Below are 133,485 nucleotides of genomic sequence, written 5' to 3' on the forward strand. Positions count from 1 at the left end.
ATTTATAACTAATCCCGTATCCAATGCATAATATTTATAAGAAACGATTATATTATGCATAAAATTTGCTTTGAGAAATTATATCCTTATTTGAAAATTAAAATTTTATAAAAATTAAATTTAATTAAATTTTTTTATTAATTTGTATATTTTAAATGAAAGAATTTAATTATTTTTTAATTTAAGTGCTTTTAATTTAAAAAATTATTTAAAAAATATAATTATAAGAAAATTCAATTAAACTTATTTATTATAAATGATTTTTTCAAAATGAACCTACCAACTAAGGAAATTGATTGCAATTAATTAAGATTTCCACCGTCCACTGTCATTCAATTCTGAAACGAGTGCCAAGCAAGCAGGGTTCGGAACTGGGAAAAAAAAAAAAAAGAGGAAAGTTGATGAGGACGGTACGGGCTTGTTTGGTTGCGAAGAGCTGAACATATACCGTAGCGGTCCACGCGCACGTTGACTTTTTTTTTTTTTCGGTCCACGCGTACGTTGATTTTGCCTTGCAAAAACGAACTTGCGTGTCCATGTAATTAATAAGGTTTTTTTTAATAAAATTATGATAATTTTACCGACATACCTTTCCTTCATAATTAATAAGGTTTGATTGCATTGTTTGTGGTCCAAATGCCACGTCAATACATTAATAATGCTTCTAAATATGGCATTTAAATTTAAAAAATATTTAATTTTATAGATGAAAATTAATTTATAAATATTTATAAATTTATTAATTTATAAATATTTATAAATTTTTTTAAATTTATAAGTATTTTAAATATTAAATAATTATGTATTTAATTAAAAAAATTATGAATAATTAATAAATAGTTAATGTATTTGATAAAAATTAATTTATAAATATATTTATCATTAAAATGAATAAAAAAATATTAAATGAGAATTATGATGAGAGTTTAAAAATTAAATAAGAATAATATAGTAAAATATTTAATCAAATTAATTTATAAGTATTAAAATAAAAAATTATATTTCTCAAATTATTATTTTTAACTTATAAACTCAATTTATAAGTTTAAAAATTATTATAAATAAATAAATTTACAAATTAAATAAACATCTTCTTAAATAGTGTTTTATTATAGTAACACGCTCAAATTTTGATTGCATTTAAAATAAATTTGATCTTATCAATTAATGTGTATAATAAATATATAAATTTAAATATAAATATTTAAAATTTTTAAGAATCAACATTAATCTTTTCTAATTTTGCAAGGGAAATGAACAAAAATTAAATAGAGAAAGTAAAAAAAATAAAATAAATTTAAATTTTTTTATATTGTTTGGATAAATTGTTAAAATATAAAAGAAAAATTTTATCCATTAAATAAAAGGAAAAATTTACTATTGTACCCCTGTTGTCTTTACCTTGTGTTTAAGTTAATTTTTCAAATATAAATATATAACAATTGGTTTTCGTTTTGTGAGAGGACATTATAATGGAAAAGATTTTAAGTTTTTGTTTAAAAGCTTTATATGTTTGAATATCATTGAATATCAGTAGGGAAGCATTCGGTCGATTTAGTTTAGAGCTAAACTAAACACCAAAAACTGAAATATTAAATCGTTTAAAAAAATGAACTGAATCAATCCGGTCATAAAAGAATAATTGAATCGAACTAAATAAAAAAATAATGATTCAATTTGATTCTATTGCATTAAACTGACGCTATTGAAATTTTTACAAAATAACTTATTTATATCTAATAAATAATAATTTATTAATAGCAATCTAAACATGTTTACAAAAAAATCTATTTATAAATATCAATAATATATAAAAATTCATTCAAAAGTATATAACATAATTTATGTTCTCTATGCTCGAACGGACAATTTGATTGGACAAGGACTAAAGCCTTAAGACTTATGTATTATGAGCTGAAAAATTACTAATGTAATTTACTATTCGGTTTAATCTTTTGACTGATAAAAAATTAAATCGAATCAAATTAAAAATCAAATATATTAAAAATCTCAAACTGAATTACACTGACATAATAAAAAATTAAGTCAATTGAACCGAAATAATTTAGTTTAGTTATATTTTTTAGTTAGAATTAAAAATTGCTCGACCTAAATATTTAGTTAAAGGTAGGGAAAATTTTTTTATTTTATTTAGTGAAATCTCCACTTTATTAATAATTAAATAGTTAAAACGAAAATTTAAAATTTTGTAATAACAATAAATAAAATTATTAAGAAATTTTAATTTAAAAATAATACAGTCATTTTTTAAAAATTATAAAATTTTAATAAAATGATTTATAATAAAAATAAATAAATAAATATTCAGCGGCGGCAGTGGTCTGTGCCCCTGCGGATGGGGGAAGGCCACATGTACCAAAATAAATACTATTGTAAATTATTATAAATTTAATAAAAATCAAACAGAAGCACCGACATTGGCCGAAACCTCTGGAGCAAAAAGGACAAAAGCATAATGATAGGACGTGACATCATCAGCAGGCAGAAATCTAAACTTTGGAATGACGTTAGAAAAATAATTGAAAAAAAAAATATTTTAGATACTGTTTAAAAAATATTATGAAAAGCTGATTAATTATTTTAATTAAAATATATTAAAATTATCTTTAAAATTAATTTTTATAATATATTTAATAACATACCTTCAATACTAAATAAAATATAAATTAATAAATGATATACTATATAAATTATAGTAATTAAGTTATAATAGTAATAGCAATGATGGTAATTAAATTAAGTGACAATAATAATAGTTAAGTGGTGGTCTTGTGGTGGTAGAGTGGAAGCGATGGTGATGATCATAATTAGATTTAGTGATAGTGTTGACATTACATAAAAAAAATTAAATATAATAATCATAATTAGATTGATTTTTGTATATAAGGATAATTATACTATTTAAAATATAATTTATTATATTATATAATTTATTTTTATCAAACAAAATAATTAAATATATAATGTAATTATATCAAAATTTTTTATGGCGTTATATCAAACATTTTGATAGAATGTAATGTGTCATGGAATTAAAGTTGTTATATAATGTAATTGTCCTATATTTAATTGTAAAATAAAATTATAATTAATGTAATGTAATGATACTTTTAGTTTTAATATTTAATTTATTTATGTTATTAATAAAAAGTGATAATTTTTATAATAATTAGTGATCGAGTGATAGTGATAGCTAATTGCTGATAGTAATAATAATGGTGGTTAAATAGTGGTGACAAGGTGATGTAGTGGTGGTGGTAGTGGCTAAGTGATGATAATATTGATGATGGTTAGGTGACAATAATTAAGTAATAATAGAGATGATCAAGTGATAGTGATAGTGATAATTATAGTAATAACAGAATAATAGTAACGGTGGTGACAGAAATAGTAATGATAATAACAATGATGATCGAATAATGATATGGCGGTACTTAACTCAATTAAATTAAATTTTTATCTCAATAAATTGAGATCGGCTATGTAAATTATTTTCTCAATTTTAAATAATTTTGAGTTAAATCCTTAAAAATGTATAATGCTTTTAGATCATGTAATACTACTTTTCTCAAAGTTAGTTTAGGTTTACTCATTTTCTTCTATTCCCTAACCTAACGTGCTGTATTTATTTAACTGAAGCCTCCGACGGTAATATTGATAAATAAAAAATAAATAACTATAATTATATCTATTTATGTAGATAATAATTATTTTATTATTTTAAATATAATTAATTAAGTTATATAATTATTATTTTATTATATTAAATTTTTTTATATTATCAAATAATATAATTAAATATATAATATAATTATAATTATATTATAATTTTAATTACATCATATAAAAAAAACGTGTTTTATCATATTAGTTCTGACTGACACTCTTCCTTCGGAATATCATTAATTTGATAATGTAATCCGATCACAATACTTTATGGCTACGTATTGTATTTTCTAGTAGAAAAAAAGTGACAAGAAAAAATCCGCAAGATTCAGAGTTCAAGCTTATTTTAGACATTGGAATATTCTCCCAAACACAAAACGGATCTCATCCTAGAATTGGTCACTGAATATTATTTTCATGACGTGATTACTGATTTGACGATTTAATTAAAATATACTTCTTGCCATTAAAATTTTAGCTTAAGATACCCAAAAAAAGAAAAAAAAAAAAATTGCAGATAAAGCAAGCCCGCTTCATTTATCTTTTTAATGGATTAAAAAAAATTAATATTGTATTTAAGGTTAATCCATAATGCGCTGAAGGGATTAAATTGACACAAGAATTTATGATGGCATTGTTGTCTCGTATAATTTAAGGGCGCAAGAGGACAACGTCTGAGCGAGAAGCATGAACGTGGGAGATGCACGCCCGTCCCGAGCTCTCGACGGTGGAGATGCCACGACTGTGTTGTTTCTCATGTTACTCGTGGCACAATCTAAAGCCACACCCTGCATCTAGGGACCCAGAAACTATGACAACTCCCATCACTCTCCTGAATCGATGGACATACATGTATAAATACAATCCCCTGTTCTGATTCACCCACGCGTACCCAATAACACATACTGCAAACTTACACACTCTCTCTCTCTCTCTCTCTCTTTCTGGGTTAGAGTGTAGTGAATGGGAAGAGCACCTTGTTGTGAAAAGGTGGGGTTAAAGAAGGGGAGATGGACAGCGGAGGAGGATGAGAAATTGATCAAGTACATTCAAGCAAATGGGGAAGGCTCATGGAGGTCACTGCCTAAGAATGCAGGTTAACTAAAATGTCTATATTTTATGTTACGAATTTGTTTCTGTTTCTTTCCCAAATGTAATGTACTAATATTTGCGTTGCTTTATTTTTTGCTGAAAGGTTTATTGAGGTGCGGGAAGAGTTGCAGACTTAGATGGATTAATTACTTGAGAGCGGACTTGAAGAGAGGAAATATTTCACCTGACGAGGAAGAAATTATTTTCAAGTTGCATGCCTCTTTGGGGAATAGGTTTGGTTTGCTTTAACTTTTCATTTCCTGCTATCTCTCGCTTTAACTTCTGTCAATATCAGCTATTAACTCTCCCACGATACATCCGTTGAGTTGGTTGGGAAGAGCTCATTCATTACTAGTTGGCTACTAGCATAATCTACAACCTGTTTTAGTTGTCGTTTTTTTTTTTTTTGTCGTTTTTTTTAAAAAAAAAAAAACCATTTTTCGCTCAAAGAAATAAAGTAAAAGAGAGTGAATATTCATAAATGGTAGCAGTGTACGAATGATAAATGAAAATAGGTAAGAATAATAATTATTAAGTACATTTAATATATATTTAATCTTATATGAAATAAACTTAATGATCAGCTAATCAAATTATTAAATTTATTATTATATGAGTTGAAATTTTTCATACTTACATCCTTAAATCATTTTTAGGATGAATGGTAAATAATTACTCTTATGGGTGCATTAATTGAATTTTGTTGCATCCATTCATGGAGGTATTATAATCCACAAATCACTATACATTATGATCGAATCTAAGAAAATATGGCTAGTTTTTTAATGTATACTTTGACAGCGACCCCAGATGCCTAAAGTTATAAAACATCTATAATGTGAAAGAATTGTTAGATTGTAGTGCTCAACTGTAGATACATGTTGCTGTTATTGTAACTTTGTGTTCACTCTCAGGAACATCGATATTTTTTGAAGAATAAGAAAAGGCATAACTAAAAACTTTTTATAAGACAACGAAATCTTCAATCCTGTTACTTTTTTTTTTTAACTGTTTCTGTGACTTTGGAGCTCGTCGTGTGTAGCAATCGCCAGCTGAAATGATTAATTTGTCAAAAATCTTTTATTTTTTACTCCTTTGTGAACTAATGATATGTCTCTCTCTATTTTGCAGATGGTCGTTGATAGCCAGTCACTTACCAGGAAGAACAGACAACGAGATAAAAAATTATTGGAATTCCCATCTGAGTAGGAAAGTTCACATCTTTAGAAGGACTGGGAATGGAAGTCGACCACTGGTTATTCGAACAGCCAAATTGGGAATGGAAACCAGTAAGCGAGGCAAAACACCAGGCAGATATGCAATCAAGAATAACGATAAACGCCTCCTACATAAACAACCTGCGGCCTCAACCAAGGAGCCCGACGAAAATTCCACCGGCTTCTCAAAAGATGACGGAATTGTACCCATGCCACAAACCCCAGTTTTAGAGAAGGAGATCTTGTCTATTGCCAGCGAGGATATGGCGATTTTTTATACATTATTAGAAGATGAAGACAGGGAGCATATGAACCTTGTGATCCCGAGTCCATTTCAAGAAAAAACAGAAGGAGAAGGAGAAAGGTTGGTGTTGAACTCAAGCGAGGAGAAAAATAGCCAACATGTGTCCTCTGGTGATGAGAAAGAAGCGGAAATGTTAGGACCATGTCGTGGGCTTGAATTTGATTGCGAAATGCTACTTTTTGACGACATAATACAAAACGAGTTGCTGTGTGTTGAAGGAGCTTTAAATTGGGGGAGAGAAGATGATGTCTCTTTAGCAATCTTTGAAGGAGAGAAGAAAACTACAGAAAGAAACGAAGATCAGTGTGAACAGCTAGCAGAAAATGGTAATTTGAACTCACATGATGAGTTTTACCGGTGTTCTTCAATAGGATCACTTTTTGATGATTGGAGCTGGGAGAATCTTATGCCGTGGGATGAAAATGTAGACAATACGATATCTTGTCTTTGGCAGGGTGATCATGGGGAAGGAGACGATCAAAATGCATTTGTTGCCCGGCTGCTTTCTTGATTATCATTGTAACTCTCCCATAGTTGGCAAACGTAGGTACTAGCTAGGATTAGGAACCAAGTCTAAATGCCATTATTGCCGAAATGCTCCTTGTCGTTTTTATCATTTGTTTCTTTTAAAAACGAAAAATTATTAGGCGTATTCATCGTAGATGTATCTTCTCTTGTTTACACTTTTAAAAAATATATATATATATAAAATAATTTAATTAATTTTACTTCACCTTTAATACTTTCGGAACGAAGAGATTTCAAAAAAAGTTTTTCTTCATCTATATAATCTAAAATTTTTTTCCTTTATAGTGATTATTTTGTAGTTCATCCATTAATTGTTATCTAATTTATTATCTATTAAATAAAAATCTTTTTTTATTTAATAGATATTATATATATGTTTGGAGTGTATTTGCATTTTATTTTTTCTTTATATCCTGATTGTATAGGAGGAAAAGGAAAAGAAAATAAAATAAATAAGAAAAAATAAACTGAGATTGATATTTTACCTTATTTGAAAATGAAGGAAAAATAAAGAGAGAAAGAAAAATAATAATTTTTTTTTTGTTTAGAGAGAAAATAACAAAAATATGAGATTATAAATTAAAATTATAAAATTACTTTTTTTTTTAATTTTTTTAAGTACATGAGATAAAATTATAAATTTATTATATTTTTTTTTTCTCTTTTTTTATCCAAATAAAAAATAATAATAATAAAAAAAAATATATTTTTTTTGTATTCTTTATTTTCCTTCCCTCCCAACAGATTTCACAAACAGAGTGTTAATCTCAATTGAAACGTTTGCATGGAAAGAGGTGAGGGAAGGAGTCTGGAGAGTTCTAGACCTAAGAAGTATAAATTCTCGAAAATGATTGATTTTTGTCTTCCTATTTGGATCTTTCATCCTCGTTAGTTTGGAGAGAGAACCCACACATATTTTAAAAATATATATATATTTTTAAAAGATTTATAAATTTTTATATATTTTATTTTATATAAAATAAAATTAAATATTTTATAAAATTATTAAAATTTTAAAATATAAATTATTAATAAAAATAAAATTTTATATAAATTATTAATTAAAATATATACAATTAAAAAATTCAAGTATTTAATTTTTAAGTAATAATAATTAAATTTAAAAATTTAAATTTTAAAAATATTAATTAAATTTGAGTATGATAATTTTTTTCAGTGCTTTACTTATTAACATCTCTACTTACCTATGTGAGTGCGACTATGTAAATAGATACTTTTTAATATAATGTCATTGAAATTATTGTTAAAATGACATTAACATTTTAGTTTAAATTTTAATTAAAATTAAATAAAAAAGAAAAGAGAGAAGGATTTGTGATATATGGGGCAGAAATAACAGCCACGTTCGCCGGAGTGGAGTGGACAGTCCCGATTGGTGCCAAGGAGTGTGGAGCAAAGTGGGGCGATGTAGTTGGCCTAGGGTGAGGGGTGACAAGGATATGGATAGGAGAGAACTTTCTGTCTTGATTTTCCTATTCATCATTGATTGATGGTGACCAGTGCTATATATAAAGGACAATAAGTTAGCCATCGTTAAACATATATAATGAATTGGCGGTCCCAAGCCTTTGCAGACTTAATACGCAGACTTATTACGACCCATGTGATCCGTCTGCAATTTGTAATTACTGGGGAACTTGGTCCTCTTTCCTGCCAATTTTGCAGTTACCAAACCTGCAGGCTGAAGCATCCATGGCTAATCTCCTTCTTCTTCTCCTCTTTTCTTTTTTTCTTTTTTTCGACAAACTAATGGATGAATCATCTTTTCATCTCTATACTATATTATAATTATTACTTAATTTTATTATTTTAAAAACAAAAGACTTTGTTACTGGAAATTTATTTGAATATTATTCCTATTGAAATCATGAGAATATTAAATACTTAAATAAAAATAAATGAAAACATTCATTTAACTATTTTTTTTAACTTTTACAGTTAATAATTTGTTAAAATATTTTAATACTCATTACAATAAATTGTTGTTTCATTTTTCATTATTATTATTATAAATACTTTCATAATTAAGTTTTTAAAGTTATTAATACCCATTTGTTTGATTTGACAATAACGGAAAGAGCAGGAGAAAAAAAAATTCTATTTTTCTTATTTAGATATTAAATATAAGAGATAAATGGGTATAATATAAGAGATATTTCATTTTTTAAATTCTCTTAATTTTCTCAAAATATTTCCTTCCAAATTGAAGTGAAATGTGAAAATAAATATATTATTTATATTAAAATTATTTAGATATATTTATATATTATAAGAGGAAGATAAGGGCATAATAGCATTTTTCTTAAGATGAGTCAAGATGTTTGTAAGTATTTTTTGAATAGGAATTATAATAAGAATAAAAAGTATATATTATAAATATATTGATGAAATTTTAAATTATATAATTTAAAAGATATTGTTGTAATTATACATTACATATTAATTTTATTCTTTAATATAATTTTAAATACTTATACATTTGAATATTGAGATAATAATATAAAATTTATTTAAATAGATTGAATTTTAAAATGAATGAGGATTTAAATTTAATATTATGATATTTTATTATACTTATCAACAAAATAAATATTTTATTTTATTTTAAATAATTGATTATCTAAATAAAATCTAAATGATTTAAAAGTTTTAAAAGTTTTATAATATTTTGATGACATAAAAAATAAAGTTTATTTGAAAATAGAACAAATAAATAAAAAAGAATTTTTTTCAATTTTCTTTGAATTTTTTAATTTGGTTAAGTTTCTTAAGATCGTAAAATTAGTATTAGTTTTATATTGTTTAAAAAAATTAGTCAAAATTCAAATGTTATTATAATAATTTCATTAATTTTTTAATAAAATTATTTTTTAAATTTATTATAGTTGAAAATAATTTAATTATATAACAATATTTTATTTTTTTAACATAAAATAAATAAAAATTTGTTAACATATAAAAATAAATTCTAAATTTGGTTAAAATTATATTTTTATTAATATCAATAATTTTTTTTCAGAAAGAAATTATAAATTTATAATCAATAATAAAGAAGTTGATACATTTGAATTGAATAAGAAAATTTAAATTCTTGATTTTAATTTTTTTATTAAAGCTTATTTGGTTATAGTATTTAAAAATAATGCTATAAATTTGTAACAAATAAAATAATTATTAATAAATAGGATTAGAATTTTATATTTATTTCTATAAGTAAAATTTTTTTATTTAATTAAATAATTAATATTTTAATAATAATTTTATAATTATATTAATTAAATAGTTAGTTTCTATAGTAGTTTTATGATGAAAAATTTGTTTATATATATAAAAAAAAATTGGCTACTTCATCATCTCCTGGGCAAATCACCAGAACTTACTTTTACTGGTGCCTTAGCCATTATCATCCTTGCTTAACAAACGATTTATTTATTATTATTATTATTACTTTTCATTTTTAGCCCGATTATGCATTTCATTTTCTCATAGGGCTTATTGCCAGCAGTATGAACATTTGAGATGGGCCGAGTTTTAGCCGAGTTAATTAAATTCTGTTCTATGTTGAGCCCAGATCGAAACGGAACTTGGACTTTCCCGTTTTGAATGGCCCAATGCCCACTCGTCATTGTACCTAATTCTTTTTTTTCTAAAATAAACCACTTACACGTTGCCACGTGCTATGAACACGTCACGGAGCAGGCGAGCTCCGTATGTATGGAAGAGTTAAAAAGCACACCAACTCACGATTTCAACAAGTAGAATTATGCCACGTTAGAAAGTTGACGTTAGAGCCTATAGTAAAACCTTGAGATCTTCTTCCTCTGAATATCTCTCATCTCGAAATTCAACCCTTTTTAAGCCGAGGAAAAAAAAAAAAAAAACCTAAACAGTGGAAAGAAAGAAGGAAAGTTAGTGATGGAGAAGTACCAGCGCCAGCAGATCTGGATAGTCTTAGGTATCTTGGTATTGCTCGCCGTATCAGCCTTAGCGGACGACGTCGTTGTGATTACGGAAGATAGCTTCGAGAAGGTGGTCGGTCAAGACAGAGGCGCTCTCGTCGAATTCTATGCTCCTTGGTAAAAGTTTATTGATTACTCATACATTTCTGCGTTCTAATTTCGCTTGTTGAATTTAAGCTGATGTTAATGGCTTTGCTTGCCGATCTGTCTAAGCTCAGTAACTACAAATGTGTCTTTTTTTAGTATTGTTTTAAATGCAGTTGGTTTGTATTTGACTTATTCGGTAGACATGAAAATCTGGGTATTGGATATCATAATTTGCCCTTGCGATCTATTGGCATTGAAGAAAACAAAGGAGAAATAGCAACAGATTTATATAGATCGTCATTTAGGAAGTGTAATATATGCTATTTACATGCATATATGTTCTTAATAATTTTTAACAAAAAATGGGGGGAAAGGGAAAAAAAATTTATAGCGGTGGTTTATTAGCCTAATAGTTGGTAGTTTAATTATCAAGTTTATGCTATTAATCAAGTAATAGTTAACCCCAAACCATAATGCTGTAGATAATTCATGACTTACCATGAACTGCACTTACATTGTTTTGGATGGAACAGGTGTGGACATTGTCAGAAGCTTGCTCCTGAGTATGAGAAACTTGGAACAAGCTTTAAGAAGGAAAAGTCCATTTTAATTGGAAAGGTATACTCTTTATGATTGATACTTGTTGATTTTTTTTTTTTTTAATATTTGTTCAGGGTGGTCGTACTATCCTTTTTGTGAGTGCTTATGCAAACTTTGGCGTGTATGTTACTGTGTTTAGTCTAGACTAATTGTTGTTTGTCCTTGCTGGGATCTGGGAATTTGAAACTTGTTCTTCCTGGTGACATGTTCTTGATGTATGTAGGTGGACTGTGATGAGCATAAGAGCTTATGCAGTAAATATGGGGTTTCTGGATACCCAACAATTCAATGGTTCGCTAAAGGATCTCTGGAACCCAAAAAGTGAGAATCATTAAAGTAAACTACATAATTGTTCGGAGACTATGTGAATGCTCACTCATTGCCTTTCTTTCTATTTGTATGGAGTACCTGAAAAGTTATTTTGTGGTTTTCATAGGTATGAAGGGCCGCGAACTGCAGAATCCCTGGCTGAGTTTGTGAATAGTGAAGGAGGTAATGCTTTTTCTTGGAGTTGCTTTACACAAATTGGTTAACCAAATACTTATGTAGGGGAAAAAATAATTAGAAGTTCCTAATAAGACATGTTGTTTACAGGGACCAATGTAAAGATTGCTGCAGTGCCATCCAATGTAGTGGTGCTGACAACTGATAATTTTGATGAGGTTGTCTTGGATGAAACCAAAGATGTTCTGGTTGAGTTTTATGCACCATGGTAAGCATGTTTCCATTTTGTATAATTATTATTCTTATTTCTGAAATACTTATAGCCACTTGCTAGATTACAAATTAATGCTTCATTCTCTTTTTCTCTTAATTTTAGCAGTGTCCTTTGTTAATTATTTTCAATTTGTGCTTCTTCCAGGTGTGGCCATTGCAAAAATCTTGCTCCTGTATGTGAGACATCCTGTTGTTCTTCCTCAAACATGATATAATATTTAATTCATTTGGCAGCTGGGGTCTTTCCCATACAAGCAATTACCTTGACTTTTGTTTTCCATTGGCAGACGTATGAAAAGGTAGCTACAGCATTTAAATCAGAGGAAGATGTAGTGATTACCAATCTAGATGCTGACAAATATAGGGATCTAGCTGAAAAGTAAGGGAAAACACAATTTATGAGCTCATTTATCTAATGAAAAGGGATCTTGACATTAATAATCTGTATTCTATGAGGTTCAATGTTAATGGTCTATGCCATTTGCAGGTTTGGAGTAAGTGGATTCCCAACGCTTAAATTCTTTCCAAAAGGCAACAAAGCCGGGGAAGAATATGAGGGTGGTAGAGACTTGGAAGACTTTGTCAATTTCATTAATGAAAAGTGTGGAACCAGTCGTGATGGAAAAGGACAGCTTACCTCAAAAGTTAGTTGCTATATTACTGGAAATTTAACATTTAATTTAATTTTTTTTTATTTTTCTTAATCATTTAATCTCTTACTGTTTGACAGGCTGGTATAGTTGAATCTTTGGATACCTTGGTGAAAGAGTTTGTAGCTGCTGGTGATGATGAAAAGAAAGCAGTGGTTTCTCGGATGGAAGAAGAAGTTGAGAAACTTAAGGGTTTCTCTACAAGGTACCTCATGGCATGCGTGGTTATGTCTATATAAAAATATTTTTACTTAATTACTACTGATTCTTATGCTGTCAGAAAATTTAGTAAATAAATTGCTCGAAACAACATAGGTTTTGTGCATTTGACTTTTTTTTTGTTAATGATCTTGTAAGTTAGGATATGACCATATATATTTTCCATTTTTAAGGTATGGAAAGATTTACCTGAAAGCTGCTAAGAATTGCATGGCCAAGGGTTCTGATTATGCCAATAATGAAATTGAGCGGCTGCAGCGCATTCTTGACAAGGTAACAGTAACGGATTCAATTCTCCCAGTTGAAACATATTTTGAATTAAAGTTTATCCTTGCTAGTTGTTACATGTTTTTTAGCACAATTTTCTAACATTTTGAGATGACATCATTGGTGGGAAAAATCTGATTTTGAGCTTTGATGTTATCATCAGAACAGTATATAAACAAGCGTGAATTTAACAAACAAGAGTATGAAATAGTTGTGCTGACTAATTGTTCTTTTGTTGTGCAGTCAATCAGCGCAGCAAAGGCAGATGAATTCACCCTTAAGAAGAATATCCTCTCAACATTTGCTTGATCTTGTGGATCATTTTATTTCGCTCATCAATATTTTTGGGGTTGACCATCATCTAGTTTTTCTGGTTACTGGTTCCTTGCACCAAAAAAAAAAAAAAAAAAATCTGCCCCCATCTAATGTTAAATTCATAGAGCAAGGTTACTTCTTACACATGCGGTAGCACAATACCATTTTGAGAACCTCTGGCTAGTGCAATTATTTTATATAATTCCTTTATATCTGTACTTTTATTTACAATGAGAGGAGATTCAATTTCTGAGATGAACTTTAGACAAGCTAGTCATACCAATTAAATGTGCCCATTATAGACTCATAATCTGCGACTGAATGATCTTTTTTTTTTTTTTTTTTTATCGAGTTCAAATCCCAATCAAAGTTAAACCAACTAAAACACATATGGTGTAGAGAATAGACACGTTAGATGATTGGAATAAGAACAATGGTGGGCAAGAACCGCACTCATACAACACAGGCTTAAAAAAGGACCCAGAAATCTGCGATTTTTTTATAGCAAAGTTTTTCATTCTATTGAAGAACCAAGAGAGGATCAAACAGAAGAACAAGAAAGGCAGAAGGTAACATCACTGGCTGAATATTAAGAGATGGATTAATTAAGCAGGTGACAGTGCATAGTCGCGTCCTCAAAGCCTCCTCTCAGGTGCACGAGACAGCCAATATTAACTGTATTGGCATGTGGGATGCGGCGCATGGATGCTCTCTATGTAGTAAAAAGAACTGATACAAAACTCGCAAACACGAGGGAATTAAATGGACAAACAAGAGCTGTTAGGTCAGGTAAATTGCTCGAACTCCTGCAGGCTATAACAATCTTACTAGATGTGGTTAGAATTGGTTTGATGATCCAGTTCCAGATGTATTTAACCCACTGATTCATCCCCTTTAATATTCATATTCAACGCTCTGCATGACTTTCCATCATTAAATTCAAGTCCTGAGGCACCCATTGAAGAACACTCCTCAATACGATAATCTCTTTCCTCAACTAAAGACTTCATATATGAGCATGGCCGCTCATCTGCTTCTATATTAGATACAGGCTCCTGGCCTGAACCAAAAGGCAATTCAAAAGATGATGAACCAGGAGGTTGTGTCCTCATCTGCACAGATCGCAAGAGTGCAGCCCTCCTCAAGTCAGCTGAGTGGCAAATATCACTAGGTGATGATGGAAACCGACCTTCAGAATCTGAACCTCTTTGGCGAGGTTGTAAGCAGGTGACACTAGTGGCAATGCAGCCATGTAGCGGATATGAGCTCGTAGAAGAAGCAGAAGAGAACCCACCAAATGGTCTTTGGTACCTATAGGGAGAAACTGGACTAGTGGGCAAACTCTCAGGTTGGGATGAGCAAGTATTTATAGGGGTCTCACAAAATCTAGAGTCATCTGAGTCTTCTGACATTGGTGAATATTGCAAGGACATTTCATCCCTGAAATAATAAATTTGAGAAAACAAAATGAGGACCAGGATTAAGCAAAAAAAAAAAAAAATGAAGCCTTCAAAGAATTAAATATGAGAATGAGGTGTTTATCAGTGCTATCGTACAAGTTAAGACCCAGAAAGTCCTTTAGAACAAATACATCCACCAAAAAGAATATGAAATCATGCTTACAAACAATACTAAAGTTACGGCAGAAAACTGTGCACATCTATGAGTGCATAGTAAATTCAAAGATAAGGAGATATTTACACTTTTTATGACTTCTTATTCAAAATCATTTTGTTCACAATTCATCCACCGATAATTTTCCCATTTTGTGGAAACAAAAGAAAAGGATTAGGCAACTCAACATACATGGTAAATATACTAGTAATTTGTAAGAAGAAAATATACTGCATTCATGCAAATCTGTTAAACTAAATGAAGTTAATAAAGAATGGGGGCATCATGTCACATCAGATCAAAAGTCAGAATCTATTCAGATGGCGCATATTGAGTTATATATACTGAAAAGCACAACTGAAAACACTTTCCCTAATACTTAAATTCATTTATTACATAAAATCATAATATATTCGCAACTGGCCCATTAGTCCAGGTTTGCTTGCAGTGTGCAAAAACATATAACAATAAGCATCAGAACTTTCCTGCTAGTGTTTAACATTCTAACATAAAAGGCATCATCTCCCACTTTTAACCATTCAAAAACTTCTTGGAAGCTTTTTTATGACTTCAAGGACTCTCATTATTGAAGCAAGCAGAGATGACCTGCAAAATTTTATCGTTCTACTAGTTCACAGTGAACCTTGCCTTAAGATCCATGGTGACTATGCAAGTGGTTAACTTGCTAAAAGCTCCACTTCATCATGGTTATTGCTTTATTGGACAAAGACTAGAGAAAACCCAGATGAGCAAATTATTATCCACATAAAGCTGATCAAAATCAGATTCCCCTTCCTTTCATTATAGGAATAAATATTATCAGCTATTACAATGATTGGATATAAAGAGCACAGCCTTGAATCCATTGGCCACTGAGAGTAATACTAACAGTCTAAGTGCTCCTTGTCCATCACATAATTGAGGAGATAACCCATGATTCAAATCCAATGACTATAATTATACTTCAAAAATTGCAACTATAACACTACAAACTACCATTTTCTTTCCACGGATCCTCCAAACACACCCATTTCCAGAAAATAAGAGGCCATTAATTAATTCAAGTACATTGCATGAGTCACTGGCTAATAGAATAAACTTGTAATAAACGAGAAGCGGCACAGAAAGTTACAAAACCAAAACAGTACCAAAACGCGAGCATTTAATTTCATGGGTAAACAAAGAATTCACCTTGCATAGAACATGCCTTCAGACCTTGCTGGAGATTCCATAAGATTTTCAGAAAGCGGTTCTCCAACAGTTAACCCGTTTAAGCTAGATGCCATTATCTGCACAAAACGACAAAATTTTAAGAAATTAAGAACCTAAATGCAAATAAGCATACAAAATAGACTTGATAATTAAATTTAAATCTCCTAGAGATAAGCATCCCCAACAGACTTGCTTAATTGAACAATGAGACTTCTTTTTGTACTCAATTCATAAAGAAACAAAGCAAAACAACAAACTTTTGTGTCTATCAAGAAACAAACTTCACCAAGAGTCAAAATCAAGCAAAGTTGAAGAAGAAAAATAGATGAGCATTTGAAGAAAACCCAATTCAAGTCTCATGAAGACCATTAAGACCCATCAACGAAAAACAATTGAGAAATGAAAGAGAAGATCACAAAATGGAAGAATATCAGTAAAAATTTCAGAATTATAATTAATTATTTTAAAAGGACAAACCTCGCTTAGGTAACGCTTGTGAGAATGGAGATTGTCGAGATAAACCTCGTCTTCTGGATCTCTACTTCGCTTCCCATTCGGCGATGCCGTTGGTGTGGAGCTCGAATCCGAACCCATCTTTACTTTCTCATTTGATTAAATTTGATCAAATACAATATAGCAACTCAATTCAATTCCTAGTTCTTGCTCATTAGGAGTTTATGACGGGGAAAATTTCTGCTGCTGCTGCTGCTGCTGCCGTTGGATTCTGTTTTGCGTTGGACGACAGGAAAACCGAAAAAGCCAGTGCTTTGGCACACAGCTATTGCTACAAATGAGACATGTTCGAATCTATCTCCACTCCTCAAGGATAATTTACGTAGACAAGCAGGTACGACACGCGTCTAAACGGGGCGTTTAAGTGATTTGCTCTATTTTCTTTAGAAGACTTTCTATTTTCTTTCTTTGTAGTATGTTTTTTTTTTTTTTAATATTTTCCATTTTATTTAATTAATACTTAAAAAATAAGTTTATATTAAAAGTGATATGACTTTGTAAAAATTTGAGAAATTTAATGAACATTTTATTAAAAACACAAATATATCTATTTTTTATAAATAAGAATAAAATAAAAAAATAAATTTAATTGTTTTATTTATTAATATTTTGAATGATTTTAAATACATAAATTTTTTAAAAAATTATTTAAATTAAAATTCAATGAAAAATCATTTCAAACAGATTGAAAATAAGGATAAAAAGCCTCTAAAAATTATTTTTGCATTCAACAAAAGGCTTGAAAAATGCAGAGATACATTTTTCTTTAAAATGGTGGAGCCCAAACACAAGATAACAGGCCCTGATACATGGGGTTTAGCAGGCCCAGTTACTGAGAACTCACAGAAAAACATCCAGGGTAATAAAATGATTAATACACAATCCCAAACCTCAGCATCAGTCCTCGCAAAACTCAAGGTCCAATTCACATTCAGGCCCAAACACTGTCACTGTCACTCTCCTGCTATTCTGCTTTACTCTTTCCCGCCCCTCTCTCTCTCTCTCTCTCTCTCTCTCTCCACAACCCGCCTTTATTCTCACTCCTTGGTAGCGATGACCACCAACGTCGCGGCAAACGCAGAGATATTGCGTGTTTTCACGGCGTCGATCAGACCCTCTTCTGTTAAACCCAGAGCCACCCTATCCATTGTACGTGGTTGCACATTTAACTGCTTATCCTGGGGATTTCCGCTCCTATCTGCGCCCGCCACAAGCAAGAGCGTTGTATTTTCCATGTCCAAGGAAAGTGACAGTACAAGCGCTGATGGGGCTGGAGGGCTTACGTATAAGGATGCTGGTGTGGATATAGATGCTGGCTCTGAACTTGTCAGGAGAATTGCACAGATGGCACCTGGAATTGGAGGATTTGGGGGTCTTTTCCCTCTTGGTAATGATTTTCCGTTTTCTTTCTTGCTTTCTTCATTCATGGTGTTTTTAATTCTTTATTGCTGCTTTTAATGAATTGTGGTTATAGCTGGTCCAGCAAATGTATATTGTTACAATCTCTAAAAGAATCTTTAGTTGAAAGCGCTACGTTTGCTTCTCCATAAAGTTGTCAAGAATTCACTAAGTTTTCTGAGTTAACCTGATATACTTTTGCCGCCTGGAATTTCCCTGGATAACATTTATGTCCATTTGTATCGACACTTTCAAACTTCTTTATTTATGTATTATTCTTTTGAAAAATTATTTGGGAAACACATTTGGTCAAAGCTATTATTAGCAGTCAGTTAATGAAACTTGGAGAGTAGGGTGAGGATGGTATTAATTACTGGTGCCTGGTGACGATTCTCTTAATGGGGTACTTTTTGTGTTACTGTTTTTATGTTGTGGTTTTTGCTGGTCAATGGGGCTTCACTGATTATTTTTCTATCAACAGGTGATTCATACCTTGTTGCTGGCACAGATGGAGTAGGAACTAAACTTAAACTTGCATTTGAAACTGGAATTCATGAAACTATTGGAATTGATCTGGTAACATTTGAATTGGACATTGTTATAAGTGTTCTGCTACTAGTGATTTCTTTCCTAATTCATTTCCATTACAGGTTGCAATGAGTGTCAATGATATTGTTACTTCTGGTGCAAAACCACTATTTTTCCTTGATTATTTTGCTACAAGCTGCCTTGATGTTGACCTTGCAGAAAAGGTGCAGTGCTTTATTTATTTTTGATATGCTGTATGGTTATATGCATACAGCAAATAGCTAATTCAAAATTTTCTTTACACTTTATTTAGGTCATAAAAGGCATTGTTGATGGATGCCAACAATCTGACTGCACACTTTTAGGGGGAGAGGTATTTTGAAAATTTTCTGTGTACTTTCTCGTTGTTAAGTGATTTGGGTACTATTATTCAATACATTGTCTAGTGTTCAACCTGTTTGATTTGGATACTCATAGACCACATTTTTAATTTTTATTACAAAGTGAAAGAGAGATGAAACCATGGTTGCTCGTGCAAATAGACATTGACTTGGCCATGTTCCTGCATTCTATTAAACAGATCTATAAAGGCATTATTATGGTGAAATTTCCTCATATTAAAAGCTATTTTTGTTTCTTCTTCCCTCTTTCTCTACATATGTACTTAGAATTTATCTCCAAAACTTAAAGATTTTCTTTGACATTAATGATTTATGAATTCCTTGCAGACTGCAGAGATGCCAGATTTCTATGCAGATGGCGAGTATGACCTCAGTGGTTTTGCGGTTGGCATTGTTAAAAAGGACTCATTAATTGATGGGAAAAACATTGATGCTGGGGACGCTCTCATTGGTTTGCCATCTAGTGGAGTCCATTCTAATGGCTTCTCTCTTGTAAGAAGGTTGATGCTGGTTAAAGGAATTCTCACCTATATTTCCACATGTTGAAAACATAATCTAATTTGGATGAATGTTTACTGCACAATGAAGTTTTATTACTGCTCATAGAATATTCTTTTCAATGGATATATGCATGTATTTATAGGGTTCTGGCTCGAAGTGGCCTTTCTTTGATGGACAAACTTCCTGGTGAAGGCATTACATTAGGGGAAGCGCTTATGGCCCCAACTGTGATATATGTCAAGCAGGTTAGGTGTCGAGCTATTCATATGGGTAGCTTTATCATATTTATTAGATTCTAGGTTATGTTTAAAATATTTTTATTCTCCAAATAGGTGCTAGACTTAATTAGCAAGGGAGGTGTAAAGGGCATAGCCCACATCACTGGAGGTGGTTTTACAGACAATATACCTCGAGTTTTTCCAAAAGGCCTTGGAGCTGTTATTTATAATAGCTCCTGGGATGTCCCAACTGTATTCAAATGGATCCAAGAGGTAAATGAATTTTCTGTGGCATTCTTGATTATGATACTAGGTTCAATCATGTTTCAATTACTATTATGTGCCCACTACTTCTTGTCTATAAGACATTAAATAGCTGTTTTTATTTTCATGGATACAGTTTATAAAAAGGCAACATTTGTAGATTATAATTTTCTGCATATCTTGTGGGAATGTTTTGTAATTTAAATTTCTATTTGTTGCCCTTTTTGGCATCAGGCTGGAAGAATAGAAGATGCCGAGATGAGGCGGACTTTTAACATGGGCATTGGCATGGTTCTAATTGTAACTGGGGAAGCATCCCTCAGATTGCTTGAGGATGGACATTATAAAGCATTTCGCATTGGTGAAGTTTTAAGAGGTAAAGGAGTGAGCTATAACTAAAGCATGCAATCTTGACCCATTCAATTTAAGCGTGTTTCCTTAGATGAGAAATACAGCAAATTGTAGCTTTTTTCAATATAACTTGGAATGCTGTCTAAAGTATATCCAGAGAACTAAAACCTAGCGCTTCCTATAAAAATAAATAAAAAAAAGTTTCTTTCTTTGATTTTAGAAGGTGGGTAACATAAAAGAGGAAGTAACTCCCGGGCACCTAATAGTTCCTTGTTGGTTTTTGGTTTATGGATATATTTCCCTTTAAAACCTCTCATTGTAATGGTTGTAACTTGTAAGTTGTAACATTGCCTCAACAGAAGTGAACTGGAGTCAAAAAGTTGCAGAAATGAGTCTTTTTAACATCATGGCATTTTTTATTTTTTGAATATACAAGTCTTGGTAACTAAGCAGCAAAAAAGCATGGAAAATCCAGCAGTTAATTTTCAATCTAGTAAAAGTTCAAATTACTTTGGTTTCAATTTGCGATCTTTAGAAAGAAATTTTAAATCAACGGAAGCAATTCATGTTGGAAACTGAAAAGTACTTAATTCCAAAGCATTGTTGATCCAGAATTGGCAAGGCTCTACTTGTTACTTGTTAGTGGTACGAGTTCTCTATCCAGTAAAACTGTGTCTAACTCCTAGTTTCTAGATCCTGTACGCCCGCCATCACTGATTGCGACCACTTCCTTTTCTTAGCTGTTGAGTTTTTGCTGCTTTCCTTCGGCAGCAGATCTCTCCATCCCACTGCGGCTATCTTCTTGAGAGACAGTTCTCTCCTTGCATGAGGTTCGCTGGCTCCATATCTTGTGTTCGATGTTTCTGCGTCTGGTACATGACCGGCTTGTTAGATGGGGCTTAGTCGCTTCCTTCACTGCTGGGTTATCTTTAACACTCTTCCAGGCTCTCTCACTGGGTAACAAACGCATTCTATCCTGTATTGGATGTGTCCCCAGCAGTGAAGTCATCATATTCTGCCCACTCCCATCGAATTTTCTTCTTGGATGATCATAATCTGAATGCTGCCCGTTGCAATGGGCCACTGGTTTTGACAAGTTCTTGTTTTTCCCCATTGATTGTCCAGACTCAAATTTGATACCATTCTTCATGAACTGGCGCCCCTGCTCGATGTGCAATCTTTTCTTATGACAGTGAACCATTTGTGTTCCACTTCTACCAGTGGCATGATTTTTCTCAGGCTTCAAGTTACTCCCGTACTGAAAACCATGCTGCCCATTTTCCAAATCATAGAGGTTCATATAAGAAATTCTGGATTTGGACAAACTGGCCGCGATATTTCTTGGTGGATATCTTAGAGGAGGCACAACTATCACCTGGTTTGGGGCAGCTAAAAGATTGAACCTCAAATTTGCATCTTTCAACCCCTTTCTCTGGGGCTCTGATTGTACCCTGTTGATAACCGACAATGACGAAGCAGGAATGTTTTCCTTGCACTTCTCACTGAGGGGCTCTTGCCTGTATATTATTTGAGTGCAATAGAAAAGGTCATCTAAACAACAAGCATTTAAATACAAAATCCACAAGTAGGAATGCGAATTCAGACGGTAAAGCCATTACAGTTGAGGAGCAAAACATTTTGCAGATGTAGTTGTTATAGGTGAAAAGACAGTACCTTACAAGGGATGCTTGTTGTTCAAGATGGAGATCCAGTTTTCTCCAATCAATTCCTTTCTCCTGAAGAACAACTTCTCTTGGTCTGGCAGACCCAAAGGGATTTGGTTTCTCCTTTTGCTGCACTTGAGCCCTAGCTTTTTCTTCATCTTCTTTCTCAACTTCATCTGCCCATGATGAAAGCATTGCAGGACCAAGTTTGCCTTCACTTTCCATCATCTCTCTCTCTCTCTCTCTCTCTCTATCAAGTCCAACGGCTTCTTTTCGCTTTTTCAAATTTGAAATTTGGAGCCTTAGGGCTAGCCGAATTTAACAGTGAATCGGTGAGCGGATTAAGGGTAATTTTGTAATTGGAAATCCATATCGTATTAGTTGGCAATGATTCACTTCGTTTTTTCATAAATAAAAAAAAAACTTCGAAATTAATTAATTTCGAATTGATTGACTGAGTATTGTTATTAAACATAGCCCTAACCCGGTGAACTAGTGAGTCGAGCATAAAATTAAATTAATTTTATTATTAAATCAAATAAAAAAAATTGATGCAAAAATTGAATGATTCAAAATATTTAAAAATTTAAATTTATAAATAATAAATAAATAAGATATTATTATGCTATATGATTATTTTATTTATAGAAATAGAAGAAATTTATTAAAATGAGATGTTCATTTTTTTAGTTTTGATATATAATTAATACTTAGAAGATAATTATTCATTATAACAATATTCTACTTTATATATTAATTATAAATGATCAGAATGAAAATAATTAAAATTTAAATATTTTTAAAATTTTCATATAAATTTTAATAATATTATTAAGATATATGTAAATATAATTTATGAAATATTAATTCTAAAAATAAAATTGAATTGATTAAAATTATTTAATTATATCAATAAATATAATATTTAATTAAATTTTTAATAAATATTGATTGAACTGTTGATCCAATTTCTTAATTAGATCAATTTATAAGTGGATTTAATAACTATGGTCTTGAGCGATTGCTACGTTAAAAAAAAAGCTACTATATAAAAAAAAAAAAGAAAGAGTGCTTTCTCATATATATATATATAAAAGAAAAGAATCACAGGAAAGCGGAGGGCAAAGTGAGATTGGTGTGTTATGCTCTTTTCCAATGTCTACGGTGGAGCCAAAGTAATGCTTTTCATGTTGATATGATGATGCTCCATAAAAAAGATATCTACTTTGGACCCAGAAAAATAGAGGATATGGTTAGTTAGTGGTGTTAGGCATAAATTTTGGATCAAATTTCAATGGCATCGGTTTAGGAAATATAATTGGGTTTGGATTTAATTTGAATTTAAAATTTAATATCGATTTAGATTTGATTAAAATTTTATATATTTAATATTCGTTACTTTAATTTGTTTATATAAATAATTAATTAAATATAAAATATATATTTTTTATAATAATATTTATAAATTTTTTATTAAAATAAAAATATTTTATTGAATTATTAAAATTTTAAAATATAAAATTTTAATAAAAATAAATTTTATATAAATTATTAATTAAAATATATAAAATTAATCATTCAATATTTTTTAAATAATAATAAATAAATTTAAAACGAATTTAAATAATTAAAAATAAATTTTAATTTAATTTAAAATAAATTTAAATTTTAAAAATATTAAATAATTTTGAGTTCGGACTTTTTTTTTTTTTTTGATTCGCTACCTGTTTCCTTCATCGCATAAACCAAGCAATCGCATGAAGACTATTATCGCCAATAGCTGCAGAAATTAACACGTTGACGACAAATATGCGAATATCCTTTGTGCGTAAACTTATTTGTTAAATGTTTTTATTCTGCTTAGAAAAAGCCTTTATTCTTGATAAAACTTTTATTTTTCTATAGAGGGTGAGGGTCCATATTCATTATGCTCTGCCACCTATTTTTTTTTTTTTTTTAATTGATATAAAAGAAAAGTTAAGGTGATTTAATTACATAAAATATAAATATATAGGTGTTCCAATTAGATAAATAAAATATATTAAATTAAAAGATAAAAAAAAAATTAAATTAATTTAAAAAAGAATACTAACATAAAAATATTATATATTTTTAAAAATTTAATTTAAAATTATTTTAAATAAAATATAAAAAAAAACCATATAATTAATCCAGATTCCTTTGTACCATGATATATATATATAGTGAAGCAGGCTTTTGTCTTTCCAATTTTTTTAACAAAATAGTTAAAACCAAATTTCAGGGGAGGAGAGGGAAAAGGGCAAAAAAGAATGTATAAATACCTGCTTACCCCCAAGTCTTTGAGTGCAGTCCGTTCTTCTTCCTTAGGTTTGTTAAGATTCCGAAGCAAGTTTGCAGGAAGCAAATTGTGGAACTGTAGTTTTCCTGCTCGGACATTAATCCAAACACTTTGCCTACACACGGAGACAGAGGAGAACCGCCACATAAGCCAAAGCCCAAGCCACACGGATAGAGCAATGAAGTACGTGCTGGTGACAGGAGGAGTCGTCAGTGGGCTCGGCAAGGGCGTCACTGCTAGCAGCATAGGCGTCGTCCTTAAAGCTTGCGGCCTTCGAGTCACCTCCATCAAAATAGGTTTTCTTTAGTTGTATTTACCTGTAGCTCTTTGCCTGTTTCTGTTTTGGCTTATGTTTCTACTTGTTCGATTTTTTTTTTTCAACAAAATCAACGTGTAATGCTTGAGGTACTGGAATGATTGGAATCTTGAATTTTCCAAATTTTCCTTTTTAATTGTGTTAATTTGCTTGTTTGGCATTGGAGATTTTGGTTTTTCGAAACTTAATAATCCGATGTTATTCATTTCTTTTTCTTTTTTTTTTTTTGAATATTAATCTCTTGGTTTGTATATGTACAAGTGATTGTGCATCTTCTTCTTATTAGTTCTCTTTGTTGATGAAGCTAAATAATTTGAGTTTTGATCCTTTACTTTTTCACTGTCTTATATTTCTGCGCATATCTTGCAGATCCTTACCTGAATACTGATGCTGGTACCATGTCCCCCTTCGAGCATGGGGAGGTCTTTGTTCTTGATGATGGCGGAGAGGTTTGACCCTTTCAACATTTCTTTTACTATTTTCTTGTGTATGTTATTTCTGTTTTTGAATGACATAGTTTTTCTCTTATGAGACCGGACAATACTATTTCTTCGGTGCTTTTGCATATATAACTGTTCAGGTAGGGAAAACGATGTGCTAATCAATACATTAACAGGTTTATACCTTGATTTTTCTTAAAAGGTTGATTTAGATTTGGGTAACTATGAGAGGTTCCTGGATGTGACACTTACAAGGGATAACAACATTACCACAGGAAAGATATTTCAGGTACTTGAACATGGCCAGTAGATCCAAATATATCAGGTTATGAGTTACGTAGATATTGTGAGTAATTGATGTTGTTCGATTTTCATCAGTCTGTGATTGAGAAGGAGAGGCGAGGTGATTATCTTGGAAAGACTGTTCAGGTGATGCTTTGTAGCTAACTAGATTATGATCTTTCATTATAGCTGGATAATACATTTGCAGATTATTGGCAAACTGAGTTTTAGTAAATTCCAGGTGGTTCCACACATCACTGATGCCATTAAAAATTGGATTGAGTCGGTTGCTGTCATTCCTGTGGATGGACAAGAGGGCCCTGCAGATGTGTGTGTGATAGAATTGGGAGGAACTGTAGGTGAGAGCAGTGTGATACAAGGATAGATCTGATGCGTTAAAAATTCTATATTTGCTCCTTGATTTTACATGAAGGGATAATCTATACCTTGTTATTCCCTTTTAGGTGACATAGAATCAATGCCATTCATTGAGGCTTTGCGTCAACTGTCCTTTTCAGTTGGTAAGGTTATTCTTTTTGCTGTATCTTCCAGGACATTGTTAGCATTTCCTATGTTGATTTATGTGAGGATCCTTGTTCTCTTATTTGATTTTTAGTCCCAAAATGGTGTGTATTTAAACCTCTAGGAAGTGCCCCAGAAGACTGTTGGGAAATCTTATGAACTATTTAACTTTTTTGGCTAGATGCCTTACAAGAATTGTGGTTTCGTTGTTTTTTGTTAAATTGTTCATTCTGTTACACTGTTGCATTATTTACATGACAGTATGTTAAGTTGAACCCATTATTTGGGCAGCTGAGTAATTTAGTTCCATTAGGAAACTATCAGAAACCTATGTTTGAAAGTGGCAAATTTCTTCTCTCGTGTACTTGTAAATGATCTTGAATAGATTATTTGATGATTACAGTAATCATTGCTAACATTAATTTCCCTGTGCAGGACATGATAATTTCTGTCTTGTGCATGTGAGCCTGATACCTGTGTTAGGAGTTGTTGGAGAGCAAGTAATAATAAATGCATTTTTTAAAATTTACATAATCATTTTCAGTTCTTCAAGTTGGAATTCATTTGTTTATGGTCAAAGTTCATTATATTCTATTTGAAAGATCATACCACTGTGTGCTTTGAATGCAGAAAACTAAGCCTACGCAACACAGTGTCCGTGAATTGAGAGCATTAGGCTTGACTGCACACCTATTGGCATGTCGATCTGCTCAGGTAAGTCAATTTCCATAGTTTTGCAAAAGGTTTTGCGGGAAGAATTTTGCTAAGGAATCTTTGGCTAAGGAACCTTTCCATAGTTTTGCTTGAACACTTCATTTTGAGACCTGGAATCGGCTTTGTTATTTTAGTTCTTGTATGTACCATTGTATCTTGGTAAATCTCCTCAAACTAGTAAACAGTGATTATCTTTAGATGTGTGGTCATGCTTCTTTTGATGATCACATAGTTGCATTTGTTAGTTTTACCCAAGTTTTACCTTGATTTCCACTACTGAACATTTTGGATTCCCTATTTATTTCTTCTGTGTGCTAGAATGTCCATGTAAGTGTTATCATGACATTAACCTTCTTTTTTTTAATATGTACTTTAAGACTAAATTTGATTGTTTAGGCATATAATGAATTTTGGAGGCTCCAGTTAGACAAGTAGAGCACATTAGGTTAGATGATAGAAAGAAAAAAAGGGGTAGATTTAAATTGACTTGGAGGAGAGTAGTACAACATGACATAGAAGCATTATACATTTCTTAGGATTTAACAAAAAATCGTTTAAAGTGGAGAAAGTGAATCCATATAGCTGACTATAAATTTTTGGGAAAAAAGCTTAGTTGAGTTGAGTTGAGGCATATAATGAATTTTGCTAAGTCTGTTGCAGCCTTTGTTGGAAAATACAAAAGAGAAACTTTCTCAGTTTTGTCATGTTCCGGTAAGCTCTATGAACTTTTTTTTAAACCTTTCTAGTGATATTTATGTCTTTTATTTATTTGATGTTATATATCTATTCATAATCTTTGCAGGCTGCTAATATTCTCAATATCCATGATGTTCCAAACATTTGGCATGTCCCTCTATTACTTAGGGTAGGTTGTGTGTCAGTTCTTTGGTTCCTTGAAAGTTTAATAGTTTCAGATTTTTTTTATTTATTCAATATATGTGTTTTAATTTTGTTTGATATGCTTTCCTTCTACAGAACCAAAATGCTCATCATGCAGTTCTAAAACAGCTTAACTTACTCAGGTAAGTTTTTCTTTTAATTACGATGCTACTGCTAACCAACCTTGACATATAAAAAAGTTTGGAGTCTAATGCAATAAAGCAGTTGAAAAGTTGATTCTAGCCAAATTCAACTCTTTTAAATGATTACTTTTCTTTTTGCCTTTTGAAATAACTGGGATTTAGTGCTAATGCTTGATTATATACAATTTGTGATTAGTTATTTTGGGTATGGCTGACAATTGAACTTGTTGGACTCCTTGCAAAACAAAATGTGGAATAAACTATGAATGAGATTCTGAGTGCACGAGGGTTGATCATGTTAGCTAACTAGTCATAATGTTCAATTTCAGCATTGCAACACCTCCTGATTTACAAGATTGGACCAAGATGGCTGAGACTTTTGATAATCTTACCAATTCTGTGAGTGTTATCATCTGTTAACTTGTAATTGTCTTGTTTGACAAATTCTTTCTTGTTCGTTAGACAAGATGAGACTGAATTGTGCAGGTTAGGATTGCAATGGTTGGGAAGTACGTTGGCCTGACAGATTCATATCTGTCTGTTGTGAAGGTATTCTCTCTGTTATCTTGGTTTTTAAGTTTGAGGAAGAAAAAAAAAAGTAGCCTGTAATGGGCAATTTGAATCGCTACTCTTTGTGATGTGTTATTTGACCAATTAAAATTCATTGGGAAGAAAATTTCCTTATAGATGTTAGATGCTAATAAAGTAAAAGTGAAAAAATGGGTTTTTATTTTTGTAACATTGTGCCACTATTTACTATCATTGTTTTTAACGATGATCTATATGATTTTGAATGGAATCAGATGCATTTCAATCACATTCTGTTGTCTTATAGAAAAATTATGCATTTTTTAGCATAAAAGTATATGCCCACCAATTATTTATTTCCATATAAATTTTCATTAAGACGGTTATGAACAGTGAGGCTGGGTTGCTCAAAATATAGACATCGCTGTGTCAACCTGTTACTAAGATGCTTTGTCATGCTTACAGGCCCTTCTACATGCTTGTATTGCATGTTCATTGAAGCCATCAATTGATTGGATTGCAGCTTCAGATCTTGAAGATGACAGTGCAAAATTGGTATTGAACCTGTCTAGTTGCATGCAGATTCTTGTTATGTATCTTTGTGAAAAGTTTTCCTTTATTAACATTTTTCTATCTTCCACAGACACCAGAAGCTCATGCTGCTGCATGGGAGACACTGAGGGTAGGTTTTACACTCCGATATTAATATCTTCTTCTCTCTTTTTTTTTTGTTTTTTTTTTTTTTTTTAAGTTTTCCATTTTGCTTTTAGCTCATATGTGGATATCCTTCCCCTAAAGACTTTGGCTTTTCTCAATCATCCTTGTGTCAGGAATGCTACTGAGTGCTGACATTCATTTACTCAATTCTCATGGGCGCTATCATTTTATTTTAATTGCTTTGCTTTTCTGTTAGGGAACTTCAACATAATGACATTAAAGTTGTTCCTTCCCACCCTTTTTATCATTGTCTGATATTTAAATTTTAACATCTGACTTTCTCTCTCAAGGACTATGAGTTTGAAGTTTAAACTGCTTCCTTTACGTGTGTCCTGATTTTTCAAGCATTTGGGATTAGCATCACTGCAAAAAATGTTTTTTATTTATTTTAAAGTGGATTGGTAATGCCATGACAGTGACTTCTCATGGTGGGGTTTAGAGGGGATTAGGAAGGAAGGTTTACCCCTGTTTTATGGCCTAGGCCTAATGGTTTTTCCAATAGACTGGAGGAAAGGGAGAAAAAGATAGCAGAGAGACTAATGAGGGTTTTGGATTACTCTAAATTGTTGTTGCGCCCCCTCTCTAAAACAACTCTCAATAACTGAATGATGCAACTCTCTCTCTCTCTCTCTATAATTTATTTTTATTATTATTGTTATTAGTTAAGTCACCCTACACTTTTGGTGGTTCAGCAGAAATAGATGTTTTCTTAATAGAGGGAAAATGGTGACTGATTTCTTTCCTCCCGCCAAACCTCTGGCCCTTCTTTTCTCCTTTAGAATCTGTTTTTTGACAAAATCCTCATTTGCAGAATGCAGCGTGTGTCTTAGTGCCAGGAGGTTTTGGAGATCGTGGTGTAAGGGGAATGATATTGGCTGCCAAGTATGCCAGAGAGAACAATATTCCTTACCTTGGGATTTGCTTAGGCATGCAGATTTCTGTGATTGAGTTTGCTAGATCTGTAAGTGATTTCTTTTTAAAAACTGTTCTATTTTACAGCCATACATCCTATTCTAGTTATTTGTTTTAGGTTTTGGGAATCGAAAGAGCAAATAGCGAGGAGTTTGATGCCCAAACATCTGACCATGTTGTGATATTCATGCCTGAGGTATGAAATTATTGCAACTTTAATATTTTTTACTTACTTTGTACATACGTGTGATTGCATTTACTTTTTACTGTTTTATTATTTTATTTAAAATACAGGGTTCAACAACACACATGGGAAGCACAATGCGACTAGGATCCCGGAAGACATTACTCCAGACCCCTGACTGTATTACTGCCAAACTGTATGTGTTTTTTTTTGTACTTCATCCATTTCAAATGTACATAAAGCCACCTTCTACTCAACTCAACTTAACTCAACTAAGTTTTTATCCAAAAAATTTGGGGTCGACTATATGGATTCGCTTTCTCCACTCTAAACGATTTTGAGTTAAATCCTCAGAAATTTGTAATGCTTCTAGGTCATGTTGTACTACTCTCCTCCAAGTCAATTTAGGTCTACCTCTTTTTTTCTTTCTATCCTCTAACCTAATGTGCTCTACTTGTCTAATTGGAGACTCCGTATGTCTACGCTTTACATGACCAAACCACCTCAATCTCCCTTCTCTCAACTTATCCTCAATTGGTACCACTCCTACTTTTTCTCTAACACTCTCATTACGGACTTTATCTAGTCTAATATGACCACTCATCCACCTTTAACATTCTCATCTCTGCAACTCTTATCTTAGACGCATACGATTCTTTTAATACCCAACACTCACTACCATATAACATAGCCGATCGTATGGCTGTACGGTAAAATTTTCCTTTCAACTTACTAGAAATCTTGCGATCACATAAAACTCTCGTGGCACGTCTCCACTTCAACCATCCGGCTTTAATCCTATGACTAACATCCTCCTTACATCCCCCATCTACTTGAAGGACTGAGCCGAGATATTTAAAGTGATTACTTTGAGACAGTACCATTCCATCCAAACTAACTCCTTCCCTTATCACCAGTTTGACCTTTACTGAACTTGCAATGCATGTATTTTGTTTTCGTTCTACTTAACTTGCAATGCATACTATCTGTCCTATGAATTTCTGTGTCCGTCACTACTGAAGCCTTCTCTAAAAAAAAAGGCAGCAACCACAATAATATCCTATTGAAGCCAAAGGATCAATAACAGATATTGATAAATTAAGTTTTGTTTTCTGTTTGCCCTTCCATGGTCATTTTTATTGACCAGCAAATTTTTGGGATGAAGGTTGAGTTGAGTAATCAGACCTGCTGCTGTATGTTAGATATGAGGCTGATGCTGCTGGGACATAATGGACCACTGGTTGATTTGAATATTTTGGTGTTTGCATCTACTTATTTTAAATGATTTTAATTGCTAGGTATGGTAATCCTCAATATGTAGATGAACGGCATCGGCATAGATATGAGGTTAGTTGCAAGGCTTTAACAAGGTGGAAGAGAAGTGCTCAACTAACAGAATATCGTTTGATAGGCTTATTTTTTACATTATATGCTGCAGGTAAACCCTCAGGTAATTGGTGCTCTAGAAGAAAAAGGCTTGAAGTTTGTTGGGAAGGATGAAACAGGAAATAGAATGGAGGTTTATTTTCTATCCTCTGGCTTTGTAGTTTTTGCTCTAGTATTTTTTTATCTTGTTGCTAATCCCATTCTCACATGCATTCGTCTAGCTGCCATTCTTCTCCTGAAGAGACAGGACTGAACTTTAGCTTAGTAATGCTGTTGAAATTTTAAGCTTAAATCTTTTCTTTTGTTCTGCAGATTTTAGAGCTTCCAAGTCATCCTTTTTATGTAGGCGTGCAATTTCATCCAGAGTTCAAATCACGTCCCCGAAGGCCCTCACCGCTTTTTTTAGGTACTTGTTATGATGTTATCATCAACTGAACTTTTTTCACCAATAATACCCTAGTGGGCAGAATGGGAATACATATTGGGTGTGTTTATGGAAAGGAAGATAGGCATGGAGGCTTTTTGATTAAGGAAAGAGCAATGCGGAATATCAACAAAGTCAAATGTTTGACTTCCAGTAGTTCTCATTGAATAGTGATGCATTCCTTTTTTTTATTTGAGAAGTAGTGATGCATTCTTACTTGTACAGTTATTGGCTATTGGTCTTCTTCTTCTACAAAAAAATCTTATGGTGCAATTATTTATTGGGTGGTCTAAAATGGAAATTGTCCTTGTTTACCAAAGGAAACTAGAGAGGTCCTTTGTTTTTGGAAGGCCACAATGTTATCGATAGAAAAGTAGTAGAATTTATTGTGTTCTATGCAATTTCTCTATTCATGCAAATGATTTATAGATTTCTATTCAATTTGGTTGTAGTGCTAAGATTTTGGCCTTTGCAATGTAGGTTTCATATTGGCAGCAACGGGAAAGTTGGAAGCATATCTTAACATTCACCAGAATGGAGTTTGATTTGCGTGAAGCTTCAAAATCAGGCTTACGAGGTTATTTCTCATGAGAAAGTGGAAAATTTTTAGGAACTGATTAGATTGAAGTCTTTTGACAAAAATTTTGAAGAACTTAGGCTGAAACTGGCCTTGTGGTTCATATGTATTCGAAATGTGCTTTTCTGCCTTGATTGTAAAATGTAAATTGTTAAAAGTTAAATGCCAGCGGCATTTCTATACTGACCCGTACAAGTCAAACTATATATGACTAGCAATATGTCAACCATTATCAACCAAATAGTCTCTGTTATGAATGGTATTGGGTAGATCTCATGCGTATAGTAGGCATTTTCATTTTTTTTTTTTAACTAATTATTGTTATACATTAATTTTGGGATCAGTTATTTGTACTGAATATAAGACTTGATCAAACTTCTTCCTTTTGAGTTACCTTTTGAGGTTGAGTTAAGTGCGGTCATTTTCTGTACACTAATATATATAATCTGTTTCATTAGACTTATATAGAATAGGTAGTCCAATCCAAGGATGAATGATTAGAATGGAAGTGAAAGGTGTTTTGACGTTTTATTTTAAGATAATCTAATTTTGTTTAAGCTGTAACTAAATTAAATCTGATTCAATTGTAATTTTAAATTGAAATTATTAATTTTAATTTTCAAAAGAATTTATGTGAGTTTACATGTATCAACAAAATGTGTTATACATTGAATTATTAGTTTTTATTTTACTTCGATTTTCAAGATAATTATTGTACTTTTCAGTTGTATTGCATGTGGAAAATATTTATTGTTGGAGAGAGCAAGTTTTGCTTTCAGATTTTTCTGGTATTGCATGTGGTATGCTGTCTTCCTTCTAATTTAAGTAATTAAGATAATATATGGGTAAACATGTAATCACACAATAACAAGGTAAAATGGCAAAAATTTTATTAAACTCAACGGAAGCCTTCCGGTACTTACAAATTGCCGCAAATGCCTCATCTTTTTACATAGAAATGAAATGATCAAGAATCTGCAAAAATTCTCAGGACGCATGAAATGATAAACTATTTAGCATCTAACTGTACTGAAGATAAGAGATTTGTCTTTGAAGCTTCATTTGCTCATAGAACTTAGCTATGAACTCCTCAGCTCTCAAATCAATCTCTTTCTCCTCCTCGGGAATGCTTTCCTCTTCGTATTCCTCCTCCTCTCCACCTTTCAAGAAACTCTTCCTCCCTTCATAGTCATACTCATACCCTCCTTCTTGATCTTCATCGAAATCATAATCGAAGTCGACTTGCGGGGTAATGCAAGGAATGTTGAATCGCATGGAGGCCGGGCGGTGCATCTTGACGTGAAAAATAGGGGTCTTGTCAAAGGAAAGCTGGCGTTCTCCATAATGGAATTGGGTGCGAGGAGTTGTAGTACTGTGGCCGAGGCTTTTAAGAAACTTAGGTAGAACACGTAGTTCCACCATCAAACGTCTCTTGAAAACGCCACCTTTTCTTGCCCATAACAATGCTAGACGCAGGATATTCCATGCTCTGTGACCAACATCACAATTTTTCCTTGCCATTATTGCTTGCTAGTTTGCTACTTTGCTAGTAGAGAGTTGAAGCTGAGACTTCTGTTGGGTAGTGCAAATATCACTTCCTTTTCAATTTTGAGATTTTCTGGTGGTGAATGCTGATGGGTTGTGGGACATTGAATAAGAGTGAATTTATATATATATGTCCTATAGATTTTGATACGCGGCTTTAGAGGGAGGGAAAGCGGAAAGAAAGTTGCTTGGTGTAGGTGGTGGAGCCCCGTTGGGGACACGGCTGTACGCTACGCGGCTTGTACACTGGCTGGAGTTTCAGTTCTTTTAATTCCAAATATAACCCTTTCTATTATATATTATTTGCTTTTATTTTTTCGTTATCCTTCAAGAAATGAAATTATAAAATTTATATTTTGCACATCCTAAAGGGTGATTATAGTAATCTCCTTAAAAGATATTCTATAATTAAATAGAAAATGATAGAAGAAAAAGTGCCCATCCCATCTAACATGAACTCAACACAGTTTTGGTTGGGAGTTTTTGTCTCTCTCTAAATAAATAAAAATTTCTCCCAACAGGTTAACCGCTAATTTGCTTATTGATTTGTCTTTTAATTAAGCTTCCAAGAAGATTATGCTAAACCGTGTTTTGGAGCTGTCCTAATCATTTTCTTTTTTAGATCACAATGTGAATCTAGAAAGTACATTTTATATATATTATTTTCTTCATAAAATAAGACTGGATTTTTTTTTAAAGAATTTATATTTGTATAATGTGCAGCAAGGAGTTAACAGCTAGCCTGAGGTCAGTGCAAGAGAAACTATCAATGCTAATAAATTTGTTGATGCATGAAATGACTTTGATGCCGCTCAGATTCATTGACTCTAATTAGTTTCTTGTTTAGTTAATTAGGGCGTTGACTAATCAATTCCAGCCCCCTTGCCTTGGCTTCATCATATGGTTCTATTTTTTACAGCACTAATTTATTCCATTGGTATATTGGTATTTAGGTTACGTTTGTAGGACGTGATTAAAATTATAATATAATTATGATTATATTATATATTTAATTATATTATTTGATAATAAAAAAATAAAATAATAATTATATTATATAATAAATATATTTAAAGTAATATAATAATCATTATATATAAAAAATATATGTAGTTATGATTACTTATTTTAATTTTATTTATTTATTATTACTATTCTCATAATTATTATCATTATTACTACTACTACTATTTTTATCCTATCATTATTACTATTATCAACACTACTTAGTTATTGTTACATTTATCACTATCTAGATATTACCATAATCATTACCATATCTTGTCACCATTATTACCATCTATCTAGCTGTCATCGTCACCACCATCACTTATTTATCACTACCACTCAACTGACAATCGTTGTAATCATTATCATTTATTACTAATACTATAAATAAATTAAACATTAAAATAAAAATTATCATTACATTTCATTATTTATATTTTTATTTTGTAACTAAATATAAAAATATAATAATAATTATATTATATTATATTATAATTTTAATTATATGATATAATTAATTATGTTATATTACATTATATAGTATTAAAAATAACTTTAATACTTAACGAGAGATAAATTTATAAATAATTATAATTTCTTTTCTGATTCAGCATTGAAATAGTTAATGATGATTAACAAACCAATTTTAAGTTAAAAATTAAATTTTATTCACAGAAATTATTCAATTTTGTTGTTTATATCTTTTTCTTTTAATTTATTATTTTATAAAGATGAATATTAACTTCTTTATTTATGGTCCATAGCTCCATATGTTACAGGAGAAGTTGCACCAACACAGATACAGTGACAGTTTGATATTGTGGTTTGAGAGGGATAAGAAAAAACAATAATTAAAGAAATTATTTAATATTTTAATAATTAAAATTTATTAAATTTAATTTTATTAATATATTTAAAAAATATTTTTCAAAATAACAACTCCACACAAAAGTGTAAAAAGACAGCATTCTATAATCAATCACCCATTAGCTGGAGTTGGAGTGAAGTGGCTTCGCAGGGTCCAGGGAAGGGACGATGAGCCATTTTTTCATGGGCCCTACAAGAAGTAAGTCCCATCGAAAACCAGGGATGAGTAACTTGAAAAATTAAATTAGTGGTAGCAGTGCCACTCTGTTTCTGAACATGCATTTACATATGGGTCTTCTCTGGCTCCCACATATTATAAGTTGTGATTGTTCAGTTTCAAGCTGAAGGTAAAGCGAAGCTTATTTATAGAAAGAAACAAACAATCCACAAGTAGACAACATAGGCTAATTTAGAAGCAATCACCAGCTGCATGCCAGCTCTCTGTTAATTTTATTTTTAATTTTCCATGGATGGTTTATTTTTATTTTAAAACAATTAATTTTATTATTATTTTTTTTAAATGTTTTTTCTCATCAATTTATATAAAAATATTCTTTTTTCATAAATTAATTACTTCATAGAAAATGTGCATGTTAAATTAACAAAAAAAAAGTGCTACTTCATTAAAAATTAAGTATATATAATTACAGTATTTTTTAAATTAAATATAATAATATTATATATATATGTAAAATATTACAAATTTTCTCTTAATCTAATTATTTTTTATAAACTAATTATTTTTTAATAAAATAATTACTTTATAAAAAATGAACATCACTTGAAATATTTGTAAAGTTAAAGTTTTTCTAGTTCAAAGGAGAAATTGCATTAAGTTGGTAAAAGAAACAGCAAATACATTAAATAACTTGTTAAATAATAATAATAATAACAAGTAATCTTTGATTAAAAGAGAGAAGAAAACAAAGGGTGTTAGGTTATAAATTATATCAAGTCAAGCTCACGATTTCAAATTGAGATTGCGTGCAGCTAATAATTCATTTTAATTCCACACCATTAAATTTTTTGTATGTAAAAGAAAAAAAGAACACTAATATCTATAAATTCTTGCATGCAATAACTTGATTTACGTGACAACATGGAAGCAATCATCTTTCTCTGAAACCTTCCAAGTTTTATTTTTGGACCCTAATTTATATGCATATCATCTCATAAAATCTAATTAGAATGGGAAAAAAAATTGAGGGGATTTTTGGAGAAAGTTGTGGCTGAGCATACCATATATATAAGAGTTTGGCATATATATATAGTATAGCACTTTTGTTAAACAGTAATTCAAGTAAAATAAAAACTCAATTAATGCAATCATAAATAGCAATAAAATAAAATAAATCAAATTAAAATACCCACGGTTTAGAAATACTGAAATAGTATATTCTTCTATTCTTGGTAAATTATATATAACCCTCCTTCCCATAAGTCTTTTGCCTCCAAGGTTCTCATCCAATTCTTGGTAAATACAATCTTGGCAGGATAGAGAGAAAACCACCCATTCCAACAGCCTTGGCCCAAACCACCAGAACGGGGACCGTTCTCTTCCCTTTGATGGACCACACTTCATCAAAAATTGCCATCGCCGGTGCAGCAATCAAAGTGAACAACAGTAGTCATTTCGAGCACGATGGCTTAAAAAAGAAGAAAATGCGCAGACCGATGCGCCTTATTAGACTCGCGTTGTATATGCTTAAACTTAGCAAAGCTAGCAAATCAAAAAGTGACCCTGTCAATGAGACCTCCAGATGGAAGAAGTTTGTGGGTTCCATGCGCCCATTGCACTTGCAAAGACACCAATCTCCACCGCGAATCATGGAGGCTATACCGACGCCTTCAGCAATCATCTCGGCCGGTGAACAACCGGAGGTTTATAAGGCACCTATATCTCCAGCTTATACAAGCGCAACTTCATCCTCGAATGGAATGAGCCAATATGAATCGGCAACGAATCTGCAGGAGCTTGATCAGCTGGATAAAAGCGAGGAAAATGACGAAGACAATGGTTTTGATAATAAAGGTGGGGATGAGATGATAGACGTCAAGGCTGAGCAGTTCATCGCGCAATTTTATCAACAAATGAGGCTTCAAAATGAGACTTTCAAGAAGACTAGGAAATGATTGAGGTTGTATAGATGATACACGTATGCATGGAGGGACGTTCGGACGGTGAATGCAGGATTGATGAAGAACGAGAGAAGAAGCATGTATAAAAATGGTTTCTATATATTGCTCTATGGTCAATTTATCCTTTGGGGTTTTAATGAAGGAGGAGAATAGTACGGATTGATAAGGATGAAAATTTATTAAATAGGTTTAATTTGTGTAATCTGTCTTTTATCTCGTAGTTTTTGTAATTTCTGAATTGCATTCTCTTTTTTATGAAAAATAAAGTGAAATGAATGTCCAATTTTTGCAATATTAGGGGGAAAAACTACATAGGCTGAGAGCTCACCCTTGGGCCAGGCTTTCAATCCAACACATTGACTGACCCTAAATTTTAATGGGCTGGGCCTGTGTGATAGAAATGGGTTAATTTTCATGTTACTTTCCTTCTTAATTCCCTTTTTTTTTCTTTTTAAAAATTATTGTATAGTCAAATTGATGCTACCGTAAATCACGGATTCTGGTTTCAATGCCATGTAATCTTATAATAACATAAAAGGTGAGGTGGATAGCGATAGGTCATTTTGATGCTCAAGTTAGAGAATTTGATTAAGAGAATATTCAGAGAGTATGTAATTGAAAAGAATTGTATAGTATGCATACCTGTTTCTGATTTTTTAATTGGTATTTATAGACCTTTTGAAAAAAAAACATATTTCTGATTTTTTAATTAATATTTATAGGCTTTCTAGAAAAAATAGTCGTTGCTCCTTTTATGAAGGTTATTTTGACTGATTTTCTGAAATTGTTAGCATGAAATCCATTCTTTGCTTGATTCTTAGCGTAATTATTGTTAAGTCCATAAGATTTAGGCTCTGCTTGACATAGTTACTACTCGGTTTATATTTTATTCATCGTTTTAGGTGAACAAAGGTTTGTTCGATCTTATTTTATTTAGTTTTGACCATATAAATACTTTCACGATTTATGACTACCATGTTGAATATAAATTTATCTTTTTAAGTGCCACATTAAACGCAAATTTAACTGATTTATTTAGATTTTGAACGATTAGTATCACAAATTGAAACTTATAATGCAAATTTAGACATAGTAATAATCGTTATATATTTATGAAAATTAAAGTTAAAAATTTGTTCTACTCAATTAATATTTTATTTAAATACTTATTATCACAATATAAATGAAAAAACATGAAATTTAAATATTAATCCCCTTTATTTTTTATATTATGTAAGAATATTCTAAAACCCATTTCATTTCATCAAATTGTTTTTCCTGTTCTTTGAAAAGGGGAAAAAGAAAGCCCATGCACAGCAGCTTATCAATGAGCTGCTGCACTGATCTTTAATTAACAGTACAAACAAAACTCTCCAACGTCTAATTTCATGAACTCAAATTTCCAACTCAAAAATTCTATTGACGGATTAAAAAAAAAAAAAATCCAAATGTCCAATGCTCGCAGCCGCAAGTGTTTCGCCATTTGAACACACACAAATCAACAAACGAGTCTAGCTTTAACTTACCATTACCCCGCAACTAAGATCCTGCCACATACGCAACGGGTACCACTTGTCATGGGACCCATCCCACATGTAATCATCAGAACCGAAATCAATTCTCCTAGTATCCATGGATGATCTCAAAGCACTTGTTCTTGATCCAACGCAACCCGTTCTTGAAGGAAGCCTTGAACTTACCTTCCACTGCGTAAACCTTGTACTTGGCAATCCTCTTCTTTCGCTTCATCTCTGGATCACTAAAACCCCAGGGCGTTGACGTGGTCCGACTCTGCCTGGTCGTGCGAGGCGGAACCGGTGGCCGATCGGGCGAGTGAGGACGAGTCGAGTAGATCTGGTTACCACCGGCGGCAAAACTATTCCCGCTTACAATCTCAAACCTCCGATCACCACCATAATACCTATGACCATATCTGTCCATCTGAAGAATCAAGAGTGGATGAAGATAGTGAGAGAAGAAAAACGTGTAAAGAAATTTTTGGGTTTATAATGCCACTTCGGGTGACGTTTTGGAACGGCTGAAAGGCATTGAGGGAAAGCAAAATAAAGCAGGCAGAGAGTGCGTGAGAGTGGGACTTCTGCATGAGCTTTTGGGGTTTAGGTTATGCTTTATATATATTTTTTAATTAACCTTTGTGGTCTCAACACTCGATGGAAATATTTTATCTTTTATATAAAGGTAAAAATAATATACAAGGCAAGGCAGTGGACAGCCTTGGTGTTGGCGGGATATTTTTTGCTAGAGCCAGTTGTGTTTCCTTTGATTCGGATGCCCATTTAAAAAGTGATGAGTAATAGGAAGAAATTACTTTAGTTCAATTCAATAATTCATAAATTAATTGGCAAGTGAAACTGTGAGGTTTCTTCAATTGAAGTTCTCTCTGATTCCAATGGGAACTATACAATATACGTTTCATTAATTATTTTCTAACAGCTTAGCATTAGCAGATCATAAAATCAGCAACTGAGATAAGAAGCATATCCATTAATTAAGCGTTAATGGATGTCAAAGTAAATTTAGCATATGCATGTGGTTGGGGAATTTTGAGCTGAATGATTTCATAACAATCAAACTCACTGAAAAGCATTAAAAATTAAAGGGCTGTTTCCGAAATGAAATTAGAACGGGAAAAAAAAGGGTTTTCAACTATATACTAAATGGAAGGAGTAAGTTTGAGACAAAGGTCAATTCCTACATCCTCATCAGACAGCAATTTACCAGGAAATTCAACAAATGATGGCATCGCAGCGCCGAGGCGCAACGGTTGCGCGACATAAATTCGAGAGGAAAACTGATGAGAAGGAGACGATGGAAGTAGCAGGCCGGGCCTTGTCGACGACGGACAATAACTTGCTGCTGCTTCTTGTGGCCTAAATTTAGCAGCAACGCCGATTCTAGTAAATCCTGCACCAGAAATGGAAGATCCTGATGATGCTTTCACAGTATGTGAGCTCAGAGCTGGAGCAGCTGCCAGCAAACGCCGATCCCAATGGTATTGGGAACGCCTCGCTCGTTGCCTCTCTCTCTTGTGAGCATTTTGATGGCCTCCTAGCGCTTGTGAGTTGGCAAAGGCTCGCCGGCAATAATGGCACTCGAATTTCCTGCTTTCTACACTGTTTTCTGTTTTGGCTAGGATTTCATCATGCTTAGTTAGTGGGAAACCGAATAGTTTCGGGGCTGAGGTTGCCGGCTTGTGATAAGACTGTTGGGATGGAGCTGAGCTCTCTGCCATATGTGTCAGTGAAGGACGACTCTCTTGTGTGATGTAAGAGTGCATTTGCTCTTTATTTATAGGGATCTTAGGAGTGATTAATTCTTGCTTGATATGATAACAATATAATACTACAATCTACCAACAAGAATATACAATTTCCACATTAAATGGGTACAAAACTTTGCATGTGGCAACCCTGTGTAGTGATTTAAGTGTGAAGCTTGTCTCGTCTCCGAATTTCTTGTACAAGCCCTGTCGCATTGGATTAGCATTAAGGATAGCCAGACAATGGTTTAGGCTGAAAAGCGATGGCACAAAGTAATTGCAAGGCTAATTGTACGTCCCCAGTTGATTATATTTAATTGTCCAAATTGCTGATTATTTTTTTATTGAATTTTTTCCCTTACTCTATTATTAATCTAAAATATAAATACGTAAAACTCATATAAATTCTATATATTTATGTTTTAAGATCAGATTTAGAAAAAATTTTACACTTTTTGTTAATAAATTAATTGAGTACATTTTCTCCCTTCTCTTTTATATATATATATATATATATAATATTAGATACATCCTCAATTTTTTTAGTTCAATTCACAATAAATAACATGGTATGGTCAATTTTCAGTTTTCTTCAGGAAAAAGATTTGAGTATTGAATTTTCTAATTATCTTTTGTTGTTATAACAATTGAATTAATCAATTGTATTTCATTTAGTAATTATATATGTACAGTATAATTTTATGAAGATATATAGACTTCTCTGTTCAACAAATGCCAAAAGCAAAAAAAATGAGGCAACAGGTAGGGAAGAAAGTGCTGTAGAAGCAATAATACTGTAGCTGTAGTTATGTGCGGTTATTTTACCAACATATATCAATTCCGATACATTCACCACCAAGTTATATATAAATAGCAATTTTGCCGTTTTATATAAAAATCTGTAAAGCATATCTGAAGAAATCCTTTTGACAAGGCAGCTATGATATACATATAGTCCTTTCACAAAATAAACACCCCAAGAAATAATAGCCATAGCTGCCTTCGTGCATGCACTTTAGCCTTAGCAGAAGATTAATGTTTATCCAACGCCACAACTATAATTGCCGTAGAATATGTATTGTAGCTACTAGCTAGCATCCTGACAAAGAACCCAACCTCCTATATCACTTAAATTAATTATATTTAAACCTTCGTCCGTAAGCATAGCATGATGGTAGGGAAACTTTATTCTCTTAGTAGGAGTACCATATAAGCTCTTCATGATCACTGATCTTATGATTCTCAACTTGAAAATACAAAATCTTACCAACAGTGTGGCTCTTTTGAGAACGCCGATGATGAAGCGAAAAGAAAAGCGTGGAGAGCTTTTGATCTTTTCCCACTGGGTTGCCCTGTGTTTAAAGGAGAGGGAAGCTACCATCTATCTCTCTTTGTCATGGAGTAGAGCAGCGACACGTGTTGGGTAGTCTCTGTTTAGGTCATCGACAAGATAAAGTGTCGGCCACTAACGTGCGCATGGACAGACTCGAATCCTTCACCCCTGGTGGGAGGGTTAAACTTAAGGATGATCACAGTGTCTCCCATAATCCATGCTGCATTGACATTTCCTTTCTCTAAATAGCTTCGGTAAGAATTAAGAAACCATTGAAAGTGATATAGGGTATCTAGTAGATATTGCTGGATCTATTTTTGAGTAATTTCCCGATCCCTCGGACTTGACATGGTGACAAGGAAACTCAACACTTTTATTAAATCATCATAACAATGTCATTGTCTCTCCTTATTAAAAAGTATATTTATCTAATAATATTTGAGAAAAAATATATCAAATTATTAAATGAACTAATTAATTAAAATTATTACTAATTTAATTTTGGAAGATTATTCCTTTAGTTTTGTTATTCCTTTAATTTCCTTGTAATTGGTACGTACTCATTTAGTTTTGTTAAATTTTTAAAGGTACCCGATGATTTTCATTACACCTTGTCCATAATTGAACCATATTTATGTAAATTTCAATTTGTTGCTTAATTTATGTGTATGTTTATAGATATTGCACTTGCCTTTTGATGCATGCATAATGAAACTATAACAATTCACCACTCATTATCATCTTTGCTTTTGATTATACTTAGTGCAAAAATTTACATGCTAATGGGAAATTTTTGAGACACCTAAAGAGGATAACCCTTGCCCCACCGCCTTATGGTGTCAAATCAACGTCCCGCGCCATGGTACGGATTCAGGCAGTCGGAGAAAATCATTGCATTGAGCAAATTGGCCTACTAATGGGGATATTATAATTTTGTGCCCCAGTTAATTTTCCCTGCGAATGATAATATTCTTCTAATAATATCTTCCAGACAATGCACTGGATTGGTGGTCTTTCTCCATGTATGGCCGTCTCCCATTCTCAAAAAGAAGCAAACAGCAGAGCAAATTCCTTGTATAGCAGATACATGCAGGCCAGAAAAAAGAAGGAAAAAAGTATCAAAGGAACTGTGTTTGTTGCCCTAATTATTATTATTATTATTACTATTTAGAACATGTTCTCTGAGCAAAGTGGCCATACAAATTTAGAAATGCACTGAGTGGTGTTTTGCGAGTTTTTCTTTTTATTTAAATTCTTTGTATTCTTTTGGTTGATCAAAGACGGAGAATAATAAGAGAGTAGGAATATTTACATAACTTTAAAAGGGGTAATGTAAAAACAAGATTTTTCGGTGAATGCTTTTAATTTCTAGCATACATAATGGGATATCGAAGTACACATGATGGGACCATTTAGGGTTATTCTTTGCATGTCTAGCTAGCTAGTTCCATGTTGCTTTTTGAAAACTTTCGCAAAACTTCATGTAATGGACACCTTATGTGGGGGACTTCATATTATGAACTTTTGCCTTTTCCATGAGTGATGAGAGCTTCAAGGGACCTTAAATTATTTCTAGTGCTCTCTCCTGTAAAAGTGACCTGGGAAAAAATTATTTCAGTTTTAATTCCATCTTGTCATTCTGTACAACAATTAAGGGAGCTAGAACCTTTAAAGCCAATTATAAATTGTATTCCGTCAAGTTTTCTCCTACAAATTAAGGTGCTTATACCCATGTTCTAAAAATTAATATATGCATGTAATTATATTATGTGAACCATGAGTTCATATTCTAATCAAAGATGCAATTCAATCTATAGTACAAAAAGAAGGCCTAGCTATACATATATTGGAGTTTGTTTTATACCCGTGTCAATATGCAAGCACATGTAATTCCAAATGGAGCTAATACAGAAATTAATTAGTAGTGCAACCACACAAATAGTATCAACTCAAGAAAACAAAGGCTGCGTTGCATTTTCTCAAGTGGTGTCCTCATCATATTAGTTTTGCTATCATAGGCACTGGACAGAAAGCAATGAATTGCACGTACCTAAGTGGCCATCAGATCAATGACAGTGATATGTGTATCCTAAAACGCCTCCTTACTTCACGAGAAGACACACTGAGCTAGTGAACCAGATGTAACACGGTGCTCAGGGACTAGCTATATACTTTGTGTTCGTGACTCTTGCACGCGAATGTCTAATCCAAAAATTGCCCCAGAAGATATATGATCTCTATACCTTGATATTGTTGCCCTAATACGACAAACTCAAATAAATATGAAATTTTGTAGTGATCGCAGAGGCCAGCTAGCTGAGCTAGCTAGAGATGCTTAAGACCTTTTTTTTTTATATTATTTTCTTTTGTAAAAAGAGAGTGCACTTGTACCAATCTTAATGTTCTTAACCTGCAAGTATAGGCAATAGGATATCACATCGATCTGTGTTCACCCTTTCCCTTTCGGAGAAATTCTTGTTCAATATGGAAACATGACTTCAGTGGAAAAAAAAAAATGAAAGAAGAAAAACCCATATACATGTATCTCATTTTAGCCAATACGAATATAGCACCATAAATTAGGGCACTAATTTCATTGGTTTCAAGCTACACACAGTGTCACTATCTTATCTATCAGTTCATTAATGAACTAACCTAACGGTGGTTAAGCTTTTTAATTATCTTCAAGCACAGTAGTAGTAACTAAGGAATCTGCTAATAACCAAGCTTCTATCTATTTCAGTTCTAGTTAGTTTTCCAGATGATGATGATTCTATCATCTCTCCTTCACTATAAACATCGCTTTCACCTGACAGTATATTGTAATGCCGATCCATCAGACACTTCAAATTGTTACCAGACAAACATCAAAAGATTGCAGAATCCTGGAAAGGACCCACTAAGCCTCTCTTTGCTGTTATCAGAAGAGATGATTGATCCAGCACCAATACCTCTATGAATGGCTATTAATTGATCTCTTGATGAGAGCAAGGTCAACCGTGCACACTAGACACACTAGCTAGTTGGTTTGTGCATTTCTTATCAATCACTAATTAACACTTTTCGGCTGGGTAAGAGATTTAACTCAAGATAAGATGAGTAGTGATTATGAAAAAATTTTTACCAAAGAAACAAACAATAAACATGCAACTACTTACAGGGTGGGGGCTCCCATTCGTTGGCAATGCCGCCTGTTGTATATTCTCCGGTTGTAAGGAGGTACACATGAGCTAGTCTTGACGTATATATATGTATGAACAAAGCCCCGTAAATCATGTGATTTGTGTCGACATATCAGTGCAAGAAGTTCAATATCAAGGTCCTTGTCTTGTCCCCTGCCTAATTTCGAATAATGGGCTCTCCATCCATCTGAAAAATTCTATCGAGGAAGTGTGTTTGTACGTGGATGAGAATTGCAAACAGTGCTACCTCCGACTATAGCTAATTGGATTAAGTTTGAAACTGATTTTCTACAAAACAATATAATAATATTTTTAAACATTATTAGAAAAAGGTATGCATGTACAAATGAGCATCATGTGAATGCCCTTCCACTTTTTACTTATTTTCCTCATTCTTATAAGCTGACCATGCTCACATGAATATTTAAGTATTAGGTGGACAGTCTCCATATCATTATGTTTGCTTGCTTTGTATTGAAGCACGTAGCTGCACCGTCACTTTTTAAAATTTGTGTCTAACCCCAATGGTCATCTGATGTTTCATTGCCCATTTGAGACTGTGGCCCAATGGTACCATTTACCAGCCAACACCAACCCCAAAAACGGATGTTCAAGGACTAAAGTTACAAAAATCATTGAATTTTCTTGTCGATTCTCTTTTATGATGCTTTCTTGTGACAATAATTGTACTTCATGGAATGCACAGAATAATGAGCATAGTTCTAATTCGCTCGGAAAAGAGATCCATATGTCATAGTATAAAAAAATAAAATATTTAAATTCTAATAACTCATTTCTTTATAAAAATTTTTAAACCGTTTCAGCAATGAGCTTATTTGGATTAAATATGGGTCAAAAAGTCTCCTCTGCGCAAAGTCCAAGAATCTCAAATCTAAGCCCAGCCCATTTTCAGCTCCCTGGGCTCGGCACACCTTGTCAAACTAACCGCCTAGCCAGCCAACGCCAACCATCATTATGGGGCAACTTAGCCGCTTCCGTGAAAGTCAGGGAGGACTTAGGTCGTCTAAAATACTCCGGTATGTTTACGCCAACTGTTCTCGTGTGAGCCGCCGATCCAAATTACCTCAATCTGATGGTCACAAACCAATCATTCTCCTAATGCTTCTAGGACCATTTTAATCAATCCAACGGCCGAAAATAGAGTATGTAGCGCTTGATACCCTCGTGTCTCCATAGCGCGCACTCTGGCTTATCCTCGGCACCTAAGCTATCGTCGTCCATGGGAGCGCGTTGCTCTCCGAGCTTCAACCTACCGCCTGTTTAAAATGTGTACATTTTCTCCAAAATTCAAATATTTTGATTATCGGTATGTATTCTTTTTGGCCCACTTTGTTGTTTTTCTTTGATTTTCTCGACAAATCGATTCTTTCAATCTCATGCGAAAGTAAAATTTTGACGCACATTTCTGCTTGATGATATGATTACCGTGATTTCACGTTGGCATTTTCTTTTATAGGGTTGTAGTTTGACATTTTGCATTTTGTTTACATTTGGATTGGATTGAGTTAGATAGATATTGAATCGCAATTGGATTTCATTTCGGATCGCTGTGTTTAAAAATGGATCTTTGTTGTGGAAAGTTGAGTACAAGGAATTGGGAAAATCTAGGGTTTAAAACGAGGTGGAGGGTGGTACTTTGTGCAAGAAGTTAGCTCACTAGTCAGTCACAAGTAAGTTCATTTATTTGAGTAGCTGTTAATGAAGTTAGTTCTTATCCATATGCCTATCTTGGGTTTAAAGTACTAGCCAAGGATTTTCAGTTTGGTGTACCAAATATGGGCATTTGCTATGCATGATCATGAAAATTAGGATGCGATTATTGTGATTCAGCCCTAAACAACGACTAAGAAAGAAACATACCCTTTCTTTCTGTTAGGCAAGAAAACATCCTGGGTTCAAACATGAATCAAAATAAAACTGGCATCCTTCAAAGTTGAAGAAATAGGAGGAGAAAACGAAATGCATAAAACACCCTAATGGTCTTTCATTTGTGTTCATTTGCCATGCAAGTATTTTTATCTTGAAATTTTCAAAAATTCTGTGCAGGACTGTATATGCAGTGTCATTTATCCAAATTGGAAATAATGTCCAAATTAACAGATTTAGTGAAAGAAACATCTGAAAGTGGTATGGATTCATGTGCTGACGATATTGGCACTGTAGAGGAAATGGCAGAGGTTACAATTTTGTCCCGGCAAACTTCTGTTAACCTTGTCCCATTTATTGGACAGAGGTTTGTTTCCCAAGATGCTGCCTATGAATTTTATTGCAGCTTTGCAAAGCAATGTGGCTTTTCAATCAGACGTCATCGTACTCGAGGGAAAGATGGTGTAGGTAGGGGAATTACAAGAAGGGATTTCACTTGCCACCGTGGTGGCTATCCTCAGATAAAGGCTTCTGATGAGGGAAAGATGCAAAGAAATCGAAAATCATCTCGATGTGGTTGTCAAGCATATATGCGAATAGTTAAAAAGGCAGATTTTGATGTTCCTGAATGGCGAATTACTGGTTTTAGTAACATCCACAACCATGAACTTCTGAAATCAAATGAGGTGCAGCTGCTTCCTGCTTGTTGCACTATGTCTGCAGATGACAAGAGTCGAATTTGCATGTATGCAAAAGCTGGGATGTCAGTGCGACAAATGTTAAGGATGATGGAGCTGGAGAAGGGTGTTAAGCTAGGTTGTTTACCATTCACAGAAATGGATGTCAGAAACTTGCTGCAGTCATTTAGGAATGTGAATCGTGACAGTGATGCTATCAACCTTCTTGAGATGTGCAAATACAGGAAAGACAAAGATCCCAACTTTAAGTACAACTTCCAAATTGATCCAAACAACCAGTTGGAGCGCATTGCTTGGTCTTATGCTTCATCTATTGAATCATATGAGGCTTTTGGAGATGCGGTAATATTTGACACCACCCATCGTTTGGATCCTTATGACATGATTATGGGGATTTGGGTTGGGGTGGACAATCATGGCAGTAATTGTTTCTTTGGATGTGTGCTTCTGCGAGATGAAAATACAGAGTCCTTTTCCTGGGCATTGAAGGTAAGGAGGTAATTTGGTATAGTAATGAGGATCCATAACAGCTGTGTTTTAAAATTTCGTATCATCCGTATAACCTATTGACATTTTAAACCAATTAAAAGACCTCACCCTTTCCACTTGAGTGAAATTCCAAACATTCAGCTTGGGGCACAGCTAAGTCAAGTAATTTGAGGCTTTGAAGTTAAAGCTACAGACACATGGCTTTAGTCCTATGTCTTGCCAAACAATTTAGACCTATATATACAGACGTTCACTCATTTTCTATTGGCTGTGGTAAAAAACACCGAATAACTTGTTTTTATTTTTTTCATAAATTTTGATCTTATCCTATAATGCAACATTGATGCTTATAGAAAATAATTTCAGTCTCTGGTCAGAAAAGAGTTCAAATAGTGTTTCTGTTTGCACTTATTTTCTTAAGACCGCATATTAAATGCAATGGACTAACTACTCCATTGCCTCTTGAATTCAAGTTTCATGTGAAGATAATAATTTCTTGACTATACAAAGCCTTAAATTCCAATTATTTACATTTGGATCATACACTTTCCCTGGAAGTGTTTTATGTCTTAAATTTATTAGCTTTACTCCCTTAAATGTATTTGGCAGACATTCTTGGAGTCCATGGATGGAAAGGCTCCAGAAACTATTTTAACTGATCAAAACATTTGGCTTAAAGAAGCAGTTGCTGTTGAAATGCCAAGAACCAAGCATGCGTTCTGCATATGGCATATAATTGCAAAGTTCTCTGATTGGTTTTCTGTTCTGCTTGGGTCACAATATGATAAATGGAAGGCTGAATTCCATCGGCTTTATAATTTGCACTCTGTAGAGGATTTTGAAGTAGGATGGATGAAGATGGTCGATACATATGGCCTACATGGAAATAAACACATTGCCAGTTTATATGCATTGCGCGCCTTTTGGGCTCTACCATTTTTGAGATGTCACTTTTTTGCTGGAATGACCAGTGCCTTCCAGTCAGACTTGATAAATGCTTTTATCCAACGGATTTTGAGTGCTCACTCTCTTGATAACTTTGTAGAGAAGGTTGGAGGCTAGCCCCTTTCTCTTGTACTATTTATTTGTTTTGTTAGGTTGCATTATTCAACTTCCCCTTAGCAGGTTGCTGTAGCTGTTGGATATAAAGTAGATGCAGGACCAAAGCAAAAGGTGCAACGAAAGGCCCATAAAGTCTCCCTCAAAATGGGATCTCCAATTGAGTCTCATGCTGCTACTGTTCTTACACCATATGCCTTTAGCAAACTACAAGAAGAGCTTGTTTTGGCTCCACAATATGCATCACTATTGGTAGATGAGACTTATTTCATTGTGAGACACCATATAGATATGGATATAGGGTGCAAAGTTCTGTGGATTCCTCATGATGAATTCATTAGCTGTAGCTGCCATTTGTTTGAGTTTTCAGGAATTCTTTGCAGACATGTTCTCCGTGTTTTATCAACAAACAATTGCTTTCACATTCCAGATCGATATCTGCCTGTTCGTTGGCGTGAGGTCAATACATCATTGACAAAGCCCTTCCAGGCTTTTTCTTCAGATGAACGTGCAGGAAAAGTTCAGTTATTACAATTCATGGTGTCAACACTAATTACAGAATCAATAGATACAGAAGAGCGTCTCAATGTTGCTTGTGATCAAGTTGCTCGGGTGTTATCTCGTATCAAGGAATTTCCTGGGCCAGCACATGATGATAATGATGTTGCTTATACTAGCCCATCTGACTCATTGATTCTTCCAGAGGTTGAAGATTCTGTTGGATTTGTCCAAAGTTTTGCTGCTGGGAATACTCATGATCCAATGACCTTGGAAAAGATGAAAGAGAGGATAAGAGATGGGATAAATATCTACAGGAAGCGCAGGCGATGCTCTCTGCCTTGCTGTGGGCAGTTTGGACATGATGCAAATGATTGCCCAATGATGGGAAGCGATGACTTAAATGAAGATGGTCTAGGATTTATCTAACACGCTGGAGACGCATGAAGTGAGACTGTTGATCACACATTTATAGCAGTGATATATAAAACTGTTCCACAGTTTTTGTTCTATGGTTTCCTTTTTGTTGAGAGATACCATTATATCAATACCATTAAAATTCAGAAGCTTGTTTTCATTACAAGAAAGTGGAACGAAATAGCATGTATATTTTCTTGACCTATATTTTCTAGATAGCGAAAATCAACTTCTTGCTGCAGTTACCTCATGTTTTCTCTTTTCAAGTATTTTTTTTTTTTTTTTTGAATTATAAACTATCTTAATTTTTAATTCTTTTGTTCATTATCCTTAGCTCGAGGAAAGGAGCCAATTGTGCTGCGAACAAATGGTAAAACGGCACATAAAAATACTGTCGTTCATCACATACTGATTCTGATAACCTGTTTGAGTGACGATGGTGATTTCTGTTTCTCTTTTGCTTACCAAAACCATTTTTAAAATCCTCCAATCGCCACCGTCTGTCCAGAAAGCCCAAGTGATACCTTAATTTGAAGAAACAGCGTCCAATACTGACAAGTAGTTCGAATAAGGTCGCGGATTGGATTTGAGAGGGCCAAGCATTGATTGTTTGTTGCAACCATGCTGAGATTATTATTACTATTATTATTGTTTGAGAATTGTGATTGATAAGAGAAAATGAAGGCTGTTTATTTCTGTTCCTCTGTGGGATCAAACGAGGAATTTAGAGGCTTCCTACTTATAATTTTCTTTGGAGAAGGAAGGAACGATCAACCCCAAGAGTAGGTGTATGCTTTAAGAATGATTGGCAAACTCAAAGACCTGTAAGGTTTTTCTGTGATTGCTGATTATGCATGTTTTCCGCAGGTTTTTCATGCCAATGACTAGGCACCTAAATTTGCACCACAAGTTGTTGAGGCCTCTCCCGTGCTTAATCAGCTAAGAATTTTGGGCTCTGAAAGATTTTGAAAAATGGGACTCTTCATAGCACGTGATGGAAGAGGTATGCTTAAATATAAATCACCATAAAAATTATAACTATAGAACTGAGTCAAGTTCTGCTTCTGAGAAACCTAATGCTTCAGTGTATTCATGCATTTAATACAACTTTTTAACGGTTAAATAAAAAGTTTGGAAAACCAGATAATCTGTAGGGTACTGTTGCTTGTTTCCTGCCCAAATTGTTTGACAATAAGAAATCGTTTAACCCTAGTCCCTATAGAATCTGACAGTTGGAGATTAGCTTGTTTGTTCTGTTGTTATATCTATTCAGGTTCAGTGTTCTACATGGAACTTAATTTGTTTCTAATGAAATCACTACATTGCATGAAAATACATAACAGGATGCCATGAATTATACAATGTTTCATTTAGCTCAGAACCATAATACATTCAATGCGGAGTGTATTGAAACCATAATACAAAGTGTAGGCAAGAATTCTCCATTTTGCTACTTTTCTGCTTCATCATCAGCTAATGAAACCTTGTTTAGCCTACTAGGTAATGTTTTTGCATCATTGTTTCTGACCTTTCTGTTTCCAGCACGGCGGCTGCTTGAACCATAGAGTGCCCTATGTGCAACTGCTTTTGCAAATCCCTTGCTGTTAGCTGAGGATTCTGTGAAGTTTTGTTGGTTGCTTTCATTGTGGGTGTCTAAGTCCTGAACATTTGCTCTCTCAGTTGCCATGTGTCTCTCCCTCTCTCACTCCCACGATGATAGGGGAAGGAGTTCTACGACAAAAAAGGCAAAGACAGAGATGATATGCGAGAGACAGCAACTGGCTAGTTATGTGTGGCATGTAGAATACGAATTGTTGGAGTATAAATCTTTTCCGTGTTCGCGTCAGGATATAGGATGGTGGAATCTGAAGCTGGCAAAGTTTCAGGGACAAAGTTGTTTATAGCCGAAAGAAAACTCTCCCTGCTAAAACTTTTTATCAAAATATGACGTTAGATTTATCTTTGATAGGAAGAAACTAAATATACCAAAGCAGCAACCTTTGATGTGCACAGCCATTAGTGTCAGTTTATTTATATTTTAGTATTTTACCACTTAATCTTTAGCATTGGATACTTCTACCATTTTTTAACCCTTCGTTTGTGTAGCTGTATGTTAATTTCTAATCAAAATTTTTACCATTCGGGTAAGTGATAAACTTGCAAAGTTGTGAACAAAAGGTGATTATGCTTGTGCTTCTAAGTGTTTTTGGTATCTGAAACAGTGATTGCTCATATCATCACTTATCAGCATAATCTCCTTTTTCTGCATGAAAAAATGTGTTGCTAGCTTTGTGCTTGCGAACACCAACCTACATGTACTTTTAGTAGCTGTTTTTGCCTATTTCATGGAAGTTTTAATGGTTATATTTTTTCAGCATTAGATTGACATGAGAGAATATGCTCTTAAAAATTTAGTAAAATTGACCTGATAATACCTCTCATCATTTTTTTTTTTTTTTTTTTTTTTTTATCTTTGTCACCATCATTACGGAATGACTTGATTTTTGAACAATCACAAAATGTCTCGTCTCTATCTTAGCCACCTTTAGACAGAGTCAATAATTACAACATAGTTCAGGAGAAGACTCAATAGTATGAGTTTAGTATACTCTTGGAATATTAAGAGAGTAACAGTTAACAGATTAGTCCTGGGCTATCGCCCACTATTTGTGTCTTCATACATCATGTTCACAAGCCACAGAAGCTTGAAGAGTTTAATTCCGTAAGCAGGCACAGCCACCGCCAAACACAAAGCTTAATCTTTATAACTAATCAAATATGACTATATGAGGCAAGGAAATCTCATGGTGGTCTTCCAGAGACCTGAAAGCAAATCTCAACTCCATTAGGCTTTGAAGAACTGGGAGCAAATCCCAAAGGCCAAACATAGTCATGCACCAATATCAAAACTCATCAGATAGCCATTTAATCTCTTACAACCATTGAACCATCATTAAAATTACAAGAAAAAAGCAAATCCAAAATGTCACACCAAACCATGGGGAGGGATTAATGGAAGGCAAAGCTCCTCCAGAATCACCCCCTAAAATCATGAGCTCTAATAAATTAAATTCAACTTATAAGTGGAGAATTAACTGAATCAAGTCCCAATTCATTCTCTGAAACCAATGTAGACATTTTGGGATGTAAATAAGTACGAAATATATATGTATCCTCTTTCACTAAGCTCCATGTACGTCAATTGCCTTGCCAAAACAATCTTACCAAATGTATGAAGCTCTTAATCGTTACCCATAATGTAAAGTCAATGCTAAAAAATTCCCGCTCACTCGGGTTAACACAACGCATAAAACACTAATTCGAACAGGCACACCAAAAAAAATACAAAAAATTATTACCAATTCATCAAATTGAGGTTACTTTCATCATGGAAATGAGATTGTTAAGGACCGTACGGCCATGGTGAGTCCAGGGAAGATGTCAAGAGATAATTATAAGCCGTTGAATAGGTGGCGGCGGTGCTTCTGCTTTGTTGTTTGATGAGGAAGGTCCATGTGATATCTTGTTCGTGTCCATTAGCAGGTGAAGTATTATGGTGGAGAATTGATTGCGGTTTTTCATCTTGTGTCACTGTGATCAAAGCCGCCATCTCCAGGCTTTGCTGTTTAGAAAAGCTTTTATTTTAATATATTAATTAAAAAATATTAAAAAAATTAATATGTTTTAATTAAACTAAAATAATCATTTGAAAAAGTCTGATAAAAAAAAATTATTGGGTGAGTTCGATATTTATGCATACCCTCTTACATAATATATAGACTCACTTTCTAAAATAATGAAGAAATTACTTGTTCTTTAGGAGCACGATTTTCATACCTTCGGCGTATTTTAGAATCCTCTGTAACCAAAAATGACTAACGGGTAACAGATGCTCAGTTTCAGTGGTCATCTCGATCTCGGTGTGGTCAAACAATTTTATTTTTTTTTTTAATTGCTGGTCAAACCAACCTTGTGGATTGTTTTTGGTGGGGATAATGGATAATAATACACTTTAATTATATTTTTTATTTATTAAAATGATCTATAATATCTTTTTTTATTATAAAAATTTATAAAATAGTTTTTAAAAATTTCACTGCTATAATAATTTTTTTATATAAATTATCATAATATTTTCCATATATTATATTTTTAAAAATATAAGTATTTTAGTTAGAAAATCCAATCATAAAATTAAAAAAAAAACTTTTAAATGAAGAAAATTACAAACAATATTACACTATCAAAAAAAAAATATCTATAATTACTTATTTGTAATTGAAAATTTTTAATTACTTCATAATAAAGAGAATTTTAATAAGCAATTTACATCATTTATATTTTTATTTATAAATATAAATATATAATATAGACAGCAGACGTGTAGCCCTGGTCTTAACTTCTCTGATACATTTCTTAACTTCTTTAGATAAGGTAGCAAAACAGTCATAATTATAATAATGTTCCAGAAATGGTTTGTGATTCTCTGAATTTGTTTTGAGATTATTTCCTTTTCCTTTTATTATTTCATAATTGTTTAAATGAGAAAGATTTCATTTCACCGCTCCATTCCATCTTTGATTTTATTCCGTCTTTGCCAGTTTTCTGCATCAAATCAAGAGATTCCTCTAAACGGAACAAGAAGCCGGAGACCATGTCAGAGAGAAACATTAGGGGTGGTTCTTTTGAAATAAGCACCGTCGAAACTCTGTCCACCGATTATGACAGGGGAGCTTATCGCTGGCAATCGGAAGAGGACGTCAAGCAAAGCTGGCTGTTGAAACCTAACAAGGAGAGTGAAAGGAGGAAGAAAAGAATGGCTTATGTGAACAACGTGACGGTCAAGACTCTGCTGTTGCTGGTCTTTTTGGGTGGTTTTATCGCCCTCGTTGTTAAAGTCGTCAGCCGTCACCGCCACCGGCATCCGGCTCCTGGCCCTGACAACTACACTATCGCCCTCCACCAGGCGCTGATGTTTTTCAACGCCCAGCGATGTCCGTATGCTCTCTTCTTTTTTCTCTCTTTTGTGCATGAACGATACTTGGCTCTGTTTATAAGCTTGCAGGATTTTTAATTTTTAATAAATATTTATTTTGTTTAAGATTGTGAATGAAAAAGGTCAACCGAAAAATTCAGTTAATTGTTTATCAACAACTTTATTCGCTGCAAAATAAAATTCTAATTTTCAAAATTAAGAATTATTATTAATAAATCCTATTTATTATAAAAATTTTAATCATATATTATTTATATAACCCACATTATTAATATAATATAACATTAAATGAAAATATTCAAACTTGAGTCTATCAAATATTAATTAATTAGTCATACTTTAATTACATATTATTTTTATTACTTAAAATAAACTGTGAAATATAAATTTTTCTTTTTTGAAATGAATCATTAATAGTAGGTGACAATGACTATCACAAATGGCAAATTACAAGCCAGGAAGGAAATGCTACATATTCTGTGCTCTCTGCTCTAATTTTTGGCATATAAATATAAAATCCCAAAATAAATAGGATGAAATTGCATTCCAGCATTACTTTCTAATTTGAATCAACAATACCTGAATACTCCTTTCTCTTTATATTTTTTTTTTTCTAGCTTATTGGCATTAGGTTCAATAAAAAAATAAAGCATTTCCAGTATTGATAATAATAAAGGGAAAAGAAAACCTCTCTATAAATAAATAAAAAAAAAAAAATAATGAAATAGCTGAAGAAAATTTCCATAAAATTATAACAGCAAAGTGCTCATAGGGTAAAATAATTAATCATGGTAAGTTGGTAACATTATTAAAAATCAATAATAGGCAACAGCTCAATGAAAATGTACCTTCCTTTATTAGTATTGTCTTCTACCTTGAGAAAAGGGGAAAAAAAACTTCATTAATATTAATCCTCAATATTCTTGCTGATCTCCTTACTTGCTGTGCTTAATTTAGTAAAATGTATGCAGCTGGAAGACTTCCAAACCAAAATAATGTTTCATGGAGGGGTGACTCCTGCTTGAAGGATGAAATTGTTGGTGGCTACTATGATGCTGGCGATGCAGTCAAGTACACTTTTCCTGCATCTTTTGCCATGACCGTATTGAGTTGGAGCGTGATCGAATACAGTGCAAAATATGAAGCTGCTGGAGAGCTAGATCACGTCAAAGACATCATCAAGTGGGGCACTGACTACCTTCTCAAAACCTTCAATTCCTCATCCAAGGACTCAATAACCAGTATTGCTGCACAAGTTGGAGGAGAACGTGATCAATATTGTTGGATGCGACCTGAGGATATTGACTTCGATGATAAAAAACACCGTAGCGCAAACCAATGTTACAACTGTCCAGCATTGGCTGCAGAAGCGGCTGCTGCATTAGCTGCTGCATCCATTGTGTTCAAGGACACTGAAGACTACTCGAAGAAACTTGTCCATGGTGCAGAAATACTGTTCAAGTTTGCCACGAAAGGTCAAGGTGAAAACTATTCAGGCACTCCAGATCCACCCTCACATTTTTATAATTCTAGTGGTTTTTGGGATGAGTTTGTTTGGGGTGGAGCTTGGCTGTACTGTGCAACTGGAAATTCTTCCTTCCTTCAACTTGCTACCACACCTAAATTGGCCAAAAAAGACTATGCTTTCTGGGGAGGCCCTAGTAAGGGGGTGCTTAGCTGGGACAACAAGCATGCTGGCGCTCAGTTGCTTCTAAGCCGTATGAGAATTTTTTTGGGTTACGGCTACCCATATGAAGAAATGCTGCGAACATTTCAAAACAATATAGATGATATCATGTGCTCATACCTACCCGTTTTCCCAACCTTCAACAGAACCAAAGGAGGAATGATCCAACTAAACCATGGAAGACCACAGCCTCTTCAATACGTGGTGAATGCAGCTTTCTTGGCTACCCTTTACAGTGATTATCTTGAAGGTGAATTGATATCAGGATGGCAATGCGGACCTGAATTTTACACGAACGAAGCTTTGCGCGACTTCGCAAGAAGCCAGATTGATTACATCCTTGGTAAAAATCCTCGGGCTATGAGTTACATCGTAGGCTATGGCAATTATTTTCCACAGCGAGTACATCATAGAGGAGCTTCAATTCCATACGGAAAGGTAAAGTATGGCTGTAGAGGAGGGTGGAAATGGAGAGACAGTCGAAGACCAAATCCAAATACCATTGTTGGAGCCATGGTTGGGGGCCCTGACCAACATGACGGCTTCCAGGATATGCGTGCCAATTACAATTACACAGAGCCAACCATTGCAGGAAATGCAGGTCTTGTTGCTGCGCTCGTGGCTTTGTCCGGTGGAAGGACTTCTAAAATTGACAAGAATACAATCTTTTACGCAATTCCTCCATTGTACACACTTGGACCACCACCTCCAGTGACTTGGACACCATGAGTAATGACATGCTTATACAATACTTACTAATTTCTTAAACCCAAAATGTTTCTGGGAAGATTAGCATTTTTTTTAAACCCTGATTAGATCAGCGTGATCAACTCCGAGTCCTCTTTAATTTGTTGCACCTTTTAAAAGAATAGTTCCCAACATCTAATACAATTTTACATTATCCAACATCTATCTCACTGCATTGATTTTCTTGATAAAACAACCGCAGTTACATCACTTAATTCCATTTTACATTGATGGAACATCATGTATCCTGCCTAATTCTTACTGAGACGAGACACCCAGCTACAGCTCACCAAGTTTTTGTGCTGCAGCAGCCAATGTAGCATCGCTTTTGCAGAAAGCAAACCTGATGTATCTCTTCTGGTAGTTACAACTTACCTGAGATGGTTTCTCCGAAGATAAATTTGTGTGAAAGAATCCGCAACCTGGTACTGCAACCACCCCTGCTTGTTCTATTAATTCCTTGACATATTCTACCTAATCCATCAAAATGAGGGATAAGGTGGAAAGATGATAGATTGGTTAGCCCCACTATTGGACATCTGCTTACATGATTAGAATTTGAAAGCAAAACTGCAAATTATAGATTCTTGGTATGATTAGATCAACAAAGTAAAAGAATATACTCACATCAGAAAGTGAGGAATTTTTAGGAAGCTCTGCAAATAAAAAGAATGAACCCTGAGGCTTCAATTGAATCTGAAAACCAATCTTAGCAAGCAGCTCCACAAGGTAATCTCTTTTTGATTCATAACCCTGAACAACGAAAAAAAAATGATCTTAGCAAATAATTATAATAAATAGTAGAATCACAATCCCAGTTTTTTCTCTTTTCTTCTAGTCCAACTAGAAGCCTATTTGGACAGGGTCCAAAATAGAGATTAGCCATTCCCTAGTCCAAAATAGAGATTAGCCATTCCCTAGTCCATAAGTCTCTCCTCTACCCCATCCCATAGGAATTTAAAGTTGAGGCCTCCTGCTCCCCGGCGAACATGATTCAATAACTTATTGATGTAGATAAATAAGTTATTATGGGTCATCCATCACAAACCAAGTAAAAGCTTTTCAGGACCTACTCTTCTCAATGATTCATAATAATCTGGAGGGCTTCTTAAGGCAGTCAAGGCTGCTTCTTGGAAAGGTGCTGGAGCAGAGTCAGTGAGTTTAACATGAATATTTCTAATTGCAGAGGCAAAGAAAGCTGGAGCAATCGCCCACCCAATCCTCCACCCTGATAGATAGCATAGCAACCGTGAGAGTGCAGCTCTATGACAGTAATTGATTTCTCAATATCAATACACTTAGTGCATGATTGAAATGCAATTCCTAGAATAGGATTCCTCTTTCTTATACTTGAATTTCTTGAATTTAGATGAAAATCAAATCTAATTTGAAGTTCCATTGAATTATTTTTAAGATACAAAAATGAATCGGAATGGGAATGTCTAGATGACATCCATTTACTTTCCCAAACCATTTACAAGGCCAATAAATGTGGCCTTAGAGATAACAGATGATGGGGATATTAATCACAAGTTTGCAACACATGAAAGAATGGGTTTTGACCATATGAACCAGCTCAGAAGAACTCATGTGGTAAGATGTGGGCTTTGACCTGTGACACTGAAAGTTTTTGATAAAGAAGAAGTAATGATTGTCCGCTCCTGCATTCCTGGAAGTGAGGCAAGGGATTTGTGCTTTATGTTTTCATATGTTAAATGCTCGTAAACCTGCACGAAAAAAAAAAAATCCTTCAGATATTGGAGATAGAAGTCACCTACGTTTACTGCAAGTTTAATCACATGAGAAAAACATTAGGACCACAAAATCATGAAAAATGCGACACGGAGTCTAAACTTGCACCATTCCAATACAATATTAGCAAGCTTTTAAACTTTTTTTTAATTCTCATGTGACATAAAATAAGTTTATCCTCCCCTCTCTATCATCTTTCTATGAACCATAACAATGTCTAACAATTTATAAGTATTTCAGAATGCCTAACTGCAGCAACAAACTTTGGAAAGATGAATGACACCCTCAACTCCAAGAGTTAATCACGTTCACATTTTATTCAATGAAATTCCCTGGCATTGTTGAAACATGACCGCATTCATACAAACAAGCATCAGTATCACAAATAACTCAAAATGGAAACCTCAGCTGACACCCACTTACGCCAAAAACTATCAATAATCAGACCTTCTTTTTTTGCTTTTATCTGATTATTATGGAAATAATAGGCAACAAGCAGCACTTAAGGTCAAAAAGCTTTACATATTTCTCTTTTAAGAATTATCATGCTATTGTTAAAAAGTGCAAACAAAAGGATATCATACTTCATCTGTTATAGCTAGGCAATCCCTTCTGCAACAAGCTCCTGCAATGATCTCAAGCTCATCTTTAGTGAAAACTTTCCCAGTTGGATTCTGAGGACTGTGCCACTTCATGTCAGTAAGTCATAAATCCATTATTTATGAGGCATCATCTTCTTAAGTTCTATTTGTTGATACAGATTCTAACAAATCAAATAAAAAGATTGTAACATGCTACAATTTTGTTTTTTTCCAGTTTCTTCCTAACTAGAGACAAAATATTGGGTAATAAACAAAGCAACAGACTAAGAGCAATTGCCTATTAAACTTGTTTCATTTAGTCTAATTGCCTGCCTTAAAAAATATATAGAAATGTGATATGTGTAGCACTTATAAATACACCTCCTGCTAGTTCTTATTATCATCTTGGTCAAAATGTAAAGTACAAAGTTGCACCACAGGCAGGTTTGTGAATGCCATAAAAATTGAGGCATTTAACAAAATCAACAAGAATACTCCTACCAGCGATAAGAAAATCTTTTCCTCTTTCACTCACAAGTGAAAATAAATGAATGCTTAATCAAATATCTACTCTATTGATGATTAGCATGCTATGATTTTGTGGAGAAAGACTTCAATTCCGTTGAGTGAACTCTTTAACCTGTTTAATATCACAGCTTTTGTTCTCCGAGTAAAAGACCCCATGAATTTGTCTGAATCCAAACTCCAATAAGGAGGCTCAAGTCCCACGTATACCTGTAACAAATCCAATTTTCTTTATAATAATCGTCAATTCAAATATTCCTATTCTTGCCTTTACAATCGTCAATATTCACTAGTACTCTTGAAACCGTGGTTCAAAATCAAAAACCGCATTAATTGATAGCAAAAGGCTTACAGGGATTCCTCCAGCCATTCTGATGCACCCTTCGTATGTTTCATAAGAAGGGTCAAACAACACAACTTCATCCCCCGGGTCTATCACTGTCAAAAAGGAGCCAGTAACATAAATACCCAAATTGTTCATGTAATGAACAAAACAAGTAAAAACTACCATGTAAATGGCAACTTGAGAACAGCGGAAAAAAAAACCAGCAAACACTGCGGCTGCAAATGCCTCTGTTTGGCCGCAGCAAATGGCTATATCAGTCTGAGGGTCAACATCAAAACCATGCATTTCCTTCGTAGTTCTCGCCAAGTGCTCACAAATTCCTTGCACATGCCTTAATTTACAACATTTAGGCTCCGTTAGTTCTGCAAATAAAATGAGTTCTATTAAAATGAGCGTATTTTCTACATTAGGCTTGCAACCTGTACTGATTGAAGTCAGAATTAATGGCCGAAACGGCAGCGATTTTCAAGTGGATGGGAGCCGGAAAGTCCGGGAAGCCTTCGGCGAGGTTGATCGCGTTGCATCTCTGAGCAAAGTGAGAGAGCTCTTGAATAGGTGAGGGAGTGAAGGTCTTTGCAACTGAGGATAGCTTCTTCTCCATGGGCTACTTCGTCTCTGCTCCGCCTGCACCGATAATTAGAAAATTGACGTCAATTTTTATTTATTTCCCTTTCTTTCCCTTTTTTTTTTATCTTTAATTTTATATCGTTGTAATAATTTTATCTAAAATTATTTTCTACAGTGCAAAGTAATTTCTTTATCAAAATGGTTTTTAAAGTAAATATTTTAAAAAAAAATACTAATTTATTTTTGCTATTTAAGTATAATGTTAAAAAATAAATAAAATTAACTTTTAATATTTTTTAATTAATAATACTATAAAAATATTTAAATTATAAAATTTTAAAATCATGCCAATTACGTTCTATTACAATGTTACTAGTCATTCAATCCTTCCATTTATATAAATATAATTTTTTTATAAATTATGAAAAATGAATCTTATTCACGTCTAATAACTTTGTCAAAATATATAAAATGATTTAATTTTTTCTTGATTATTAAAATATTGTCCATTAATTAATTTTTTTAAGTATTTCAAGCATTGCAAAATAGAAAAATAATTCCCACAAAATAAATTAGGTGAAAAAATTCATATTTTACAAATATTCTAAATTTTACTTTCATAAATGTATTCAAATAGAGTAAAAAATAAATGTTTTGAGAATGAAATCATCACATTCTTAAGTATTTAAAATTTAACCATTGAGCAACAATGAAATCATCATATTGTTAGTCCTTATAATGCATGAGACTAATAATTTAAATCTTGACCACACTTTTATCTTTTAAATATTTTTATTATAAAAATATTCAAAATATTTAAATATCATAAATAAAATAAACAAAAAAAAAATGTCAACTAAACCATGATGAGAACATGTGAAGTTGAATTAAAATATATTACAAAATAAGGAAAGTTATCAATACTAAAAAAAATATAGTATTTGATTATTCTAAAAAAAATGTATTAATTCATAAGTAGACTATTAATTATGTTAAATGGAAAAAGTGAGATCCTATCAAATGATGGGAGTAATAATATTTAAATTAAAAATAATTCAAATTATTTTAATTGCCAGACAAATTTAAAATATTATAATCGAATGAGAAAAAGCATCAACATTTAATTATCTTAAAATTATAATTAAAATATTTAGAATTAATTTTTAATAATATATATTTAATATATTTTAACTGATTTTTTTTTTAATAATAGTTGATGTCTGTTTAACCTGATCTGTAAGTTGATCAAATAAATATGTAAGTCATAATTTAAGCTGATATGTTTGTTTAACATATTTTTATAGATTAGAAACTATACTTATAAAAGAAAAAAAAATTATGGGATAAAGATTTTTTTGTACTTATAAGTTAGATAAAATATTTATAATAATATCTTAATTTAATTTTATAATTTTATTATATATTTTTATTATATTTTTTTCTTATATTCATGTTAAAAAATTTATTTTCCTTTAATAATTTAAATAAATTATTCATATTAATTTTATTAAATTTAATAATATTTTTTTATTAATTTTAATAAAATAAATGTCTATGAAATATTTGTTTATTTAATTTAAAATTAAATTATATTATAATGTGTTGGTATATATTCTGACAATATTATAATAAAATATTTAGTTAATATAATTTATTACTTGAATAAATAATTTAGTATATTTTTAATCATTTTAATAATAAATATATTAATAAATTATTTTTTATCAATCATATCAACTCCTTATTACCTATTTAGCATAGCATTTTAATGCTCATAATTACTTTTTTAAATAAAAATATCATTTTAAATATAATTGAAAAAATAATTGAAAAAAATTATTTTATTATTTTAACGTTCTTATGATTAAAATTTATTAAATTTAATTTTAAATTATTTTTTAATACTCTCTAATTAATATATAATTTTTTTTAATAACATTTTCAAAGAGTAATATCAAACTGGCCATTAATAACAACCTATAAACACTTTAACTAAGAGGATGCTTAGCTTATTTACTTATTTTTAATTTTTATTTTAAAATATATTTTATACTATAAATTAATTTAAAAATAAATAATTAATTATTTAATAAAATTACTTAAAAATAACTTTTAAACAATTTAATTATTTTTCTAAAAGAAATTAAAAATAATTTAATTTATTAAAATGATCAATGACCAAAAAAGATACATGTTGTGGTTATTAGAATAGAATAGTATTAATATTTTAAAAAAATATTAGGATAATATAATTTTTATTAAATTAAAATATAATTTTAAAATAAATAGATACCTTACTTTATAACTTATAATTTATTTTAAGTAATTTTTTAATTTATAAATTAAATTAAATATTAATCAATTTATAATATTTTTTTATTTATAAATAGATTTAATTAATTTATAAACTAAATTAAACTAAATACTCTCTAAATATATCATTATTTAAAATTTTAATATTTATAAATTAAAATTAACTTAAAATTTTAAATATTTATAAATTTAAATTAATTTATAAAAACTTAATTTTCATAAGGGCTAAACGCCCTCCGAGTTTAGAGCCCTTTCCAACTTGAAATTCAAAAATCACAGTGGCAGTTTCCATTAATACTAGCCAATTTATTATTTTTATTGTATAATTATTTTTATATGAATATACGAATGAACGTAATCTAAAATTTGCCGAGTGTCGAACCCCCTATTCTATTTCTAACACCACCCTTGCCCTCGTTGCGATCCGCTCGAATAAAAATACAAAAACCCTTCCCTCCTCTCCCACACTCCCTCCCTTCTCTGCTACCTATCAAACGCCACCACTCATTTCCTCTCACAATCGCCCTCTCTGCTTTCATCTTTGATTCGACTTTTTTCGATTGCCGACCATGTCGCTGAGGCCGAGCGCCAGGACGGAGGTGCGGAGGAACAAGTACAAGGTGGCAGTGGATGCGGAGGAAGGAAGAAGGAGGAGAGAGGACAACATGGTGGAGATTCGGAAGAACAAGAGAGAAGAGAACTTGCAGAAGAAGCGACGCGAGGGAGTGCAGGCGCAGCATCAGCAACAGCAACTCACCTTCTCCTTTTCCAATTCCGCTACTACCGATAAGAAGGTATTTTCCTTTCTCTTTTCAATATGTGGTTTTTTAGCTGCTCTTTTTGGATCTCAGTTTAGCTACTTTTATTTTACCCATACTATTCTGTTCAATAAGAAACGAGGAGTGGAGATAAAGTTCCTTGAAGCTTGAAAGCACGTGTTGGTACTTATTGTTGAACTGATCGGAAGGTTTGCAGCTTCAAATTGTTGTAAAATTGATCAGTCACACACACTCACAGATAAGCGAAAAATAAACAATAAAAAAAAAAACACACACACACACACACACACAAATTTAGGTGGTTCGACAATGTGAAGAGCTGTCTGCTATTTTTTTGAGTGAAAATCACATTGCATCATATTAGGGTTATCCTTATATAGTTGGCATCTAAGTAACTAAACAATAATATCTCTGTCCCCACAATAAAAATTGGTCCCAACTCAAAAGTCCCGTATCCCTCCATACACAGCATTGGTTTTGCTCCTAAAATGAGCCACTTTAACTCAAAACAAATATCATAGAAAACCCTGTTCAGTATTGTGTTATGGTAACTAATGTGCCTGCTATGTGAGAATTATGCATTTGGGGAGGAGAATAAGAGTCAGTAAATTTATGTCTATAGTCCGATTCAGTAGTTTGCGCTTAGCCGATTCCAAGACTGGATAAAGTAGGAATGTTGTGGTAGGTGACAATCAGCGTAAAAATTTTCACACCTTAGGATATCGACCCCAAATTTTTGAAATAAATGCTTAGTTGAGTTGAGTTGATTTGAGTTGTGTCCGATTCAGAATATAATGGGTTACAGTTAAGTGCTTTTCTCAGTTTATGATTCAGTGATTTTTTTTAATTTAATTTAATTTATTTTATTTATTTATTTATTTTTAACTTCTGAATGTATTAATTTTGAGATATTTGGTTGTGGAGATGGAATCAAAGGCTTAAAATGCTGAGGCATTTATTCCTGACCACCCTTACTCTACCGTCTACACTTCATTCACAATGATGAAAAGGTGGCTTCAATTTTGATACTTGATCTGGTAGATTGGTGCCAGGAAATAAGTTTAATAGTTTGAAGGAATTTTGTGCACTTTTCGTTGTATGCGTTGTTACTGCTGTTGCATTGTGAATAAAAGAAATCCATTATCTATCCTGTGATTCTATTGGCTTGTGTTTGAATTTCTTGTGTGTTTTGCACTCCCCTGAATCTTAGGATCTGATTTTTTTATTACACTGATTGCAGTTAGAAAGTCTTCCAGCAATGGTTGCAGGTGTTTGGTCAGAAGACAAGAATTCACAGCTTGAGGCAACCACTCTTTTTCGAAAGCTGCTCTCAATAGGTTGACTTTATCTTTTTTATTTTCTACGTTTTTATGCCATTTTGTGTTGCATAATTTATAGACACAATTTCTCACTTTGAATCTTTTATTTAGAACGCAATCCTCCAATCAATGAAGTTGTACAATCTGGTGTTGTTCCTCGTTTCATTGAGTTCCTTGCAAGGGATGATTTTCCACAGCTTCAGGTTTTAATTTAGCTCTATATCAAAATTACTAATTCATACATCTTAATTCTTCCATAATATTTATTTTATTTTATTTTTTAGTTTGAGGCAGCATGGGCTCTCACAAATATTGCTTCTGGGACATCAGAAAACACCAAGGTTGTAATTGATCATGGGGCTGTGCCAATATTTGTCAAGCTTTTAAGTTCACCCACTGACGATGTCAGGGAACAGGTAGGTGACCTTAGTTTTGTTTATTCTTTATCTATGCTTTTCTAAGTTTTCTTTGTTCAAATTATGTTCTATTATGCAATCCAGATTTTTCTTGATTGTTTCAGTTCATTCTTTTTTAAAATTATAGGCTGTTTGGGCACTAGGAAACATTGCTGGAGACTCACCTAAGTGTCGTGATCTTGTTCTTAGCCATGGGACTTTGATGCCATTACTTGCACAGTTTAATGAACATGCAAAGCTTTCTATGTTGAGAAATGCAACTTGGACATTGTCTAACTTCTGCAGGGGCAAGCCACAACCTTTGTTTGAGCAGGTTTGGCTTTCAAGATTGATTGTTTATATGTTTGCACCTATCATGTTAATTGTTAATAATTTATAGACTGTTGATATTCATTGAGCAGACAAAGCCCGCTCTCCCAGCGCTTGAGCGTCTTATACATTCAAATGATGAGGAAGTCCTGACGGATGCATGCTGGGCACTGTCTTATCTCTCAGATGGAACCAATGACAAAATCCAAGCTGTTATTGAGGCAGGAGTCTGCCCCAGGCTTGTTGAACTTCTACTGTAAGTAATACTTTTTCTATTGATGTATTTGAGATGAAAATTTTCTACCTGTGTCTAGCTGTGAAAGCTGAAATGCTTTGTGCATGTTCTTTTGTTAGTCATTCATCTCCAACAGTGCTCATTCCTGCATTACGTACAGTTGGAAATATTGTCACTGGTGATGACATGCAGACTCAGGTATCGACTTGTCATGCTGCTCTCCTCCCCACCCCATAATTCTATGCTCATTTCTTTGCCACCTGGTCTTAATCTAATTTCAAAATCAACTTGGCAAAGCCTTATCTAATGTATATGGAGTAGAAAAAAAGCAAGGAAAAGAAGGGAGATCCGTTGTACAAGATTTTGAAAGGGTATCACTTTTTAGTCTACTTGAACTAATCATTTGATGGTCTTTGAATGCCTTTGTGGTTGACAAAACATTCTTACTAAGTTAATCTATTTTTCTCTTTGTATATAATTAAATCTTAAGGAGATGGATGCAATGTTACTTTTAAGTATTTTGTGTTTTTGGGTAAAATTTCATTTATGTTCATCATATTGGTCATTGTTGCAAATTTGTAATGTTTGCGTGACTCTAAATGCTGTCATGATGCTTCTGAGTTGCTAATGAACTGATGCATTATCTTACTCTTGATTGCAGTGTATGATAAACCATCAAGCTCTTCCATGCCTTTTGAACCTCCTGACCAATAATTATAAGAAGAGTATCAAGAAAGAAGCATGCTGGACAATCTCAAACATCACAGCTGGAAATGTAAATCAAATACAGGTGAGTTGTTCTCTTCATCAATGTCAAATTTCTTCAGCCCCCTTGTTCAACTGCTTCAAGATGCTGATTTTAGTTATCTGGGATACCGTCAGATTGTTTTGTAATATTTCATGGTTTTCATCTCTTGATTATTCATAAGTTTAGATATGTTTGGAATTTAGAGCCTACATGGAATCTACCCATGGCGAGTTTCACTATTATGTTTTTAGCCTATCTATTGAAGTGGACGTTGTTTTAGGATGACATTTTGAAACTGTGCAGACCATAATTGAAGCCGGTATCATTGCTCCCCTTGTCCAACTGCTTCAGAATGCTGAATTTGAGATCAAGAAAGAGGCTGCTTGGGCAATTTCAAATGCTACTTCTGGTGGCACCCATGAACAAATCAAGTATATTTTCTTTTTCACGATCAATCTTTTCATTTGATTAATAAGTTTGATTAATGTGTTAACTTAAAAAGGTTTTGCTTTATTTGTGCGTCGTAGGTTCTTGGTTAGCCAGGGGTGTATCAAGCCATTGTGTGATCTCCTGATCTGTCCTGACCCCAGAATTGTCACAGTTTGCTTGGAAGGACTTGAGAACATTCTAAAGGTTGGGGAAGCAGAAAAAAATTTAGGCAGTGCCGGTGGAGCAAATCTGTATGCCCAAATGATTGATGATGCAGAGGGTTTAGAAAAGATTGAGAACCTTCAGAGTCATGACAACAATGACATATATGAGAAAGCTGTGAAGATTCTTGAGACATATTGGCTGGAGGAGGATGATGATGAAGCAGAGCCTCAGGATGATGGTTCCCTCTCTGGATATAACTTTGGAGAAAGTAACTTTACTGTTCCTTCTGGTGGATTTAAATTCAGTTAAGGTATGCAACTTGTTCCCGTGAATGGTCAGCTTGAGATACTGTTTCCGTTTAGATGTGATTGGCAACTCTTCTGGCCAGTATGTCTTCTCCTGAGTTTGAGTAATGGCAGGTCAAACAGGGATTATTTATTTGGCGCAATTGTGTGATTTACGTAGGTTGTCATTTGGCAATTCCAAATAGTTGGAATAGGTTGTGGAAATTGGATGGGATTTTGTTTGTAATTGTAGTTTATCACTTGAACCCTGAAAAGATCATTGATGAGCATGAGGGGCGTTTTTGGGGTTTGAGACACGTAGCATTTAGACTTTTAGTTATTTCTCTCATCATTTTTCATTTCATTTTATTTTTTTTTATAAATATTAATCATTATAAATGTAAAATATTAATTTTGTGCTTAGTATCATGTTTTGTATTGAGAATTTGCAGCATATTAATTCAATGGTGGAATGAAGCTGAGAGTCCAGGTTCGTGTTTTGGTTGGGTGGCTGGCACTTGACATTGGGTCCTGTTTTGATCCATTTTCAGATGTGATTTGAATAAAGCAAGGAGTGCTTCAACTTTTTCTCTCTCTCCCTGTCTTCATCATTCTCTTTTTCCAGTTTTTCGATTTAGGGGTGGACATGCCCTGTTTTTTTTTTTTTTTTCAAGTTGTTAGAGCAATTATAGGAAAAGGTTACAGATGTTAAATATTCAGCTTTCAGAGGTCTTTCAAAGACAAATTGGGATCGCGAGATTTTGTCTTTCTGATTAGAAAGGTGTTACCGATTCTGTCCGGAGATTAATGCCAAAAGGCGATTGAAATTAACTTCTATCAGCAATGATGTCTCTACTTCTTGATTAAAACTTACAAATTCAAATTATAGCTTCTAATATATTGAGTCTATATGTTATCCTGTCAATTGTGGTTTAACACAGCAGCTGCTAGGAAAAATTAACTTTTTATAATACGTCTTAAAATCTTTACTTTCAGCTTGTATGTGGAGTATTTCTTTTGCAAATTTAAAAAGTATCAATTTTATGTAGTACTAAACTAATAAATGTGTATTTTAAATTTTAATTAAAAGTTGAAATTGTGTGGTAATTATTTTATATTCAATTATTTAAAAATAATCATCAAATATAGAGGAATTATTATATTCGTTCCAATCTCAAACTAAATGAAAATATTGTAGGGCGAGAGGATTCTCAAACCCATCAATGCCTAATGCATGGATGGCTAATTAATTGATTCTCCTCTGTCCTTTTTACATGGATATGTTAATTTTAGTTTCTGCCAACAATTTTCGTTTTCATATATTAAACTTTTATAAAGACAAAAAAAAAATATGAAAATTAAAATTTTAATTTCATATACTACCAAGTAAATGCTAGTTAATAATGCTTTTGATAATTGATAATCAAAGCACTCTAAAATATCTTACTAGTTATCATTAAGTAGAGAGATTCTCCCTACCTTCCTCTATTTGCCTTTGGTTTGAATACATATAAATATTTAGTTCAAAAATTACGAAATTTATTTTTACATAAAATTAAGTTTATATTAACAGCATTCTGAATAGCGATAAATTAAGGACCAGCGGAAAACAAAATATACATTTGCTACTATTAATACCACAGGCACACGTTACTTTGTTTAGGCCGAACCACGTGGTTGATTTGATTTGACAATAGAAAGCACGACGTAACGGTCGAAACACCATTATCCTACCGTAGCCATACGCTCCTCATCCCTACCATTCGAGGGCATTACGACGAAAATACCCTTCGATTTAGAGGTTGGCAAGCTTATATAATGGTTATTTAAGTAATACCAAATTTAGTGTTCGAATACCTGTACAAGTACCGCTGGCACAGCCAGAAGGAGCTTGGAAGTAGCGCATATGCCGCCAGGCGACAAGCTTATACTACCCCGTGACTAAGATTGTACGAGTATCTTTTGTCCCTGTCTCTACCTCTGCCTCCATTATTCTTTGCTACAGTGCCTCATAATATGCAAGAGCCAAGTTAACAGGGCATTCAAAAGATTGATCGTATTGTAGTATTTTAGGCCATCAATTTCAATTAACGAAGACATGAAAAACCAATTATCTTCGAGCGATGAAGATGACGAGTACCCATCTTCAGGAATGATGTATTGCTGGTGGAGATCAGCTGCCAAGTTTGAAGAATGTTCTAGGCTCAAGGTTGCCCTGCCCAAAATTGCAGGCCTCACTCCAAGACTTAGAGTTCTTAGAGAGCTGGAAAGATTGGCTTTGATTGCAAATGAAGGACTCAATGAACTTCGTTACAAGTTACAAATGTATCGCTCAGGTGATTTCTGGGTACCCACAGGAGGTATCAAGAAGGAAGAGATGGACATTCCACCAGTAATCACAATTCTGTTAGTGGGTTTCTCTGCTTCTGGCAAGAGCTCGCTTGTGAACTTAATGTACAGTGTTCTTGGTCGAACTGGACTCGTACCTTTTGCTCAGACATCATCTGGTAAGTTCATTCCTATTCCATGGAAGTTACTATTTTCGATGTGAAGAATTTGGCAGGTGGAGTGAAGTTGCCTTTTTTTTCTCTCTTTCCTAATCGTAGGGAGTGCTAAAAACTACGAGACCATGTACATGGAAGAGCACAACGTATTGAGATCACTGCAAAGTGGGTTTTGCGTGTATGATTCTAGGGGTTTTAATTATGATAAAATGGGAGAGGCCCTCGAGGAATTGTCGAGTTGGATGATCGATGGGGTGCACCATAATCAGCCGTGCTTGAGATCAGGGGATCATACTTTGCTCAAAGATGATGCAGAAACCGCAGCTCTAAGATCGTCTTCAAAGTTTGTGCAGAGGAGAGTGAATTGTTCTATGGTGGTGGTTAATATAGCTGAAGTTCATAAAGCTCTAAAAGCTGGTGATTCGAAGCCGTTAGAGGCAACAAGAGAGCTCTTCTGCTCCCCTGCTTTGAGAAACTGCAGTAAGCTCTCCTCTTTGCAATTATTGATTTTTTTAAGTACTCTACTTTTTTTGTTACATCTTAAAAGTTTAACTACTTTCTAATTGTACTTACACTTAATTTGACATGTAATTTAGCAACTATGACAGTTTAATTTGACCGCTTAATATTGAAGCTTCCCTCAATTGAACAATTAATATGATAATCATAAACTCAAGAATACTTACTGCAATTAGTATCCTACAGATTTTGCTGGCCATAGTGATTCCTTTTCTTTTCATCATTTTTCTGATAGTGAAGCTTGAATGGCAGGATATATATGTAGTCAAGTTTGATGCCTACAAATGATGGGAGATTTGGTCATTCACTATAATAAAAATTGATGTTCTATCTACCTAGTCAATGCAATTGGTTGTCATGGGTAATTTCAAGAACGTTGTGTTTGGGTACCATAAATTCCTAAGCATCCTTTCTCCTCGCATTCAGATGATGTTGACCCTACAAGTGCTACCGAAATTAACTTTGGAAACTTCATTAGGAAAATGGTGTTTCATACCCATTAAGTAAACCCACAATTGTTTTTTTTTATCGCTATATAATACAAACCAATGCTTCTCTTAATGGAGGCATTGCCATGGTTCCAGAGCAAATAATACATGTTGGATCTATTGGTGATTGCAGATGAGAACCCCATTTTGATTTTGACGCATGGAGACTTGTTGACTACAGAGGAAAGGATCGAAGGCAGGCTCAAATTATGCGAACGATTAGGCATATCAGAGACTAATTGTGTATATGACGTAGTTTGTCTCACAGAATATGGATTTCTAGCAGAAGAGTCGGATCCTGTTACAGCCTGTGCAGTAGCTGAAGCAGTATACAGGGCATTGCTCATCTCAGACAGGGGCCACTTTCCAAAGAAAAATTTCCAGGACTGGGCAGTGTTCATATTGTCATGGCTAATGACCTTCATGGGTATTCTCTTCGCTTTCCTTGCTGAAATTTGCACCACTCTCGGACACAGAAAAAAATTGAAGCATTAAAGGGGAAGGAAACACAGATTTTCTGTATATTGTGTATTGCCAGTGACACTAATGTGCTTTTTTCTCTAATGTATTTACTTATATGTAGAGATTCTGACATTTTTAGCTAGGTTTAGGCTAACTCGAGGCTTCATATCGAAGCTGAAGCTGGAATGTTTATTTGACTCAAATTGTAAGTTATTAGTAATTTTCAATTTCTCATCCTCTTGATGCTAATTGCTGGAGTGGACAACTGCACAGATAATAGTTCAACAGGAATTTGAATTTGAATTTGAAATTGAAATGAAGGTGCATTGCCCAAGTTTTTTTCTTTTTCTTTTTCTTTTTCCTACGTCCATTCCTCTGTTGCTTAATTGTTGATCCCTCTAAAATATACTTAGACCATTAAACAACAATAATTCATGCGTTCTGGAGAACTTTTAGCATGGCAGGAATGAAATAGAAGGATTTCATGATCTGAGAAAACAAATTGCTCCAAGTCACATTGACTTCATAATCTGCTACATCTCTCTGGAGCCAAAGTAAAATAAAATAGTTGCATAAATGATTTCCTGTTATGGAGGAGCTATAGAGCTTTATGCCATAACCAACATCCACTTTTTGGACCGGTATATCTGATTTCATATTCTAATAGCATTTGCTATGCTTGAAGGAATTGTTTAAAAACTAAATAAAGTACAGAAACCAATGAATTATTAATGCATCAAAAACAAAAATTAACACTAACCGCTTTCCCTTTGTGTCTGAAATGGGTAAGTGGCAGGCAGAGGTGCCCTTTTGAAGGTTGGCTGTGACATGCTGTGTTTTGTCCTGAGCTTAAGGACAAAAGCAATAAAGACATGGATGGGTGTGTGGACCAGAATCTATGGGCCGGGTTTTGTCTTTTCTTGCATCGTTATCTCCTTAACTTTCCAGCCAATTGCTTGGAGAAAACAAATATATATATATATATATATATATATATATATATATATATATATATATATATATATATATGACAACTTCTTCTCAAGATTCTTCCCCATTTCTGGAATCACTTTCATTAATGATTCAACCACACGACCCCGTTACACTCCTCTCGGCGGTCATTTCTTCCTCTATTCTTATTATTACCAACAGCAAATTTCTGCTGCTTCTGTTTTGTCCTTTCTTCTTCTTTTTTTTTTCTAAATTAATTACTGATTTGTTTTTAAATAAAAATTTAATCTTTAAAATTAAATTTTTTTTAATAAATTAAATTTCAATTTATTAATAAAATAGTCTTTATCTAAATTTTATATTTAAATAATTAAATATTTTATAAAATATGAAATATATAATAATATACTTTTTCAAATGATTAATTTAAAAGGGAGTTTAACTTAAACTGTAATAGTGGAAATTTAATATTTTATTTATTTATTTATTTTAATTAGTTAACAATAATTTAATATAATTATCTAAAAAAAAGATAAATATTTTATTGAATGACCTGTTTATATATATATATATATATATTATTTTTAAAATTAAATATATATCTGTAATCTGAATAACTCAGTTCAATAATAACTCTTATCCCATTCTATAACCTAATAGAACTCTTGAAATATATATACCCTAATCATCTCTTTCTGCTAAACTTTGCTCTTATAGCCTATTTATCACCTCATTTTTCTACTAAATACTCTCAACATGTATTTTCATCATATTTCATTATTGTTATATGTGTGTATATATATATATAAATTTACGATTTATAATCTAATGTGCGCAGAGAATCCATAAATTCTTACTTCTCTATTTATCACCTTCGATTCTGTTTTCAAAGAGATTTGAATATTCAATCAGTCAGTTGAAATTATCTCTCTTCCATTGAAAATAACTATTGTCTTGAAGGTTACAGGTGAGTGATAATTATAGTACATGACACATTTTTAGTCACTTTTAAAATTCCTTAGCATTAAAATTGTTATTAAATAAAATTTTAAATCAATATTTTAACAATTATTTTACATGTAATTTTCTAAAGTTTAATTTTATTATTGAATTTTATTTTGATTTTGATTAAATAATTGATTTTGTCAACTATTTCTGTATTAGAGCCATGAGGATTCCGGGAACAGGCCTTTAATATATTTATATTGATTGATATTTGACTATAACATTTATCGATGTGTTGTACTGAATTAATTTGAGATTGATTTGATCTTATTGACTCTCTGAAATTATTGAAATAAACTATTGGAATTGCATTATCAGTTATTATTTGCTATCTGAAATTTTTTATTGATTTTAATTGATTTGTACAAATTGATTTTTTGTTTTAAATTGGTACCTGTGCCCAGTATCTGTTTCTATTATCTGGCCCTACCGTGTGGACTATCACGGTATTAGGTTGCATTGTCGAGTCATGCATCATTGCAGTTTATGGTTTGCATTAGTATCATATGCATTGATATCTGTGAAGGAGTAGGAAGGTATCTAATATCTGGTAGCGCGCTTACCATCTGGCCTTTGGTGATGTGGGGTATCATCACCCTGGTGCATTGTACCATAAAATTTTTACTGAATGAATTTCTTTTATATATATGTTTTATGAAATTATTTTATTAATGATTTTGACATCAAGAGCATGATTTTATTGAATATAAAATTTATTGTGAAATTAATCAAGCGTCTGCCTGTTCCTATTCCGTTGTGTGCTATAATTATCATTCACTAAGCATTTAGCCCAAACCACGTTTTCTTTGTCTGTTATCTATTTCAGATCAATAGAATTCTGCAGCTGATCCAATTATTTAGTCCATTTTTTAGAGAGGAACAATCTTTGATTTGTTCTCATGGTATGCCCGAATTCATGTTTTCTCGGGTTAATAATTAGTTTAGTTTATTGAACAGTTTAAGCTTTTATTGAAATCTATAGAGACTCCACAGTTTACTTATGGGATATTTATGATGTTTATTCAGCATTTTGCTTATTTGAATTTTATCTATTTTTTGGGATTAGTAAGTGATAATATATTCATTCAAGATACTCTGATAAGGCTTGCATGATTTAAGAATACTTAAATTATGCGCCAGTCACGGTTCAGAATTTTGGGTCGTGACAAAGTTGGTATCAGAGCTAGGTTGAGGTCTAGTAAACTTGCGGAGCATAGGATCCTTAAAGTCTTTTCAATTTATCACTGCTTTATATATCTGCGTCCTTTGTAATTTTTTATCTGTCTTAATTTGGCTCACATTTTTCAGATTTAATACTTGTTTATTAAAATGAATAGGTGCCTGAGTCTGTTAAACTTAAGAGGAGAGCTAGGGCTAAGGGTTTTAATGGTGCAAACCTTGATTCAACAAAGGAGGTACCACCTCAAACTATTAATCAGATATCTGAACAGACGCCTATGGCTAAGACTGGGGCACAACCATTCCTTTGTTTCTCCATACTTTTCCATGATATTTAGTACACCACCTACTTTGTTAGAGTATCCTTTATCTGTATCAACACCTATGAGGAACACAATAGACACTGATATGGTGTATAGGGGATGTATAGTTCACATTGGAGATAGGAAATTAGCTACATATCTTGTTTCTTTAGATATATTTGAGTTTGATGTGATTTTAGGCATGGATTGGTTAGCCACTTATCACGTTTCATTGGATTGTCATAATAAAGTTGTACTCTTTAAAATTCCTGGAGAGGCAAAATTTCAATTTCAGGGAGATCGCAATATAGCCTCTAGTAATCTTATCTCAGTAGTGAGTGCTAGCCGATTATTGCGAAAGAGGTGCAAGGGGTATTTAGCTTATGTTAGAGAATTCAGGTAGAAGGTGCAGGTTTGGAGAATGTTGCAGTGGTTAAGGAGTTTCCTGATGTGTTTCCAGAAGATTTATCAGGTTTACCCCCGGAGCAAGAGGTAGAGTTTGGTATAGACTTAGTTCCTAGAACTGAGCCCATACCTATGCCACCTTAACATATGGTTCCCGCAGAACTTAAGGAGTTGAAGGAGCAGCTACAGGACCTACTAGATAAGGGGTTTATTCGCCCTAGTGTTTCTCCAGGGGGTGCTCCTGTGTTATTTTTACGGAAGAAGGATGTGTCTTTGACAATGTGCATTGATTATGGGCAATTAAATAAGGTGACTGTGCGTAATAAGTATCCTCGTCCACGCATAGATGACCTGTTTGACCAACTTCAAGGTGTAATATATTTTTCCAATATTGATCTTTGATCTGGGTATCATCAATTGAGGGTTAAGAAAGAAGACATACTCAAGACGGCCTTTAGGACTAGGTATGGACACTATGAATTTCTTGTAATGTTTTTTAGTCTTATCAATGCTCCAGCTGCTTTTATGGATCTCATGAATAGGGTTTTCGAGCCTTTCTTAGATCAATTTGTTATAGTGTTCATCGATGACATTCTAGTGTACTCAAAAAGTAAAGAGGAGCATGACCAGCATTTGAGAATTGTCCTTCAGACTTTACGGGAACACAAGCTATATGCCAAGTTCTCAAAATGTGAGTTCTGGTTAGATAGTGTAGCTTTCCTAGGCCATACAGTATATAAGGATGGAGTGTGCGTTGATAAGAAGAAAGTTGAAGCAGTACTTCATTGGCCTAGACCCACAACTGTGTCAGAGATTCGTAGTTTCTTAGGTTTATCAGGGTATTATAGACGATTTATTCAAGACTTCTCTCGTATTACAACACCTTTAACTAAGTTAACACAGAAGAATGTGAAATTTCAGTGATCTGAGGCTTGTAAAAAAAGTTTTCAGGAGCTTAAGACTCATTTAACTACAGCACCAGTGTTAGCCCTTCTGTCTAGATCAAGGGGTTATGCAGTATATTGTGATGCTTCTAGGATTCGTTTAGGATGTGTTTTGATGCAACATAGACAGATTATTGCATATGCTTCTCGTCAGTTGAAAAGGCACGAGCAAAATTATCCAACTTATGATTTGGAAATGGCTGCATTAATTTTTGCTTTGAAAATCTGGAGACACTATCTGTATGGTGAGACTTGTGAAATCTTCACTGATCACAAAAGTCTCAAATACATATTTGACTAACGTGATCTTAATCTTAGGCAAAGGAGATGGGTAGAATTGCTGAAAGATTATGATTGCACCATACAGTATCACCCTGAAAAAGCTAATGTGGTGGCTGACGCTCTAAGCAGGAAGTCTTCTGGTAGTTTAGCCCATATCTACCAAGATGAGGCCTCTAATTGGTGAATTACATGAGTTGCTAGATCAGGGAGTAGAGTTTGAAATCATAGCTGGATCATTCTTAGCACATTTTCGAGTTAGGCCTATCTTGATTAATCGAATTAAGGCTGCTCAGAAGAGGGATTCTCAGTTGTGTGAGATTATAGATAGTATTCATCAAAGCCAAGCTTAAGGGTTCATGTTAAATGATGATGGAGTTCTTCATTATGGCACTAGACTTTGTGTCCCCATTGTTGATGAGTTGAGAAGAGAAATCATAGAGGAGGCACACCATTCTGCTTACACAGTACACCCAGGTTCAACTAAGATGTACTGTGATTTAAGAGAGCATTATTGGTGGGGTGGCATGAAGAGGAATGTTGTAGACTTTGTTGTTAAATGTTTGACTTGTCAACAGGTTAAGGTAGAACATCAGAGACCATCTAGGTTACTTCAGCCGTTGCCTATTCCCGAGTGGAAGTGAGAGCATATTGCCACGGACTTTGTTGTAAGTCTACGTAGTACACGAGGTGGTTACAATGCAATCTGGGTGATAGTGGACAGATTGATAAAATCTGCTCATTTTTTTCCTGTGAATACTACATACGACTTTGCTAAACTTGCACAATTATATATAAATAAGATTGTTAGTCTTCATGGAGTTCCAATTTCCATTGTCTCTGATCGTGGTACTCAGTTTACTTCTCGATTTTGGAAGAAATTCTAAGAAGCTTTGGAAACATGAGTAGACTTTAGTACTACTTTTCACCCTTAGACAGATGGACAGTCAGAAAGGACTATACAGACGTTGGAGGACATGCTTCATGCATGTGTTATGGATTTTGGTGGCTGTTGGGATTGTAATGGCCCGGCCCACTAGTGATATTGTCCGCTCTGGGTCGAAGCCCTCACGGTTTTAAAATGCGTCACTAGGGGTTACAAACCACCAACTTATAAACCCAGCATCTCTCCCGTGTTTTGCCGATGTGGGATTTGCCTAGGGTGTTACAATCCACCCCCCTTATGGGACTCAGCGTCCTCGCTGAGGTTTGCCCCACCATCGTTCAAGGTTGCACGCGAAGCAGCTCTGATACCACAAATGTAATGGCCTGGCCCACTAGTGATATTTTCCGCTCTGGGTTGAAGCCCTCACGGTTTTAAAACGCGTCACTAGGGGTTACGAACCACCAACTTATAAACCCAGCATCTCTCCCGTGTTTTGCCGATGTGGGATTTGCCTAGGGTGTTACAGGGATCATCATTTGCCTTTAGTGGAGTTTGCTTATAATAACAGTTATCAGGTAAGTATAGAGATGGTTCCATACGAGGCATTTTATGGTCGAAGGTGTAGGTCATCAATTTGTTGGGATGAAGTTGGAGAAAGAAGGCTTACTAGACCAGAGTTGATACAATTAACTTCAGAAAAGGTTCGACAAATTCAAGCTCGACATTTGACTGCTCAAAGTCGACAAAGAAGTTATGTTGACCCTAAGCGTAAAGATGTAGAGTTTATAGTTGGTGATCATGTATTTCTGAGAGTTTCACCTATGAAAAGGAATCATGAGGTTTGGGAAGAAAGGAAAGCTTAGCCCTCGTTTTGTTGGTCCATTTGAAATTTTAGAGAGAATTAGAGTAGTTACTTAACGTTTAGCGCTTTCACCTGGTTTTGCACATGTACATCTAGTTTTCCATATTTTTATGCTTAGGAAGTATGTATCAGATCCATCTTATATTTTGCAACCTCGAACCATATAATTTAAGGATGATATGTCATATGATGAGCAACCAATAAAGATTTTAGATCAACAAATTAGGAAACTCTAGTATAAGGAAGTGACTTTGGTCAAAGTCTTGTGGCATAATCACTCAAGTAGTGAGATCACATGGGAGGTAGAATCTGAAATGTAAGCCAAATATCCCCACTTATTTGATTCTTTAGGTTAGAATTTTGTTTGTTTAAATTCGGGGGTCGAATTTCTTTTAAGGGGGGAAGTATGTGGAAATCCAATATTTTATCCATTTACTTATTTTAATTAGCTAACAATAATTTAATATAATTATCTAAAAAAAAAAAGAGAAATATTTTATTGAATGACCTGCTTATTTATATATATATATATATATATATATATATATATATATATATATATATATATATATATATATATATATATATTATTTTTGAAATTAAATATATATCTGTAATCTGAATAACTCAGTTCAATAATAACTCTTATCCCATTTTATACCTAATAGAACTCTTGAAATATATATACCCTAATCATCTCTTTCTGCTAAACTTTGCTCTCATAGCCTATTTATCACATCATTTTTCTACCAAATACTCTCAACATGTATTTTCATCATATTTCATTATTGTTATATATATATATATATATATATATATATATATATATATATATATATATATATATATAATCTGATGTGCGCAGAGAATCTATAAATTCTTATTTCTCTATTTATCACCTTCGATTCTATTTTCAAAGAGATTTGAATATTCAATCAGTCAGTTGAAATTGTCTCTCTTCCATTGAAAATAACTATTGTCTTGAAGGTTACAGGTGAGTGATGATTATAGTACATGACACCTTTTTAGTCCCTTTTAAAATTCCTTAGCATTAAAATTGTTATTAAATAAAATTTTAAATCAATATTTTAACAATTATTTTACATGTGATTTTCTAAAATTTAATTTTATTATTGAATTTTATTTTGATTTTAATTAAATAATTGATTTTGTTAACTATTTATGCATTAGAGCCATTAGAATTCCGGGAACAGGCCTTTAATATATTTATATTGATTGATATTTGACTATAACATTTATCGATGTGTTGCACTGAATTGATTTGAGATTGATTTGATCTTATTGACTCTCTGAAATTATTGAAATAAACTATTGGAATTCCATTATCAGTTATTATTTGCTATCTGAAATTTTTTATTGATTTTGATTGATTTGTACAAATTGATTTTTGTTTTAAATTGGTACCCGTGCCCAGTATCTGTTTCTGTTATCTGGCCCTACCGTGTGGACTATCACGGTATTAGGTTGCATTATCGAGTCATGCATCATTGTAATTTATGGTTTGCATTAGTATCATATGCATTGATATCTGTGAAGGAGGAGGAATATATCTAATATCTGGTAGCACGCTTACCATCTGGCCTTTGGTGACGTGGGGTATCATCACCCTAGTGCATTGTACCATAAAATTTTTATTCAATGAATTTCTTTTATATATATTGTAACACCCCAAAATTTTATTATTTATGAGTATTTTTGGTATTTTAATTTTATTTGAATTTTAGGAATTTTTTTGAGATTTTTCGGATTTTAAAAATCGGGTTCGATTTTTCGAAAATATAAACTTTGATGATTTTTAAAAATTAATTTAAAGACCACGTGGCAAAACTAAAAATATATTTGGAGTCTACGTATTTTTCTGAGTTTTATAAAATTTTTTCGGAATTTTTGGACCTCGTTTTCGGTCCCGAGGCAGAGTAAAAATTCAAAATTTTGTGTCCTGAATCGAACCGGCCGAATCGAACCGGACCGGTCGAATCGGACCGGTCTCTTCTCTTTTTCTTCCTCCCGCGCGCGACGCTCCCTCCCCTCTTCTCTCTCTCGTTTCTCTCTCCTCTCCACCCCCAGCCACCGGCCAGCCGCCCAAGCCGGCTGGCCGCCACTTAGCCTACCACGGCCGCCACCCGAACGGCCTGAAAAACGAGCACAACGCCCCTACAAGGCGCTCCAGCTTTCCCGGCCAAATCCGGCCGATCCGGCCACCGATTGGACCGGGTCTTGTGTCCAGAATCATCTACTCGGCGAGAGCTTTCCATAGACACCAAGAACGCCGAAATCCGTAGAGCGGATTGTCCGATTTTTGCTCGGGAAGATTTTAGCCCATTTCGACTTTTGGGCTAGATTTCTCGAAAACCGTGAATCCCACAAGGAAACTGAGGCCAACAGCACGCTCCATTCGTCGAGAGCTTCGCAACGACATAAATTTCGAATTTTTCTGACACCGTTTTTCGGTGGGTCCCACGGAACTTCGCAGTGTATTTTCGACCATTAAATGAGCTTAGAAAATTCTGAAAAATTTATGCACTAACCCCCGTGTTATGGGCTTCGTGTAGGTATCCTCGATTCGCGGAAATTCGACAGTTGACCGGGTCTGCAAATTTCGGGCCAGACAGACCCGTTACCGGAAAAGTCTCCGAATTGGACCGAGGTTTTGGCTAGCCCCCCATTGTCAGACGTCCCGAGCGCTGGCGTTCGAAGTCGAATCGGCAAAGGTAAACCCGAACCTTGTTTTTTCGTAATTTTCTAGTGCTTAAATAGGATTAAAAATCCATAAAATATTCGTGGTAGCTTAGAAAATTACGATTCTTTTTGCAATAGCTTAGTAATATTGCTAAGGACCGCGGGAAAAAGTTTTATAATTTTTAGAGCTTGTTTGGGCAGTTTTTGCAAAAATGATCAATAATAAGGACTAAATTGAAATTTTGCGTATTGTGATGGATGATTGATTTGATGGGCCTAGGAGGGGCTGTGTGATATGATTGAACTGTTGATATATGGATTGTGAATATAGAAGTGCGTTTTTTTGCCCTTTTGCAGGTTGGGTAGGTCCTAGGTATAGGGGAGACTCTGCCGGATTTTCGGCACGACTTAGGACGTACTTGATCTTTTTCTTTGTTTGTATTGAGTCAAATTTATTAAATAGATGTAATGTAATTGTCAGGTAAGCCGGGACAGCCTTCTTCCTCCGCCCAGCCGCCACAGTAATTTATCCTCAAGTTTGTGAGTAAAATATTAATTTTAATTGTAATTTCGATATTATTATATGTAAATAATGCCCATGCATCACTTATAAGCATATATTAATGTAGTTAAACTATAGGCACGAATTATGTTGAATTAATAAAAGTTAATGTGCCATGAGTGTTGTTGTGGTAATTTGGAGCAGTGTGCGTGCGTTGGCGTGCGTGTGATGTGGTGTGGACTATGGATAGGACGGGGTAGTCACGGCTTGAGTTCTTCGCTGGGACCCGTTCCTTCGAGGGGTAGTCACGGCTTGAGTTCTTCGCTGGGACCCTCGATTTGGTTTATTAAGCGAAAGTCCGGCTTGAGTTCTTCGCTGGCACCAGGTTGGATTTAAGAGAGCTGTATAGGGGATCAGCTCCCAATATATTATGATTGATGCTACAGGGTGTGTGAGTGCTCCAAATTACCTTTTTGATGCTATGATGTGAATATGATGTTGATGTTGCATTTCACTCTACAGGGTGCATTAGTTTTAGATAGTTATAGAGATTATGGTTAAAATTGATATTTTACTCTCTGAGTCGAACGCTCACTCCTGTTCAAAAATTTTTACAGGCCGCAGGAGGATATTTTATTCTGGGTTAACCTGCTTTTATACTTCGCAGGTTATTTATCGATATTTGTGTAATTTTATTTACTCCTAGAATTTCCGCATGTGTTAGCAGTAATTATTTGAATTTGGTCTGTAATATTATTATCATGTTGGACCTGTAAACTTAATATTTTAAGTCTGTTTTGATGGATTGGATGAGGGAGCTGAGCTCCCATTTATTATTATGTTGATGAGTATGTGGAGGGTGAGCTGAGCTCCCCAATGGATTGTTTATTGTGTTTACAGGTCGGGTGAGTCAAAAACTCCCGCTCAGAAGTCCATTTTATGGTCGGACTCTATCCGCTTGTTTTCTTGAAATTGGGCCCAAATGGGCCTCAAGATTGGGTAAATGAGCAGTTAGGCTTACTACGGGCCTCGGGGCTTTAGGTGGCCTGTGTCCTAGTCTTAGTCCGGCCCATAGGTTGGGTCGTGACAAATGTGGTATCAGAGCTTAGGCTCCAGATTCTTAGGGAATGTTGTCTAAAGTGTTGGGAAGAGTCTACTAGGAGTCACATGCGGAAATATAGGGTCCACATTCGTCTTGCATTGTCATCTTTGCTTCTAGTTTCTGCTCCATATGTTATGTATAAATATGAGTCTATAGAGCTGTGTAATGTGCAGTTTTGAATTTTGTGGGCTAATCTTGCTGAATTTCAGGAAAATGCGTAGAAGCGTGAGAGCCGCCATCGCACGAGCGGATGTGCCCGACGAGGTGTCAGCACAGGATGAGGCGCCTGCCCCGAGGAGGCGGGGTAGGAGGCCTAGAGCTGCTCAAGTAGAAGAGCAGCTACCCACAGTTCAGGAACAGTCTTTCATGGCACAGGGTCCTATGGACCCCATGGCAGCTACTCTGGGTTGCAGAGAACCATCGACATGATGGCACAAGATATGGTCCACCCTCCAAGAAGAGATCCACCGCACCAAGAGAGGAATCTTACAAATAGATCATAAATTTCAAGAAGTTGGTGCCGTACCTATGATGTGTCGACGATGCATATCGGTTTTGGATTCTCGCAGACGGCAGAATGCAGTTACTGATTGGTGATAGAAGATTGATAGAGTGTATGCGATGACGTCATGGGGCCCATGCCTAGGCAATGGATGAATGACTACGTGTTACCCCGGATGGAGGGTTTGACATGGGCTCAGTTTGTGGAACTTTTTATCAACCGGTTTGTGCCAGAAAGTTTCAGAGATCAGAAGCAGTGGGCCTTTGAGGCCTTAAGACAGAATGGCAGGTCTGTAGATGAATATGCTACAGAATTTCTAGAATTGAGCAGATATGCCCCTACAGCAGTATCTACAGAGACTATGAAGGTGAAAAGATTCCTAAAGGGGCTTGACAGGAGATATGCAAACCTGGCCATGATGTCTGATCAGTCTTTTGATGTGGTGGTTGACCGAGCTAGACAGATTGAGATCAGTTATCTTTGTAGATGACAATGGAAGAGAAAAGAAAAACAGAGCAGAGGGTTCCTCAGGTGTCCCTTCCATGGGTACTCCGGATAGTGGTGGCCAGAGTAATTACAGAGGAAAGAGTAGGAACAAGAAAAGTGGTTTTAGACACAAACCACAAGGATTCAGACCAGGGTACAGATCCAGCAGTGGTCACAGTTCGGGGTATAGCAGTTCTGGGTCTGGCTCAGGATCCTCCTTGGCACCTTGTGCACAGTGTGGAAGAGGACATTCAGGACCTTGTTTGATGGGATCAGGAGTATGCTTCAGGTGTGGCCAACCGAGTCACTTTGCTAGAGAATGCCCCATGTTCAGTGAGCCACATATGGGGTCACAGGGTTCTGTTGCGAATGTTCCTCGACAGTTGTATCCGGGCGCTTCCAACATGGCAGGCAGTCAGTTCAGTGGCCAACAGGGCCGAGGACAAGGGGGACGTGGATTTGGAGGCAGATCAGGAGGTAGAAGTCGATGTCGTGGGTTCTGCCACTCAGGGTAGGGGTCAAGCTCGGGTTTTCACCCTGACCCACCAGGATGCTCAAGCTTCAAATGCAGTTGTGGCAGGTATTCTTCTGGTCTGTTCTTATGAGGCTCGTGTTTTGATAGATCCGGGTGCTACGCACTCATTTGTCTCCCCTGTGTTTGCCATGAGGTTGGGTAGAAACCCTACAACTTTAAAGTGCCCTTTGTCAGTAGCTACCCCACTTAGTGACAACATAGATGTAGACATGGTATTTCCGGGTAGCCCAGTGGTAGTGGATGGAAAGATCCTCCCAGCAGACTTGGTTCCTCTACCAGTAATGGATTTCGATGTAATCTCGGGGATGGGTGGTTGGCAACTCATTATGCCACCTTAGACTGCAGGAACAAAAAGGTATACTTCCACATACCTGGTGTGGAAGAGTTTAGCTTTGATGGTGACAGGAGCGTGGCTCCATATAATTTGGTGTCAGCGATTAGTGCCAGAAAAATGTTGAGGCGTGGATGCCAGGGGTATTTGGCATTGGTGAGAGATACATCTATAGAAGATGTCAGCATGGAAAATGTTCCTGTTGTCAGAGAATTCATGGATGTCTTCCCTGAAGAGCTTCCAGGGTTGCCACCAAAAAGGGGAATAGAGTTCTGCATTGATGTTATTCCGGGTACAAACCCCATATCCATGCCACCTTATAGGATGGCACCAGCAGAATTGAAAGAGCTGAAGGAGCAACTACAGGAGCTTTTGGACAAGGGTTTCATACGTCCGAGCACTTCACCCTGGGGTGCTCCTATTCTATTTGTGAGAAAGAAGGATGGGTCATTGAGGTTGTGTATCGACTACAGACAGCTGAACAAGGTGACTGTGAAGAACAAGTATCCACTTCCTCGGATCGATGATTTGTTTGATCAGCTCCAAGGAGCTAGATTCTTTTCCAAGATAGACCTGCGGTCAGGCTACCATCAATTGAGAATCAGGAATGAGGACGTGTCCAAAACGGCTTTCAGGACAAGATATGGTCATTATGAGTTCCTGGTGATGTCTTTTGGACTCACTAATGCACCAAAGAAATTTCATGGACTTGATGAACAGGGTGTTCAAGCCATTTTTGGACCGTTTTGTCATCGTATTCATAGATGACATTCTGGTATACTCTCGGACCGAGGAAGAACACGTGTGGCACTTGAGGATGGTGTTGCAGACTTTGAGGGAGCACCAGCTATACGCCAAATTTTCGAAATGTGAATTTTGGCTAGAAAGCATCTCATTCTTGGGACACGTGGTTTCTAGAGACGGTATTCAAGTGGATCCCAAGAAAATTGAAGTCAGAATCGATTGGCTTAGGCCTACAACAGTCACTGAGGTGCGAAGTTTTCTGGGTTTAGCTGGCTACTATAGGCGTTTTGTACAAGATTTCTCCAGGATAGCGGCTCCCTTAACTAAGTTGACCAGGAAGAATGTTCCATTCATTTGGACAGATGACTGTGAGGTGAGTTTCCAGAAGCTTAAGGAGTGTCTAACCACTGCCCCTGTGTTGACACTACCGCCGCTGGTGAAGGATACACCGTGTATTGTGACGCCTCAGAGTTGGCCTAGGGTGTGTTTTGATGCAGAATGGAAAGGTAGTGGCTTATGCTTCAAGGCAGCTGAAGAGGCATGAGCAGAACTACCCCACCCATGATTTGGAAATGGCGGCTGTAATCTTTGCACTGAAAATCTGGAGACACTACCTGTATGGCGAAGTGTGCGAGATATACACCGACCACAAGAGTTTAAAGTACATCTTCCAACAGAGGGACTTAAACTTGAGACAGAGGAGATGGATGGAGCTTCTGAAAGACTATGATTGCACCATCCAGTACCACCCTGGGAAGGCCAATGTTGTAGCAGATGCCTTGAGCAGAAAATCTTACAGCGATTTGGCGCACATTTAAAGAGAGAAGAGACCATTGATTCAGAGGTACATGAGTTGATGGATCAAGGTTTAATCCTAGATCTTTCAGATGAGGGGGTATTGTTGGCTCACTTTTCAGTGAGGCCAGACTTGAGGGACAGAGTTAGAGTTTCCCAGCACAGAGACCAACAATTGATGAAGATCATAGAAAGAGTACAGCAAGGTGAAGGTGGTGAGTTTGGGTTTGCCAATGATGGCGCCCTAGTGCAAGGTTCTAGGATATGTGTGCCCGATGTGGACAACCTCAGGAATGAAATCATGCGAGAGGCACACTATACACTGCATGATGTCACCTGTGTTCCACCAAGATGTACCATGATGTGAAAGATAGCTATTGGTGGAATGGCATGAAGAGAGACATTGCAGACTTTGTGTCCAAGTGCTTGACTTGTCAGAAGGTGAAGTTTGAACACCAGAGACCGTCAGGGAAGCTGCAAGAGCTCCCTATCCCAGAATGGAAGTGGGAAATGATCACTATGGATTTTGTGACTGGGTTACCTCGTACCACGCGAGGATATGATTCGATATGGGTAATTGTAGACCGCTTGACCAAATCAGCTCACTTCTTACCTGTGAAGACTACATATTCTGTGGCACAGTATGCCCGGCTCTACATTCGAGAAATAGTCAGATTGCATGGAGTTCCGGCTTCCATAATATCTGACAGAGGGCCCCAGTTCTCTTCTCGGTTTTGGAGAAAGTTGCAGGAGGCTCTTGGCACACAGTTGAACTTCGATGACCTTCCACCCTCGCAGACGGACAGTCCGAAAGGACAATCCAAACACTGGAAGACATGCTTCGCATGAGTGTCTTAGATTTTGGAGGTCAATGGGATGAGCAGCTAGCTTTAGTGGAGTTTGCCTATAACAACAGTTATCACTCCAGCATAGGTATGGCACCCTATGAGGCACTATATGGAAGAAAGTGTAGGTCTCCTCTGTGTTGGACAGAAATGGGGGAAGCGAAGGTGCATGATGTAGACCTATTGCAGTACCCTTCAGAGGTAGTTCCTTTAATCGTGAACGATCAAGACACTTCAGCATGTAAGAGTTATGCAGACCCCAGACGGAGGGATGTGGAGTTTGCAGTGGGCGACTATGTATTCCTGAAGGTTTCTCCAATGAAGGGAGTCATTGTCACACCCTACCCCTCTGTAAGGCATAACATGATCCCGTAGTATACCTAATGAATTACCAACTCCGTCTACTGATAACCCATTAAATACACTACAAGGGATTTTAAAAACTTTTCTTACTTCTTTTACAGTGGTGAGCACTATTTACAGGTGTTAAAGACTTTGGTGAATTGAAGTGAAACAACTAACTCATTTGATTTATTTGGAATTTCTGTAAAAATTTTGGCAGAGTGCCATCTGTATTTTGGACAAAACAGTTCTTCAGAAAACCTGTAAAAAGGCACTTCAATATATTTTCAAATCTCAATTCCAACACATTTCTCAACACAACAATTTATCAACTCAATTCCATAGTGATTTTTCAAAAGCTGAGATAAGGAAATATAATACAACTTTTACAATCCAAAACACTCATAATTAATTTACAACTTCAATGTACAATTTAATTTACAACTGCTCAAAACCAAAAATAATATGTACATACAGTGTCATACATTACAGTACAAATGCAAAATATTGGTATACTCATTATACCCGAAAAATCTCTCGTTGGAGGTATATGCAGACTAGTCTGCTGCCCTGTCTGTCTCTCTACCTGCGACAGCAATTAAAAAGCTATCGCTGAGACAATGTCTCAGTGGTGCACAACATTAACCAAATACAATTTAAATCACAATTCATAAGTCATGTAAATAGTGGATACTTAAAATCATAGTTAAATTCAAGACAATAAATGTCAACAAGAATTTAAACTCCATTTGTCAATATCACAATAATTTTCCATAAGTCAGATCATGTTTGAATTCAAAAGACAGTATATGTCAATGAGAGTTTAAATCAATTTCACAATCTCACAATACATAATGATGCAATTTAGTCGAATAATTTAAGAATACAGTGTTGCCAATTCATTCACAACTTAAGCCATGACACAAATTTCCGATCAATGCCGTGTTGTACACCACGACAAAGCAATCACAACCTCACTAATCGAAATCAATGAGGAAGGGGAGCTAGCTATATAATGAGTACTCATCCGATCACCTCAACTGGTAAACCAGAGAGGGAAAATAAACGATCACGACTCCATAAATGGAGAAGGAAATAAACGATCACAACCCCATAATTGGAGAAGGAATGATACGATACTGTCATGCTAAGTGTGAACACAAAATCAATTCCAAACATTTTATTCAAATGATTCGTGAGAATCCAATAAATTTCCAAAGTCATAATTTCATTCACAAAATGGCAACACAATTCATAATTAACTTCAATTTTCACAAATCACACTAAACCAATTTTTCCACAATTTCAAACCATTTACAATGCTTTTTAAGCAATGAGTATCCATCAATATCATTCAAACAATTTCTCACAGTTTCAAATCATTTACAATGCTTTTCAAGCAATAAATATCCATTCAAACACATTTCCATAATTTAAAACAATGGTATGCAAATAGTCAATATTTATTTCCATTGAAAATAATTCAAAAGAAACAGTTGTTGTGCACAAACACCATTTAAAACAATAATATACAAATATTCAATATTTATTTCAATTGAAAAATTCAAAAGCAATAGCCGTTGTGCACAAACCTCTGATATTTGTCTCCTGGTCCTGACTCAGTATTTCTTTCCCTTTTGCTGAGTCCTTGTTAACTGAGAAACACAATTTGAAGTGTTTCAGTGCTAAATTAAACTGTCTCTATCGATGGTGTTTGGTAAATAATGCACTGAACTCAATTATTCACTTAATCACCTAATATACCGACCCTCGTTGTGTTTTTAGGTAAATTAGGTTTTACTGTCATTAATATGTCACATTCGATAGGGTTTTAGGTTTGGTACGTTTTACCAAAGTCATTTCCTTGTTTAGTGCATTTTAATGCAAATTGCTGGATTCCGGGACACTGGTTTGACCTAACCGGACGATCTAGTTCCCTCGGTTTTCGGGTTTTGGTCAAAACTACAAACTTGTAGATCTAGGTCTTATTGCACGCGGGCCAAAATTTCAGGTCAATCCGAGTTAAGTAGACCAAGTTATGGTCATTACACTATTGCTGGTCAAATGGTACCAATTAGGTCAATTTTTGGTCAATTTGGTCAACTCTGGTTCGGCCAGTTTTTGGACCCGAACTTGTGCAAGTTATTTGACTTGCTTATGGTCATTTCTGGGCTTTTGTGTCTTCATAAGACTTGTAGGTATGGGTCTTAACTATTCTTGGTTAAAATTTCAGGTCAATTGGACCTGGTTTGAGTGAGTTATGGCCTAAACACTCACTGCTGCCCAAATGGTCAGTTTTTAGGTCTCAAGTGTACCTAATCCGAATTGGTCATTTTCTTAGGTCACCTTGCAAGCAGAATTTTGGTATGGTTTCTCAATGAAAGTTGGCACATTTTGTGCCTAGTTTCACCTCAAATTGGTCTCATACCAATTGAGGTTACACATTTAAGGTTATAGGCTAAAATGTACACTGCCCTTGATTACTTTGCTTAACACACATCAACTACACACATTTACTTTGCAATTTGTTTACTTCCCTACCAATCTGTTTTGGTACATTAACCACAGTATAATCTACTTTACATTAACATTATTTTGGGCAGATTACCATTACCCTCAACACACCAATATAATTCACATTTACAATATCTCAATACCATTACATACACACCTAAACACCACTAATTCTCACATACACTTTACACAATAATTTCATACACATATCCTTCATTCCTTAATGCCACAATTCTGCCAATACTTCCATCAATACATACAATTATGCAAGGGTTCCCAAGCTGCCGAAATTGTCCTTCAACGCCACATTGCCCTACAATCCATCAATTCTCATCCAAGTGCCAAAATCACCATATATATGTGAAACAATTCATTAGGATATTAATTTACCATGATCAACATTATTTCTCATCAATTATATGCATAATAAATCATCAAATGTGTGACCCCATGGCTGTCCAAAAATGGCTATCTCAATAACTATTTAAACTTCAAAATTTCCTTCACAAAACTAACACCCATAACATAAACATAAAGTTTAACAAGGAAATTCTCAAAAATGCAAACTTACCTTTAATTGTAACTTGCTAAACCTTCACCAAACTTCTCAAAATTGGTATCAATATCTTCCTTGTGATGTGTAGACCATTTTTCATAAAGCTACTTAAGGGATTGGAGTTGAAAATGGGGAGATAAGAAAGCTTGCATGAAAAATGGCTATGGAGGATTTCTTTTCCTCTTCAATTCGGCATGGGTTATGGAATGAAGAAGATGACCCTTTTGAGTGGGAAGAATCTGCCCACTAATGAATATATTTAACCATTTTAATGTTCTTAGTGGACCACTAAACAATTTAAATCATATTTTAAGGTAAACTTTCACTTAATCCCACATTAAGCCCTTGATTTTAGTTATTTGTATTAGGTACCACTAAACTAATTTTTCATTTTATTTTCCAAGTGTAATATTAATTATTTTTAATGGACATTTAGGTCAAAAGAAACTTCGGGATGTCAAATGACCATAATGCCCCTGTTCGGGTTACGTTCCCGATTTTTCGGTAACACCGTATTTTGTCTGTTTTTCGATTTCTCACTTTTCTTTGTACTAATTATTTAATTTTTCTTTATTCTTTCTAATGAGATTTATTCTTCAACAAGGGTCTATTTATGTCCTAAAAATGTTTTCCAGGGTTCCCCGCAGTCCAGGGCTAGTCAACGGTCCACGCCGTGACTTCCTGTCTGATCACCCATCGCTAGGTTTCCCGGCTCACTTACTCGGTTACATTTCTTTGCTATGATTTTTCCTTTGTTTTTCTTGTACTTTCTTTTCTTGTATTTCATTATTTTATGTCTCCTCACTCATATCAAGGTACGGTTCTAGGCATCCTAGCTGTCCGGACAACACTGGTCACTGGAGCAGTAGAACGCACTACCGAACTTAGGGTTGTTACAGTCATGAGATTTGGAAAGAAGGGCAAGTTGGCACCTCGGTATATTGGACCTTTTGAGGTTACGGATAGAGTAGGAGCAGTTGCCTACCGGTTGGAGCTACCACCCAACCTCTCTCACGTTCATCCCGTGTTTCACATCTCCATGCTCAGGAAATACATTCCCGATCCTTCTCATGTACTGCAGCCGGATGTGATAGAGCTAAAAGAAAATTTGACATTTGAGGAGCAGCCTGTAGCCATAGTGGACTACCAAGTGAGACAGCTGAGATCAAAACAGATCCCTATGGTTAAGGTTTTGTGGAGAAGTCAGTCGGTGGAAGAGTGCACCTGGGAGTTAGAACGGGACATGCGTAGCAAGTACCCTTATTTGTTCAATATATAATCATGTGCTTTATTCTGCCTTGTGTAAAAATTCGAGGACGAATTTTCTGTAAGGGGGGGAGAATGTAACACCCCAAAATTTTATTATTTATGAGTATTTTTGGTATTTTAATTTTATTTGAATTTTAGGAATTTTTTTGAGATTTTTCGGATTTTAAAAATCGGGTTCGATTTTCCGAAAATATAAACTTTGATGATTTTTAAAAATTAATTTAAAGACCACGTGGCAAAACTAAAAATATATTTGGAGTCTACGTATTTTTCTGAATTTTATGAAATTTTTTCGGAATTTTTGGACCTCGTTTTCGGTCCCGAGGCAGAGTAAAAATTCAAAATTTTGTGTCCTGAATCGAACCGGATCGGATCGGATCGGTCGAATCGGACCGGTCTCTTCTCTTTTTCTTCCTCCCGCGCGCGATGCTCCCTCCCCTCTTCTCTCTCTCGTTTCTCTCTCCTCTCCACCTCCGACCACGGCCACGCCTAACCCAACTGACGGCGCCTCCATTGACCAGCTGGCCGGCCGCCGCCCGAATGGCCGGAAAAACGCGCCTGAAACGCCCCCTGCGCACGCGGGCGCCGCTCCAGCTTCCCCGGCCAAATCCGGCCGATCCGGCCACCGATTGGACCGGGTCTTGTGTCCAGAATCATCTACTCGGCGAGAGCTTTCCATAGACACCAAGAACGCCGAAATCCATCGAGCGGATTGTCCGATTTTTGCTCGGGAAGATTTTAGCCCATTTCGACTTTTGGGCTAGATTTCTCGAAAACCGTGAATCCCACAAGGAAACCGAGGCCACCAGCACGCTCCATTCGTCGAGAGCTTCGCAACGACATAAATTTTGAATTTTTCCGACACCGTTTTTCGGTGGGTCCCACGGAACTTCGCAGTGTATTTTCGACCATTAAATGAGCTTAGAAAATTCTGAAAAATTTATGCACTAACCCCCGTGTTATGGGCTTCGTGTAGGTATCCTCGATTCGCGGAAATTCGACAGTTGACCGGGTTTGCAAATTTCGGGCGAACGGACTGTTCTGGAAAAGTCTCGAATTGGACCGAGGTTTTGGCTAGCCCCATTGTCGACGTCCCGAGCGTTCGGAAGTCGGAATCGGCAAAGGTAAACCCGAACCTTGTTTTTTCGTAATTTTCTAGTGCTTAAATAGGATTAAAAATCCATAAAATATTCGTGGTAGCTTAGAAAATTACGATTCTTTTTGCAATAGCTTAGTAATATTGCTAAGGACCGCGGGAAAAAGTTTTATAATTTTTAGAGCTTGTTTGGGCAGTTTTTGCAAAAATGATCAATAATAAGGACTAAATTGAAATTTTGCGTATTGTGATGGATGATTGATTTGATGGGCCCAGGAGGGGCTGTGTGATATGATTGAGCTGATATATGGATTGTGAATATAGAAGTGCGTTTTTGCCCTTTTGCAGTTGGGTAGGTCCTAGGTATAGGGAGACTCTGCGGATTTTCTACGACTTAGGGCGACTTGATCTTTTCTTTGTTTGTATTGAGAAAAATTTATTAAATAGATGTACTGTAATTGTCGTGTGGAATGACCTTCTTCCTCCGCCCAGCCGCCACAGTAATTTGTCGTCAAGTTTGTGAGTAAAATATTAATTTTAATTGTAATTTTGATATTATTATATGTTCAGCATGCCCATGCATCACTTATATGCATATATTTATGTAGTTAAACTCTAGGCACGAATTATGTTGCATTTATAACTGTTAATGTGCCATGAGTGTTGTTGTGGTAATTTGAAGCAGTGTGCGTGCGTTGGCGTGCGTGTGATGTGGTGTGGACTATGGATAGGACGGGGTAGTCGCGGCTTGAGTTCTTCGCTGGGACCCGTTCCTTCGAGGGGTAGTCACGGCTTGAGTTCTTCGCTGGGACCCTCGATTTGGTTTATTAAGCGAAAGTCCGGCTTGAGTTCTTCGCTGGCACCAGGTTGGATTTAAGAGAGCTGTATAGGGGATCAGCTCCCAATATATTATGATTGATGCTACAGGGTGTGTGAGTGCTCCAAATTACCTTTTTGTTGCTATGATGTGAATATGATGTTGATGTTGCATTTCACTCTACAGGGTGCATTAGTTACAGATAGTTATAGAGATTATAGTTAAAATTGATATTTTACTCTCTGAGTCGAACGCTCACTCCTGTTCAAAAATTTTTACAGGCCGCAGGAGGATATTTTATTCTGAGTTAACCTGCTTTTATACTTCGCAGGTTGTTTATAGATATTTGTGTAATTTTATTTACTCCTAGAATTTCCGCATGTGTTAGCAGTAATTATTTGAATTTGGTCTGTAATATTATTATCATGTTGGACCTGTAAACTTAATATTTTAAGTCTGTTTTGATGGATTGGATGAGAGAGCTGAGCTCCCATTTATTATTATGTTGATGAGTATGTGGAGGGTGAGCTGAGCTCCCCAATGGATTGTTTATTGTGTTTACAGGTCGGGTGAGTCAAAAACTCCCCGTTGGTAAGTCCATTTTATGGCCGGACTCTATCCGTTTGTTTTCTTGAAATTGGGCCCAAATGGGCCTCAGCATTGGGTAAATGAACAGTTAGGCTTACTACGGGCCTCGGGGGCTTTAGGCTGGCCCAGGTCCTAGTGCCGGTCCGGCCCATAGGTTGGGTCGTGACATATATGTTTTATGAAATTATTTTATTAATGATTTTGACAGCATGAGCATGATTTTATTGAATATGAAATTTATTGTAAAATTAATCAAACGTCTGCCTGTTCTTATTCCGTTGTGTGCTATAATTATCATTCACTAAGCATTTAGCCAGAACCACGTTTTCTCTGTCTGTTATCTATTTCAGATGAATAGAATTATGCAGCTGATCCAAATATTTAGTCCATTTTTTGGAGAGGGATAATCTTTGATTTGTTCTCATGATATGCCCGAATTCATGTTTTTTCGGATTAATAATTAGTTTAGTTTATTAAACAGTTTAAGCTTTTATTGAAATCTATAGAGACTCCGTAGTTTACTTATGGGATATTTATGATATTTATTCAGCATTTTGCTTATTTGAATTTTATCTATTTTTTGGAATTAGTCAGTGACAATATATTAATTCAAGGTACTCTGATAAGCTTGCATGATTTAGGAATACTTAAATTATGCGCTGGTCACGGTTCAAAATTTTGTGTTGTGACAGTAATTTTGAAAATATTTATAAATCATAAATAGTATAACTATGTAAGGTTATGTGTTATCAAAATAAAATATAATAGATCATAAAAAAAAAATAAACATTTTGTATAATTTTTTTTTGAAAATCATGTTAAAAGAATTTTATAATTATTTATTAAAGCTTTACTATAAATAAAATTATAATAATTATAAAATTATAAATCATAATATAAAAAAATAAAGAATTTAGTAAAACACATTGTTTGTTATGAATTTTTTTTTATTATTTTATATTTAAATAATTATAAATATAAAAATATTTAATATTTTTAAAATATATAATTATTTAAATTTGAAAATTCTTAAATATAAAGTTTAAATATAAGGCTATTTTATTAATAAAATAAAATTTTAAAATTTCTTCAAATTGAAAAGCATTCAATGGAGTTAATAGTTAATTTATATAGCAGTAACTAATTTAATAACATAATTTGAATTCTACAACTAAATTATTATTTAAAAACAAATCAAAGATTTACCCGTAAATTTTATTGTACTTCAAGAATTTAATGAATAAAATTTAAGATTAGTCCTTAAATTTTAGGAGTTATAATAGAATTATTCTTAAACTTAAAATTATAAATTAAAACCCTCAAATTTTAAAATTTTACACAATAAAATATTTATAATTCTCAATAGCTGATTTATAAATCTAGAATAACAATAACGTGAATAATTTTTTTTCCTCTCTCCTCTACGTGATAGTGATAAAACCAGTTATAATTTTCTTCACAAATTAATCATAAAAAAATTAGCCATATGAGATAATAAAACACTATATGTATAATAACTTATTAGAGAAATTCTAATCATTCACGTTATCATTACTGTATATTGCCTACATTAGTATATTACTTATAAATTAATTATTAAGAGTTAAAAGAATTTTATTATGTAAAATTTTAAAATTTAAAATGTTTCATGTTATATTTTAAAGTTTAAAAATAACTCTGCTATAACTCATAAAATTCAATGATGACTATTAAAATTTATCTAAAATTTAATTATAATTTATCCTTCTTCCTTTGCTCAAACATTCAACATAAAGATTTCAACAAGACTATGAAGTTCTCTTTTATTTTAAATTCATTGTTTATTTATACTAATAAATTTTAACTAATAGGTACAGTGGGTTTCGAGTTTGAATTTAAATAAAACTATTTTTTTTTTAAAAAGCACTTATTTAATGGCTACAATCCGCTGTTAATAAATTATCAATAAGATTTTCATCAACACAAAGTTGTGTCTCCTAAAGTTTACATGAAATTAAAGATTCAATCTACTTGTTTATGTGAAACTTACTAAATAATTATCAAAAAAGAAAGGAAACTAAGGCGAGTTGACTTGCACAATTGCCAAACATTTTTCAAGTACTACGCAGGGTTAAGTCGTTTACAACTCTGACAGTTATCCAGCATCGTATAAACTTGCCCAGCACAATCACAGATGGGTTAGCAGCTAGTGCTCTGTCTTGGTTGCAACTCTTCGAGCTATGTACAGAGAGTTTTGAAAAGCTTCGAACCTGTCACCCATTAAAGTAAAGTCGTGAAATTAATTTTCACGGATGATTTAGCCATTATCTTATTTTCAATCATTTAGCCATTGTATTAGGAGACCTCAAATGTTGAGATCAACGTCTAACTAATGCTTACTATTTTCCTATGGCTAATTACTTTTTTGCAAAGAATGAAATGGGATAATTGAAGGGGGTATTCTGGTCAAAGAAAATATACTAGAATTAGGGTTTTTGCGCCGCAGCCCCATCATTCAAAAATTGCCTAGAGCTGTATACTGATTATTGACTGTGCCAGATGTTCTATATTTTGCAAACCTCATCCCTACTTCTCATTCCCCTGTTTTTCTCGGTTTCTTCTTCCTTTCCCATCACTCCTCTGGATTTACATTACTTCCATCTCTCGATTGCTGTTTCGAAAGTTCTGTCTATTTTATTGCTCTCTCGATAAGCATTTCTTTATCTTGGAGGCGGGCTTGTCTTTCTTTTACGTCTACGCATGTCTCTGCTTTGCATATTAACTAATCTCTGAACACTTTCTTCTTTAGTATATTAACCTTAGTGTAATGATGATTATGGATTTGAACACGAATGTAAGTGGCCTTACCCTTCTTAAACAGTGTTCTTACTTCTTTTTTTACCTTCCCCCTAATTAGGTGATCATTGAATATTTTCATCTGATTAAACAGGGGCAAGAGTCAGAGGATATGCACGATACTCCACCAAGCAGGTGTAGCGAGCTCAATAAAAGCTGTATAGATTGCCACACCACAAGAACACCATGCTGGAGAAGTGGTCCAGCTGGTCCCAAGGTTTGCATCATTCCTCATTAAACATTTCCAATTATATTCAATATTTTTGTTCATATTTATTACGAGTTTTTAAAGCTCTGGTCTTACTGCTGTTTAAATATAATTTTGTTTCTAGACTTTGTGCAATGCCTGTGGGATCAGATATAGGAAGAAGAGGAGGACTCTTCTTGGTTTGGACAATGGAAGAGCAGAGAAGAGCAGAAGGAAGATAGCTAAAAGCAGCAAAAGTAAGCTAGGAGTTCCCCTGAAGCTGGGATTGGTGGTTGCTGGAAGGGATATATTGTTGCAGGAAGAATGGAAGAAGAAGCTGGGAGAGGAAGAACAAGCTGCCATTCTCTTGATGGCTTTATCTGGTGGTTGTGTCTCTGCTTAGAACAAAATCATTCAAGATTAGAGGAGAAGAAAAAAAAAATCACCAATTTTGATGGATAATTGAAAGGTGGAAAAGCAAAGGATATGAATCAAGATATGCAATGAATACAGATATAATATTTGTGCTTCCTTTTATCCACTGTCTTCCATTTATTGATGTTTCTTCCTTTGTGTCTGGGCCTGTATCTAATATCTGGGGAGCAAAGATAAATTGGAAAACTGAAATCCAGCAGTTTTGACAAAAAGCACCAATTAAGTAGAAAGAGGCAAATATAAATTTCTAATAATCTCTGTGATTGTATTTGTATCTTTTCTAGAAATCTCCTTCTCTTATAAATTTGAAATTGCCTGTGTAGTATATAAAAAAGCTTTAAATACCTGCTGAGCCCTACGCATACAAGAATTGCACAAGTTGTAATAGAACAATATAAAGAAAAATTATTATTTAATTTTGATCTATTATATATAAAAAAAATATAAATATATGAGACTTATATATAAATAAAGAATAAAATATAGTGATAAGTATGCTTCTTCTCGTCTAACTCATGAAAGGTTGAGTTGTAAAAGTCAAAAGGGTGGGAGAGGATCAGAAGGCAAAGCTAATTCATAAACTTTTTGGAAAATCATATATTTTATAATTTATAATCTAAAACTGTAATAAATTAAATTTAAATAAATTTTTTCTAAAAGAAAATTTGCGTCACAATTATGATAGGGGTCTTCTCATTTGGAAAGGCCTTTGGATTCTATTTCTTATTAGTTATCATCTTCAAACAAATGTAGAGTAATGAAATGAAATTTTCTTTTCTATTGCTTGAATATCTTATTAATAGAGTAGAGATAGAATTATTCTTTTAATAGAATTATTTAATTATCATAAGTTGTATTTTGTTATTATATAATGTTAAGATATATAATTAATTTTCATATAAATAGATTTTAATTCTCTCTATTTTACTTTAAATTAAAAAAAAATAGATTAATAAAAAAATTGAAAAATATAATTTTATTTTTTTCTCTTCATTTACTCATTTGTTTATTATCTAAATAAATAAAATTTAAAAAATTACATTTTTTTTAAAAAAATTTTCTCAATCCAAATAAAAGATAATATTTCCTTGAATTATAAAAATGTTGAGTAGTTCATGATGAGCTAATTTATCTCTCTCTCTCTCTCTCTATATATATATATATTAAATATATTAAAACTAAGTTTCCAATTAAACAGTGCATCAAAAATTGATTTGGGTCTGTTATAATTTCAGATTTGCCCTTTAAATTAGCGTTGTTCTGTTTGCAAGAGTTGGGTTTTAGGCCTTTTTGATACGCCAATATGTTCCATTGAATCTGTTCGGGGTCATTTTGTTGGGCCGTCAACAACTCTACATTTTCGCCCGCAGTTTAACATCTGCGCCCATGAGAGAAAATCCAAACGACACCGTTTGCGTGACCCTTTTCAGAGCATTGCTCTCGCTCTCAGATTCTCGGTCTTCAGCTGCTTTTTTATTTATTTATTTTTTTTTTTATGGCTCCTCCTGACGCTTTATCTCTGAATTTGTTTGTAGGATACGTCTATAAAAAATATATATATATATATTTAAAATATAAATATATGCAAGTCTTGAATATTTTAAATATAACTTTTTTTTTTATATTTTAAATTTAAAATAATTTGAGTTAAAAAAAATTCCAAATTATGAAAGAAATCCAACTATAAGGTTCACTCCAAAGGTAGTTTTGGGTCTATATATATATATATATATATATTACATGCATGTTTGATTCCAATTGAAATAACGTCATCTTTACGCTTACAATTTGTCAATAATATCTTACGTTGTGGTAATAAATTTATAAAAAAAAATTATATATAATTCTTAAATATCAAGGCAAGACGATTAACTTATATATAAATATTAATTATGCAGTGCTCCTCAAATAAAAATAATATTTTCCAGATCTATAGATCGTTTGAGAAAAGATCCAAGTGACTTCGTTTGGCATTTACATTAATTCAAGATACACTGAAGTTGCAAATTCCAATCTCTCCTAAATAATTCGTTATATAGTTATTATTATTTTTTCTTCATGTTTTGGTGCAGCCTTTAATAGAATAGAACCGTCCTCAGAATTCATTTTGCTCTCTAGTGCTTGTATTATATAAGCGGAAATGAGAACTACTACCTTCATCAGAAATGTTTTCCCAAACTTTTTAATTTATTTATATTTTTTTTTTCTTCTTTTGATGATGGTAGCGTAGAAGACAAAACACGGGATGGTGCAGTCGCCAATACACATGGCCACTTCGCGCTCCTTTTCTAAGCCTAAAACCATCATCTGTCTTCCTCTGCCCTTCCGTCCCTACTTCTTTCTTTCCCTTACTCTCAGTCTCGCACACTTTCCTTATTTTACAGTTTTGATTATGGGAAACTTCATTGCCCTCTTCTCATTCTTCATTCTCCTCCTCATTTTCCCTGTCAACGCCTCATTAGCCACATCAACTGTGTCCAAAGACCAAATATCATGCACAATGTGCTCTGCATGTGATAATCCTTGTCAACCCCTCCCATCTCCTCCTCCTCCGGTCTCTACTTGCCCTCCACCTCCTCCTCCACCCCCACCGGCTATTGTCTCTGACTGTCCGCCGCCGCCAGTAACGCCGAGTTCAGGCTCCTATTACTATTCCCCGCCGCCGCCATCAGAGCCTACGTACATATACTCGTCTCCGCCTCCACCTGCAGATGGGGGCGCATTTTATCCCCCTCCAAACAATGGGAACTACCAAGGCCCGCCGCCACCAAACCCAATAGTTCCTTACTTTCCGTTCTATTATTACAACCCACCACCATCTTCTTTTGTTTCGAATAACTGTGTCCGCTTGGAGATGCATTCCATTTTTCTCAGCTCCTGTTTCTTTTATTTTCTGCTACTGAAATGATTGCAGATAACTGTTCAGTAATAGACAGGTTTTTACTTTAATATATGTAATTTGGATAATGGGATTTATTTTTCCTTACTGATAGAAAATAAAATCCGGCGGTTGCATTGGTCTCTAGACTTACAGCTAAGGAAGTGACAAAGCAGAAGAAACAATAAGATGAGGGAACAATTATCTCGTCCATTCCACACTTGTAATTTTATCTCTATGTATTCTTCAATGTCATGATTAGTGAAATTAAATTAAAATTTTATAATATTTTTAAACTTTGTAATTATCGATCAATTGGGTTTTTTTTTTTTTTTTGAATGACTTGAATAATAACAGATGTTTGATCTATGTGTTGTTGTTTTGGCTCTTATTTCTGCCGTTTAGTGGTGTTATTGATTGTGAGTGGTGCTTTTGGAGCACGCTTTCTCGACGGCTGGTGGTGCTTTGCGGTGAAGCTCAGGTGTAGGCTTCGAGAATTTCTCACTGTGAAGGTTTTTGGAGACTTCCCCTGTATCTTTTGTGGGCCGAATCCATCTGTAGTACTTTTGGATTTTTTTTGTTGTGATGGGTTTGTTGGGCTTAGGCCCTTTTAGCTCACTGAATTATATATTTTCCTTAAATTAATGAAATTTTTAAAGAAAAGATAGGGCGCAGCTTTTCCATGTTGCTTTTTAGCAGGTGGGAAAGGAAGTTTCCTAAAGTTATTGGAGGAAATGTAGGGTGGTACTGCTATTAATATACATTTAGGGCCTGTTTGGATTAACTGTTGAATACAACTGATAATTGTTATATCTTTATTAGTGATAGTGATGATAAATTTATTTTATATTAAGTGTTTGGTAAAATTATATTTAGCTGTTGCTGTTAATATGTGAAATGACTGATAAGGGTATATATCATATAATTTATTTTATTATTTAAATAAATATAAAATTATAAATTTATTATATTATATTATTTATTTTATTATTAAATTAAATATATAATTATTAAATTAATATATTATATTATTTAAATAAATATATAATTATTAATCTTTTATATTATATCATTTATTTTATTATTAAAATAAGAAAATAATTATTTTTTTAAGATAATTAAATAATTTAAAAAATATAGATAAAATAATAAAATAATTATTATTGTTAATAGAAAAATTTATAATTAATTTTAAGTTTTTGAATATAAATAAATATTTTATATTTTATGTTATTAATAAAAAAATATTTTAACAAAGTTAAAATACATTAATTAAAATATTAAAATTATAAATAAAAAAATAAAAATATTAATAATATTAATTTTCAAGTTAAATAAAAAAGGATAATATGGTCAAAATAAAAAAATAAAACCAGATCATTATCGGTGATGAAACAACTCTAAAAATAGAGTGATACAAATGCGGTGATGGGTATCATATCGATTCTTGTCACTATCATTTGTATTTTTTTAAAACACAAAACAATTTACCTGTTTGGGTGTCTATCAGCTATCAGCTGAACCCAACAGGTAAACCAAACAACTCCTTAGGCGGATTCGGCGGCTGCGGAGTGGAGTCCACTACGGATCGTGGCATGCCATACTGCCATGTGCATTCTGATTGGTGATAGAAGGTACTTGCCATTGACGACATAGTTTTTGGATTTTAGGCTTCGCATTTGAAATTAAAATTAAAATTATATTCTTGCGCATGACTTTCTCCTTGTTTCTTGCTTTATTTCATTTCTTCTCCAAATCATGAAAGAGATTAATGATTCATTAGTTCAATTATTTGCACATGGCATTCAGCTGATAATTTAATAATTACTTTATTTATTTATTTATTCATTAATTTTTTTAAAATAATTTTACATAATTACACGACATCTATGAAAAGATTCATCAATTAAATTTAATGATTAAAACATTAATTTTAATTAAAATGTAAATGAGACAAATAAGGATAAAAAATTTTTTAATAATGAACGCCTATTATTCTTATTGGGCTTTGGATGTTGTTGGAGAAAAGCATGGGCTTTTAGCCCACAAAGCTTTGTGCTGAGTTAGTTCTCACTAGTTTTTTTTACCATAATTCTAACAACTAATTTGAAATTGAGTTTTGATGTTGAAATTACTTTTCTGAATAATATAATTTTAAATATTATTAAAAAAATTATTTTATTATTTTAATATTTTTATAATTAAAATAATTTTTAATTATTTTTAAAAAAATATTTTTTTCAATAGCATTTTCAACACAAACAGGCCCTAACTAGTTGCCATGACAACTAAACCATCTGCCCATCTCATTTAGATGATTCTCGTAGGCCGCTGCGACTGCTCAATCAAATCTGAAATCAGGGAAATCACACGCCTAGGTCCTAAAGAAACAAAGACGTCTGAAAATTTACTCCGCGCCTAAATGAAATTTGAAATTGAAAATCCCCTGCTCATCCCATTCCAATTTCCAAGACTAATTTAATTTTATACTTATTCACTTTGCCTCTCTTTCTCTGCAAATTAACCGTCAGAAAATGGCAAAAGGAAAGACCACCAACTCCCCCGCTGCTCTCCACCACCCCCCTTACTTTGAGGTCCTCTGTTGTTCTACCATTCCCTATCTATTTTGCAGCATTTTCTTCTCTTATTTTCTAACTTGGTTTTCTTGTTTGCTCTTTTGATGTTTGCAGATGATAAGTGAAGCTATATCCACACTCAAGGAGAGGACAGGATCGAGCCAGCCTGCCATTGCAAAATTCATTGAGGACAAGTACAAGAACACCTTGCTGCCTTCGAATTTCAAGAAACTCCTCTCCGTCCAATTGAAGAGGTTCGTGAAATCAGAGAGACTCATCATGGTTAAAAATTCCTACAAGTTATCTTCCACCGAGAAGCTTAAGTTGGCCATCAAAGAAACCCAGGACGCAAAGGTCCTTGCCAAGAAGCCTATAGCGCGTAAAGAGAAAACAGACAAGAAGATTACAGAGAAAGCAGCTAAGACCAAGAGGCTTAGCCATGTTAAGACCCCCGAGGCTCTCAAGAAGGCAAACAAGAATGAAAAGAGTGCAAAGACGAAGAGACCGAGTCAGGTGAAGACACCAGATGGGTTCAAGAAGAAACGCAATTCTAAGGTTAGGAGGTGATGCATAATGGTCGGATAGTTAATATTACTTGAAGTGATTAAGAGAAGAAAATGTCGGTTGTAGCCTATAGTAATGCTTATGCCTAGGTAATTAAGTACTTTTTGTATTAGCAAGCCTTCAGCCCTGCTGCTCGGCTGCTCCTACTGTAGGCACTTTTCGCATCACTTACCAGGAGGCCCTACTTTTGAAGTAAATAAGTACTCGTTTATGGTTTATGGTGACTGTTAAATTTTGCTGATGCTTTTGTTAATTAGAAGAATGTTGAACCCACAATTTTTTAAAAAATACATATGATTTAGATAAATAAGAGGTAAAATTAAGTCTATTTTCGTAAGACTAAAGGAATATAATTTGTTATCGACTCAAATAATTATGTATCGACTTTGTAAGGTATAAAATTTGAAATTTGGGATTAGATTTCAAATTTTTCGTTTGTCGACTTGTAATCCTACAGAAAAGGGAATAGGGGATTCTACTTTATACTTGTATATTGAGAAATAGCAATATGTTGAATTAATGACGCTCCTGTAGAAGACTAAAATGAATGCTGGAGAATTCAGTTGGCAAAGAAAGGAATAAGAGCAGAGGAGTATTTGATACCTTGAAGAGCAAAAGTCTTTGTTTAGGCCAATCTTGGGGCTTGGCCTTGCTTAAGTTACCTGGAAGTTGGGAAAATAAGAGGACATTGACGGTGTTTCTCTCTGCCTATGGCAACAAATTTTGCAATGAATGATAACCGAAGTTGGGTACTAGAGAAAAGCGACAGGGACTGATAGGAAGTCCATTTTCACACACACATTTCTGAGAATTCAGAACTTAGGTAGGAAAAGCATTTCTGTGACAATTATATTTTTGTCATATTTCTATAATGGTCCACCATTTTTAAAGATTGTTTGACATTTTTGTTTTGCTTTCCTAAGTAGCATGGTGATTTGTGGCCGTGACATCCCTGTTTTGATTATATTTTTGCGTAAGTGAATAAAATATTATCAACATAAAAATTCAACTTATTCTTATGCTTTTCTATTCTTATCAATGGTGCATTCTATGTTTTTTGTTTTTTTTTTTCAATTTTATCATCATGGAAATCAATAAAAGAAGAAATTAGAAGCATAGGCCTGATCTGAATTCTTCTCTCTCAGCGGTGGCCTTTCCTTATGGGCTTTGTATAACGTATGCACATGGACCACGGCCAACGGTATGTAGTCCATGCCCTTTTATTAGGTTCATCACCAATATTTAATTTTTCATTTGCTGTTATTATTAATAAAAAGAATGACTAAATGCTTAATTTTGATTGGTCCACACATCATAACTAAAAACCACTCTATTTATTATTTATCTACATATTATGTACCACTGTTTACTGAGGTGATGGTGTCATCTGATCATTAACATAAATTAACTGTAGTCCATCTTAACTACAGTTATTGCTTGGACCTATAAATTTCCAATAATACTCTATTTTAATTACTTAATTACTACTACAACTATAATTAATATAGAAGATCATGTCAACAAAAAGAACAGTTATTATTACCAGGCTATTAAATTTGTTTAATTTCTCCAATTGTGACTGTTGAGGCCCATAAGTGTTATGGAGCACTCTTTTCCATATTATTTTCCCAGCTCCGCCCAAGGTGCGATTTTGCCAACTGCAGGCATAAATCATGCCTCTTAGTCCTATTCTTTCTCTTACTTATCTGCCTCGTCTCTTTCAATGACCTAAATTAGAGGCCACTGATCAAATACGTAATCCCATTTAACCATATTATTTCTTCTTTATAAATTTTGCAATGATAGCTTCAATTGATTTTATTTTTTGTTTTAGTTATCCATGCATCTTTAAAAGGGAAAAAAAAAAAAAATTTCATACGTAGATGAAATATTATAATGTTAAAATATATCTGATTGTAAAGAAGAGCAGAATCCGACGGTCAAGATCATTTGCGCGTGGCGCGTGACACATGCGAGACCATTTAAGAACCGGTGATCCATTGCAATGGAGGTAGGTACCGAATAGCCAGACTCATTTATGAGTCCCAGCCCCTCCACTATGCTATATTCATTCCCATCTCCAGTTTGCTCTTTATCAAACATCAACTCAGAAATCTCATCATCCATCTCCATTCCTCTCTACCTCTAAAACCGTAATTATGGAAGGTGCTTCTGCCAACATGTACACCAAGCTCAGAGGCTACTGGAGGAGGAGAGGCTACCAGAGATTAAATGAATCCGGTCGCAGGCGGAGGAATCAGGTGGAGCTCGGTTCTACCAGGAGGAGAAGATTCTGGCGGATCAAGATCAAACCCAAGCTTAAAATTCTTAAAATATCTTCTCCTAAGAAGTTTTTCGTTTGGTTACGCGACGCCTATGTCAAGATGATGCTGGGATTCGCTAACTCCCGGGTGATTGGAGCAGGAGGCTACGGTGCTGGAGTACCGAATGGAATCCCCGCCTTCGGGAAAGGCCCACTCAAGGAGTACGATGATAAGATGATCATTGAGATCTATAAGTCGTTGGTGATGGCGCAAAGCCAATTAGTTCCCCGCGACACAAACAAGCTTGCCCCCATATCTAGACTCGCTGCAATTGTAGAATAGTGAGTATGGCCTTCACGGGCAACAATAAAATTCGGGTCACCTATCAAAAAGAACGCAGATTCTCTCATGAAATCAGCGTTTTTTATTATCATCATTAAGATCTTGCAACTGTAATAATTAGATTTTTCAGTTTGGCAATTAGATTTGTTTTCAGTCAGTTCAATCAGGAACTTTAAAAAAAAAAATAATAATAATAATAATAACGCTCTCTTCTTCTTCTTTTCGTATTTCTTATATCTTAAACGCATATATATATATATATATATAAATATGTTTATAATGATACAGGTAAGAACAAGTGGGTCTAAAAATAAATCATCATCTAGTGTGATAGCATCCAACAGAAGAATGGAAATTCTAAATATAAATGCGAAGAATCATATCAAGTGGGGCCGCAAAGGTAACCAAATTCCACATATTTTGATTCAGATGATGACCTGAGTGTGGATTATTCGAGTTTTTGGGGTTCTTAAAGTGGTCAAGTTTTGTTTCCATGACAGGGAAAGATTAACCTCTAAATTAAAATTATGACTTGTTAAAATCTTGAACTTCAAGTTAATTAGGTTATTACGTTTAAAGATTGTGAAAAAAGGTCACTGGGAATCTTTGCATGTAGCGTCATTGTACTAAAGCATGTGCTCTTGAATAGCTTCTGCCGTTGGTTTGGCTTACAACTTTACAGAGTCAATGCTGTAAGACGTCAAAAGAAACATGCCTGGTGCTTCCCAAGTATTTTATTTATTATTATGCTACTATAATTACGCATGCCATTCCCATTTTGTCGCTTAATATTCTTCGGTGCACCCAATAATATCCGAGAAATTATACTATCAAAGTGCAATTTTATGTAGGTAATTTACATAAAATTAATAGAAATTAAATATACAAATAATTTTAATTATTAAATTTAAAAAGAAAAATTATTTAATAGTTATTTGATAATTATAATTTTACAGATTCACTATATAATTAATTTTTATTTGTTTATTATTACATATAAGATATTCTACGTAAATAATCGTTGTAATATATAATTATTTTTAATATCAATTTAAATTTACATGAAAATTTAATTATTAAATTTAATTAACATCAAATCCAATAAAAAACTCATTAAATTTAGTCTTTCAATTGTCAATTCAGCACAAATCAAATTATAGCCCACCCTATTGTTTCATTGATGATATCAACCTATTATTCAATTAGTCCTAAAGTTGAAGACAAAAATATTGAGAGAGCTGATGGATTAAGAGCAACAAATTAAGATATAAAACAGCCATTGAATACAATTGTACCTATCAACAAATAAATGTAACGATTGATTAAGCAATGACATAGTGTGTTTCACATAATCGAGTTATTATCATTATTATTATTATTATTATAGAAAATTTCTTATACACCCAATTAATTAAAATTTAAGAAATCATATTTTATAATAAAACCTGCCATGTTTATATCGAAGAATGCCAATTTAGCTTGGTCTAGCTGAATTATTGTTGCATATGATAAAATGCATAATTTGAATTCCCTCTTGAACACGTTAGAATTTACTCCAGAATGCCCTACGTAGCAGACATATTGGCATTTTGGAAAAGCTATACTCTTTGTATAGTGAATTGTTGAAATATACAACTCCTCCAAGGTGGCCAGACAGCATTTTCATCAAACCACCAAATGACAATGACGCATTACCTATCCAAATAAATATTCACATTCAGTAACATTTACATCCATATCTAATTATAACCGTAGCAAACCTTTCATTTAAAATGATTTCTCTTTTTTTTTTTTAATTCAAAATTATGAAAGGATATTAAAAATTAAGAATAAGCTAATTGAACAACACTCTTGACTAAAAATACCAACAAGAAATTAAGACTTACGATGGTTCCATCTGTCATGACCCAACCTATGGGCCGGACTGGCACTAGAACCTGGACCAGCATAAAGCCCCCGAGGCCCGTAGTAAGCCTAACTATTCCTCAATCCAACTCTAAAGCCTATTTGGGCCCAATTTTAAAAATTCAACCGGATAGAGTCCGACCATAAAATTGACATTTTAACGGAAAGTTTTTGACTCACCCGACCTGTAAACACAATATATAATCAATTGGGGAGCTCAGCTCACCCTCCACATACTCATAACGACATAACGTCAAATGGGAGCTCAGTTCCCTCATCCAATCCAACATACATGCATATAATAAGTATACAGGTCCAACATGGTAAATTATATTACAGACCCAAATCAAATAAATATTTCTAACACATGCAAAAATTCTAGGAGTTAACAGAATTATACAAATATTACAGATATTAATAGACGACCTGCGAAGAAGAAAAGTAGGTTAACCACAACAATAATCCTCCTGTAGCCTGAAAAAATAATGAACAGGAGTGAGTGTTCGACTCAGAGAGTAAAATATCAATTTTAACCATAATCTCTATAGCTATCTAAAACTAATGCACCCTATAAAGTGAAATGCAATACCGTCATAAATTTCATACAAATCACATCAAAAAGGCAATTTGGAGCACTCATACACCCGAGAGTGTCAAACAATACATATATGGGGGCTGATCTCCTATACAGCCCAGTTAATCCAACCTCTGCCAGCGAAGATCTCAAGCTGGACTTTCACTTAATAAACCAAATACGGGGTCCCAGCGAAGAACTCAAGCCGTATCTATCTCGAAGGACCGGGTCTTAGCGAAGATCTCAAGCCATGTCTACTCGTCCTGTCCATATCCAACACTATATCACACGCACGCCAATGCACGCACACTGCTCCAAATTATTACAAACAACATCCATGGCACTTTAACAGTTGTGAATGTAACATAAAACGTGCCTAGAGTTTAACTATATAGATATATACGTATAAGTGATGCATGGACATGCTTAAACATATAATAATATCGAAATTATAATTAAAATTAATATTTTACTCACAGACTTAACCGCAGTCACTATGGCAGCTGGGCAGAGGAGGAAAGCTGTTCCAGCTCACCTGACAATTTTATTACAATTATTTAATACTTTTGACTCAATATAAACTAAGAAAAAGACCAAAGATGTCCTAAGTCGTGTCGAAAATTCGGCAGAATCTCCCCTATACCTAGGACCTACCCAACCTGTAAAAGGGCTTAAAACACACTTCTATAACCACAAACCATACATCCACAACTCAATCACATCACACAGCCCCTCCTGGACCCATCCAAACAGTCATCAATCACAATATGTAAAATTATAGTTTAGTCCTTATAATTAACCCTTTTGCATAAACTACCCAAATGAGCTCTAAAAATTTTAAAACTTTGTCCTGTGGTCCTTAGCAATATTATTAAGCTAATGCAAAAGGAATCATAATTTTCTAAAATTTAAATAAAATAAAATATTAATATTTTTTCACAAAATAATAATTTAAAAATTAGGGGTGTTACATTCTTTTCCCCATACAAAAAATTCGTCATCGAATTTTACACAAGGCAGAATAAAGTACAGAATTACACATTGAATAGATAAGGGTATTTGCTACGCATGTTCTGCTCTGATTCCCATGTGCACTCTTCCACTGACTAGCTCCTCCACAAAATCTTAACCATAGGGATCTGTTTTGATCTTAGCTGCCTCACTTGGTAGTCCACTATGGCTACAGGTTGCTCCTCAAATATCAGGTTTTCTTTCAGCTCTACTACATCCGGCTGTAGTACATGAGAAGGATCAGGTATGTATTTCCTGAGCATGGAGATGTAAAATACAGGATGAACATGAGAAAGGTTGGATGGTAACTCCAACCGGTAGGCAACTGCTCCAACTTTATCAGTAACCTCAAAATGTCCAATATACCGAGGTGCCAACTTACCCTTCCTTCCAAATCTCATGACTCCCTTCATCGGAGAAACCTTCAGGAATACGTAGTCGTCTACTGCAAACTCTACATCCCTCCGTCTGGGGTCTGCATAACTCTTCTGCCTACTAAAAACTGTTTTCAATCGTTCCCTGATTAAAGAAACTATCTCTGAAGTGTACTGCACTAGGTCCACATCATGTACCTTTGCTTTTCCCATTTCCGTCTGATACAGAGGAGACCTACACTTTCTGCCATATAATGCCTCATAGGGTGCCATCCCTATGCTGGAATGATAACTGTTGTTGTAGGCAAAGTCCACCAAAGGTAGCTAATCATTCCATTGACCTCCAAAATCCAAAACACGTATGCGAAGCATATCTTCCAGTGTTTGGATTCTCCTTTCGGACTATCCATCTGTCTAAGGGTGGAAAGCGGTATTAAAGTTCAACTACATGCCAAGTGCCTCCTACAACTTTCTCCAAAATCGAGAAGTGAACTGGGGCCCTCTGTCTGATATTATGGAAGCAGAAAGTCCATGCAATCTAACTATTTCTCTAATATAGAGCCGGGCATACTGTACAACAGAATATGTGGTCTTCACAGGCAAAAAATGAGCTGATTTAGTCAGACGATCTACAATTACCCATATCGAATCATATCCCCGTATGGTACGAGGCAACCCAGTCACAAAATCCATAGTAATCATTTTCCACTTCTATTATGGGATAGGGAGCTCTTGTAGCTTCCTTGACGGCCTCTGGTGTTCAAACTTCACCTTTTGACAAGTCAAGCACTTGGGCACAAAGTCTGTTATATCTCTCTTCATGCCATTACACCAATAGTTATTTTTCACGTCATGGTACATCTTGGTGGAGCCTGGGTAGACATTATACAGTGTATAGTATGCCTCTTACATGATTTCATTTCTGAGATTGTCCACATTGGGCACACATATCTTGGAACCTTGCATAAGGGCGCTATCACTGTCAAATCCAAACTCATCACCTTCACCCTGCTGTACTCTTTCTATAATCTTCATCAGCTGTTGGTCTTTATGTTGGGAAACTCTGACTCTGTCTCGCAAGTCTGGCCTCACTGAAAAATGAGTTAACAATACCCCCTCATCTGAAAGATCTAAGATCAGACCTTGATCCATCAACTCATGTACTTCCTGAATCAATGGTCTCTTCTACGCTGATATGTGCGCTAAGCTGCCAGAAGATTTTCTGCTCAGAGCATCTGCTACTACATTGGTCTTATCAGGGTGGTACTGGATGGTACAATCATAGTCCTTCAGAATCTCCATCCATCTCCTCTGTCTCAAGTTTAAATCCCTCTGTTGGAAGATGTACTTCAAACTCTTGTGGTCGGTGTATATCTCGCACACTTCACCATACAGGTAGTGTCTCCAGATCTTTAGTGCAAATGCTACAGTCGCCATTTCCAAATCATGGGTGGAGTAGTTCTGCTCATGCCTCTTCAGCTGCCTTGAAGCATAAGCTAATACTTTTCCATTCTGCATCAAAACACACCCTAAGCCAACTCTGGAGGCGTCACAGTATACGGTCTATCCTTCACCACTCATCGGTAGTGTCAACACAGGGGCGGTGGTTAGATACTCCTTAAGCTTCTGGAAACTTTCTTCACAGTCATTTGTCCAAATGAATGGAACATTCTTCCGAGTTAACTTAGTTAGGGGAGCTGCTATCCTGAAAAAATCCTGCACAAAATGCCTATAGTAGCCAGCTAAGCCCAGAAAACTTCGCACCTCAGTAACTGTTGTAGGCCTAAGCTAATCAGTTACAACCTCAATTTTCTTGGGATCCACTTGAATGCCTTCACTAGAAACTACGTGTCCCAAGAATGAGATGGTTTCTAACCAAAATTCACATTTTAAAAATTTTTCATATAGCTGGTGCTCTCTCAAAGTCTGCAACACCATCCTCAAGTGCTACACGTGTTCTTCCTCGGTTCGAGAGTATACCAAAATGTCATCTATGAATACAATGACAAAACGGTCCAGGAATGGACTGAACACCCTGTTCATCAAGTCCATGAAGGCTGCTGGTGCATTAGTGAGTCCAAAAGACATCACCAAGAACTCATAATGATCATATCTTGTCCTGAATGCTATTTTGGACACATCCTCATTCTTGATTCTCAACTAATAGTAGCCTGAACGTTGGTCTATCTTGGAAAAGAATCTAGCCCCTTGGAGCTGATCAAACAGATCATCGATCCGAGGAAGTGGATACTTGTTCTTCACAGTCACCTTGTTGAGCTGTCTATAATTAATACACAACCTCAATGACCCATCTTTATTTCTCACGGATAGAATAGGAGGACCCCAGGGTAAAGTGCTCGAACGTATGAAACCCTTGTCCATAAGCTCCTGTAGTTGCTCCTTCAACTCTTTCAATTCTGCTAGAGCCATTCTGTAAGGTAACATTGATATGGGGTTTGTACCCGGAACAACATCAATGTAGAACTCTATTTCCCTTTCTGGGCAACCCTGGAAGCTCCTCAGGGAAGAAATCCATGAATTCTCTGACAAAAGGAACATTTTCTATGTTGACACCTTTTACAAATGTATCTCTCACCAATGCCAAATACTCTTGACATCCACACCTCAACATTTTTCTAGCACTAATTGCTGACACCAAATTATATGGAACTACACTCCTGCCACCATCAAAGCTAAACTCTTTCACACCAGGTATGTGAAAATACACATTTTTGTTCTTGCAGTCTAAAGTGGCATAATGAGTTGCCAATCAATCCATTTCCAAGATCACATTGAAATCCATTACTGGTAGAGGAACCAAATCTGCTGGGAGGATTCTTCCATCCACTACTACTGGGCTACCCAGAAAAACCATATCTACATCTATGTTGTCACTAAGCAGGGTAGCTACAGACAAAGGGCATTCTAAAGTTGTAGGGTTTCTATCCAATCTCATGGCAAACACTAGGGAGACAAATGAGTGCGTAGCATCTGGATCTATCAAAACATGAGCCTCATAGGAATAGACTAGAAGAATACCTGCCACAACTGCATTGGAAGCCTGAGCATCCTGGTGGGTCAGGGTGAAAACCCGAGCTTAATCCCTACCCTGGGTTGCAGAACCCTGATACTGACTTCTACCTCCTGATCTGCCTCTAAATCCATGTCCCCCTTGTCCTCGGCCATGTTAGCCACTGAACTGACTACCTGCCATGCTGGAAGTACCAGGATATAACTGACGAAGAACATTTGCAACAGAAACCTGTGACCCCATTTTTGGCTCACTGAACACGGGGCATTCCGTAGCAAAGTGACCTGGTTGGCCACACCTAAAGCGTATTGTAGACCCTTATTTTGTGATGAGTATGTGCATTGAGGCCGTGGGAAACCCAATGATGAAAAATTATATGACCGTAAGATGTAATTAGAGGCATGGAGCTGAATTATTAATTCTGTGGCATGATCTTGAAAAAATAAAAAAAAATAATAAAGTTTTGAGGAAATTAATTTAATTAAATTTAAATAAAAATTTATTTTATTTAAATTTAATATGGGTAGTTCTTAAATGAATCTAACTAAGTTTAATTGGGCTCCATGGGCCTAAGAAAGCCTAGTTAGGAATTTTAAATGGGATATATTTAATTATTTTCTAAAAATTAAAATAACAAAATATCTCTCTCCTCCTTGGCCCCACTCTTTTCCTCACTCCCTATTGGTGCCTTCCATTTTTTCCTGTCTTCCTATCGGTTGAAACACCTCACCCATATCCCAGTCTTATTCGAATTCTGCAATCGTAGTTGTCTAAGTCATCTAAACTTTATCACCTTAAGACTCCAAACCCTACCACACCTCTTCCTCACTCCCTATTGGTGCCTTTCATTTTTTCCTGTCTTCCTATTAGTTGAAACACCTCACCCATATTCCAGTCTTATTTGAATTCTGCAATCGTAGTTGTTTAAGTCATCTAAACTTTATCACCTTAAGACTCCAAACCCTATCACACCTCTCTCCCATAAATACCCTACTAGAGAAGGGAAGAGCGGATGATGGGAGGAAAAAGGAAGAGAAAAATCAAAGCTATAGGAAATTTAGAGATATTCAAGACTTTTTGAGTTCTTTCTTATTTTTCTTTTTTTCAAAAAGATTTTCATACAAGATTTCTGGAAGGTCAGTTTTTATTGTTTTCTTTTCAAGATCTATGCCACACAATATTTTAATTCTATGCTCTTTGTCTTCAATTTATTTTATATGTTCATATAGATCATGTAATAATGTTTAATTTGAGGGGATACATAACTCTGCACATGTTTAGTTTCTGTCTCTTGTATTTTTATTATTTTTCTTTATTTTTTGAATCTGTAAAAAATTTGTAAAAATTATATTCATATTGTACACGAAATTCCATTAATTTTAGGCTCAAGAATCACTAAAAAAGCTTTAATATTTTATAAGTTATGGCTGTTTGAAGTTAGGGTTCCTGTAAAATCTGATTTATAGGATATCCGATTTGTGGAGCCCATATCTCCCTTGTTCCTTAATATTTTTGTGTAAATCTAGTGTCTAAAATTAACTTCAGAATCTTATGAATCTTTTCCAATTGGATTTACATTCATATTTGTTATGGTTAATGAGTTATGAATTTTACAAAAAAGTAGTATGATTCTGTCATTTAGAAAAGTTACGATTTATGTAGACCATTCGGTTGGGGTTTTATTTGATTTATAAATTTTATGATCTTGTATGATATGTAAGCTTTCTTCTGTAATTTTTTTATGATTTTTAGGCATGTATAACTATTTTTGAAAATTCGGATTTCTTGCTACCGTTAATCTGCCAGAATTTAGAAATTGTATATTTATACATATTCTTGTATTTTCTTGGGTTTTAATTGATATTTGATCTATTTTTCTGTGTTCTTTTAATTCAAGAAATGTTATGAAGTGTTTGGATCATGTTAGAAGACTTAGACCATTAGGTAGTTGTAACTAATTAGGAATCTTAACCCTTTAGGAGACTAGAGTTAGAATCTAATGTAAATTGTTATTAATATTTTCTTTATCTCTTTTATTTTCTTTAGTTTCTTTATTTTTTATTACAAATAAAATTGATAAGTAGCCCTAAGGTAAGTACTAAAGAGGGCATTTGCGTGGAACTTATATGGAGCTAAACGGGAGTAAGCCAGGGATATCATTGCCATACTAGAAGAGAAAACCATTTTTTAAGGGTAGCTTACCCCAATGGCAACTGCATTTACCAACAAGTAAGTAGCTCTAAACTTCTCGAATAACCATTGGCATGAAATTGTAGTAATAATAGAACTTTTATTTGGTAAATTAAAATTAATTTTGTTTTTAATTTAACTGACCTTTGCATGTAATTAATTTAAATAAATACTTTGTAAATTAAAATTATTCTTGTTTGTAAATTAAACTAACATTGGCATGTAAATAAATTTAATTTAATACTTAATAATTGTAAAATAAATTTGCATGTTAGAAATCTTTATTAAGTTGTGATTGATTGGGCCTTATGTGATATTAGAATAAATTACACATGTACATAATTAACTTAGTTCAATTATCCTTAGGGTAACTTGGTGAAAATTAATTAATTAGGTTAAATAGAAACATAGAATTATTTGAAATTGAATTTGTTTGTAAATTAAATTCTCAATAATAAATTAATTTTAGTCATCTAGTAAATATCATTTAAATAATTAGCAACCCCATAAATAGGAATTACTTGTGCATAAAAATTGTGTGTAAATAACAACCCTTTTGTGAATTACTTGCGTGTGTAGGATTAGAATTGTATTTTTTAGGATAAAGTTTAAGAAATGAATAATAAATGAATCAACGAGGTTAGACCAGGCATAAGGGGTGCTTAACATCTTCCCCTTACGTATCCACTATCTCGAACCTAGACATTGGGCTATGGTAATGACGGTTGTGGAAACTCTGCAATGAGTAAGTTGCCATCCATGACCCTCGAAAGAAACACTGAATAGGTCCCGGTTATTATCCGGGTGGTGACTCCTATTTATCTATGCCTTCGTGGCATAAATCCTTAGTACCGTGGTAGTGTTATGGGAAGACGGTACTTACCAGTGGTTTGATTCTATTAGGATTGTATGAAGTGCATGTCTAGGAAATGCTGTCTAAGGAGGTGGTACTTAAGTGAGACCATTGTGACTCCACCATCTTTCCTAGGCATTACCTGGTGCATTTTATATAATTCTAATGGATGATATTTCGCCTCACGCCCCTTGCCCCACAGTTTGGCGACTCCACTGGGGACTAAATGGATAGTTACTCCAACATGTTTCTATTAGTCTAATATTATTCCTTTGTTAAACTTTTTGCATTGCACTACACTATCACACGGATCACCCTTACCCTTTCAGCCTCGTTAGTACTAGCCAAGGAGACCATTGTTGTAAGGTTTCCCCCTTGGTGCGGTGGACTGCTGCTGTTGGGGAGGGTGGACCATATACTGTGCCATCATATCAATGGTTCTCTGCAAACCAGCTAGAGTAGCTACCATTGGGTCCATGGGACCCTGTGCCATAAAAGACTGATCCTGAACTGGTGGCAGCTACTCTTCTAATTGAGCAGCTCTAGGCCTCCTACCCTGCCTCCTCGGGGCAGGGGCCTCATCCTGTACCGATACCTCGTCAAGCACATTTGGTTTTAGTGCAATGGCAGCTCTACTGCTTCTACACATTTTTCTAAAATTCAACAGCATTAGCCCACAAGATTTCAAAATGGCATGTTGCACAACTCTATAGACTCATATTTACACACAATTATGTAAGGCATAAACTAGAAGCAAAAATGATAATGCAAGACAAATGTGGGCCCTATTTTCCGCATTTGACTCCTATTAGACTCTTCCCAACACTTTAGATAATTTTTTCCTATGAATCTGAAGCCGAAACTTTGATACCACATTTGTCACGACCCAACCTATGGGCCGGACCGGCACTAGGACCTAGGCCAGCCTAAAGTCCCCGAGGCCCGTAGTAAGCCTAACTATTCCTCAACCCAACTCTAAGGCCCATTTGGGCCCAATTTTAAGAATTTAACTGGACAGAGTCTGACCATAAAATGGACCTTTTAACGGGGAGTTTTTGACTCACCCTACCTGTAAACACAATATATAATCAATTGGGGAGCTCATCTCACCCTCCACATGCTCATAATAACATAATGTCAAATGGGAGCTCAGCTCCCTCATCCAGTCCAACATACATGTATATAATAAGTTTACAGGTCCAACATGGCAAATTATATTATAGACCCAAATCAAATAAATATTTCTAACACATGCGGAAATTCTAGGAGTTAACAGAATTATACAAATATTACAGACATTAATAGACGACCTGCGAAGAAGAAAAGCAGGTTAACCATAACAATAATCCTCCTGTAGCCTGGAAAAATAATGAACAGGAGTGAGCATTCGACTCAGAAAGTAAAATATCAATTTTAACCATAATCTCTATAGCTATCTAAAACTAATGCACCCTATGAAGTGAAATGCAACACCATCATAAATTTCATACAAATCACATCAAAAAGGCAATTTGGAGCACTCATACATCCGAGAGTGTCAAACAATATATATATGGGAGCTGATCCCCTATACAACCCTCTTAATCCAACCTCTGCCAGCGAAGATCTCAAGCAGGACTTTCGCTTAATAAACCAAATACGGGGTCCCAATGAAGAACTCAAGCCGTGTTTACCCCGAAGGACCGGGTCCAAGCAAAGATCTCAAGCCGTATCTACCTATCCTGTCCATATCCAACACTATACCACATGCACGCCAACGCACGCACACTGCTCCAAATTACCACAAACAACATCCATGGCACTTAACAGTTGTGACTGTAATATAAAACGTGCCTAGAGTTTAACTACATAGATATATACACATAAGTGATGCATGAGCATGCTTAAACATATAATAATATCGAAATTACAATTAAAATTAATATTTTACTCACAGACTTAACATGATCCTGTGGTGGTCGTATGAGGAGGAAAGGTCATTAAGCTCACTGATAATTTCATTACAATTATTTAATACTTTTGACTCAATACAAATTAAGAATAAAATCAAAGATGTCCTAAGTTGTGCTGAAAATCCGGCAGAATCTCCCCTATACCTAGGACCTACCCAACCTGCAAAATAGCTTAAAACGCACTTCTATATCCACAAACCGTACACCCACAACTCAATCACATCACACAGCCCATCCTGGGCCCATCCAAACAGTCATCAATCACAATATATAAAATTACAGTTTAGTCCTTATAATTAACCATTTTGCAAAAACTATCCAAATGAGCTCTAAAAATTCTAAAATTTTGTCCCGCGGTCCTTAGCAATATTACTAAGTTAATGCAAAATGAATCATAATTTTTTAAAATTTAAATAAAATAAAATATTAATATTTTTCTACAAAATAATAATTTAAAAATTAGGGTGTGGTTCCATTTCTCTCTCTGCTAGGTTGATGGTTTCATCAAGTCGTCACCCAGATTGGTTAGGGCTCTAGTCATTTGGCCTTAGTCTTTTCACCTCAAGCTTGGAGTTTAGTCACATTGTCTATGTGTAATGGGCTTGAACAATATAAATTTTCTCATACTAATAAATATTTGTTATTTTCTTTTTCTTTTTTTTTAAAATTGGGATTGAACAGTGGAATATGTAATAACATCCAACTACAAAGAATGGGCCTGAGCCTGATGCCCTGGGCCAGTGTCCTAATAATACGTAGCAAAGTGTACTTTGGGGCCAATGTCTTATTCGACAAAATATTAGCGTCGGGCAAGTGTCCATCTAAAAACCATAAAACATATAATAATGTATGGTTCAACTAAACGTGCTGCCTGAGGACGTCGTTACATCGTTGTGAGATTTTAAAAAAACAAATGATAATGAGGGGTTGGCTTATTGACAAAAATAATATAAAATGAAATGATCTTAAAAACTGATCACCGTGGGAAAAGTTTTCTTGCTCTAGAGATCTCCATTGATGTTTTCTTTTGATACTTTAGAACTTTCTTGTCCATTAAGCACCGAATTGGATGCTTTTCCTAGATTCGATCGCTTTCCAAAGTCTTCTTTCCTTTATGCACCATCAAATATCTAAGGAATTTGGCCAATCAAATCCCCTTTGACACTGTTTACCTAACCATAGTTAAGTTAATTACGTAAAAATAATATAGGATGGTAAAACTACATATGCAGTGTCGATTTCAGTTAGGACTAGGTCCATAGAAGAAGAAGTTTCAAATTGTTTAAGCCAATGATATACACGTAGGGTTAGCCCAGCTTCAGGTAACGGTGATGTGTTCATGTCATGCGCCCTTGCATTCCACTAAGAAGCAAGAATTGAATAAATGTAGTCACATATACAATTAGGTTAAGCGATTTAAAAATTCAAATGTAGAGTTAAACGTTCAAATGCTATAATAATTCACGTAGTTCAGTAGAATCAGAAACCACCCTCAAATCTCTAAAGGTTCTATCAGCCACCACTACCAATTAAAATAAATGTATTATTAAACTGTCATTTCATATAAGCATTTTAAATAAAATAACAAATCAAATAGATATAGATAAATATTAAAAATTATTTAATAATTTTTTTAGATTCATTATTAGAAAAGTATTATTTAAGGGTACTCATAATTAAACTGCATATATTATAATTAAATTGTTTTTTAATAAATGTAAGAATACAATCTTTTACATTCACTTGATAAATTTAAAATTATAACAATTTTACAATACTTTTAATAAAATTAAACTTAAATTAATATATTTTTTTCTCAAGGAACTTTAATTAATATTAATTGCACTAAATTTATTGGGTGCATATTATCATAGTAATGCATAATTTTCAAGCTTTCGCGTTTGTGCACTAGCCAGGTGTTGGATGTTGTCATTGAGGTGATAATGGAGCGGGGACTTTGTGAGGTGATGTAATGTGCCGCACATTTTTTTCCCTTGGGTCATTTTCCTTAAGCCAATAACGTAAGAATGTGCTAAGCCAGTTTTTGCAACCATTTCTCTCTTACAAGTTTTAACATTGAAGACAAACTCTTTCAATTTCCCTCAAATATAATAAAACATTAGAAACATGTTTGATGTTTAATCCAAGAAAACATTAAAAATCACATTTAGCAAAGAAAATATTTTCTATGAAAAACTATAACTTTTACAAGAAAGTCGAAAGACAAATGTGAATAAGGATCATTTAAAGATTAAAAAATAAAATAAATTTTGGAGATGCACACTAATAAATAAAGATAGAGATGGAGGGACGTCACGACATCACAAAAGTAGGCAAGAACAAAAATGATTAGCTATCAGGTGAATTTCAAAAGTGCAAAATCAGAACAAGAAAAATTTTGATTTATTTTCTTTTAAGCTTATTGAGTTTCAAATATTATGCGAAAAGGAGTTTTTTTTTTCTTATTTTAATTCTTGAATTTCAATTAGCCATTAACGATTTTTGAAGATCATGGAGTTACTAGAAGGAAGTTTGTAATTTATTATGAACATAAAAAGAAAGTGATGGCAATGAAGATAAAGAGTCTAGTGAAAAAATTGAAGATTAGGAAGAGTAAGACTTAGTTTGTTTTGCATAATATTTTTTTGTATTTTTAGCGTTTAGGATATTAAGATAAATAAGTTAATAAAAAATATAAAAATTAAATATTATTAAAGAAAATAACATTTTTTTTAAAAGAAAGTTATTTTTATTTTTTAAATTTTAATAATCATATTAAAATATAAAAATATTTATATATATATAAACACATTTAATTAATTTAATATTATAATTAAATAATAAAAAATATTTTTTATATATAGAAATTATTTTTTACAAAATAAATAGTCTAAAAAGAAGAATTTTCACTTTTCTTGGATAATAACGCATGTATTACACTTTCTAACATAGTTAATAATTGAATTCAATTGCTATATATAATTGGCTAAACCGAATTAAAAAATAAGAATTAAAATCCACTCCCTGTCATATTTGAGTGACTAAATTACTTTTTTGACCATATAAATATCGTGATGCCTGACAGGACTTGGTATACAATAATATACATGTGCGACTAAGTAATAAATCTTTATAATCATATTTAATTTATAAACTTGGAGTAATCATATTTAATTTATATAAACTTAAATTTATAATAATTTTACTTAAAAATTAATAAATCTTGATTCGGTGGGTCCCAAGTTACGAAGCATGGGGCTGATGGGAACACTTGGTTGTATCGATGGAGATCCGATCCGGCCCATAAATAGGAAACTGGAGGCCAGGCTGGATCGTGATGGTACAGGGTGTACGGAACAGTTAAAATGTTCGCACCGAGGAACACGCTTCACAACGTACAATTATTAATACATAGCTGTGATTGCTCACGAGTGCTATGCACCGTACATCTGCACTCTCAAAAATAGGACATGACACCACCGGTAAAGAATGCCCACGTGATTCAATGTTATTGGTTCGATTTTAACAGCTGGTCTACACTATCCCCCTCACTCTGCAAAAGCCTGAGAAAGGTCTGATGTTTTCTGATGGATTTAGACTGGGTTTCTCTTCTGTTCATGAACGGCTTTTTCCTTGCAGCGTCTCGATTTTTGTAGATTTTTAGATTTTACTACTTGTTGAATGCGACCAAGAAGACAACCAATTACTATTGGCCGGAGCCCATAGATTCTGCGGGACCTGTTCCACGTGTCCACCCATAACACGAATAATCGAACTGATCTTTCAATATTATTCTAAGCCTCTACGCTTTCAGAGAGGAAAGAAAATAAAGGGGAGAAAATAATTGAAAAAAATTATTTTTTACTTTTTGTTTGAATGTTAAAAAGGAGGATAAGAGGGAAAAATATTTTTTAAAATAATAAAATATTTATTTTATTTGTTATTAAATAAAAATAAATAATTATAAAAATAAAAATAATTTTATTTATTTTTTATTTGTATTCTCTTTAAAATAGGGAGAAAATGAATAATAATTTATATTTATTATTTTTCACATTTATTATCATTCTTTATTTATTTGCTATTCTTTAATTAATTGTTAAGTTTGTTTATCTAATCATGTTGGTTTAATTGGCCATAATATTAATTTTGAAATTAAATAATAAAAATAGAAAATTTTAATTTCACTATCATTTTAAAAATAATGTTGAAAATATTTATCTTAAATATATCAAATTGATGTGAAATAGCATACTCTTAAAATCACTTTTAAAAATTTAATATTAAAAAGTGAAAATTAATTAAAATACTAAAAATAATTAATAATATTGAAAATTATATCATTAAGAGATTAAAAATAATGTTGAAAGTATTTATCATAAACGCATTGCTGTAAATAAGAAGTCAATTGATTTTTTTTTTATTAAAAAAATTAACATCAAAATTTTTTTTTTATATGTTGATTATAGAATTTTTTTTTTTAGATTCATCATTGACAAAGGATAAATTAATTTCAATTTCACCAATTAGCATTTTGTGGTGATTATTATTATTATTATTTGAAAATTTTAAATATATTGTTTTACAAATATAAGAAATAAAGATTAAGTGGAGGTTGACAAAAAAGAACGAATAAAAGGTACCTTTTGATTAGGACGTTAATGATGATTTTGACAAGTTTGCTGTCTAATCCAATTAAAAAAACCAAAGCAACGTACAAATCAATAACATTAAAAGTAAAAAGGCTTTCTTATAATTTGCACCTCTAATAAATAAACGAAATAAGAGAGAGAGAGAGAGAGAGAGAGAGAGTTAATCACAAATTAGTTTATTGGTTGCCTCACAACTTATCTATAACTTGAAAAAGCAAAGCCAACATGGCAACTGGCAAGAGTTCTGCGAACGCATCGTTTAGGCGTAACACAATGATTGGATTTTATTAATACAGCGTTGTATTAATAAAATCAAACTAAAAATTAAATTGTAAGATCGAATTAATCCGATTTTATTTTTTTAATTATAATAGATTTTTTTTTTAATTTAAAAAGATTTGTGATTATCTTTAAATGGGGAGAGGGAGAGGAAGAGGGAGAAGAAGAGGGAGAGGGAGTAAAAGAAAATTAAGATTGTTTTGTTCATTTAATTTATAATTAATAATAAATTTAAATGAAGGGACAAGTTTACTCATTGAATAAATAAAATTTAAGAAATATAATTATTTTATATTAAAAATAATGTTACAATTTTTATGATCATTTAAATTATAATTAACTAGTTGTTTTATAAGTGTGCTGCATGGATTTTTTTTTTTAATTTAATAACATAATTTTTATATATTTTTATATATTTATATTTTCATACTCATATTATAAAATATTAATAAAAGAGTTATTATTTAATTATAATTTTATTTCAAATATCAAAAAATAAATAAATCGATTAATATATTATTTTTAATATTTTTACATTATTTTAAATAATAATAAATAAAATAAAAAAATCATATGGCACGTGATAATTTTTTCAATATCATAATTAAAAATTTTTAAATTTAAATATAATAAGAAATGTTTTTAAACATAAATGCTAAAATTTTGAAAATAATTTTTTAATAATTATTTAAACATAAATATGCATATATTAATATAATTTTTCAAAAAATAATTCACTCTTTTTTAACTAATAAAAATAAAGTTCAAATGGTTAATTTCTAATGATACTATGGTTAACAGAAATTCAAAAATTTGGAAATTTTTAAAAATATGGTAAAAATAATTTTAAATAACTATTAAATTATTTGTATGAGGTTAGATTTTAATTGTTAAATTTCAAAAAGTTCTTAGATAAGAAGTTAATATTAATTTGACAAGTTAATTATTATATAACAAAATATAAAATTAAAAAAAAAATTGTGTCATATGCCCTTTTTTAAGCACCTTTATTTGATTAGTTGGCATACTCTTGTGTGTGTGTATATATATATATAATTTTTTAAAGCTAATTTACTCTTTTTTCAATTTAATAAAAATGCTGTTGAAAGTGATTAATTTTTAGAGATATTATGATATGTAGAAATTTAAAAACTAAAATTTTAAACTTTTAGAAAAATTTAGTATAAAGAATTTTAAGTAATTATTAACATTTTTATATGAGATAAGATTTTAATAGAGGAAACTTAAAAATTTTTAAATAAAAATTTAATTTCTAATATGATAAGTTAATTATTATATAATAAAATAAAAATAAAAATTATTTCACATGGCATTTTTTTAAGTAGTCTATTTGATTATATATATATATATAATTTAACGTGCTGTACACGTTAGTTATACTCGTTATTAATTTTTTAGTTTAATTACGTTTACATGTAATTTTTTTAATAATTTTTAAAAGATTGTATCAAATTAATATCAATTAAATAAAAAATAAATAGTTTATCAAATATAAAAAATTTTAAAATTATAGTATTTTAGAAAACTAAATTTTATAATGAAAATTAAAAGAAAAATTAGCTAAAATCTCTCTCTCATAATAATGACAATAATAATTTTATCTCTACTCATTTTCAATTATTTTCCTTTAATTTAAATATAAATATTAAATGTTAAATTTCATTCTTTAAATTAAAATAATAATAATATTAATGTTAATTTAATTAATTTTATAAATAAAAATGTTTATTAAATTAAAATGCATAAAATATTATTAATTTAAATTTTTTTATATCTTAATTAAATTATATTTTTATGGAAAGTTATCTATTATAATTAAATTTAACTACTAATATATAACATATGCATAAAAATACTAATTATAACAACATAATATCAATTTAAATAAATTATCAAACTGAAATAAAAATTATAACATTACTGTAATTTTATGCCAATTTAATTTTGTAATATATATATATATATATAATTTTTTTATTTTTTTTATCATCAATATTTTATATTAAATTATAATTATATTAAAATTATAACTATAAATATAGTTATAGAATTATAATTTTACGTATGAATATTTTGCCATTAATAATTTTCTAATATAATTTTCATTCACAAATCAATTTGAACAAATAAATATAATAATAATTATTATAAATAATTAATATTAAATAACAAATAAATATAATAATAATCATATCATTATTACAAATAATCTATTAAATTTTATAATAATTAACTGTATAAAGAATTTTAATTAGAGTTTGTTAAAAAAGAATTTCAATAAAATGTTAATTTATTAAATAATCATTTATTAGGAAAAAGAATATAGCACATAGTAAATTAGAGTTTAATATTTTTCCATATGAGCTATATATACAGGTGTTATTATAAATAGAATTTGAACTATTATTATTTTTTAATTATATTTATATACATATTTATTGTAATTTAGAATTATAATTATGTTAGAATTATAATTTTTGAAAAATATTAATAAAAAATTATAGTAACCAATTACACATTTTAGTCAACCCTAATAATCTTCTCCTTCACACATTTATATATTATTAGTTTTTCTTTTATGTATTCATTATATGCACTAATAATTTAATATTTTTATATATTTTTTGTTGATTTTTTATATGATATAATATTATTATAATTAACTATTATTATGATAATATAATAATTTTTTCATTTTTGCTGATATTTATATTGTATATGAACTTATCATTTTTAGATTAAGTTAATAAAAATAAAAGTATACCAATAAAAATAAAAAATTATAGAGGTAAAAAGTTGTAATGAAAATTTTATTATTATAATATATTTTTATAATTCTAAGTGTTTTATAAATATATAAATTTAATTATTTATTATTTTATAAATTTATAAGTGTTGAGCTTATCAAGACTAATTAGGTTTTATTATTTTATAATTTTTATGAAATATAAATAATTAATGTAAAAAATTTAAAGTTTTTCTAATACTATTTAAGAGTTTATATAGATAATAGTAAAATAAATTTAATTTTGTATAATTTTGTATAATGCTGATTTTTTTTTAGTTATTCTGAATTTTGTTTTTTAATTTTGCTTGACAATAAATATCAATAAGTATAAAGATTATTAATTTTTATTTAATATATAATATTTTACATAATTTTATATTTTTTTACAGCATGAAGAAAAATATTGAAAATAAAATTGAAAAATATATTAATACTAATAAATTATCTATAAATAATAAATTAATAACTAAAATGTGCTTCTGTGTAAGGAATAAAAAAAATTGACACCAATAAAATAAAAAAAATTAATATTAATATATTATTATTTTTAATTAAAATGATTACAGTAAAAAATGTATATAGATAATTATTTAGTTTACAAAAAATATCCAGGTCTTCTGGCACAAACCGATTGATGAATAGTTCCATAAACTGAGTCCACGACAAACCCTCAATCCGAGGTAATATATAGTCATTCATCAATTGTCTAGGCATAGGTCCCATGACATGCTGCATACACTCTATAAGTCTTCTATCAGTAAACTGCAATTCTGTTCCTGCATGTCTGCAGGAATCCAAAAACCGATATGCATCGTCTGACACATCATAAGTACCAGGCACCAACTTCTTAAAATTTATTATCTGTTTGTAAGGTTCCCCTCTTGGTGCGATGGACTGCTGCTGCTATGGAGGGTGGACCATATACTGCGCCATCATATCGATGGTCCTCTGCAAACCAGCTAGAGTAGCTGCCATGGGATCCATGGGACCCTGTGCCATAAACGACTGATCCTGAACTGGTGGCAGCTGCTCTTTTACTTGAGCAGCTCTAGGCCTCCCACCCCGCCTCCTCGGGGCAGACGCCTCATCTTGTGCTGACACCTTGTTAGGCACATCTGGTTCTGGTGCAGTGGCAGCTCTCCTGCTTCTACGCATTTTCCTGAAATTCAGCAGCATTAGCCCACAAAATTCAAAATTACTCATTACACAGCTCTATTGACTCATATTTACACACAATATATGAAGCAGTAACTATAAGCAAAGATGACAATGCAAGACGAATGGGAACCCTATTTTCCGCATGTGACTCCTAGTAGACTCTTCCCAACACTTAGACAATTTTTCCCTATGAATCTGGAGCTTAAGTTCTGATACCACATTTGTCACGACCCAACCCATGGGCCGGACCGGCACTAGGACCTGGGCTAGCCTAAAGCCCCCGAGGCCCGTAGTAAGCCTAACTATTCACTTAACCCAACTCTAAGGCCCATTTGGGCCCAATTTCAAGAAATCAACCGGACAGAGTCCAGTCATAAAATGAACCTACCAACGGGGAGTTTATGACTCACCCGACCTGTAAACACAGTAAATACTCAATTGGGGAGCTCAGCTCACCCTTCACATACTCATCGACATAAAAATAAATGGGAGCTCAGCTCCCTTATCCAATCCATCAAACATGCATATCATTATACGTTTACAGGTCCAACATGGTAATAATATTACAGACAAAAATCAAATAAATACTTCTAACACATGCAGAAATTCTAGGAGTAAATAAAATTACACAAATATTGATAAGCAACCTGCGAAGGAGAAAAGCAGGTTAACCACAATAAAATCCTCCTGTAGCCTGAAAAAATATTGAACAGGAGTGAGCGTTCGACTCAGAGAGTAAAATATCAATTTTAACCATAATCTCTATAACTATCTAAAACTAATGCACCCTGTAGAGTGAAATGCAACATCAACAACATTTTCACATCATAACATCAAAAAGGTAATTTAGAGCACTCACACACCCTGTAGTATCAATCATAATATATGGAGCCGATCCCTATACTCTCTCTTAAATCCAACTGGTGCCGTGAAGAAGAACTCTGGGACTTTCGCTTAATAAACCAAATCGGGGGTCCCAGCGAAGAACTCAAGCCGAGACTACCCCCCGAAGGATCAGGCCCCAGCGAAGAACTCAAGCCGTGACTACCCGTCCTATCCATAGTCCACACCACATCACACGCACGCCAACGCACGCACACTGCTCCAAATTACCACAACAACATCCATGGCACTTTAACAGTTATCAATGCAACATAAATCGTGCCTAAAGTTTATCTACATAGATATATGCATATAAGTGATGCATGGGCATGCTTGAACATATAATAATAGTGAAATTACAATTAAAATTAATATTTTACTCACAGACTTAACAACGGTTACTGTGGCGGCTGGGCGGAGGAAGAAGGCTGTCCCGGCTCACCTGAAAATTATATTACAATTATTTAATACAAATGACTCAATACAATCAAGAAAAGACCAAATACGTCCTAAGTCGTGCTGAAAATCCGGCAGAGTCTCCCCTATACCTAGGACCTACCCAACCTGCAAAATGGCTCAAAACACACTTCTATATTCACAATCCATATATCCACAACTCAATCACATCACACAGCCCCTCCTGGGCCCATCAAATCAGTCATCCATCACAATATGTAAAATTTCAATTTAGTCCTTATAATTGATCATTTTTGGAAAAACTACCCAAACAAGCTCTAAAAATTCTAAAACTTTGCCCCGCGATCCTTAGCAATATTACTAGGCTATTGCAAAAAGAATCATAATTTTCTGAGCTGCCACGAATATTTTATGAATTTTTAATCCTATTTAAGCACTAGAAAATTACGAAAAAGCAAGGTTCGGGTTTACTTTTGCCGATTCTGACTTCGGGAACGCGCTCGGGACGTCTGACAATGGGGGGGCAGCCAAAACTTCGGTCCAATTCGGAGACTTTTCCAGTAACAGGTCTGTCTGGCCGGAAATTCACAGACCCGGTCAACTGTCGAATTTCCTCGAATTGAGGATACCTACACGAAGCCCACAACACGGGGGTTAGTACATAAATTTTTCAAAATTTTCTAAGCTCATTTAATGCTCGGAAAAACACTGCGAAGTTCCGTGGGACCCACCGAAAAACGATGTCGAAAAAATTCGAAATTTATGTCGCCGCGAAGCTCTCGACGAGTGGAGCGCTCTGGTACTCTCGGTTTTCTCATGGGATTCACGGTTTGCGAGAAATCTAGCCCGAAAGTCAAAATGGGCTAAAACTTCCCGGGCAAAAATTGGACAAACCGCTCTATAGATTTCGGCGTTCTTGATGTCTATGGAAAGCTCTCGCCGAGTAGATGATTTTAGACACAAGACCCGGTCCAATTGGTGGCCGGATCGGCCGGATTTTGGCCGGGAAGTCCAGGCGTTGCTTTCTGAGGCCGTTTTCCGGCGTTTCAGGCGGTGGCCGGCCGTGGGGGAGGACCAAGGTGGGGCGTCGGCGAGGTGGGAAGGCAGGGGAGGCGGCGGTGCGGCAAGGGGAGGAGGGAGGAGAGAGAAAAGAGAGATAGAAGGGAGAGGGGTCAGACGCGCGCGGGAGGAAGAAGGGAGAAAAAGAGAAGGCCGGTCCGATTCGACCGGTCCGATCCGGTCCGATTGGATTCGGCCGGTCCGATTCAGAATACAAAATTTTGAATTTTTACTCTGTCTCGGGACCGAAAACGAGGTCTAAAAATTCCGAAAAAATTCAAGAAAACTCAGAAAAATACGTAGACTTCAAATATATTTTTAGCTTTGCCACGTGGTCTTTAAATAAATTTTTAAAAATCATTAAAGTTTATATTTTCAGAAAATCGAACCCGATTTTTAAAATCCGAATAATCTCAAAAAAATTCCTAAAATTTAAATAAAATTAAAATACCAATAATGATCATAAAATAATAAAATTTGAAATTTTGGGGTGTTACATTGGATATCATAAAAAATAAAAAAAATCTTACCTATTTTAAAATTACTTTTAGTTTTCAATATTTAATTAAATTTATTTTTTTATTAATATAATTAATTTTAAATAACATAATCAATTAAATTTAATCATTCATTATTATAGCACTAAATTACTATGGTATTTTGAGTAAACCCAATATTTCCATTTCCAATATTGATATATTTTATAGATTATAAATTAATTGAATTTTTTATTTTTCACTTGTTAATTTTTTATTTTAATTAATTTTTTTTTATAAAATTTCATATTTAATTGAAATTAAATATAAATAGAACTAACAATTTTAAATTTGTATAACCTTTAAAATTAAGAATTTAAAATTTATACAAATATTAAATTTAATTTAAATAATAAAAGTATATTTGTAATTAATTTAAAGAATAAATGACATTTTTAGCAAAACTAATATTCTCCCTTTCCACATTTATATATAATATAGATTATGTGAAAACATAATATATGTTCGAGCGCTTACCATTGTGTAACAAGTTTGAGCTATTAGCAGAGATGCAACTGTAATTTCTTTTAGCGTCGCAGCCCAAGCACCACAAGCGAGAGAGATATAGGCAGAATGTTGGCCCATTGGGTTATCTCACCTAGTGCCAACAATCCCTTCCTAAAATCTACTAGGGATTTTAACTAATAACTTTGGTTTTGATATCATTTATAGGATTTAGTACTTACTATTATGCAAAAAATTAAGCTATTAGTAGAAGGGTAATTCTAACTTCTTATAGCATAACAATTCAAGTGCCATGGATTGAAGTGATTTAAATAGGATACTGACTCATTAGGTTATCCCCAACTAGTGCCAACACATAAGTAAACCTATTTTTTTTGCATGGAGATAAAAATTTAAATCATAAAATTTAATTGACAAATCTATTATATTTTTGTATTTTTATTTAAATAACTTAAAAATTTTCACCTGTAAACATTGTACTACTTCAAATTTATGAAAATAAAATTTCCTAAAAATTTCTCAAATGAAGCAGTGAAGACTATTTTTATTGTAGTAAAATAATACTTTTCAAACGTTAAAAAGCACATGGAAACTTTTTTTTTTTTAATGTCCAAATTATTGAATAACATTGATTAAGTTTACTGATAAAATTAATTGAAATCGTTGAAATTAAAAATCTAATTTTAATCAATTTGATAAATCAGTCAAAATCATTAAAATTAAAATAATTTTAATTTAAAAAAATATATATTTTTAATTAGATCAATTTAATATTATTGAATGAAATCATTAATTTTTTTTATGAGGAATGTAAAAGTAAAGATAATTTCTTATGACTAAGGTTTTTTTTATTTATTTCAATATTTTTTTTAAATATCACTATGAATTAGTGTTAAAATAATTATTGTTATTAAAATTTTGTATTGTAATATTAAAAAAAAAAACCTTATACTAACAGTGGTCGGTATAAATAGTAAAAAAACCCTATATTCCTTAAGTAATATCAAGTGTTTCGTCGTTGTGAATAAAAAAAAATTTTAATGGGAGCGTTTTACCTCAAAATAAGCTTGTTAAGCATGAGTAGATTTAACTTAATAGGCTAAGAGATACTTATAATTTACTGAAAAATAAACTTTATAATATAATTGTTGATATTTGTCAAAGTGATAATTTTATTTTATTTTATTTGAGTTAACAAAACAATTTAAATTTTATTTTTTATTAGCTGGTTTAATAATATATAGATTTTAATAAAATATAATTATAAATTTTTATATATAGATTATTTTTAAACCATTATTTACAAGTTTTACTTTATAGTCGGATTAAGTAATTATTTAATAAAATTTATGAAAATTAAAATAGAATTTATGGCTTATATAATATTATTTTTATTAATAAAAAATAAACAATTAAAAAAAAATCATTTACATAGAATTTGATTAGTGATATGTTAAAATGATTGATTGAGATTTA

General features: G+C 33.6%; 19 protein-coding genes across 26 annotated transcripts; 13 read left to right on the plus strand and 6 right to left on the minus strand.

The window, feature by feature from the left end:
- Positions 1-4,586: 4,586 nt before the first annotated feature.
- On the plus strand, positions 4,587-7,033 carry LOC110656397 (transcription factor MYB111). Its single transcript, XM_021813124.2, has 3 exons — positions 4,587-4,783; positions 4,883-5,012; positions 5,911-7,033. Exons 1-3 carry the CDS (start codon positions 4,651-4,653, stop codon positions 6,809-6,811), a joined length of 1,164 nt encoding a protein of 387 aa, XP_021668816.2. The 5' UTR covers positions 4,587-4,650; the 3' UTR covers positions 6,812-7,033.
- Positions 7,034-10,635: 3,602 nt separating this feature from the next.
- Positions 10,636-13,973, plus strand: LOC110656394 (protein disulfide-isomerase like 2-1). Its single transcript, XM_021813122.2, has 11 exons — positions 10,636-10,925; positions 11,429-11,513; positions 11,719-11,816; positions 11,932-11,987; positions 12,090-12,207; positions 12,358-12,385; positions 12,500-12,591; positions 12,700-12,856; positions 12,943-13,067; positions 13,255-13,354; positions 13,592-13,973. Exons 1-11 carry the CDS (start codon positions 10,765-10,767, stop codon positions 13,655-13,657), a joined length of 1,086 nt encoding a protein of 361 aa, XP_021668814.2. The 5' UTR covers positions 10,636-10,764; the 3' UTR covers positions 13,658-13,973.
- A 166-nt stretch (positions 13,974-14,139) lies between these two features.
- On the minus strand, positions 14,140-17,294 carry LOC110656395 (uncharacterized). The gene is made up of 3 exons (XM_021813123.2): positions 16,967-17,294; positions 16,469-16,566; positions 14,140-15,103 (listed from the first exon to the last, which is right to left on the minus strand). Exons 1-3 carry the CDS (start codon positions 17,081-17,083, stop codon positions 14,536-14,538), a joined length of 783 nt encoding a protein of 260 aa, XP_021668815.2. The 5' UTR covers positions 17,084-17,294; the 3' UTR covers positions 14,140-14,535.
- A 690-nt stretch (positions 17,295-17,984) lies between these two features.
- On the plus strand, positions 17,985-20,885 carry LOC110656392 (phosphoribosylformylglycinamidine cyclo-ligase, chloroplastic/mitochondrial). Its single transcript, XM_021813120.2, has 8 exons — positions 17,985-18,389; positions 18,882-18,976; positions 19,051-19,152; positions 19,242-19,301; positions 19,657-19,829; positions 19,973-20,075; positions 20,163-20,321; positions 20,547-20,885. The coding sequence occupies exons 1-8, from the start codon at positions 18,056-18,058 to the stop codon at positions 20,709-20,711; spliced, it is 1,191 nt and encodes a 396-aa protein (XP_021668812.2). The 5' UTR covers positions 17,985-18,055; the 3' UTR covers positions 20,712-20,885.
- Positions 20,886-21,109: 224 nt separating this feature from the next.
- LOC110656393 (uncharacterized) lies at positions 21,110-22,620 on the minus strand. Its single transcript, XM_021813121.2, has 2 exons — positions 22,338-22,620; positions 21,110-22,180 (listed from the first exon to the last, which is right to left on the minus strand). The coding sequence occupies exons 1-2, from the start codon at positions 22,553-22,555 to the stop codon at positions 21,400-21,402; spliced, it is 999 nt and encodes a 332-aa protein (XP_021668813.2). The 5' UTR covers positions 22,556-22,620; the 3' UTR covers positions 21,110-21,399.
- A 1,927-nt stretch (positions 22,621-24,547) lies between these two features.
- Positions 24,548-32,953, plus strand: LOC110656391 (uncharacterized). 2 transcript variants are annotated; one of them, XM_021813118.2, is made up of 22 exons: positions 24,548-24,943; positions 25,333-25,412; positions 25,606-25,692; positions 25,782-25,832; positions 25,927-26,044; positions 26,150-26,206; positions 26,643-26,707; positions 26,838-26,921; positions 27,582-27,632; positions 27,724-27,786; positions 27,897-27,943; positions 28,273-28,342; positions 28,430-28,492; positions 28,937-29,026; positions 29,115-29,153; positions 30,000-30,149; positions 30,219-30,296; positions 30,395-30,480; positions 31,583-31,631; positions 31,723-31,803; positions 31,983-32,076; positions 32,575-32,953. In XM_021813118.2, the coding sequence occupies exons 1-22, from the start codon at positions 24,619-24,621 to the stop codon at positions 32,637-32,639; spliced, it is 1,893 nt and encodes a 630-aa protein (XP_021668810.2). In that variant the 5' UTR covers positions 24,548-24,618; the 3' UTR covers positions 32,640-32,953. The 2 variants fall into 2 exon arrangements, with proteins under 2 accessions (XP_021668810.2, XP_021668811.2); XM_021813119.2 differs by having other exon boundaries at positions 24,821-24,956.
- A 583-nt stretch (positions 32,954-33,536) lies between these two features.
- Positions 33,537-34,311, minus strand: LOC110656380 (uncharacterized). Its single transcript, XM_021813102.2, has one exon. The coding sequence runs from the start codon at positions 34,190-34,192 to the stop codon at positions 33,692-33,694; it is 501 nt and encodes a 166-aa protein (XP_021668794.2). The 5' UTR covers positions 34,193-34,311; the 3' UTR covers positions 33,537-33,691.
- A 3,388-nt stretch (positions 34,312-37,699) lies between these two features.
- On the plus strand, positions 37,700-38,262 carry LOC110656373 (uncharacterized). The gene has a single exon (XM_021813097.2). It carries the CDS (start codon positions 37,754-37,756, stop codon positions 38,222-38,224), a length of 471 nt encoding a protein of 156 aa, XP_021668789.2. The 5' UTR covers positions 37,700-37,753; the 3' UTR covers positions 38,225-38,262.
- A 1,164-nt stretch (positions 38,263-39,426) lies between these two features.
- LOC131183000 (zinc finger protein 10-like) lies at positions 39,427-41,675 on the minus strand. The gene has a single exon (XM_058152613.1). The coding sequence runs from the start codon at positions 41,526-41,528 to the stop codon at positions 40,905-40,907; it is 624 nt and encodes a 207-aa protein (XP_058008596.1). The 5' UTR covers positions 41,529-41,675; the 3' UTR covers positions 39,427-40,904.
- Positions 39,854-40,171, minus strand: LOC131183466 (uncharacterized). Its single transcript, XM_058154231.1, has one exon. The coding sequence runs from the start codon at positions 40,169-40,171 to the stop codon at positions 39,854-39,856; it is 318 nt and encodes a 105-aa protein (XP_058010214.1).
- A 5,331-nt stretch (positions 41,676-47,006) lies between the features above and the next one.
- Positions 47,007-51,323, plus strand: LOC110656390 (protein FAR1-RELATED SEQUENCE 11). Of its 4 annotated transcripts, none has more exons than XM_021813114.2 (5): positions 47,007-47,352; positions 47,503-47,716; positions 48,093-49,099; positions 49,709-50,149; positions 50,225-51,323. In XM_021813114.2, the coding sequence occupies exons 3-5, from the start codon at positions 48,101-48,103 to the stop codon at positions 51,083-51,085; spliced, it is 2,301 nt and encodes a 766-aa protein (XP_021668806.2). In that variant the 5' UTR covers positions 47,007-47,352; positions 47,503-47,716; positions 48,093-48,100; the 3' UTR covers positions 51,086-51,323. The 4 variants fall into 4 exon arrangements, with proteins under 4 accessions (XP_021668806.2, XP_021668808.2, XP_021668805.2 ...); XM_021813116.2 differs by having other exon boundaries at positions 47,556-47,716; XM_021813113.2 differs by lacking the exon at positions 47,503-47,716.
- Positions 51,324-55,456: 4,133 nt separating this feature from the next.
- LOC110656372 (endoglucanase 25) lies at positions 55,457-58,662 on the plus strand. 2 transcript variants are annotated; one of them, XM_058152615.1, is made up of 3 exons: positions 55,472-55,547; positions 55,675-56,067; positions 57,041-58,662. In XM_058152615.1, the coding sequence occupies exons 2-3, from the start codon at positions 55,728-55,730 to the stop codon at positions 58,483-58,485; spliced, it is 1,785 nt and encodes a 594-aa protein (XP_058008598.1). In that variant the 5' UTR covers positions 55,472-55,547; positions 55,675-55,727; the 3' UTR covers positions 58,486-58,662. The 2 variants fall into 2 exon arrangements, with proteins under 2 accessions (XP_058008597.1, XP_058008598.1); XM_058152614.1 differs by having other exon boundaries at positions 55,457-56,067.
- LOC110656383 (uncharacterized) lies at positions 58,594-62,356 on the minus strand. Of its 2 annotated transcripts, XM_021813106.2 has the most exons (9): positions 62,127-62,356; positions 61,908-62,038; positions 61,714-61,799; positions 61,477-61,571; positions 60,840-60,936; positions 60,116-60,230; positions 59,577-59,731; positions 59,131-59,256; positions 58,594-58,977 (listed from the first exon to the last, which is right to left on the minus strand). In XM_021813106.2, the coding sequence occupies exons 1-9, from the start codon at positions 62,306-62,308 to the stop codon at positions 58,783-58,785; spliced, it is 1,182 nt and encodes a 393-aa protein (XP_021668798.2). In that variant the 5' UTR covers positions 62,309-62,356; the 3' UTR covers positions 58,594-58,782. The 2 variants fall into 2 exon arrangements, with proteins under 2 accessions (XP_021668798.2, XP_058008600.1); XM_058152617.1 differs by having other exon boundaries at positions 61,714-62,038.
- Positions 62,357-64,945: 2,589 nt separating this feature from the next.
- Positions 64,946-70,111, plus strand: LOC110656382 (importin subunit alpha). Its single transcript, XM_058152618.1, has 11 exons — positions 64,946-65,381; positions 66,607-66,703; positions 66,797-66,888; positions 66,970-67,101; positions 67,229-67,414; positions 67,503-67,666; positions 67,765-67,843; positions 68,307-68,435; positions 68,697-68,824; positions 68,921-69,297; positions 69,724-70,111. The coding sequence occupies exons 1-10, from the start codon at positions 65,157-65,159 to the stop codon at positions 69,294-69,296; spliced, it is 1,608 nt and encodes a 535-aa protein (XP_058008601.1). The 5' UTR covers positions 64,946-65,156; the 3' UTR covers position 69,297; positions 69,724-70,111.
- Positions 70,112-71,170: 1,059 nt separating this feature from the next.
- LOC110656384 (uncharacterized) lies at positions 71,171-73,493 on the plus strand. Its single transcript, XM_058152619.1, has 3 exons — positions 71,171-71,778; positions 71,878-72,255; positions 72,916-73,493. Exons 1-3 carry the CDS (start codon positions 71,370-71,372, stop codon positions 73,275-73,277), a joined length of 1,149 nt encoding a protein of 382 aa, XP_058008602.1. The 5' UTR covers positions 71,171-71,369; the 3' UTR covers positions 73,278-73,493.
- Positions 73,494-97,889: 24,396 nt separating this feature from the next.
- On the plus strand, positions 97,890-99,340 carry LOC110634654 (GATA transcription factor 15-like). Of its 2 annotated transcripts, none has more exons than XM_021783743.2 (3): positions 97,890-98,518; positions 98,711-98,833; positions 98,949-99,340. In XM_021783743.2, exons 2-3 carry the CDS (start codon positions 98,729-98,731, stop codon positions 99,204-99,206), a joined length of 363 nt encoding a protein of 120 aa, XP_021639435.2. In that variant the 5' UTR covers positions 97,890-98,518; positions 98,711-98,728; the 3' UTR covers positions 99,207-99,340. The 2 variants fall into 2 exon arrangements, with proteins under 2 accessions (XP_021639435.2, XP_021639434.2); XM_021783742.2 differs by having other exon boundaries at positions 97,896-98,614.
- A 2,177-nt stretch (positions 99,341-101,517) lies between these two features.
- On the plus strand, positions 101,518-102,404 carry LOC110656385 (uncharacterized). The gene has a single exon (XM_021813108.2). It carries the CDS (start codon positions 101,631-101,633, stop codon positions 102,144-102,146), a length of 516 nt encoding a protein of 171 aa, XP_021668800.2. The 5' UTR covers positions 101,518-101,630; the 3' UTR covers positions 102,147-102,404.
- A 2,062-nt stretch (positions 102,405-104,466) lies between these two features.
- Positions 104,467-105,474, plus strand: LOC110656386 (histone H1). The gene is made up of 2 exons (XM_021813109.2): positions 104,467-104,710; positions 104,807-105,474. Exons 1-2 carry the CDS (start codon positions 104,651-104,653, stop codon positions 105,257-105,259), a joined length of 513 nt encoding a protein of 170 aa, XP_021668801.2. The 5' UTR covers positions 104,467-104,650; the 3' UTR covers positions 105,260-105,474.
- A 1,782-nt stretch (positions 105,475-107,256) lies between these two features.
- Positions 107,257-108,019, plus strand: LOC110656387 (uncharacterized). The gene has a single exon (XM_021813110.2). It carries the CDS (start codon positions 107,416-107,418, stop codon positions 107,860-107,862), a length of 447 nt encoding a protein of 148 aa, XP_021668802.2. The 5' UTR covers positions 107,257-107,415; the 3' UTR covers positions 107,863-108,019.
- Positions 108,020-133,485: the final 25,466 nt, after the last annotated feature.

Source organism: Hevea brasiliensis, chromosome 9 (genome assembly GCF_030052815.1).
Source record: "Hevea brasiliensis isolate MT/VB/25A 57/8 chromosome 9, ASM3005281v1, whole genome shotgun sequence".
In the NCBI taxonomy this organism is placed as follows: Eukaryota; Viridiplantae; Streptophyta; class Magnoliopsida; order Malpighiales; family Euphorbiaceae; genus Hevea; species Hevea brasiliensis.

Excerpts from the sequence above, each read along its gene's own strand:
- LOC110656395 (XM_021813123.2), bottom strand. The coding sequence starts at position 17,083 with ATGGGTTCGGATTCGAGCTCCACACCAACGGCATCGCCGAATGGGAAG. Across the intron at positions 16,567-16,966 it reads ACAAGCGTTACCTAAGCGAG|ATAATGGCATCTAGCTTAAA; the intron begins GTTTGTCCTTTT and ends CGTTTTGTGCAG. Across the intron at positions 15,104-16,468 it reads GAAGGCATGTTCTATGCAAG|GGATGAAATGTCCTTGCAAT; the intron begins GTGAATTCTTTG and ends TTATTATTTCAG.
- LOC110634654 (XM_021783742.2), top strand. The coding sequence starts at position 98,588 with ATGATGATTATGGATTTGAACACGAAT. Across the intron at positions 98,615-98,710 it reads TTATGGATTTGAACACGAAT|GGGCAAGAGTCAGAGGATAT; the intron begins GTAAGTGGCCTT and ends CTGATTAAACAG. Across the intron at positions 98,834-98,948 it reads GTGGTCCAGCTGGTCCCAAG|ACTTTGTGCAATGCCTGTGG; the intron begins GTTTGCATCATT and ends TTTTGTTTCTAG.
- LOC110656385 (XM_021813108.2), top strand. The coding sequence starts at position 101,631 with ATGGGAAACTTCATTGCCCTCTTCTCATTCTTCATTCTCCTCCTCATT.
- LOC110656392 (XM_021813120.2), top strand. The coding sequence starts at position 18,056 with ATGACCACCAACGTCGCGGCAAACGCAGAGATATTGCGTGTTTTCACG. Across the intron at positions 18,390-18,881 it reads TGGGGGTCTTTTCCCTCTTG|GTGATTCATACCTTGTTGCT; the intron begins GTAATGATTTTC and ends TTCTATCAACAG. Across the intron at positions 19,302-19,656 it reads GCACACTTTTAGGGGGAGAG|ACTGCAGAGATGCCAGATTT; the intron begins GTATTTTGAAAA and ends AATTCCTTGCAG.
- LOC110656380 (XM_021813102.2), bottom strand. The coding sequence starts at position 34,192 with ATGGCAAGGAAAAATTGTGATGTTGGTCACAGAGCATGGAATATCCTG.
- LOC110656386 (XM_021813109.2), top strand. The coding sequence starts at position 104,651 with ATGGCAAAAGGAAAGACCACCAACTCCCCCGCTGCTCTCCACCACCCC. Across the intron at positions 104,711-104,806 it reads ACCACCCCCCTTACTTTGAG|ATGATAAGTGAAGCTATATC; the intron begins GTCCTCTGTTGT and ends TGATGTTTGCAG.
- LOC110656390 (XM_021813114.2), top strand. The coding sequence starts at position 48,101 with ATGCAGTGTCATTTATCCAAATTGGAAATAATGTCCAAATTAACAGAT. Across the intron at positions 49,100-49,708 it reads CCTTTTCCTGGGCATTGAAG|ACATTCTTGGAGTCCATGGA; the intron begins GTAAGGAGGTAA and ends TGTATTTGGCAG. Across the intron at positions 50,150-50,224 it reads TTGATAACTTTGTAGAGAAG|GTTGCTGTAGCTGTTGGATA; the intron begins GTTGGAGGCTAG and ends TCCCCTTAGCAG.
- LOC110656393 (XM_021813121.2), bottom strand. The coding sequence starts at position 22,555 with ATGATGGAAAGTGAAGGCAAACTTGGTCCTGCAATGCTTTCATCATGG. Across the intron at positions 22,181-22,337 it reads CAACAAGCATCCCTTGTAAG|GCAAGAGCCCCTCAGTGAGA; the intron begins GTACTGTCTTTT and ends AATAATATACAG.
- LOC110656384 (XM_058152619.1), top strand. The coding sequence starts at position 71,370 with ATGAAAAACCAATTATCTTCGAGCGATGAAGATGACGAGTACCCATCT. Across the intron at positions 71,779-71,877 it reads TTTTGCTCAGACATCATCTG|GGAGTGCTAAAAACTACGAG; the intron begins GTAAGTTCATTC and ends TCCTAATCGTAG. Across the intron at positions 72,256-72,915 it reads CCCTGCTTTGAGAAACTGCA|ATGAGAACCCCATTTTGATT; the intron begins GTAAGCTCTCCT and ends TGGTGATTGCAG.
- LOC110656394 (XM_021813122.2), top strand. The coding sequence starts at position 10,765 with ATGGAGAAGTACCAGCGCCAGCAGATCTGGATAGTCTTAGGTATCTTG. Across the intron at positions 11,988-12,089 it reads GTTTGTGAATAGTGAAGGAG|GGACCAATGTAAAGATTGCT; the intron begins GTAATGCTTTTT and ends TGTTGTTTACAG. Across the intron at positions 12,592-12,699 it reads TATAGGGATCTAGCTGAAAA|GTTTGGAGTAAGTGGATTCC; the intron begins GTAAGGGAAAAC and ends TGCCATTTGCAG.
- LOC110656391 (XM_021813118.2), top strand. The coding sequence starts at position 24,619 with ATGTATAAATACCTGCTTACCCCCAAGTCTTTGAGTGCAGTCCGTTCT. Across the intron at positions 30,297-30,394 it reads TTGTGATATTCATGCCTGAG|GGTTCAACAACACACATGGG; the intron begins GTATGAAATTAT and ends TTTAAAATACAG. Across the intron at positions 30,481-31,582 it reads GACTGTATTACTGCCAAACT|GTATGGTAATCCTCAATATG; the intron begins GTATGTGTTTTT and ends TTTAATTGCTAG.
- LOC110656373 (XM_021813097.2), top strand. The coding sequence starts at position 37,754 with ATGCGCAGACCGATGCGCCTTATTAGACTCGCGTTGTATATGCTTAAA.
- LOC110656382 (XM_058152618.1), top strand. The coding sequence starts at position 65,157 with ATGTCGCTGAGGCCGAGCGCCAGGACGGAGGTGCGGAGGAACAAGTAC. Across the intron at positions 67,844-68,306 it reads GTGATGACATGCAGACTCAG|TGTATGATAAACCATCAAGC; the intron begins GTATCGACTTGT and ends TCTTGATTGCAG. Across the intron at positions 68,825-68,920 it reads GGCACCCATGAACAAATCAA|GTTCTTGGTTAGCCAGGGGT; the intron begins GTATATTTTCTT and ends TGTGCGTCGTAG.
- LOC110656383 (XM_058152617.1), bottom strand. The coding sequence starts at position 62,308 with ATGGAGAAGAAGCTATCCTCAGTTGCAAAGACCTTCACTCCCTCACCT. Across the intron at positions 62,039-62,126 it reads TCTGACTTCAATCAGTACAG|GCATGTGCAAGGAATTTGTG; the intron begins GTTGCAAGCCTA and ends TTGTAAATTAAG. Across the intron at positions 59,257-59,576 it reads ATTATGAATCATTGAGAAGA|GGTTATGAATCAAAAAGAGA; the intron begins GTAGGTCCTGAA and ends TTCGTTGTTCAG.
- LOC110656387 (XM_021813110.2), top strand. The coding sequence starts at position 107,416 with ATGGAAGGTGCTTCTGCCAACATGTACACCAAGCTCAGAGGCTACTGG.
- LOC110656397 (XM_021813124.2), top strand. The coding sequence starts at position 4,651 with ATGGGAAGAGCACCTTGTTGTGAAAAGGTGGGGTTAAAGAAGGGGAGA. Across the intron at positions 4,784-4,882 it reads GTCACTGCCTAAGAATGCAG|GTTTATTGAGGTGCGGGAAG; the intron begins GTTAACTAAAAT and ends TTTTGCTGAAAG. Across the intron at positions 5,013-5,910 it reads CATGCCTCTTTGGGGAATAG|ATGGTCGTTGATAGCCAGTC; the intron begins GTTTGGTTTGCT and ends TCTATTTTGCAG.
- LOC131183466 (XM_058154231.1), bottom strand. The coding sequence starts at position 40,171 with ATGGACAGATATGGTCATAGGTATTATGGTGGTGATCGGAGGTTTGAG.
- LOC131183000 (XM_058152613.1), bottom strand. The coding sequence starts at position 41,528 with ATGCACTCTTACATCACACAAGAGAGTCGTCCTTCACTGACACATATG.
- LOC110656372 (XM_058152614.1), top strand. The coding sequence starts at position 55,728 with ATGTCAGAGAGAAACATTAGGGGTGGTTCTTTTGAAATAAGCACCGTC. Across the intron at positions 56,068-57,040 it reads GTTTTTCAACGCCCAGCGAT|CTGGAAGACTTCCAAACCAA; the intron begins GTCCGTATGCTC and ends AAATGTATGCAG.